Here is a 103,289-nt window from a genome sequence, read left to right as displayed (position 1 = left end):
CGAAGGGAAACCGATCAGATTCGAAAGGAAACCGATCAAAGTCGAATGGAAGTGATGATACCATTTTCCTCTACTTTCTGGTACCAGGATACATATATGACAATTTTAAGGCTCAGAGGTTTGTTATAAACGATGATCAGGATACCAAGACAATACCTGGATGCTTGAAACATGTAAGACAGCGTGTCATAAAAATCGACATCAATGTTGTATATTCAGGCGGTACGAACCTGAAGAATTAAATCGAATACCAATTAAGTGGATGAAATTTGTCATGTAAAAGAAAAGCATTATACCTGTTCCTTGAGGGTTTTTTACAATAGTACATCCTTTATGAATGAAGCCATCATTATCCACTTACCTTTTAGACGAATAGATAGTGTGGTTTAATCAGTCCTCCCTTCTACTGGGGCATTTAGGACTTTATAAAGCTTCCTGTGATCATCATGCGATCTTGTGTGCAAGAAAGGGCGGAATTTTGTGATACTATTACCAAAGAGTTTTGTAAGAACGGATAGAAATGAAGGATCCTGTGGAGAACCCAGTGAGAGTCTGATGATGAGACCCAAAATCATATTATTATCACCAGGACAGCTGGCATAGGAAATTATCCTTTCTCATATGCTTTGTCATCTGGATGCTTGCCATCCCGTGCACGCACCATGGGGCTAAAACGACATTTATGTCTTTAGAGCGGAGCTGTCATCCTAGCTCCCGGTAAACGTTCTGGAGCCCTAGATGATGATAATTGATGGGTCTTCCGCAAGTGGCAACCTGTGACCAATGGGATCATATTAATTGTATGTTCGGCCAATTTAGTATCAATATGTGAAGGCGGTGCGTCTTGAATCTCTAGGCGCCCAGGAACATGGAATAAAAAAACACCAAGAATTTGGCCAAGGCTGCCACGCGCTTGACCAGTAAAATGTGATACAATATTGGATTGTGTCGTCAATATATTAATAGTTCTCGGTATATTAATGCTACATGCTGTTGAGGGTATCAATCTCGCCAGAATCATTCCCTCTCACATCAATTACCTTGGGAGCTATGCTAGACGGATGGGAGATTAGGAGGAAAAGGTTCTTGATGTCTGGGATATCCACGCTTGTTTATAATCTCACCAAATGTTCTGTGCCTTGTGATCATAGGCGGTTAATTGTAGTTTGGTTTTCGTGAACCCCTTGAAGAACATAAACAAAAATGCAATTTACCCTTTTTACTGACTTGTGTATCTCAAATACTCATAGTCAATAAACGGTTTAACAGCAATGAGAAAGAATTTTATTCTAAGGATTGGTCTGAGTTTACCAAGGCATATATTTATGGCAACGTTAAATTACCAGTAACAGACGGCACAATGTCAGGCTTCCCAGATGCTTGGCGTCGATTTCACTCAGGAAAAGAGAGGCGACACATAGATCGCCACTCCTATTCTTTGACCTTCCTGGTTTGGATGGCTCTTATATGAACTGCGATCCTAATAACAAGGCAAAAGAGATTCTTGCACATATTTCGTCGTATAGTCTCAGCTTTTGCCTACTTTTTGGAGCATCTGGCTGTGGAAAGACTCGAACAGTCATGGACACACTCTCCCAAAACTGAGGATTTTGTTTCAATGCTGGTCAAGATGATCGCGGATCAGATGATGTCTGGTCTTTGATTACTTCTGTCAATCTTGGGGCTGGTGTTAACTTATCGGTAAACACTAATATTGCTATGTCGACCACTACCTGCCTGCTCCTTGTTCGTGTGTCTATCTTGTTATATTGTTTGAGTTTGTCCGAAGGTAGAATGACGCCTAGCCAATGGATGCTACTGTAAGTGTGTCCACAGGTCCTTGGAGAAGTTCATTGAGGAAACTCGGTTCCATCCAGGACACTTCAAGACACTTGTACGATATTTGGAGAAACAAAGTTCCTCAAGCTCTGCATCAAAGCTGAAAGACCATTTTAATGATCAAGCAATCGAGATGCTATATGCTTGGTCCTGTGGTCGTTTCCGTCCAATGATCACTATAATAGAAAACGTCATTGGGTGTGCCGATGCAGGCCTTTGGAAGCAAGAAATCAAGGACCTGGTGTCGTCGCTCACTGATCCAGGATATAAAGAATCTGGTAACCTATGCCATGAGTAATCTAGAATTCTGGAGTGTATTAACAAAGGGGATGCAGGAATTAAAAGCAGTGTCGACATCAGGGAAACCTTCGGTCGAGCCGTAAAGAATGGATTACTATATGGTAAAGACTTGATATTGGAGTACAAAGAGCTTGTTCCGGTCGAGGCTTCGTTTGCTCGAATTGTCGTTAATCAAAGGAAGAAGGAGTTTACAATTATCGTTGAGCCAATTGCATTTATAGCAGCAATTAACTTGTTTGAAGTGGATGACCCTGGATTGTGTAAATTGGTTAATAGTGTGTTGTTAGACGCCCCTACGTCTGGCACAAAGGGCACACATTTTGAGTATTTCAGTCCCGCTTTGTTAATTCCAATCTTCCAGAACTATAACAATGAACGAATTCTTGGATACTCACTGTAACAAAGACTCAATACATGAATCCAAGTTAATCTCGCTTTTTTTTTTTTGTTTCTAAGAGAGAACCCGTCTGGACCAGATATCGTCTTTGTACTGGAATCGGAGGGTAAATATTACCCCGTTTCCATACAGTCAAAAATCGGCGATAAGGTCAAGAATTAAGGACATAATACAACTTGCCATAACTGCATCAAGGAACACCTCTCATCACCGTCCTCTCTACCCGGCTTTTGCTCGAATGACATATCCCTGTTGCTGTTGTTTAGGCCTTATCACGTTGCCTTATCACGTTGCATTATCATGTTGTCTTATCATGTTGTCTTATCACGAATAGGGTGATTATTCAGTAGCTAAAGTCAAAGAAGTTCCTGCCATCAAAGACAAACGAATAGAAACGACGTGCTTAAAATTAGCTGGTTGAACTTCCTTGAAAGCGCAAGGGAGTCCCTCGAGAAGTCAGAGTTGACTCGAGTTATGGAGGATGAGGGAGAAGGAAGCAAGCGCAAAGAACCACAGGCAAGGAGGACATCAAAGAGAATTGTCGATAAAGCTCAAGCTATGGAGAATAAGGAAGAGTTGAGCAAACCCAGCGGATGAAATAAAAGAAAAAATGAGTTGACTCAAGCGGAGGACGACAAGCGCAATAGGTCAAGCAGGGATAAAAGACCAAGGAAAAAGGAGCGATCGTTTCTTTTACTTCTTTTTACGCCATTGTTTATGACAATGGCATAGACGCAATTTTTGTAATATAAGACTAATAAATTAAAATATCGCTATTCAGAAAACCTGAGCAAGGAGAAGTGAGCACGCCAAGCGGATTGCCGCAGCTGCATTATCGGAATTTTTTCAAGCAGTGGCAAGTTGTTTCTACTGTCTATCCCTATCTTTCCACCTATTAGTTTTGTGTTGGGGCCCAACAAGCCATTCCAGGTCACATCAGAGGAGCATCCGATCAAGCAAGCATTCAAGGAGATGATTGGTAATATTACTGGATCCTGCTTGAAGAGAAACCGATCAAATCTCGGAGAAAAGTGACAATATCACATTCCCCTGTTTCATGGTTCCAGGCGACATACACGTCAAGCTTAAGGCTCAGAAGCTCGTTATCAACAATGGTCAGAATGCCAAGGCAGTACCTTGATATTTAAAACATGTGGGACAGCGTATCATAAAAACTGATATCAATACCGCATATGCAGGAGGATCGTCGAGGTTCGAGCATGAAGAAAAGAGTCGAATGTCAATCAAGTGAAAGGAATTTTGCCTTGTAATGAAAATATCATATCTATTGAGTATTTTTACAATAATTCATCCTTTATGAACGAAGCCTTCATTATCCACTTACCCTTTAGACAAACGGGATGGCGCTGGTGACGAGCCTAGTAGACTGGCAAGGCAATTGACAATTGACAAACCATGTGCACTATACACAAAACCTTAGATAACTCCTTAAATAAAAGACATCTATTGAGCATGAGAATCTCAGAGCCAAAGCCAAAGCGTAGAACTGAGGGCAGAAAGCTTTACATCCAGGTCAGCTTTACTGATTGATTTGTCACGTGCCTTTTTTTTTTTTTTTTTTTGTTCAACAATCTGTAAATCATGCCACGCATTTGGTCATAAATGATTTAGACAGACTCTTTTACACATGCATCATTGGCGAACTGCGACACAAAAGATATTGCAATTTGCCTACTGCTCACCATTAAAACCCAGAAGCACGCTAGACAACATCCAGAAATTAGTTCATTGTGGAGCGAGAACCGCTGCAGTGAATAAGGTGCAAAGGACAATAAGATATAATAGTGGTAGCGCGACTGGGCAATACACAGGAAAACAGGATATGGAACCGGGAGTGATAGCGGTCATTGGGACCACAGGTGTTGGGAAATCAAATCTGTCTATTCAACTCGCCAAAGAACTTGATGGAGAAGTTATCAATGCTGATGCCTTACAGGTACTATATCACAGTAGTATGAATAAAGAAGAATAAGAAAAAAATAAAGATCACTTTTATTATTCTCAGCAATTCCTTAGTGCTTTAAATTTTAACAAAATATATAAAAAAAAACTAACATGTTTGTCCTGCATTATGTACAAACAGGTCTATAAGGGACTGGATATCATCACTAATAAGATGCCCATAGAGGAACGCGAGAATATTGTTCATCATTTGATAGATTTCCTCCCAATGGATCGCGAGTACTCAGTTTTGGATTTTAAAGCCGATGCTCTTGACTTGGTATAGAAATAATTGATTTGAATGACTTTCCCTTGGCCGCATACATTTAACTATCCAAGAAATGAAGAAAAAGAAGAAAAATGAAAGGTTTTGAACTCAATTAACTCTCTCTCTCTCTCTCTTTTTTTATCCACACCCAATAACTAAGATCAAACAAATTCATGGCCGGAAGCACATACCTGTAATCGTCGGAGGCACACATTATTACATTCAGTCCCTTCTTTGGCGTGACACGCTTTTGGATACTAAAAAGAATCCTGGCATGTTATCAGAAGCAGAGCAACAAGAGCAGATCAGTATTCATGAGAAATTCCTAAAAGAGTCTGATACCCTAACATTATATAAGAAGCTACAGGAAGTAGATCCTATTATGGCAAATAAGTGGCATGAAAATGACAGGAGAAAGATCACCCGATCATTGCAGGTAAGAGGTTTTTTTATTTGTTTATTTACTCTTCTGTTTCTCATCATAGCGTTTATCGCGTTTGGGAGCTAACTAAAGGGGTTTCATTGTACTCTCTTGACGCGAAAAAAAAAAAAAAAAAAAAAAAAAAAAAGGTGTATTTCGAAACTGGGCAGAGCCAGAGCGATCTGATAAAGAAGCAACATACAGTGCCAGATAATGAAAGACTGAGGTATAAAAAAAAATGCAACTAAATGCTATAGCTGAATAGGTGCCTGTTTAAAAACTAAAAAAAAAAAAAAAAAAAAAAAAAAAAAAATGCTATTTTAGGATGCCGTCATGTATATTTTGGGTTTATTCCACACAGGATGTCCTTAACGCGCGTTTGGATGCAAGAGTTGACGCTATGGTCAAGGTGCTTTAAACAATTCGACAATTAATAATGTGTTCTTATCAAACTGTATATGGTGCGTTGGCTATATCTAATCTTTTTTTTTTTTTTTTTTTTTTTTTTGCTCGATCGACATTAGGGTGGTCTTTTCGAAGAGATTAAAGGTATGCGAGCGAATGTCGGTCCAGATACTGACTACGAGCGCGGGATATGGCAAGCCATCGGTAAAATTTGGATTTATATTAACGAATACTCAACATTGTAAATGTCGCTTCATTATCACACTGCAGACGCGGACGACTTTATTGACAGCTCTGTACCCTAATATTTAATGTGATACACAGGCTATAAAGAATTTGACTCGTATTTCACAGCTGTGGAAGAAGCAATAAGAGACAATCGACCAACAGGTAAATAAAAAAGGAGAGAAATGAGTTTTTATTATTTTAGTCCTATCCTCATTATCATGTTCACATGTATATGGCTCTAACTCTCGCTCTCTGCACAGATACAAATGAATTAGAGACGCTAAAAGCAGAGTGCACAGAGACTATGAAAACGCGCACAAGGCAGTATGCTAAGCGACAGGTCCTTTGGATCCGGAATAAGCTGCTCCCACTCTGTCGTGAAAAAGATGTCAAGCTATTTCTGCTTGATGCAACCTGTAAGTACAACGATCCATATATTGCTTGAGTGGCATCTGCTGATTGCCCCGCATGATAAACCAATATCAATGATTTTTTTTTATTAGCACTGGATACTTGGAAAGAGAATGTCGAGAACGTTGCTGTTAAAATAGCAAAAGGTAAGTGTGATTGGCTAAGTGTTTTTCAATTTTGGTTCAAAGCTTTTTTTATTGATGCATTCTTATACACTTATACACAATGACACTATGATCTAATTAGATTTCTTCGCTGGAAACAGTCTTCCAGCTCCTGAAAGCCTTAATTCTTATGCCAAAGAGATGCTCACAGTACAGCGTGACCTTGAGTAAGCAGAGCCAAATAAGAAATGATCCAAGTCTTCACCACCATTGATATTTAGCTGGCCTTACAACAACCAACATTTGCATCTTCCTCTCGTCTTTCATTGATAGTGTTGTAGCAGCGTTGGAGTCATGGGAAAAGAGGGAGTGTACTATTTGCACGGAGATGCAGCGGATTATGCATGACAAGTACGCGCCTCAAGGATCTGTAGAGCCGATCCCACCTGTCATTATCCACGGCCCTACTAGCTGGGAGCAACATCTCCGATCTAAGCAGCATCGAAAGATGAGGACTTGTAAGGCAGAAATGGAGCGCGACGGCCCCAATTGGTGGTATTTCAAAGCGCAAGAGTACAAGAAGCGAAAACGGGAAGGGACCCTTAACAGCGAGGCCGAGACAGTTGCGTTTAACCATAGCAATGACAATGCCGATAATAATGAAAGCAATAGCGGCCATAACAGTAGCGATAGTGAGGGCAGTGACAACCCAAGAAAAATGCGGCGGACTGATATAGCCATAGAGGCAGCTGAACCCGTGTAAAAGAAAGAAATAAAAATAAAAATAAAATAAAAAATGTGTTTCCTCCATCGGTGAAAAGAGATATTATCAAGGCGCTTGTTGCCTTGCAAATACATCATTCTGATGCGGTTAATGATGTGAATTAACTGTTTGCACGCAACTTTCGGCAGCAGCCATTGACTGCTTTTTGTACGCTAGATAGGTATTAAAATAAGGATACCATAGTACAACAGTTGGCTTGATCGTTTATCCTGTCCTCGCGCCATTGGGGTAAAATAAAGTGGAATAAGGAAGTAATCCGAATGTCACATGTTTCAATAGAGGGTTTGAGATTGCAGTGTGCGGTGTTGGTTGAAAATAAATAGAACCAATTCAAAGCTTCACGGGGTCCCTGGCTCGGGGCTAGCATGGAGCCCTGCAGTTCCTCCTTTCCCTCATTCTCTTACAGCTTCGCACGCTGATAATTTTTGTAGATGGGGTCCCAGATATGTTTGAAAATGTAAAGTCGAATAGAGCATCCATTTATAGTTTGCGAAAGAACAATTTATCATACTCTATCCCTCCCTTCCCCCCCCCCCCTTTACCACCCACAGCTCAAACATACTCCTTCACCCCACGGCACATACAAAGAGAGGATGCGATCCAGGTACTTAATGGCAGAGGGGCACAGTAAGAGTGAGGCCGACATCCTGACAAGCAACGACAACGAATATTCAATTCAGATGATTTTGGTACAGTCCACGAATGTAATACAGAAGGGAATCAAAGTATGCTGGACTAGAATTGTGTCCAGATGGATAGATTCAAATCAATCAAGCAGCTTTATTTCCTACCGTCAGGTACAACCGGTACAAGATAGAATAAGACTACAAAATCAACATGTACAGCAACTAAAGCCATGAAATCACGTTCTTTTATACAAAAAAAAAAAAAAAAAAAAAAAAAATTGATTTTCAAGAGTTCAGTTCAAAAGCGCCTCACGTTGAAATCGATCCATGACCATAAGACGCTAAAGCAGCTGGCGAATAAGTCTAGTTGGCTGGCTCAAAACTCCACTCTGATTCAGGCCTTCGCTGCATCACAACAACGCGAGGTGGGTAAATAAGCAGCATGGACAAATCGAGATTCGTCTTATCAGAGCCACTAGGGTGAGGTGAGTAGGGAAATGTTTGGTTTAAAAGGAGGTGGCGAAGACTTTGATGAGTTTTGAGAGAAGTAGTAGGGCGATTATGGGCTTTTTATACAATTTCTTGCCCAACGAAGAACTCTAAATAGATGATCCTTTGTTGCGCTGAGATCCCAAAAAAAAAAAAAAAAAAAAAATGAAAAAAAGGCTCTTTGACTCCCTGCTAGAAATAAGGTTTCACGTAAGGAAAACGGAATATTTTATTTCAGAGATGCAAGAGTATCTTTTTCTGCTAATTGCTAGTAGAAGTCTCCTTCATAACGCCAAAAGTGCCTGCTAAAAAAAAAGAATTTAAGTGACATCGAGACTGGGTTTAGGATATTCAAACTTTGAAGGAAAACCTCATTGAGATCCATGAAAAGCCTACTATATGGAAAACAGAACCCTATCCTGTCCTACTGACTGACAATTGCGGCCACTGAAATTGGCTGGCTGGCACCTGTTCCTCTAGCACTTCCTTTATTAGAGTATACATCTGTGTTTTCAGCAAAATACACGTGCCCCCTTCAATACAAAACAATGCTATTATTTGCAGGGAATAGAAAAAGTCCCCTATTACCCTGGGTTCCTTGTTACAATCTCAGCACGAAAAATATTACCATTAATAAACTTGCATGGAAAATCAACCAAACTCCCTCACTTTGCGTTTGTACTCCAGGCTATGATGGTTGGGCTTGAACGAATGTCAAGGTACTCTAGCTTCTCATGCACTCACAGTACCTTGGGGATGAATAAATTCTAAAACATATTCATGACCACTTGATTTCATACTTTAAACCTCAGTATTTATCCAGCAAGTTGTCATTCCAATGGATGCTTTTTCAAGCTTTTATGAGTTATCAAGACAGTGGGCATTTTAATTCACATCGTTCAGATGAGTTTCAACCGCCCTTTTACTGTACTATCAAACGTCATGATTAGCAGGCATTTGTGAGACTTAAGATTTTTACTCTTTTTATTTAACGAAGATCGCTGGATTATAGTAAACACATCTTTCTTTCGTTCTTGCTACACACTATGGTCCTGGGGTATTTCACCAAGTTCTGAGATGAAGATCTTATGATGCAGACAGATCAAGTAGTATCTATTGCAGTCAACTGAGAGATTGATTGATTGTCCATTTCTATTGGGTATATAGCTTGTATGATAGGTGTATAGCCCACATGAATGGTAATGAGCCGAGATTCACTACGCTGATGATGAGTGTAGTAGCATGGGCTTCTTATTCTGAGGAGGAGCCGAACGGACTTCTGAAATTGCTCCGCCCAATCTCAGTGAGATTCAGAGGCTGGTTGGACTTTAGAATATATATATATATATATATATATATACGTATATATACTCTGAATTGAACCGCACATTGCATCCTTAATTTTATCCATTGCTGTTTTGTTAAACGACGATATATATAAATGTTGTAGCTTCCAAGGTAAAGGCTAGGGTTAGTCTGAATGAAATGATAAATGCACAGTTTTATCCAGACAAAGATTGAATATCCGATATAGGCAGGAAAAAGAAGGAAAAAAAAAAAAATGGAAGCACGGAAGCTGCTGCGATATCACCTCCTCAACTTGACCGAGCTCTGAGGTTGCTTCAGTGGTATATAGATAGTATGTGGAATATAGTATATATATGATATAGAGCCTCATTTCCACACTGACAGCTCTAATTAGCTTCACTTGAATAAAGCATCCCCCTAATCAATACCTTGGATTCTTACTTTTGGGTCTTTCAATTTTGACATTTCATGTAGTGATAGATGTAGAGAGAGAGACTGTGTGTGTGTGTGTGTGTGAATGAATGGGTGAGAGAGAGGAGCCACTGACATCGATTTCCGTCAAGTGAAGTAAAGGCGACTGCACCGCTTGGTATGATGAGGTATTTGTCTACCAGAGTGGGTATCAGCCTCCAGGACTATTAGCTTGAATAAGAAAAAAGCTGCTGTGTGATCTGCATGCGCAAGAGTCCCGATAGCCACACACTGCGTGGCTTGCTGCATTACGCAACCAATTTCCTTTGATGTTTGATTGATTACATAATCAAATAAAATAAAAAAACAAATGCATCCTATCCGTTTTTACGTGACAATGATCAAGAAAATGGCATGTGATTGATTTTCTCACGGTCTTGAATTAAGGAACTCAACTTCCTTTTTCGTTTATTCCAAGCCTTCGTTCATCACCTTTCCTTTCCTTTCCTTTCCTCTCCTTTCCTTTCCTTTCCTTTCCTTTCCTTTCCTTTCCTTTCCTTTCCTTTCCTTTTGCCTTACTCGTTTTTCATTTTCTCCCAGCATTTCAACCATACTCAGTCTTACTTATCTTTATTAACAATGGTCGCCACAAGGAGTTCAACACAAAAAAACATAGCTGCAAATGATTCCACAAGGAGCCAAGCACAAATAAAAATGACTGCAAATAAGCCTGAGGATGCCTCCACACTCAATAAACGAAAAAGAGAAAACCAACACCCACAACGAAAAAAGCGCGCCATCTCACCGCTGCTGGAGCTGAACTGCGTTATCGATCCAAGCATGAGTAGCACAGGCCGCCCTGATGCTCTTATGGATGCGATAACAGAAGCAGGGCTTGTAACGAAAGGGATAGTGAATGGTTACCCTGCCATCTCGCCTCTCAACTCAAAAGAGAGGATCAAGGTGCTTTCGTACATGGGGGAGGCATCAGTAGATAGTGATTACTACAACATTAGTGACGTGGCTCGTGAGCTCCGAAATTCTGGTGAAGGTATCAAGGATTCCAAAATATTGACTGCCCCTGAGGGTCGTACCTTCCCTATTGTTAATACACGGCATCTTTATATCAGAGAAGAATATAAAGAGCTTTATGACCATATTACAGCCGAACTCAGTACCCCTTATGAAGTATCTCGTTTGAATCGACTCTTTGTCACTGGAACACCTGGAATTGGGAAGTCAGCCTTTTTGGTCTATTTTGCCATCCGCCTCCTTGCCGAACACGATGAGGAAAACCCACCGATTATTATTTTCCAAGAGAAGAAGAGTACTAGATGCTATGCTTATGGAGGAACAACTTGCCAAAGTTATGGAAATATAGAAACGTTCAAAAAATTCCTTGATCAACCTGAAACGTGGTACTTAGTTGATAGTGGTGACAATCCTCAACCAGATCAAGCCAGGACGATATTTACGGCATCACCAAGAGCTCTCAGTGAACAGTACGGTGAATTCGTCAGGGGTACTACACTATCTAGCTACTATCACATGTCACTCTGGAGTTTGGACGAGCTTAAGGAATGTAGAGCCAATGTAGAGGATTATCATTCAGTGGATCAAGAATTTTTGGAGGAGCTTTTTTGCAACTTGGGGGGTGTGCCGAGACAGGTCCTACAGGGTCCATCTGATGTACTATCTGAATATCAAGAAGATATTGACTGTGCTAGGAAAGCTGCGTTTCAGTGTGTCAATGCTGCCATTGGCCTACTCAAGTTCCCAAGAAATCTTTCAAACCTCTTTATTCCAGGAGATAAAGCGGGTAGTCATTTACTCCATAGAGTCCCCACTTCTGACCACCTCCGCTTCCACCTGGTATGGGCATCTCCTTATGTTCGATCACGTATCATCATGGAATTACAAGATCAGACTTGGATCGACGAGTTGAAGCGACTTGCCAAAGCTGGCAGTGAAATAAAAAAAGGACCTTCGTTTGAACTCTATGTTCACTATTTAATTCGATGTGGTGGACTTCGGTTTCCATTTAAGGATCTTCAGTCAGACGAAACAGGATTCTTTGATCTTCCGAGGGACTCGGAAGTATTATTTACCAAGACTGCAGCAGATTTTTCAACATTCTCCAAAACAACAGACAAGTTGTTTCTACCATCTTTACCCAACTTTCCGTGCATCGATTTTGCATTGGGACCCAACAAGCTATTTCAGGTCACAGTATCAGAGAATCATCCGATCAAGCAAGCACCATTTAAGGATATAATTGATTATATTACTGGACCCTGCTCGAAGGGAAACCGATCAAAGTCGAATGGAAGTGATGATACCATTTTCCTCTACTTTGTGGTACCAGGATACATATATGACAATTTTAAGGCTCAAAGGTTTGTTACCAACGATGGTCAGGATGCCAAGGCAATACCTGAATGCTTGAAACATGTAAGACAGCGTGTCATAAAAATCGACATCGATGCTGCATATTCAGTAGGAGCAGCCGGTACGAATCTGAAGAATTAAATCGAATACCAATCAAGTGGATGAAATTTGTGTTGTAAAAGAAAAGCATTATACCTGTTCCTTGAGGGTTTTTTTACAATAGTACATCCTTTATGAATGAAGCCATCATTATCCACTTACCCTTTAGACAAAGGGGATGGCGCCTTTTAATCGGTCCTACACACACACTTATTGAGGGCCTGTCATAACTGTTGTTGCATATTTGGTTTAACTGCATATTTGATCACACGAACAAAAGGATAAATGCAGCCCACATAAATAGGATCTTAATTTTATATATAGAAAATGAATGAATAAATACTCGGATAATGTGGTGCTTGCAATGGTTTAACTTAATTGACATTGTTTACACATGATCTCTGTCACTCCACTCAGGAAATTAAAACAAAACCTGTGAAGAAAAAATAAACCTCAACGCGCAGATTGTTACTTTTGCCAGAGGAAAATGTCCCACGATATAGTAAAAACCTCTGTGATACTCTTATGAGCGTTATGATCCCATTCTCTTGGATCGTGTTATTCGTCTATTTTCCGAGTTGGCTTTATCAGATAGTTGTATCTTTTTTTGACTTATTAACCTCTGATGTTCTTCATGATGCATCGTACTGGAATTTTTTCAATTAAAAAAGAGACCTCCACCAAAGTATCAAGTTTGTTCCCAGCCTGAGAGAGAAGTGTCTGCAAGAGCAAGCCACATTTGCCTTTCAGCACGTGCATGTGCATATGAACTTCGTCCTCAGGCTGGTGACCATATCATTATTCTTGTCTCATCGACCATGGAGAATACATCCTATCCGTAACTCTTCTCGCCACCCGCAACAGTTGCGTGAGAAAGGCAAAGCGTTAGGTGCCGGGGCTATCCTTCGGGAAAGCCACAAGTTGTGAAGGAAGGCTTTCCCGATTCTATCGGGTGCATCAGCGGGAAGAAATACTGAGATGTTTTATGGATTCGAGGTCAAAGAGATCAAAGGATGTTCTTATTATTGTCACCAGCCTAGAGTCTTTTGTTCTGACCTTAGGGATAAAGATGAAAGTGTCTTTGAATGTACTCCCAAGCCTCAGTACGAATACCCATCAAACACTTCTAGATATTTCTAAAACTACCTTTATTGCAGTATATATAGTCGATTCTAGATAAGAAGAACAATAGCTTAATTCAAGTATCCTAAAACCCTTACAGTATGGCTTATCGAAGACCTGTGTCCCCCCATGCAAGACTATTGCAGCAAACAAAATTGAAAGCAAGGAAATCAATTTTTGTGTTGCTAAAGGCCGTATCAGGATCGATAACTGCATCGGGACTTCAAGATCCCGATGCAGGGTCAAAGCACATGTGCTCCAGGCAAACAGCTATGCAAACATTTTGGAATATTGTGCGGTCTCAAGGGCTTTGTGTCAAAACAGAATCAACTCACAGAAAAAGGAAGATGTATTGAAGGTTTGCAAATGACAAATGTTGATCCTTGTCGCAACAAGAATAGGCTTGTCAACGTCATGGGCGAAGACGACGCCGATTATTTCGGTCACCATCGTTCTCCTCGAACTTTGATTGTTACGAAACCGAAAATGAAAAGATTTCTATTCTGAAAGCTGTGATCATAGGCAGAGGATTGTTCACGAGATTTTTTTTCTGGACATTAGTCATTCTAACTGCAATGGTTCCCGTGCTTGAAGAAAAACCTAAAAAAAAAAAAAAAAAAAAAAGTGATTGAAAATGATTTTGCGTTTGGAATGTTTCCGCCAAGAACCCATGGGCCCAGTTCTTGAATTGAAGCTATATGGAAGTTGAATGGGACACGTTATAAGAGTAAGTTTATGAAACTCCATATGAAAAAAGATGTATGTGAGGATAATATGAGAGGAATTTATTCCCTCCTCCTTGCGGTATCTGGCCACATAATCCAGTCATCCTTCATGTCATACAACGCTTGCAAAAACACGACCGGCATAAAGCGCTGTCGCCCCAATACTGATTCCAATGATTGCTTGCATCTTTGAAACACTCACTCCAGTGCCATTTACGCCAAGCCGGGTCAGGGCAACTGCCAATTGCCAAGGCTTGAGGATACATTGAAGAGTTGCACGAAATAGCGTGGTTTTCAATTATCTCCAGAAGAGCTAAGAAATCCGTTCGTGTTGTCTTGAACATCGAACGAAACTCACTCTCTGGAAAATTAGGGAGTCTTTCTAAAGGGACATGATTAAGTCATTTTCTTATCACACATTTACAGGAATGAACCGCGAATCTAATAAAAAGTCATACAATTCCTTCAATCCTTCAAGATCATTACTTGTACTATCACTCTCAGCAAGAGTGAGAAGAAGGGCATGTTCCAATGCCTCAGGGTTTTTTGGAGCTCAGAAACAAGTGGCATTGTTGGAACAAGTTTTGGTTTGCGTTCAAAGGGATGGAGGGAATGTTTGGAGAACTAAAGGTGAAAGGGGCAAAAGGTTGTGACAAAAAAAAAAAAAAAAAAAATACGCCATCAAACATAAAAATATAAATGCTAAATTTGAGTCATTAAGAACATTGATAAGGCCAGGATCGGAAGGGATTCAATGGAAACTATCCTGATCAGATTCGTCTATTAGCAGCATTTATTTTATTAAACAACAAGGTATAACGGTCCTTATTGTTGGAAAGGAGGGGATAACAGCAATATTTGAACGGCTGCCATGGGACATCCATAGGAGATTACTACCTTATGATTAAGAAGTAAGCATTAGATTTTTTTTTTTTTTTTTTTTTTTTTTTTTACAATAGAAAAATAAAAAGCAAAGTAAAGAAAGCACAAATTATTAAGAAGTAAGGTAATTAAAAAAAAGAGTAAAAGTAAAAAAGTAAGGCTTTTTCAATCCTTCCATTAATATTTCCTGGACTGATTTTGAGAGTGCTGTAATGTGGAGTATCCAAACACTTGTTCCATAAACTGCTGGAACGTCCACTTCTCCACCTTATGCCGCTTTACAATCTGCTCAATTGCCGACAACCGTTGCTTGAATGGATGTGCACTATGAGTCATGGCTAACATAGAGGCAGAGAATGTTGATGACATTGTCGTATTAGCATTGGTGTTGGTAGACCCCGACACACCTTGCTGACCTGTTAATGAGGATGGTTGCTGCTGAGGTTGCGCCAATATGCTGGTGAGCGTCGTCATTGATCCTCCTGCTCCTCCTGTTGATGACCCAATAGCACCATACATAGACAAACTATTGATGCCTGACTGCGAGCCATTATTATTGTTAGCCGCTCCACTCGCTTGGCTTCCTTGGTCTTGGTTAGATGATCCGCTGTTGTTCCGACTAACTCCGTCATTAATACTTCCAGAATTACTAACAAGTGATGATACAGACGCTGCTTTGGGTCCACTTCCAACATTTCCCAGAGTACTGGTACTGGCACTGGCTGTCAGATGACCACCTGCTACCAGAGTGTCGCTAATTGTTCCAGAACTAGGACTTGTGCCCGAGACAGGCGTGACAGTTACTGCGGCCAGCAAGTTCGTTGATGACCCAGTCATGGCCCCTGCACCACTACTTGACGAAACTCCAACCGTATTCTGGGCACCCCCAACCGCAGTCCCACTTCCGCTGCCGTGTTGCACAGAAGGGGTTCCCACATGAGTAAAAGGGCTCGAAAGATAATACTGATGTCCATGTATTGCTGCATTAATCTGCGAACTTGAAATGGGTTGTGAATGGTACCCACGCTGACCTGACACACTTACCCCACTGGGGCCAGAACCTATACCTCCAGTATTTCCGAAACTCGTGTTGTTGTTATTGACTCCTGAATTTGATCCGACTGCACTTCCAAAGGTACTTCCAGGCCCTGTATATGGTGCTGACATAGGCGTTGGAGGGAGCGGTGGTGGCGCTGTAGCCAACCTGGCCGCATGAATTGCAGTCTGGCGAACCAATCGTCCTAATTGAGCCATGGGTACAACCATACCATCGACTAGCGGTCCAAATACTGGGAGATTTGTATCACGGATGACCTCAACAGACACAAGGCCAGAGCCCTCATGTTTGGCGGACGGGCGATGGATTGTCAGCACTCCTTGGTCGACCTGAATATCCGGAATAGGTGTCAATACAATGACTACGTTTCCAAAGTCGCCGCCAATGGTACTACGGTCGTAAGGCCTGGAATGCTCCGACCAAACAATATGGACATGATCATTACCAACATGCCGTTTCTTCTTGACTTGTCTAGGATCATTGGGATCTGTTGGCATCCGAACTACCTCGTGGAAGAGTACCTCGAGCGTTGAAGAGCAGTAGTACATTGCTGTACGCCCGTTAGACCCATTACGTTCCAAGCCGCCCATGTAACCATTATGTTCGGCCAAATCCACTTCCCAGCCCAAATCGTGGACGAATCGGTCATAAGCTGTGCTGCCCTTAGAGTTGTGTAGAATCATCTTTTCACCTTCCTGACCTGCTGCCACATACAGAATAGCGATCTTGAAAGTCTCGCGTCTACATAGTAAAAAAAAAAAAAAAAAAAAAAAAAATGTTTAGTCCTAGTAAAACCACTCGGTTCAATTAACTGCTCAATATTCGTTTAGGTTCCTACATACCCAGATTTCTTGTCAAGGCTTATTAGATCCCTGTTAAGCGATGCGGTTTGGTTTAGTAACACGAAATTATGTTCTTGGAACCTGTCAAAACATAGGAGTCCTAAATGGCTCAGTAACAAACGGCTATGCTGATAACTATCGAGTGGTCGCTCCGGTTCCGGCGGAAGAACAAGTTGAAATGCCTTCGCCATGTTGGTAGCATCCTCCTTGAGCAATCCTGCTGCGAGCACATCCTTTTCATTGCTCTTGAGAGCACCATCTAGTTCTAAGGCCGTGGTGGCACCAGCTTGAAGATCCTGTAGGCTATTTTGGCTGATACGCCGTCCTGAATAGCGCTTCGCACGATTGTAAAGCTCATTATGTGACAAAGGGATGCCATTATCTATTTGTCTTAGTGACACATCCGTATTTCCAGAGTCTTCTTGTTTTATCTGGCTATCCCCTCTTTTGGACTCTGAGCTGGAGTTGATGACCAAGGCCATGAGTGTGTTACTGTGCTCCTCTATGTCATCATCTGTTTGAATTAGGCTGGATCGCAGTTCTAATAACTTGTCGTACCATGCACGTGCCTGTGGATCTGAGATCCGGGTATAATAGTTTTCTTCCTGAACATGTCTGTTCAGCTCGAAATCAATGGTTGATCTCTTGCGACCGCCTGGACTGACAGTGCTGCCATTAAACCCATGGCCATTATTGCTACTGCTATTCATATGGCTGCCTATGCCATTACCAAAATAATTATCAGTATTTCCTGACTCTGTCGATAGAGTCATACCGTTATTGAGTCGATTCAGGGGTGTTTTGCCATCAAACAGACAATCTGGGTGCATATCACCAATATAACATAGGAGTCGATCCAACATATCGCCATCACTTCTAGAAGACGCGCCTCCATCCCAGAGCAAAGACTCAAGGCTAGGAGGATGGTACGCTTCTGGAGAGGTAGCGGCAGAAGAAGGTATGATCGATGCAGAATTGCTGACTCGTGATGCACTATGGACTTCATCTTCACGTATCTTGATCCCTTCACGCCAAACCAACTGACTGGCCATTTCCTTCTTGCGTCTCCTTGGACTTGATCCAAATCGTTCACTCAGCCGCGACCCCGTCCGCTGTACAGATCGAGGCCTATTGCTTTCTTCAATCTCAAGCATCTCCTTGTAAAATATTTCAGAGTCCCATGCGTAACGCCCTGTTTCATCTCGAATAATTACGCGAGTTCGATGAAGCCCCATTGGCCCTACTGGAGGGATTTCCTCGAGTGTTATCAAGATCGAGTCATTTAGTGCAAAGATCCTCTGGGTCTCCAGCTCGCTATCCCTCTTGCTGTTAGGGCTGTTATTGTTATTATGTCGGATGCCGTTCAGCTCGCCTTTACCACTTGTCTTATCCAAACCCATGGCTATGGCAGGACGCTCAGATCCAGTATGGGATGAAAAGTTGTTCATGAAATGAATTAAATGTATCAAAGTAGCCTCTGCAGCTTCCTTAACAACCAGCTGTTCTGCCTCGACGTCATATGCAGGTCCAGCGTTGACCATGACGCGATGGTGATGGTGAATTGTCTTCCCAGTGTACTTGAAGCTGGGACCTCGCTTCCGTTGCTGCGATTGCCTTTGGTGATAGTACTGTTGGCTATGCTCGTTTTGCTGATACTGCTGTTTTGCAGCCTGGAGAGCACGTTTTCGATCATTCTCTCCGGTCGAATCAGGTCCACACAAAAGTCCAGTTTCAATTAATTCAAATGCCCACTTGGAGAGTTCTGTCTCTGAGAAGGCTCTGGCTGGAATAACCATAAGCCATTCGATGAGGCAGCGGTAAAAAGTTGCAATCGTTGCTCCACGTCGAGCATCGCTCTGGAATAACTTAAGATGCTCTTGCATTGCACTCAAAAGATGAGAGAGCACCATTTCGAGAATAATCTGAAGGGTAGGTCCAGTGTGTGAAACAATGTAAAATAAATAAATAAAAAATGAATACAATCATTGCAGGAACTTATTAAACAAAAAACATATCTGCATAAAGTAAGTTTTCCTGAATGCTTACCCAGCCGTTGTCTTCATGATCTTGATACATGCCTGCTAGAGTGGTGATTACTTCAACAGCACTCTGTACAATGCTCGCTTCGGTCCAGTACAAATGATCCAAGACCAATGATAAAAGATCGCTCTCTGCACTGATATCACATGTGGCTAAACTGGAGCTCCACTCATTAATGACTAACATGCCGCATAGTTGAATCAGCATGCTATGTGTGTCCCAGAACTTGGTCAAGGGTTTGACATTGGCTTCCGCCAAAGTCAAATCAAGGACCAGGCGTGTAAATGTCAGTTTATGAGCCAAAAGGTCAGTTGTTTTGTTGGATGAAAGCGAAGCGGACGCATTGTTGTGCAGTGGCCCTTGTTTCTGCTGATCGTCACTATTATCTTTACTGTGTTCATTAGCATTCTGATACCCGAAATCGTAAAACAACATGCTGACAGAACAGAGAATGGCGATAGCCTGCTTCCGGATGAAATGATTAACGCCATCCCGTAAGTGTTCGTCCTTAAGGAGCTATTTCAATTGAAACAAAACAAAACAAAACAAAAAAAAAAAAAAAAAAAAAAAAAAAAAAACTTATCAATAATTAAGTGATTGTAAAACACAATTCATTAAGCAATAACAAGCAGTAATGTTTTACCATTTGACGGATGGCTGTCAAGAAGGGAAGGACAAGGATATGGCTTCCAGGAAGGGACAGTGTGAAAAGCCGACTACTGTTTGCAAGAATCGAATGCACGATCATAGAATCATCAAGTTTCAGTCCCTAATTCATGATTTTTTGACGTTCAAATATGTTACAAGATATGGTTAGTTGTTAATTATTAGGACAGATTTCTTCAAACAGGATCTAAGAACCAAAATCTCATAAATGACGCACCTGAATGACACTGTTATAGAACAACTGATAGTACTCAGGGTCAAAGTCCTGATCGTAACGACGACTCATCATTCGACAGAGTCCACCATAGATGGCAGGCAACCCAACACCACCATCACTGGTGCTGTTAGCCGCCTCAAAGAACCAAGGCGCGAAATCATATAATGGTGGAATCACCGTTGCATCCAGCGGCTGTGAGGTCCTTATCTGATTCAACAAGTCCCAAATATCGAAGAGACATAACATAACTTCTGTTTTGACCAATGGGATCTAAAAGACAGCAATATCAAGAAATTAGCGACCTATCCATTATCGAAAACGCATCAGATCACCCTGCATATAATCATGTTTTTTCGATATTTAATGTAACTATGTACCTGAATTTCGTTGGGGTTCCCAATTGAACAAACGATGTTCTTCCAAACCGACAAAATGTTCTCGGGAGAACGACCTTTCATAGAGATATTGACGAAATCTGGTGCTGCAAAGGTTCCATACAAGGGAGACAGCCGTTCCACGATCGGATCCATATGTAGGCTGTCTGGTCCATGAAATAATAATGAGGGCGTACGGTGGAGCTAAGGCAAAATATTTTCCAACAAAAAAAAATAAATAAATAAATATAAGGGTATGTTCTCTATAGAAGCATGTAATATGCAAAACATGTGTAAAAAAAAAGATTAAAGCAACCCACCTTTTCATCGCTTGTATCCAACACATCACCTAACGTAGAGATATGGGACCCAGCATTATCATATAGGTCTTCATCCTCTACCTCTCCAACATCTACTGCTGTTGCTCTGACACTCGAATGAAACTCACGTCCCACTCCTTGATCCCGATTTGACAAGAAACTATGTCCTAAAAGAGTAGGAGTATATGTTGTTCCACTCGTATTTGTGTTCGGTCCACCTTGCTTCGCAGGGTCATATTGAACACTGTTTGCACGACGAGACGATGCTCGTTCTTGTGCATTCAGGGTCAAGAGTGGATATGCCTGATGGGTATAAGGAATACCTTGAGAGGATAGCAATTCGCCCCCAATTGAGTGACGCATTGGATTTTCAGTCTTGGACGTAAAGTAGCGCGAATGTCGGAATTTGTCAGACATTTTGCGAGCGTGTCGAGTGGCGGAGGCTTGAACAGGACGTGTAGCTTGAGCTTCCAGATCAACTTGATAGACCTCGTTTGAGAGGATATTCGTCAATCGGACCGACCATTTCTATAACATTCATAGATCAAAGATCCGTCAGTAAAAGAAGATACTATATTTCAAACTGCAAGCTGAAGAGCTTTAGGACTTGTACGTACAACCCATTGTGAGACAGTCTGTGAAAATCGCAAACTTTCGGTAACGGTTTTTCTTAATGCAATCCACTGCGCATCCGTCACGTTGGGACATCTCGAATAAGCACACAGCACGGTCTATGGAGACAAGGAAAGTAGGCAATACGTTTAGCCATATAATTCTGTTTACGGAACTCCTTATCAATGTCATCGCAATCTTCTCGATACGATTAGCCAGTACCTCGATAATAAAGGATAGCAATTCATCAATAGACGAGGACATAACAGAGGATAGTTTATCATACATGCTGATAATTCTTCTCTGAATCTCCAAGAGTGATCCTAACAAGATCTCCCAGCTTTTCGCGTCCATCTCTATCTGACAGCGAGCCAAGATTGCTCTAAAAAGGCCGACAATGTCTTTGTAGAGATGAAACAAAGCATCGGAATCCAGTTTGACTTGATTACCAGTCGTTCCAAGCGCCTCAGATGAAGAGTTTGAGCTCAGATCATTAAACGTCACTGGATTCTCTGCAAACACATTTGTCAGCATCTGAAAGTACCGTTGAAGGAAAGAGTTGGAGGTGGAAAAGTGCTCTGTAGGCGACGTAGTAGGAGTCTGTTGTTGTGATCCTGACTGTGATCCTCCCGACTCTTGACTTCCCAGAGAGGCTAGCGAGACGCTCGAAGGAACCTGTGATCTATTTGGGGCGGAGCTTCGTAGAAAAGCTGGGCGCTCTTGCTCACCACTTAGACACCAGACACCCATAATATGGATTGCTCCACGCACAATGTCCTTATACTGTGGATGACCTGCTGGAAGACTAAGACCCTGGCGAACTATCTCATGCATGATTTCGCGATTAGCCTCGGACGAATAGACGATTTTTTTCAGAATGGGGATAGCAGGGGATGTAGGACCCTGCCGTGAGTTGAATTCGTTACTGTCAAGACAGTATTGAATAACAAAGCTAATGATGGTCCTGAGGATTGTTGGGGGGCATGTTTTGTATCCAAATTCTATTCACAGCAGAATGCGGAAGAAAAAAAAAAAAAGATAAGAGACAAGAGTGGTTAATCTTCACTTCATTCGTTGCTTTGCAATTTTTCTTCTCCTTGGAAATACCTTTTTCATCTTTGATGAGCTGTAGGTTTCGAGCACACTCTGGAAACAGCTTGACGAGGTAGTATTTTTTGATGATGTCAAACATGAACCTGGCCGCGGCTAATCCTGCATCTAATCCAAAGCCTACAGCGATACCATCTCCGGTCTTGCCATCTACTTCGAGTGGGTGGTGAGAACTAATAGATTCAAGTTCTCCAGGCGGAGGTGTAGATCCTGCACCCACATAGGCCATGCGGACAATATTTCCCAAAAAGATCTGAAAGAGTTGAATGCTGTCCTGAAACGTAGGCGGGAATGGATTAGGACAAATGGGTGGTCCGTCGGCTAGTAAGTAATATGAAAGTATTAAGGAGGAACCCAAATGTTTTTGTTGAGAACCCACCCTTTGAACTGATAATGAAAGAGTAGTAAAATAATAAAGTAGGCCTACTATTCAAATCTTTAAAAAAAAAAAAAAAAAAAAAAAAATACAGCCGAAGGGATTTTGAAGAACATACACTGCAACAACTCTTGGTTCAGATTCACATAAGTCAGTTCCAAATATTGTGAAACCTGCTTTGCTGCTCTACGTCCTGCGCTTCCGGTGTTGATGTGAGGCAACTTTGTTTGAGATGACATTGCATGATCCACTGATATATCCTCACCATCATACATGAATAAATCAAGTGAAATAGCATTGGAGAATAAGTATATTGCCTCGGGGCATTCAACTGTCTGGTCATTGATCCAAAGAAGAAGTAGGCGGAATCCAAAGATACGAATTCGAGGATGATTTTTGTGGCAAAGTACTTGTGCCAATATGTTGGCTAAAGTTCATATATAAACCATTTCATTTCATTTTTTTTTTTTTTTTTTTTTAACAGTTGAAGTGAAGAAAAAAGGTAAGTGAGCCGGAATATTACGACGACAAACAACAGTAACCTAATTCTATAGGGTGGTTTATTACCAATAGGTCTTTTGTGCCATCCATTCTTTATCTTGTCTGGCAGGTACAGAAAGATGAGGCGAAGTAGGAGTAACGTCTTTTGTATTGCGATCACTTCTTTGCTCTGTAATGTGTTGTTACGATCAGGCCTCTGTTTGAATTTGTTGATCTGGTGCCAAAAAGTATCGTGTGTAACTGCAAAGACTTGATCTGCATGCTCTTGAAAAAACTTTGCCTGGTCAAACTCGAAAGTCACATCTTAATGAATGAAAGAGGGTAATTGCATGGAAATACAGTATTAATAAATTAGCTCCATGTACTCCTTTTCTGAGCACCTATTTTTGTTTTACCCTCAATTAAGTATAACAAAAACTACGTCCACAATGCCATTCGTTTTGTGCTCACTATTTTTACCTAAGAAAGACCAGAGGGATGCGGCACGCGCTTTTGGTTTGGCTTTTTCATCGAAAAACACTTTGGTTTTCTTGAGCGTCTTTTCAACAACTGATGATCCAGTGCTAATTATACTCCCTTTGCCTTCCCTATGTCCAGATTCATGGTAACTGTCACGATAGTTTTGGTTGATTGAGGAAGAAGACGAGCCCACTCCAAAATGAGATGACAACCCCGTATGAAACGCTGTAGCTGTGTGGGGTGGTGCCGCAAATGATCCGGATCCAGATGATTCTTCGGATACATGAGTAATCATCCCGCCTGGATGTGTTTTTCGAGATCGATTCGATCGTCCTGAATTAAAATTAATCTTATTCTCATGCGGAAGAAAACTGCTGGTGCTGTTATTGCCGTTACCGCCGCCACTTATGTTGGAAGAGGCCAGATGCTCCTGACTAGCAGAGGAATGGTAGTTGTAGAGCGAACCTGAATTGGCATGAACAGAGCTGGACAGCCCGAACGTGAAGGATTTATGGCTATCAGGGGTGGAGGGTATGTCAATGACTGTAGACTTGCGCCGTGAAGAAAGTAAAGGGGAAAATGCTTGGGCCCATCGGTTGAGACCTGTGCTTGAGGTCTGGAGTGGGGTGACAGGAGGATGATTACTAGTATGGTGATGACGAGTTGAATGAACCATGCTTTGAGCCGATGAAGAAGTGAAAATAGGAGTAGGAACAATAGTTGTGCCCGCGCTTGTATTCGCACTGGTATTAAGACTCATGGTCGAATTGTTCGCAGGTGTGATGGTGCCTGAAGTGTGTGATGTGGCAAATGAGCTAACGGGAAGCTGAGTCGAAGACTCTGTCAGGGGTAGAGCAACTTTGCTACTATTCCGACTCTGATTGTAGTTCAGTGAGGAGTCGGACCGTTCGCGCACATGGTCGTAGTCATCAAATGGATGTGGGGTGGCGTCAGTTGAGGCATTACCCTGGTCCATGGCCACCAGTGGGACAAATCCAGGTTTAAGAAACTAAAAAATAAGAAAAGGAGAGGGTGATTATGATTTTTTAATGAGATTAGGGTCAATAAAATGGGATAAAAAAAGATAAAGGGATGAGAGGATGAAAAGATGAAAAAGGATGAGAAGGAGAGAGAGGGCGAAAGGATGGATGGAAGAATGAAAGAATGAGATGAAAACAACGATGCAGATTGAAGCATGCTTGTTCCCCTTTCCCCTATTTCTTACTATTGGCTGTGAGAAAAGATGCAGGTTTCAGTTGAATATGTCGTAGATGGTTCTCACTCCACAGGTGCCCCAAGACTTTAAATTCCCAAGACAATTGTCCTTTTGATCAAACATGGCATTTCTTTATACTCACAACAACTCGCATTGTCATCGGTTTCAGTTTATTGTTGCTGTTGCAGAGAACTTGTTATTTTGTCCTGACGAACCCATGCATCAATCCTCTACCCTCATTAAATCAACCACTTTTGTTCACAAGAGTCTGAGCGTGTCCATCAATTCGGGAAATATCCATTTTCGAATATAACTTCAATATCACTTCACCCCCATCCATCCTACTGTCAACGCATGAGTGCTTTTTGTTTATTCCCCGTAGTATCAACTGATCGCGTCCGTCCTTACAGATCTTTTGGCTTTCCTCATGTGGTTCCTATTAGACCTTTTCTGATCTATTAGGTAGTCGTGAAGGAACGATTCAAAGTTGCGACCTTGCTCTTGTTCAGGAAAGACATGTTGACTGCAATAATCCCTAAGAGTCCCTGAATGCGATGTCTGAGCGGTATTTTTCTGATTGGTACTGGAAAGGAAGAGAAAAGCATGGCTGTTCGCTACAGCTAGAAAGACAAATGGCAACTACAAATGGTTACATTTGTTGGTTATGAGCATATGCTATTTGTACTGTTAGGGTCGTCTTTCTATAAACTTGGTATGATCGTCCAATTGCTTACTGTTTACCAATCTGTCTTACCCTCGGTTTAGAATCCTCAAATGATGTCGCCATATGTTATTATCGTGTAGACCTGTAAACAATCAACGTTCGATGTCTTCCTTTTGAGTTTGAACATGTCTTTTTAATGATACTGTGTATCGTCAATTGACAATCAAATAAACCTGGAGGGGTACTAAAGCCTAACATCAAATCTTATCTGAATACCGTGCACAAATCTACAATTGATTGCTCACCTGCACTCCTATTAATTGAAGCGCTATCATAAACTAAAGCAGACGGCGGTGCTTCAGGGGAAGTGAACAAGAAAAGTGAGAAAGAGAAGAATGCCCCTACTTCCTCTCAACAAAGTCAGTCACCGCGTCATGACCGAAGGCGAAGCGGTGTGGAAGAGATATCTGTCCATGTTACACAAACTTTGTTTTCTACCATGAACATGTCACACTAACATTCAGCCCAGACTTCATTTCCTCTTCTGAGTAACATTACAAAAAAATAAAAAAAAAAAACTTGGTCAGCCTTGAAGTTGTCTGTTTTATGATGCATCCTTTTTGTAGTATTCATATGGAAGACACCCATACCTGGAGCTCAATTTAATACTTTAATATTTTAACGCACAAACCTCCTTCTATTAATGACAAAGCAAACACTACAAAGTTATTTATTCTAATGAGTTTTACGTCTCTTTTTCTCTGGATATACAAATTAAAAAAGAAAAAAAAAAAGACTAAATTACAAAAACGTATGAAGTGAGCCAAGAAAATAAGTAAGCATATCAAATCCTTATAGAGTACTGATCGTTATTGGGTGCAATCGCTGGTACTGCTGGCGCTGCTGGCGCTGCTGGCAGTGGTGCCGGTGGAGGCACCATTGCGAATTCAGGCTTTCGTGTAGGTGTTGAGGCGATATGAAGTAACGCTTGGAACACTATTCAAAACGTATAATGAATTTTAGAAGTATATTAGCATACTACAAATATTTCAAGCATACCTTTTTCTTTTTCTTTTATAAAAATCTCCTGTTCGACTTTTACCTTGACGACAGATAGGACAGCGTTGAGGGACACGTCGGCGCAGAACCTCGCCACATTCGTTGCAAATGCAAAAGTGTCTGCATGGCAACACTATCGTATCTTTGACATCTGATAAACAAATTACACACTCGGGTGCATCTAGAAGCACCAAATTCTGCTCCTCCTCCTCCTCCTCCTCCTCCTCTTCTTCTTCTTCCTCCTCCTCTTCCTCCTCCTCTTCCTCTTCTTCTTCATTTCCCTCCACCCTCCCTTCCTCCTCGTAGTCACTTATATCATCAACTTCAGTTCCTGATCTTGTCCTCGGCTTGGACGTGCTTCTGGAGTTGAAGGAACCTTCAGATCTCTTACTTATCATCATAGAGCTAGCTGAAGAATGCCTGGCTACAGCAGGTTGTGGCTCCGTAGTTTCTAGATCCGCCTCCATGCTTACCTTGGATGCTCTTTGGCTTTGGGTATCTGAAGCTGGACCTGTCGCTGAAGCTATTGACTGTGTCCTATTTAACGGATCTGTCTTTTCAAGGATCGTCCCCTTACTCTTCATTTTTTTAGGGCGATCCATGGTCAGCTCATCTACTCTATTTGCGATCGACTCTGCGCGGCTCACTCCGGACATGGTTCGTGACAGGCGTTTCTTTTCTGCCTTAATCTTTTCTTCGTGTCTTTGCTTTTGCCGTTGTTTTGCAGATGACTCGGGCTTGGACGAGGCAGAGGTAACAGAGTCTGTGAAGCCATAAATCTCCTGAATCAGATAGTTTGTCGAGTTGATCCAGACTTTCTGTTTCATCACCTTGATCTCAAACCCTCCTTCCGAACTAATGTTAAAACAAGCAAATGTCGAGATGGCTTGGTTCTCAACGAGGTAGAGACCAGGCGAGTCAGCAATCGGTGTTGGAAGGCTACGTGTTGGGCCTATTAGAATGTATACAAAGATTAGTATAGCAAGTATAAGGTTAAATAAACCTATTACGGATATAAAGTCTCCATCCTCATACACATACCAGAGGCTCTGTATTCTTTTGTAGCCTCAATCAAAATGACCAGTGGGAAGTACTGATCTTCCATAATGGGTTTATTCTCGTTATCTAGCCTCGAATGTTTGTAATAGGATCCATAAGACGAATAAGCCCCGCTCTTGACTCTTTCTTTATAAAGTTTACTGTTACTTTTGTTTTTGTTGATCCGTGTGCCATTCGGGATCTCGCCATCATACTCCCCATCTAGCTCTTGTGATTGATACTGTGTTCCATATTTGCTATAACTCTGCCGCTGCCTTTGTTGGTTCCTTTTCTGGAACATACGCATCGACATTGAGGGTAAACCTTGCATTGTCAACTCTGGAAGTGACATGGTATAGAGTGGTAGAATAGGTGAGGTGAAATGCTGGTTCATGCCTGCAGGGAAATGATATGTAGTTGGCTGTGGCAGATGGTGCAATCGTCGCAGTCGGAATCCCAAATCACCATCTTCTTCTAATTCTTTCACAACCCAAAACAATTTAATGTCACATGGTGTCAAACTGTCGAATAGGAAATCAAGGCGATAGTTGGGGCGCATATGGGACGGGGAAGGGACCGAAGGATCGTTGGAGATAGCAAAGTTCTTGACGAGTCGGAGAGTGCTTTTCTTGAGGTTGACGCTGCATGCAAGTGCAGTAGGCGAGCGCATAGTCGGTTGCTAAAAACACAGGTATACACAAGTGAAACATGGGAGCAAGGCAATCAACAACTGAATCTGCAAAAAAAAAAAAAAAAAAAAAAAAAAAAAAAAGAAGAGGCGTAGTGTTGGGCATCAATGCTGTATACCTACCATTTCACGAACAATACCATTCTGCCTGTTATCAATATTTGTATCAGCATTATTCTTATTTTGACTCGTACCATCCTCCTCGTCATCAATATCCATCCATCCACCCTCAACATCATCCAGCTCTTGCTCAAGAGCTGAGAGATCCAGTGTGCCTGCACGCTGAACTTCGGTTAAAAGCGGATTAACATTCAGCCCTGAAATGAGGTTATATAGATTACTGTTTCTGTACAATTGGTCCTGAACACTCTCTGCTATGGACATGTGAGCTCGGGCGTCTGCAGGTGAACTGGAGCCATCAACACCTGTATTCTGATGACCGCTATTCGCAGCAATGCTACCCAATCCTGGAATAGCAGACGGAAGAATAAAACCACTTAAAGAAGACTGTTGGCCATCTAGTGTAGATAATGGCGAGGACTGCTGCTGGTCGTGTTGCTGTTGTTGTTGTTGCTGTTGCTGCTGTCGATATTGATGTTGCCAATACTCCTGTCTCTGTTGGTGTTCAAGTTGCTGCTCAATCTGCCGCTGAAGCTGCAGCTGAGCAGGGCTCTGTTCAGTTACAGGATGAAATGCCGGCCCAAAGTAGAGAGGGTGGTTGTCATAGACTCCCTTTCCTGGAACAGAGTCCACTTCCTCGGCGTCCAAGAAAGTATCATCATTGTCGTCATAATCTCTGTCATGATTCAGCGTGTCACTATCATCGTCCATATCGTCGTCATCATCAAGAGAATCATAGTCACCATCTACAGACTCATCGCTAAAATATTCTTCCCCACGGGCCTCAATATCTTGGCGCCTACGGAAGCGGGCTGCCCGCCGTGCTCGTTGGCGCTGTCTTCTCTGTCTCCTATTCTGACGCTGTTCGCGCTCACGGTCGCTAGCGGCGAATGCAGAGCCTTGGGCCCGTATCCAGTCTGCGCCATAGTGAAGCGATGAACTAACAGCACCCATTAAATTTAGCCAGATGTGAATGAATGTCTTTGTTCACTTGTCCTAGGGTAGTGTTTTGGAAACAAAAACTTGAATGCGAATAAGTATGATGATGCAATTGAGAAATCCCCTGTAACATGTCCAGCCGCATTGTGGCATAGGTCACGTGCACTGGCGCACCTTTAGGAACACCCATGCTCACTTCTGTTTCCAGCTCCTGGAGACCATCATTAATTATGAATATGAATATTCTAGCACACTAAGTCTTGAAAGTATACAGACAGATATTTTTCCCGTATCATTCTCTCTCCATCACTTTCCAAGGTGTTTTTACAATGACTATGCTCGACGAGCCAGCAATCATCAAAGATTCCCACTGCCCCTACAAACAGCACTCAGATGTAATTAGTCTTCTCATAATGCCGAAACATCCCAGTCTTAGCTGTTTATTCAGCTTATGGTCTCCTTGAACCCATTATTAACATTAATGCCTTCATGAGAAATAACTACCAAACTTGAGATTTCATTCCGCACTATGTTCCTGCCCTTCCTTTGTTAGACTTCCTTTACGGAAACCTTGGGTCTTTCTTGTTTGGTTACTGTGGTCGCCTGGAGGATCATCCGCCGAAGCCTGAACGCTTACTTCGAGCTTTTATACCATTTCTAGTCCTTCCGTTTTGAGGAGTCTTCTTTTTCCTTGGTTTGGCGCAGCAAACTTTCTTCCATGGTTTATCTTTTTATTTTCCTTCCTTGAACTATCACGATATCTCAACTCCTTCTCTTTCGTTCCAGGACGACAATCCTATTCTTCTTTCATGATTGCCCTTATTAGTTTCTACTGAAAGTTTTTTTCTTTTTTCCTCCTTGTCATGTATCATTACACGCTAAGTGGAAGCGCACTTGGCTAATATCACTTGGCCAACGGAAGACGATGTCCCCATTCGCTGATTTTCTAACCCGTTTTGAATCGATCCTTTAAAGAATTTTGCGAATCTCGTCATTGTCTCGCTCGCATGATCAACCAAGATTTTAAGGCAGCAGTTGAAAAGCTTCGCCCAGTTTTGACAATCTTTGAAGATTTACATAAATGCATTCAGACTTTGGATAACAAATACCCTCTCAAGCTTTTTTACAGTCATCTACCATCCCATAATCGCCCTCCGTATGTTTTGATAGACGCAAAAATAGGACAGCTCATTCCTTTTTTACACGTCTTCAGTGCTTCCACCTCCTCTGCCACCTCTGACTTCTGAGATCAGAAAAAGAGATCTGCCGGACTATTTCCTACTAATCGTTTCCTCATCAACTTTGAAGCATAGTCGAGACTTATCCATAGCTATATACCTACCAGCATGAGCTAATGATCGGAGTACATGGTAGCTTTAAATTAATGTAAAGTGTTTACATTTGAGCCAGCTCTTCATCCACCCTTTTGGTATCTTTGACTTATATTTTAGGCCATATCATATAATGAACTCCAAGCTTCTCTATTGATAACCACCGCTACGGTATTAATCAACCTGAAGAAGGGCCTGGCTCTCAAAAGCTAACATCCATAAAGCGTGACAACTTCGGACAACGGGGTGAAAAGGATTGCTCGATCGACAAAAAAAAATATATAACCTTTTTTTAAAAGATGCAGCTAATCAATGCACTAGAAACATTGGTTCGTGCTGTTCAGTATTATAAAAATTAGGAGTGACAGGTGTACCGGACATTTACTTATTTTAGGCCAATGGATAGAATGGAGATGCCACGGTGATTATTTCATGCGAGAGGTTGGTTGATAGATGTTAAGGGTTATGCAAAGGGGCAAAGCCGGTGCAATTGTGATTATGTTAATCATATTTATCTGTATAGGACATATGGAACTGTTCTATCTTACGTGCATACATAACATGAATAATAGAATAAATAAATAATTAAGGATGAGAAAGGGTGAAAACAGTAGGCCAAATGGATTCTACAAATCTGACATGCTACATTGAGCAAAAACAGTATCTATTAGTAAATAGCGATTACTTTATTAGAGGAAAAGTGAGGTTCTTGATACTTTAATACCAACTTGGAACGGAAGCGGGGGAATTGTTGTTTTCAAATTCGCAGGGAGGATGCAAACTACTCAACTTGCTGAAATTCCCAATGGATTGTATCGTTTCCGGGCCCGTAAATGGGCTGTAGAGCAAGAATATGTGGCTCGGGTGTGTCTGGCAAGATCCCAATAGCAACGTCCTCTGTGAGACCTTCAGGTAGGAGAATGTTGTAGAAACCTTGTTTTTCACTCTTTTGGAGCCTCCATTTCTGCTGCTTCCGATCAATGACCACAACCCCAGTAGACAAGGAATGTACTATAAGGTAATTGCTAGGCACTGAGCTTGTAATGGTTATGTGGTCCTCATCAATGGACCGAATGTGCCAGACTTGTTCCAAGTCTTTATTTTCGGGATATAGGAAGACAGGGAAATTCACTACTTTTTTACCCGCGCTAATTTGCTGATCTTGCTGAAGGATGCGGTATCGTCCGTCACTAATAACAGCAGAAAGAGCCACCTGTAACAAGGCGAAGAAAGTACTTAAGAGGACGGTCAAGCGAGCCATTACTGGAGAAAATAAATATCGAGTGGCATAAAGTCAATATCCCACTGCCCAAGGCTCATAGTTCATTGAACGGTAGCAAAAGAACAAGGAGACCATGCAACGCCTGAAAGCCAAAAGCACATACCTGAAGTATTGGTACTTTGAAAACAGGAGGCTTTTATTAGTGAATGGATTGTAGACGAGTAGACGAGTAGACGAGAGATGTCTGAAAAAAAAAAAAAAAAAAAAAAAAAGGAATCTATTTAATCCATGAAAATATGCTTCTAAAGAGAAGGGAGGAGGAGTGTGGGGGAAAATAAAGGGTCCTCGTCTTGTCCCTTTTTTTTTTTTTTGTTCATCACGTTCAGAATTGTTCTGGTCGTGGCAAAATTAAAATAGCGCACTATCCGTTATTAGGGCAAGTGAGCATGCATGAAAGGATTTCTCCTTGCCAGAAAGTCGTCCATGGATACCAAGGCTCTTAATTGGATAAGATACTCTCCATCTCTGATAACCAGCAAGTTTATTTTTTATTCATTTATCGACGGCTTTCTGACGAGGATCCTATCTTTCCATTATTATTTTTAAATTTTTACTTATTTATTTATTTTCAATGTGTGTTGAATTAATAATGTGAGAATTGATCTCCCTTCAACGTCCTGAAAGCAATTCCCGTCTAGATTACGCGGCATTATAATGAAGTAACAGCTATAAGGCACCGTAGTGCATGAAAGCTTAATACACGAAACGAACCTGATCAGCGCTCTATATCCTATGCTAATTGCTCTTAAATGTCACTAGAAGATTACCCCTATCTTAAACTAACCTAGCGCATCTGAGCCATAGCAAGGCATAGTTACCACCTCAAGTCCAGATGCCCTCCGTCATTTTGGATGCCAAGTGAGGTGGCTACCAAGCATTTACATTTCTAGGCTGATGCAAGAAGCGCTGGACTAGGCTGCTAATAGAGGCTCATATCGCGCTATTTATCCAGAGGGTTTTCAAACGAGCAACTTCGGGCTGGTGTCTTCTTCCTTAAAGCCCCTCATCTCGTATTGAGCCATGAGCGCTGGAGTTGCTCCTCTCGACGCCTTCTTATGGCAGCTCACACCTGTCCAAAGTCTTTCGCCTCCTTGGCACACTAATAGGAATAAGCGAGAACGAGGTTATCTGCTTTGACTCTAGCTGGAGTAGTAGCCAATTGGTACTGTCACCAAGTTGGATCTTCCTCAGCAGCGCAACAGTACTAAAATTTAAAAAAAAAAAATAAAAAAAAAAAAAAAAAAAAGTTGCCACTGCATTATTGGTGAATGAAATTGTTTCCTACCAATCACTCCCCCGCCGAGTTTGAAGCCTACCAAGGCATATAAGCAACCAAAAAGTACGAGCTACTGGCTGAGACACATGGTTGTTTGCTAAATTATGCGAGTCATCCATTTGAACCAGTTCTTCATTCACCCTCTTGAATTTTTTTTTTTTTTTTTTTTTTTTCCTGCTTAAGATTGCTTTTAACTCTAGCAGCTGCGTGAAGGCTGTAAAATTATGCCCATTCACGTCTACAATACTCTCTCGCTATGATATGTTGCCATAATGACTCGCTATTATACTACTTTCCTAAATGATAGTGTATTTGATCGATATTCCGGTCATATTGCCATAAAACGAACCTAAATTTCTCCATAAAGAACTGATGCACCAGCCTTGGTCAGTTGAAAAACGCTCAGTTTCAGTAAAATGAGTTCCAATCAAAGGAGCAGAAGCGTTTGAATAAATGCAAGACAGGACGTTCTTCAAAGATCCCACCAATCAACGCATAACAAAGATTGGCCCGTGCTCTTGTATGAGGTATTGTTTTAAATTATGCGCACAAATATTGGTGCTTTCAATCGAGGCTTTTACACAGAAAAGCAATGATAGTGAATGACAGATCTCAAGTGGGATGAAGAAAAAAATCTATTCAATTTGGTCAGCTATACAAAGGAGCATGCCATCGCAGTTGTAGGCTATATTTGATCGTACTTGACCTTTTGAAGCACTCGGGTTAAAAGCAATGAACAACACGAATGAGAAAAGCATTGATCCATTGAAATCAAGCACACAGATAAGGAGAATAGGAGCATTGGAGGGAAAAAGGAGCAATGAGATAAGATTTAGAAAGCTGCTAAGAGAGAGACAAAAAAAAACCAGTTACGGACTTTTATTGCTAAAATACTATTTTAACGAAGGGAACTCAAGTCCAGTCATTAGTCCCATGACCATTTCAACTGGGAGCGGAAGCGGGGGATCTTCCTCTCAGAGCCGCAGGATCCAAAGCCATCATCCTTCTCAAGCTTCCAATGAGTTGTGTGACTTGAAGATCCATGAGCTTTTTGCAGAGCAATACGAGGAGGAAAGATTCGGTAGGGCGAGATACCGATAGAGAGATCTTCGCCACCAACCTGCTCGGGGTAGACAATATTGTAGTGACCTTCTTTTTCCCCACTCTTCGTGAGCTTCCATTGCTGCTCTTCCCAGCCAGCGAGAATAAAGGCATTGTAGCGAGCCCTTTCGACTCCGAGGAAACGACCAGTTGTTGCACTCGAAATGGTGACATGGACATCGTCAACGTGTTTGATGTGCCAAACTTGTTCTGAGTAACCCCTATCGGGGAACAAGAGAGCAGGCGATTCCTCGTTTGTTTCATCTGCGCTAATCGCATCATTGTCTTGTTTGATGCGATATAATCCATCTCCAAGGAAAGCAGCAAGAGCCACTTGCAATAAAGCAAGGAGGGTGCCCAAGAGAGCGATTGATCGAACCATAGCTGGAGGAAAGAGACAAAAAATAAAAACGCGGAAAGGTCAACACTCAAATGCTTAAGAAATCTAGTTAATTATTCAGCAATAGAGGGTAAATAAACTATGTAATGACTGAAAGTTGAAAGCACATGCCTGAAAAGTTGATGCTTGTGAAAAGAGTTGTATTCTAAATGGCTTTGAGAAGTGGATGTGTGTAGACGAGATGTCTGAAGAAAAAAAAAAAAAAAAAAAAAAAATGGTAAAAGGAAGCTATTTTAATGTTTTCGTTTGTTCATTTTTTTTTTTTTTTTTTTTTTTCCCATGGTTTTGAGATCCCAGCATGTTTTTTTCTTTAGATCATCTATACGCGTCTGTCAATCACAGCAATTTGCTGAATCACAAATTGCAGCATGAATGTAAAAAAAAAAGGGGATGGCGTGCACGGCCCGCAATAAGGGTCAATGTGCATGCTGGTAAAAGTCCGTAGTAGACCAATGTAACATTTTCAGTGGTATAGTCCTATACACATTTTTTGAGTAACTTCGAATGCATGCATCCCCTATATTTTTCGAGTCCATCCCAAAGGTATAGAAGCCAATCAGCTTGCTTATGGCGAGTCGGCTAATACAGAAAAAAAAAACCACAAAGCTAATTCAATCGTTTTAAAATAAGAAATATATTTGGTCCTGGTTTGCGAGAATGGCGATAATAAGAATGGATGGGATGTCCAGCCAATGCTTTTTTGCATACTTTTGATCTGTCATAGGAAAGGGGCATCAGTCTTCTTCTCTTCACCATACAGCGCTTTCCTTTTTTTTTTCGAAGTGTAAAAAACGGTTCTTGGAGTAACGGAGTTTTGCGAGGGAGTGATATTATCATCATTGTCAACACCACCACCGTTCTGAAAGTCCTCAGGCCCTTCTCCAGCAACACTCGGCAATTGCTGTCAAACTCGGATACTATAGCGGCGGCACATGTGGTCCTAAAGCACAATGTACATATGAGCGTAGTTAAACAACAATATATACATCGCTTACCATGTAGTGAAATTAGGGTGGAGAGAGGGTCGCCTTGCAGAAAGGCCCATATCCGGGGTGCGGCACTTGTTATGAATCACACCTTCAGTGTGGCAGCTCCTACACCAAGGAGACCATGGTATAAATAGCTTTGTTCCCCCCGTCGTCCCAATATCAATGGGTAACTCTGAGAGATACCCACGCCCTTGGACCGCACTTTTGTAAAACAGGCTCGCTGATTCTGGTGGATATTCTTTACGGCAGCTTTGGTTACGCTACTTATCTTAAGTTCATTGGTGGTAGTCTCGATTCACTTGTCCAACTTCGATTCAGTGTATATTTCCACTTTTCGTCCAACTATTTTTTTTAGTTGTTGTACCGAAAATCTTCTTGAAAAGTGTTCGGGAATCATTATGCTTTGCATCCCAAACCTTCTAATAAATAACGCATAGACTGATAAGGTAGCTAACAGGTATATAGCTATATCATATTTATAGAAGAGGAGTTTACTTGGTGAGCATGGCTGAAGATAGATTTAATATATTTAGCCAAAGTGAAGTACAGTGCGAATAAAGTGAAGAAGAATACGCAATAGGGATTATGCGATCAAAAATAGTAGGGCTTCACCGTTTAAAAGTATCAAATGAGGCCAAGTCCTTGCCACTGTCAACATATTTTGACATGGCCGTCATCTTGGGAACAGGTTACATTTACTTGCTTTGAAATAAAATATTGGGCAGCAATTTCTTATTTGCTCTTATTCTGAGTACCAAAACCTGAGGCTGAGTGTCTCTTTAAAGTATGTGCGTTCTAAAGCTGCAAAATAAAGCAAAGGTGAACATGTAGACACTCACATAAGGGCTTTCAACTGGTTTCCTTCGAGAAGATTCCTAGAAACACTGCCTATGGTAGGAGAGAGTTGTTCAGTCAAGCATCTCCAGCGCATTCTTTTTAGGAGCGCCGATTGGACTGTATGATTGTATGTACAGATGGTCAGTGAGAAACGCTCATCTCTTTAATTATCATATCGACTACGTTTTGATAGTGGGTGGATAAATCATGTAACATAAATGCCACAGACTGTCCTGCCTTCGAGATTTTACAATCTCAGCTAGAGGATTTAATACTTCAAATCTCGAGCTTCCAGATTGGGTATATCCTCCTCTTTCCCTGTTGAATATAGTAACAAATGTTGCAGCGCTTGAGCTTCATCAATCGGCTTGAACAGGCGAGGGTGAAGACGCTCTTCCTTCGCAATTTTCACGAGGTTGACTCCAGATAAGGTAACCTGGACTGTATTGACAATGTCGGAAAGCGCCATTCTACATTCGATATTTATTATTAAGTATGATATAGGGAGTTAGCTAGAATAATAGTAGCAAAAAAAAAAAAAAAAAAAAAAAAAAAAAACTGGTTAGAGCTATATAAGAAGTAAGTCATATATTGCTTATATACTGCGTATGAAAGCCTAATATAGGACTTTTCGCCCATTTGGCTTCAGAAACATCACTATACCTGATGAACATCGTGAGTGGTGCCTTGCCACTGTCCACTGTAATAACTAGTAACAACATCATCAACAATAAGGGTGACACCGACAAGAGATTTCTCTTAGCGACTTATGAAGCTGATTTCCGCAAGGCACGCTTCGTCTCACTACCACTACCAGAGATCTTGACTTCGGTGACCTTTACCACGTTTAACCCGTTGGTGTCATCAAAGGCCCTCCAGAGACAAAACAAATCTGGCACTTGTTCGAACTATGGCATCGTATTCTATCTGACTAGAAGGCTTCAGATGCAAATAAAGATCACTTTGACCATTGTGTGAGTAAAGAGATGAGAAAAAGGATGAGGAATCAATGTGTGGGTGAAATATTGCGCGAGTGAGTAAACAGAGAAGAAAGAAAAAGAAAAGGCCCATTTGTTCTGGTCAGTTTTGATCTGTCCGCCACATTAAAATGTTTTTTATACAGTTTAATTTAATTTAATTTATTGTTGTACTTTCTAATAGTCATAGTCTCCAGACCCATTCTGATCGCCGCTTTCCCATGCTTTGACCCGTTCATCAAGCGTTCTCCACGATAAAGTACCAGGTCCTGTGCGGACGGGTTTTTTTCTACTTTTTCCAATCTTTTTCCCGTCATTGTCATTGTCATTGTCATTGTCATTGTCATTGTCATTACCATCCATATCATCAACGAGGTCTTCTTGTTCTTTTTCTTCTTCATCATCATCTTCTGCGTCGAAATACTGATCTTCTTGATCATGGCTCTCTTGTTCAAGATCATCCAAGCCCTCATCAAAATCCACCAAGGAATAGTCAAAGCTTTTATCGAGTCCGTCCAAAAACCGTTGTTTCATCAACAACACAAACTCTTGCCGTAATGCTTCTTGATACTCTTTTTGACTAACGAACTTTGGGTCTAGCTCCTCCATATTATAACTATCCTCCTTATCTTCATTGTCATTGTCTTTGTCAGATTCCTCAAGGAGATCCTCACCATTCTCTACTTGTGCGAACAGAGCTCGTTCCTGAGGTGGGTCAAGTGTCATTGCTGCAGAAGCAAAGGTTGAGGACACAAACCCTGGGATCGGTTCTGGAGGCAAAGGCGGTGTATTACTGATTTTTTCAGCAATCTCATCATCGTCGCTAATGACATTTTTGAGAGGCCCCTTCCTCAAATCTACATCTACATTTGCATCTGCATCCTCCTCATCTTCGCTCTCTGTGTCAAACTCTTCTTCAAATTCACTTTCTGAATTGCTTTGATTCCCTTGCCTTTGTGATTGAATAATCCTTGATTGATGGTCATTTCGATTAGCCTCCCTTTGCTGCTCTTGCTCAAATTTGAGCTCTCCTCCTGTTGGATGATCAACGCTCCAAAGGATCCTATCCACCAGTCTAACATCCTTACCAAACGGCTTTGGCCCGTCTCTCGATCGTTTGAGCCTCGGTTTGGATGATGATCGGTCCTTATACTCTTCGCCATCAGTAATAACTTCCACCTCAATTTGGTCTTCAATATCGTCTTGATCAGCATCATTATCGTCGTCATCCATATCCATAAATCTTCCAATATACTGCCGGTACAACTCTGGTTCCCTCGCTGCCATTTCTGCATCTGAGAAGTATGTGGAGTCGGAGAAGCTGAGATTTGATAAGGATCCAGAGATGGATAGAATACTGGCCAAGGTTGGATGATGTTGATTTATCGTTCCTTTGGATGAACTATCAATGTTATAGTTCCTACTGCTTGTATCGATGCCATAGGCGCTACTATGACTTGTAGCATGCTTTGCAGTCAAGGGTTCGCTTGGATCGGGAGGTGCGAGATGACGGAGAAGATAATTGAGTCGTCTGTTTCGCCGCGTACTTTGAGAGACGGTCGATCGTGTAAACAGATCGTTCTGTGCAGGTTGAGGCTGAGGATGAAATCCAGGCTCTTGTGGTTGCTCAATATCCATGTCATCATTTGAAGTGATTGTAGTACAAGTATTAGGCAGAGAAGTGGAAGCGGTCGTAATTGTGGGTGAGGTTCTTTTTCTAGAAGCTTCAAAAGCTGCGTGCTCTGACAATTGCTGAAGTTGTTGATACAATTTTGTAAGTTGATACTTGACTTCGTAGTTCTCTGGTGATTAGGAAGAAAACGAAGAGAAATGGAACGGAATAAAATATACAGACAAGATTGGTGAGAAGCATCTTTTTTTTTTTTTTTTTTTTTTTTTTTTTTTTTTTTTTTTTAATTTTTTTTTTATCACAATCCATAGCTGATCCTGCATTACCTGTCAGTGGGATAAATAAATCCAAGATATCTTTGGCCGACATGGCTGATTCAGTTTGGGTGGATGACCCGTTGTTCTCAGTGTTGCCATCTGCTGGTCGAGGATAGAGGATGACAGATCCCCATTTTGTGAGAAAAATGCCTGGGTCTTTAGCCAAGGTTGCTTCAATTTTTTGTCGCTTCTGATCTTTAGTAAGAGCTGGCTCGTTTGGACGTGTTGAGCTCGGAAAGCCAGTCTCGAGAGTTTCTAATTGCGGTTCAAGGTAGTGCAGTATAGTAGTAATGGAAGTTGATGTCAATGACATTCTTTTTTTTTTTTTTTTTTTTTTTGAAGGAATGAAAAGGTTTTTTTTGGGTCCGTGTCTTTGTGGAACAGACATATCGTTCCATTGCAAAAAAACCATTAAATCACTCCTTTGATCTGCGTTTTTAATTTGCTTAATTCCAATAAATATCACATGACACTAAATATCGATGAGCAAAAATGTTCGCCAAAAAAGACATGCCCCTAGTGATCATTAAGAGTTATGTAAAGTTTTTATTATTTCAGTATCCACTAATTGGAATATTCTGTGGATCCAAGAATTCATTGTGGAAAGCCTTTTGGTAGTCATAGACACACTTGAGCGCTCGTCAACGCTCGTAGAGCCTATAGAACTTGAGTCTGCCGGGAATAGGACTGATGGTATGCTCACCCAGCGGTCATTACGCTTATGCACGGCTGTTGCTGCTTGGTGCGATTAGCAGCCATTTTTATATAGAACTGATTTTTACCCTTTTTATTTAACGAAGATCCCTGGATCATAATAAAAAGATCTTTCTTTCGTTCTCGTTACTTATTATGATCCTGGCATATTTCAATTACACTATCTATATTCTATATATGTTTGCAAAGAGTACGTCCTTGAGACCTTTGAAGCTTACATATGCCATATCAGCTAACTCTTTAACGAGGCTATCGTGGTCCTTCAGTTCGATATCTCTGCCACAACTTCCGACGATCCGGAATCATGAAATCGGATGGAGGACATCCTGGATAGCCACGGCTGAAATAAAACTAAAATCTGCTCTGCTACCAAGTGGATCTGCATCTTCTTGATAGTGAGCCTGGAGAGTACGTAACAAAAAAAAAAAATAAAAAAAAAAATAAAAAAAAATAAAAAAAAATAAAAAAAAAAATAAAAAAAAATAAAAAAAAAATAAAAAAAAATAAAAAAAAAATAAAAAAAAATAAAAAAAAAATAAAATAATAAGAAGGATGGACAAATATGGTCTTGGCTCGAAGGATAATGCTGAAGGATGGCTTACTCTCTGTATTGCAGATGCAGGAGAGCTGCTTAGGCCCGAGAAAGAAACTGAGTCAGAGTTGATTGAACGTTTCCTAGCATACTCAATGGTGATATTTTGACTTCCAGGGATTCGAAAAGGCTTGCTGATGCCCGTCTTGAGTGTTGGGGTGCAGCTGCTGAAACAATGTTTAAGAGCATTCTCATGCAGGGACCGCAGGGGCGTAGGACCCTTACGCTTGTCGATGAACATGGCAGGCTCTTCGAATGCAATCCCCCATTGACAGAACAATGTAAATGGTTACGCTCTCTTGGAGACCTTGCCAGTTGGTCTGATGGCAAAGTTGGATCTTATTTGGTCCTCATGGGCATAGCGCACGTAAAGTTCGGAATGGACTATATGGAAGCAAGCTATAGGCAAGATAACACAACAGTGGAATTTGTGGGCCCCCTTGTCGGACAATGTTTTCAAGAAGCTGTTGGAGTATGATCCCAACCTCGACTCTGTGCCTTATGAGGATATGCAGAGAACCACAAGTTGTGTGCCACGACTGTTGATAAACTTGTTAGAGTATAATAAAAGGAGTCCAGGCGCGCCCGCTTAGAAGACTATTCAGGTGTTTGAAGCGTCGCAAAGGTCGAAGTTCTATGGGCATGCCAAGGAATTCTACAACGGCATCCAAAGTGATTGGGAGCGTAAGCGTTTTATAGGGACCTTGCCTCAGCGTTTTTGCATAGTTCTGTCGAAGGAGGTTTCGAGTGGGAATTTATGGCTCTTGGTCCTTTTTATCATCTAAGGGGATATAGAAGGGTTTTATACCGCCCTTTATGTAAAGCAGCCTTTAGAGTACTCCTGGATCTGTTCATGGGAATACCAATGCCACTAAGTCTAATGGAGGGACTCAAGGCTGGTAGGGGGGAAGTAAAGGTGGTGAGTGGGTTTGTTGTTGGATACAGGGGTAAAAAAGAAAGAATGAAAAAGAGAGGAAAAAAATGAGGCCTTTAAATACAAAGGGTTCCCAACGCCACCTCACACACTGCAGACGTGGATAATTAATCAAGCTCATGGAAAGCAATACTAAAGACGGAAATCAGTAGCGACTAAATCATGAGTGGCATCACTGATCAAACAGTTTCTGCATCATACCTTTCTTTTCGTAACCATTTTATCTCCTTTAATCAATTTCTTTAACCTTTAGTTCCTATCCTTTCAAATTGCAACCAACAAGTCGAGCCGATCCAGGGAAAATGGGGTTCAGTGTTGCTAATTCAGGGTAAGGTCTCTTTCATTAAGCCCAAACAATGACAAGAGAAGAATCTAGTGTAGTCTTAGCATCGGTGTTGCTTGTTGTCGCAGGTGTTGATTATTGGTCTTTAAGATCTTTAAGATATAGAGATATAGAAGCTCGACTATGGAAATAGAAATTGGCCTTGACTATATAGACGCTAATAGTAATGGGGAGAATGCAGAGGTAGAGACGCAATTAAAGTACATGGCCGCTTTTCGTCAAGTGTTCGTGGTATTGAGTGTGTCTTTAGAGGTGATGCAGAAGGTTCCCTGAGAATGGAAATGGGAGTGGCAATGGGAAGAGAGAAGAAGCCTGTTATGCATGCGGATGATGGTGGATATATATTTTTTTTTTTACACAAGGACAAAAAGATCAAGGCTGTAATTTTTTTTTTTTTTTTTTTTTTTTTTTTTTTCAGGTTCGCGTTGTTTGTGCTGTGCTAGGTTTGTGCTGCTTGGGCGCAGTAGCTCTTGAGAGATATTATGACCGATATTAAAAATTCTAATACGTCATCTGGAATCAGAAATACAGATAGAATTTGAATAAATGTGTAAAGGCCAATTGCCCTTGTATGTTTGACTGACCATCCATTCCATTCACCCACTCACACATCCTTCGCTTCATCTTATCGCCAAAGAAGAAGAAGAAGAAAAAAAAAGGAACAAGTGGATACCTCAACACAAGACTAACGTAGACATGGGAGAGGAACGCAAATTGCCATTTGGCATCACATCGGTCATGCCTAGCACAATGCAGGTCAGAAAAAATAACAATAACAATAATAGTAACAACGATAATAATAATAATGATCAAAATAAAAAAAAAAAAAAAACAATTTTAAAAAATGAATACTTGAGATTGACCTTTTTTTATAAAAAAAAAAAAAAAAAAAAAAAAAAAATACACTGGCTGGGTTATGTAGACCATCGCCGATAGTAAAGTTGCCGGATTTACCATTGGAGCTCAGAAACGTACCAACCCGTTCCAGAAACACAAGGAAGAAGCCGAAATGAAACGAAGGGTATAAAAAAAAAAAAAAAAAAAAGCGAAATACTGCAGAAAAAACATTATATATTACATCCTCTTCCACTTCCCTATTACCAATCCTATCCCTTCTATATTTCTTGTGCATTTTTTTTTTTTTTTTTTTTTTTTTTGCTAAAAAAAAAAAAAAAAAGATAAAAAAAAAAAAAAAAAAATGAATGGATACAGAAAAGACTCATGCATCCAAATCGAACGAAAAAAACAAAAAACAAAAAAAAAAAAAATCTTCCACCCTTTCCTTTCCCACCATTCTTCCTCTTTTCTTCCAAAAAAAAAAAAAAAAAAAAAAAAAATGTCCCATTTTTTTTTCTTTAGAAAGAATCAGAGGAGGCAGCCAAGGCATATGAAGAATTTGTAGCTTCTTTTGAGGTGGATGAGTCTGCCAAGAAAGAAAAGAAGTTTATCAAGGGCAAATCTACTTTTGTGCCCACAACCTGTAAGTTTAAAGGTTATAAAAAAAAAATAGTAAATTTGTGAATATACATGTGGATTAAATCAACTATCTGACCTTTTTTATTTTCTGTGTATATGTATATATAGCAATTTTCGGCGATGATGACGATGAAGAAGAGATGGCAAACAAAGATGCGGAGGCAAAGGCGAAGGCGGCTTATAAGCCTCAAACGTTTGTCCAAGCATCTTCTTCTTCCTCCTCATCAACGACCACCTCACCAGCAGCGAAGACTCTCTTCAACACAACCGAGCCCACGCCCTATGTTCGGGATGCTAAAGCAAAGAGGAAAAAGGAAATGGACGCATTCTTGGAAGAGCTTAAAAGGTATTCTACTCTTTTATTTATGTATTTCTCTGCGGGTCAAATTAATGACTATTGTTGATGATCGCCAAAATAAAATAAAAATAAAAATAAAAATATATAAAAAAAAAAGAGGACTTACTTGAAATCCTTCGTCGATCATCTAATAGGAATCAAGCCGAGAGGGATGAACGACTGAATAAGAGTCTTGCTCGACCAATCCAGGGTACAGTCCAGTGTGTTTTTGGATATTGTCATTGCTGTGGCAATAACAACAAAAACTCTTCTTAATGAGTTTTTTTTTTTTTTTTTTTTTTTAATTTATATGACTTGTTATGGATCTTAGATGACTACAAAATGGGTTCTAGGGATACAGGTGACCCCAACACAACGAATCTTTACATTGGAAATATCAATCCAACCGTCAATGAGGAACAGCTTTGTATGGAGTTTGCCAAGTATGGGCCAATTGCTAGTATCAAGATCATGTGGCCAAGGACCACAGAGGAGATTGAGAGGAATCGCAATTGTGGGTTTGTAAGCTTTATGGAGCGTTCGGACGCAGCTGTTGCATTGAAAGAAATGGATGGCATGGAGCTGATGGGATATGCTATGAAACTCGGCTGGGGCAAGGCTGTTGCGCTTCCAGCAGTGCCATTTTTCGGTAAGAGCAAGCTGGTGTTGGATAGGGAATGATTGATTGTACTTTTATATGTATTGTTCAATTGACAATTGACTGGAATTCAATTCAATATTTGGGATATTTGTATAAATGTGTGTGTGTGTGTGTGACATCAAAAATAGTTCACAAGGATTACAAGGCGCCTCCTAAACCGGCCAAGATTCCAGTACGGAAGTCAATACCTCCCTCCAGCACTGATATTATTGTGAAAAAGCCCGATGATGTACACACCCTTATATGCATCCACCAAGTCATTGAAATGGTCTTGATACATGGTCATCAATTTGAACAAGCTCTTATCCAAGAGAAAGCACAGGATCCTCTTTTCTCGTTCTTGGTTAACCACAAAGTATGTTTATAGGATCTCTTCTATGACAGGCTGGCTTTTTTTTTTTTTTTTTTTTTTTTTCAATTATTGAAAAAGGATTTCTTTTATTCTAATATCATTACTACTTTGATTAGTCACCCGAGCATGTCTATTACCGATGGAAATTGTTTTCAATGATGCAAGGAGATACAGCAACACGCTGGCGGACAGAGCCTTTCAAAATGGTGGATGGTGGGCCAGTCTGGGTACCGCCTTTGATGACATTTACAGACGAGGTTTTTGAAGAAGATGAGCAGTTGATTGATGCACATCAGGATGAGTTTGAGAAGTCACATGTGAAAGGAAGACTTGGACGGGGTGCACGAAGCTTTTTCGAGGCACAATTGAGGCTGATCACTAACCAAAGACGGTCTATCGGCAAAGCCATGATGTTTTGCATGCAACATGCAGATGCTGCAGATGAGGTGGGCTGTTGCTGTTGATGGAAGGAACTATTTTAAAAAAAAAAAAAAAAAAAAAAATTCTTTGGTTGAGGCTTTTGTGAAAGTATATATGATTTATGGGACTAATCATAACCTGTTTTTTTTTTTTTTCCTTCTTTTTCGGCAATAGATTGTAGATATTATTGTGCAGTCAATGACTATACCAAGCACACCACAACAGACTCGATTGGCTCGTCTTTACCTGATCTCTGATATTTTACACAACTGCAGCGTATCTTTGCCCAATGTCTGGAAATTCCGCTCAGCGTAAGCTTGCCAAATGCATAAGAAAAAAAATATATATATTGCAATGGATGTCATACACACACACACACTATTTAACCATGCTTATTCATCTTTTTTCTTCTTAATGTATACATATATATATATAGATTTGAGATCAAGTTACCTATGGTTTTTGAAGCATTGAATGGGATATATCGCAACATTGATGCACGACTTAAAGCAGAACAGTTCCGTAGACAGATTTCTAATGTCCTTGCGGTGTGGGAGAACTGGATTGTTTTCCCTCAGACCTATATTGATAACCTTGCGAATGTGCTGACGCGCAGAGAGAGCAACGATCAGGAGCAGATGAACAAATTGTCTTTTGCTCCCGGTTCTGCTGCAGAGGGTACGATATCAACAGGAACAGGAGTAGGAACAGGAACAGGAGCAGGAGCAGGAGCAGGAACCAGTTCGGTGGCACAAGGAACATCTAAACCTCCGTTGTCCAATACACTTTCTGTTGTCGAACAAGAGAACAACAAGCACAAGGCGGATGTGGATGAAGACATTGATGGTGTACCGATGGAGGAGGATGGGAATGAGGATATTGATGGGGTACCTTTGAAGACGACTGAGGATCTGGACGGGATACCCATGGAGGATGAGGACCTTGATGGTGTACCAATGGAAGATGAGGATCTGGACGGTGTACCACTTTGATCTACCTAGTCGTTATTAGCTCTTTTTTCTCTTTATTTCCTTAGAACAGCGATAATTTTATTTTATTTCATCTTTATTGTTATTTTCTTATGCTTTATGCATTAAATCGAAGAAGCATAACATGGCTCTTTGTTTATCCACAGTGTGTCCTGTACGTATATATGTGATATACATGAATGGATTTGAGAAGGAACAAGACGGTGCGAGAATGATTCGTTCGGATTAAGAAGAAGAAGAAAGAGTTTGATTAACGCGTCTTTTTTGGGCTGCTTTGTTTGATTAGTTTTAACCGAAATATGGGTAATGTGGGTGAAAAGGAGCTCACTGAACCTTAACCAATTCTCTCGATCACACACATGCAAACCTCTTTCAACCGAACCCACCTTTTCTCCAGATCAGGACTCTAGGCATTTTTGTTGGTGTTGTTTGTTGCTGTTATTGTTATTGTTATTGTTATGTTTTGTAAAGAAATAAAGAAAAAGAAAAAGAAAAAGAAAGAGAGTCTCAGGGATGCATAGAATAGAATATTGGAATCATGCACGCATTGGGCTGTTTTAATGAGAGGAGAAAAAGAAAAAGAAGATACATTATCAAGAGTATATATTTACACCAAAGACATATATAAGCCTACTGTATAAGAAGGTCTATTGCATTCCACATTATTATCAATACATGTATATGTATGTATTAGAAAGATAGGATTGTTGTTGAGGTCGACTGAGGATTTTAGTGGCAATAATTAAGCCGGATTTGTTGATATATATATGATATATACAGTATAAATGACATGTATAATAATATATTTGTATAGATATATATAAATATATATATTTTACATTTATTTCCAAAAAGGATAAAAGATTGTTCTGACAGAATAGTGGGAATAAAAAAAGTTTAATTCCCACATGGCATTTTTTATGTTTTGTATTTTTGATTGTCCGACTTAATTGCCACGTTGTCGCCTGTTTAATTGCCCATCTATTTTATATATCTGTATACTTCACGTAAAAATATATGTGTTTTATATTATATACATTGGGGGCTCACTTTTCTGTTATTCATAAATAAATAGTTATATATTTACTTGGGTTCATCATTAACAGCAAAAAAAAAAAAAAAAAAAAGAAAAAGAAAAGTAAACAAATAATGGTCATAATGCATGTATATATATATATATATATATAAATGTAGTATCGAGACATTGAAGAGGTGTCGGAATATATGTTTATACGTATAAAAAATAAAAGATTCGGGCGACGAACTTGTTGTGCGACAATGATCATGGAAAGTGATAAAAAAAAAAAAAGAAAGAAAGAAAAAAGAATGCATCATTGACGAACTCAAATAAGAATGAACGTTATTTTAAAAAAAAAAAATAAAAAAAAATAAAAAAAAAAAAAAGAAACTTGGGAAGAAGGGAGAGAAAGAAAGGATGAGAGAAAATGAAGAGAAGAAAGAGATTGGTACATCACTCTTCACCACATTTGTCGTATAATGTTCTTTCGGATCGCAGACTGTTTGCGGAAGGGAAGGGGTTTATTTACATCATCAACGGATTGTGTATGTAATTGTATATGTGTATATATATCTTGTGTCTGTATAACATGGAGAAATACTTGTAAACAAGCAGAATAAAACAGGTAAAACTAAGGAGAAGAGAGCATAGAAAAGAGTCAATGGTGCGATAACCAATAGGGAGATAACCAATTGCGCGATAATCTCACGACAGATAGACAGGACGAGCCAAAACGACGACCCGTCTAAAAAAGAGAAAAAGAGAGAGATAGACAAGCATGCAATGCACTGCACGTTAAGAACGAAAAAATCAAGACAGCAATGTACTTTTTGGAGAGCCAGAACATGATTGGATGGATTGGAAATGAGAAGCAGGAAATTAGTCCAGGCCAGGAACCAAAGGAGGAATCTTCAGGAGGTCCCATTTTCTTACTTTCCATGCCATGCCCATGCCATGCCATGCCATGCCCACATGTGTCCAAATGCATGTACATGTACACATGGGACAGGGCACTCTCAAAACAAATATGCAGACTTGCAAAAACTGTACTATATATTTACCACCATACTCCTACAAAACAAACGCAATAAAGAATGCAAGACCATTCTCGACTCCGACGAGCTGTGCCTTAGAATCTGTGTCTGAATAGCCATGCCATGCCATGCCATGCGGTAACCAACAAAAAAAAAAAAAAAAAAAAAAAAGTATATAAACAACATGGCATTGCATGGCCATCGCAAACGTTTTTTTTTTTTTTTTTTTCTTTTTTCTTTTTTCCATCTTTCTGGGTATATGCTTGAAGTCTTTATTTCTTATTTTTTTATTCTTTTTTTCCTTTCTTTCTTTCAGTTCGTTAATACTTCATCTCTTCATCGCATTAGCATTATTCAGTTCATTTGACATTCATTTCATTCCATTCATTTCACACTTTATTGCATTGCATTGCATTATTTTTCTATTTTCTAGTTCTTGTCTATTCTACTTGATCTTCTGTTCAGTCACTGCAACCAATCTGTTTTATTTAATTTTTTAATTTAAATTATTTCATATCTCCATATCTCCATATCTCTATCCTCCTGTACTCCAAACTAATTGTATAACATTCACATCATCCATCCAACAACAACAGCAACAATAACAAATACAAAATACAGAACCAAATCAAAAGCAACAACCATGACGGAAAGACGCCTGACCAATCCTTCATCCTTCACAAGAACCACATCCTCTATATCAACTGTCCACAGCGCATCCTCATCTACTATCTTCCAATACCCAGGTTTTCATGAGGAAACACCGACGTTCAAGGTGTTGATCGTCGGTGCAGGGATTGGAGGGTTGATGTTGGGTCTCTGCCTTGAGCGTGCCGGGATCGATTATGTGATCCTGGAGAGGATGCATGATCTTTTGGACGCACCCAGGTCAACAGTCAAGTTAGCAGCCAATACATTGGGGGTGGTTGAACAGCTTGGGTTACTGGACGAGGTCATGAAGATTGCAATGCCCATTTCGGGCCTTACGTTGCGCAAGCACAATATGTCTGCCGTTGGCAAGATTGACTTTTCGTTCCATAAAGAGAGGTAAGCATCCTTATAACAATGACAATTAGCAACAGATGCAACAGATGCAATAGATGCAATAGAAACAATAGAAGCAATAGCAAACAGCAAACAGCAAACAGCAAACAGCAAACAGCAACAGCAAACAGCCCAATTGCTTTTTTATTATGCGATGCAGTGCTTCTATTGAGCACAATCATTACAAACACATAAACAAAGACACAAAAAAGGCTTTAGGGACGTTAGGGCGCAAAGTTATAAGAACATTCATCAGAGCCTGTTAAAAAAAAAAAAAGAAACAAAAAGAAACAAAAAAAAAAAAAAAAAGTTGTGATACAGTGATATGGTGATACATAATATGTGCAAGATGACAATATGATGGTAAATTTGTACTACAGGACCATGGAAGTGGATTTCAAATCGGAAGCTCGAGTAACGTGTTTTATGTAGGCGGGGAGGAGGAGAAAAGAGAGAGAAGAAAAGAAAATGGCGCATAGTCAGTTGAAAGGATGGGATTTGGCCCAATCCTTTGCTCTCGTGCTACGACCGATGGTCAATTGTCCCAATCATTTTATTTTATTTTATTATTTTATTTTATTTTATTTTATTTTATTTTATTTTCAATCATAATCGCCCCCCATATCCTCACAAATGGAATATGGAAAATGGAAAATGGGAAAGAAAGTTTAAAAGTTGAACTTTCCAAGTCAAAAAAAAAAAAAAAAAAAGAAAGAAAGAGCAGAGCCAACGACCGTTAAATTATTTAATCTGATTTGTATTTTATTCTTATTTTAATTCTGATTTATTTTGATTTCAGACATGGCCATTACTCCTTTATCGTACAGAGAACAGAGCTTTGTCAGCTCCTCATCTCGAGGATGCGTAATGATCGGATCCAATGGGGTCGAAAGGTCCTCGAGATTGTCAGCGGCAATGCCGGTGTCCAATGTCGTTGTGCCAATGGACATGTCGTCCAGGGCGATGTCCTCGTCGGAGCAGATGGTGCTCATTCTGCTGTCCGTCAAAATCTCTTCAAAACTCTAAAGTCCAAATCGCTTTTGCCTAAACAGGACATGGAAAGTCTAAAGTTTTCGCAGAATGCTCTTAACGGTTTGACCAATCCTTTGGATCCGGCTCGCTTCCCCGATGTCGCCAAGACCTTTTGTGAAGTCCATATCATCATCGGAAAGGACTCTCCCTCTCCACACACTGTAAGTACCTTACACTGTTTTAACTCCAATCTCTCTCGCGCTCTCTGGCTCTCTCTGGCTCTCTCTCGCTCTCTCTCGCTCTCTCTCTCTCTCTCTCTTTGCATTGTATATTGATTCTTATTCTTTCACCTCTATCTAACAACCCGCTTCAATGTCTCTCTTCCTTTATATATAAATGTATATAGATGTGGCTATCCGCAGTGTCTGGAAACAGAATCACTTGGTGTGTCACCGGACCTTTGTTGACATGTAACAAGTCTGAACAAAACTTCATGGTCTCACAGTATGGACCTGAAGAGGTTGACAAGGCATGTCAACTGATTGAGGATCTCGAGACTCCCTTTGGAGGGAAACTTGGTGATCTGATTGCAGAGACGCCAAGAGAGAATATCACAAAGATCTTGGTTGAAGAAAAGCATTACAAGACATGGTATCATGGACGAACGGTCTTGATTGGTGAAGGTGGGTCCTTTATTTCCTCAAGTTTAAAAAAAAAATCAATCTATCTCTCCCACGTGAATAAGTTACATCTAGACCTGTCTTTTGCTAACCTGTTCTGCTTTTTGTTTGCTTTGCTCTTTTGATTTCTTCATTTGGCTCTTATTCTTTGATCAATCATCAGCCTGCCATAAGGTAAACATCTGTTTAAAAGAAAAAAGAAAAAAGAAAAAAGAAAAAAGAAAAAAAAAAAAAAAAAAAAAAAAAAGTAAAAAGGCATCAGCCCTGTCATTTACAGACCTTTGTTTTTTCGATCTTTAGCTAACTTTAATATAAATATATTTTTATTCATATCCTATTCTATCCAGTTTGTATCTTTTGCAGGCCAGGGTGCAGAACAAGCGATATTGGATGCAGTTTGTTTAGCAAATCTGTTCAGCAAGATCCAAAGTCCCTATCCTCTAGAAGCTATCGTAGAAGCCTTTGAGGCTTATCAGGAGACGCGTTTGCCATTGATCAAGATTTGTATGCAATCAGCAGGTCAGACTGCCAAAGCACTCAATGACCAAGGCCTGGCATCTGACATGAAACGGAGGATCCTCTTTAATTTACCACTGTGGATGCGAGTCATGTCAGTCGATAAAACACAAGTGAGACCACAGCTTGAGTTTCTACCTTTTGTCCCAGATCGGGGGTCAAGGTCTATAAGGACAGCAAGCCTTAAGAGCGTATAATAATAATATACACCACATATCTACATATTTATACAGTATTTAATATTTAATATTTAATATTTAATATTCCTCTCTCCCCCTACCTTTACTCCTTGACATATTCCATCATTCACGACATTTTTATTTTATCATACCATTCCACTCTTAACGTTGCTTTCATAGATTTTGTGTCCCCCCTCTTGTATATACTATCGCCCTTAAGACAAGCCACCCTTTGTTTTCTTTTTTTTAAAAAAAAAAATAAAAAAATAAATAAAAGTAAAAAAATAAAAAATAAGAAATAAAGGTACTTACTCTCTAATACCTTCTTCACTTCCTTTATCATTCGTCTTCTTTATCCCTTCCTTCCTTCCTTTATTCCTTCCCATTTTTCATTATACATTACATACTTTATTATTCTATTTATTTATCTCCGTAAAGCTTAGTCATGACTCGATACACAAAGTTGGAACGGAAGCGCCACGTGGACGCCTCAGAGTCCTTCACTGTCACACCATTAATGCCTTCGAAGGTAGTAAAGTCAACCGACAACCCAACACAGCAACCACAACAGCAACAGCAACAGCAACAGCAACAAAAACCACAGGTATCTAACGAAAAACCGTCAGGGTCATCATCATCATCATCATCATCATCATCAGAGAAGGCCAAGGAAACCAAAGCAGAAGGAAACAAAACGAACAGTAAAAAGAGAAAGGCCGAGACAGAGCCAGAGACTAAGGCAGAAACAAAGACAGAGACAAAGGCAGAGACAGCAGCATTAGAAGTTGAACCATCTAATGAAAATGAGAAAAAGAAGAAGCAAAAGAAGAACAGCAAGAATAAGAAAGGCAAAGATAACACTGGAAAAGATGCAAAATCGGAATCAAACATGGGTAATTTTTTTTTTTTTTTTTTTTTTTTGTAAACTATTTCAAGGAAGGAGGAGGAGGAGGAGGAGGAGGAGGAGGAGGAGGAGGAGGAGAATCAATCAATCAATTGTTTTGCAAACTCTTATTTTTTTCCCCCTTTTCTTCATCTCTAATCATCTCTTTTATAGATAATTCAACCAGATCAGAGAGACGTCGCTTGAGGAGACAGAAGGAAAAGGCAAATGCCTCGGTAGGTTATTTTATCCCTTCCTGTGAAACAAGACACACATCCCTACCCAATATATATATATATTTTTATTAACCCATCATGAACTATTTTTTAATATTATTGTTATTATTATTATTTTTATCATCATCATCATGATATGCTTATAATGATTAAAAGATATGTTTTGCTTGCCGCAAGACAGGACATAGTGCCAAGAACTGTAAGGAGACCACAGGAGAGGTTGGGATGTGTTATAGCTGTGGATCATTAGAACACACGACCAAGGATTGTAGAAAACTCTCAAAGGATGGCAACAAGTTCAAGTTTGCGACCTGTTTTGTTTGTAAGGAACAGGGACATCTTGCAGGGAAATGTCCCAAGAACGAGAAGGGGTTATACCCCAATGGTGGATCCTGTCGATTCTGTGGGAAAGTGGATCATTTAGCAAAGGATTGTAAATTGACCAAGGAAGAGGTCGGGACTCTGACGGTGGGGAAGATTGATTTGGTTCAAGGAGCGGATGATGATGATTTCCATATCTTTGTGGATGAGAAACGAAAGTTGACCGAGGAACAAAAGGCGATCAAGAAGATTATCAAGACGAATAGTCAGAGTAATGCAAAAGCAGTTAAAAAAGTCGTTTCTTTCTGATAAAAAAAAAAAGTAATAATATATCAGAAAAACTAGTTCTATGAATGAATGGATGAACGATAGCTTATGTTCTCGGGTTTCTTACTGTAAGCTGAGCTTTGACTTTTTGTCTGGCGCCTTTCCTATCCTAATATCCTAGGCGAAGGGAAAATCCTGATCCAATTTTCTTTTATGTACCCCACCCCCACGAGTGTGTGCACGTGCTTTGTGACCTTTTATCACAATTTAAACAACAACTTTTTTTTTTTTTTTTTTTTTTTTTTCGGTGGCTATCCATCACAAACTTATTTTGTTTTTTTTTTTTTTTGTTTTTCATTCATTCATTAAAAGACAAAAAAAGTGCAACCAACACACACATTCCATGTCTGACGAGAAAGCCGAGTCTACTGTTCAGGAGGATCAACAGGAGCAGGTTGAAGCTCCACAGAAGAAGGGCAAACAAGGAAAATATCGCAGAGAGAAACGTGAGTGAATCCGTCGAGGACCTCTTCTTCCTTTCTTCCTCCCTCCTTTCTCTTTCGCCATTCTTTTTTTTTTTCTTCTTCCATTCAATTTTATCATATTTATCATGAATTGGCTTTATTTGATTGCATAACTGGATCAAACAGGATTCTTCAAAGAAGGATACCAACAATATAACAGCAGTTAGTTAATGCTGTTAGGAAGGCTGGTGATGTGGCTGATGCCTTACATATATATTCAGGAGAAATAACAAACGCAGCAGCTTATATAATAATTGCTTCTTATCGCGAGACCTTTATATCTAATCCAATCCCTATATATATAGATATATATATATTTGCGTATATCACTAACGAATAATTGATTTTATTAATTTTTTTTTTTTTTTTTTTCCCCCATTTCAGCATGGGACACAGATGATATTGATCACTGGAAGATTGAGGAATTCAAACCGGAATTTAACCCTGCACCGTTCACAGAGGAATCATCCTTTGCGACCTTGTTCCCCAAATACAGAGAAAACTATCTGAGGGAGGTATGGAGTCATGTCACCCGAGCATTGGAGAAGGTCGGCATTGCCTGTGTCCTCGATTTGGTCGAGGGTAGTATGACCGTCAAGACCACCCGTAAGACTTGGGATCCTTATATGATCCTCAAGGCTAGAGATTTAATCAAACTCTTGGCTCGTAGTGTGCCTCTGCCACAGGTATTAAAAAAAAAAAAAAAAAAAAAAAAACTCTTCTTTGTCATCGTCTTCAACTTGTGCATATTATATATGTAACAGATTATCGCTTGATTTATTTACTTTTATTTATATATATATATATATATATATCCATATCTAGGCCCTCAAGATTCTTGAAGACGGGATTGCATGTGACATTGTCAAGATTGGCAACATTGTTCGAAACAAGGAACGGTTTGTGAAACGTCGACAACGTCTGTTGGGACCGAATGGATCGACATTGAAGGCAATGGAGTTGTTGACACAATGCTATATTATGGTTCAGGGAAACACGGTCTCTTGTATGGGACCCTACAAGGGACTAAAAGAAGTTCGTCGGATCATCATTGATTGTATGAATAATATCCATCCGATCTACCATATCAAAGAATTGATGATCAAACGAGAGTTGGCAAAGGATCCAAAGCTGGCAGAGGAATCCTGGGATCGGTTCTTGCCCCATTTCAAGAAGAAGAATGTCAAGCCGAACAAACAAAAGAAGGCCTCGAAAAAGGACAAGAAGGATTACACTCCCTTCCCACCAGCTCAAACCCCAAGCAAGATCGATCTACAATTGGAAAGTGGAGAGTATTTCCTCAAACCCAAGGAGAAAGAAGCACGTGCTATGGAACGGAAGAAGGTAAGAGAGAGAGAAAGAAAGAAAGAAAGAGAGAAAGAAAGAAAAGATGTTTGATATTTTTATTACTGTTATCATTATTGTTCTATAAGTTTCTTTATTCTGATTGTTGTTTGCTTTTTTATTTTTTTATTTTTATTTTTTTGCCCCCCAGGAGGAGCAAAAAGAAAACAGCCTCAAACGTCAAGCAGAACGCGAATTGGCTTATATCCCACCTGTGGAGGATACACCCAAGAAGAAGAAGAAAAAGTCTGCGGAAGCATCATCATCATAATAATAATAAAGGAGACATGCATAATTTTTTCTTTTTTTTTTTCCAAGCAAATCTTCCAACTTGATTTTTTAATTATTCAGTAAAAAGATCATCCAAGTCAAGAAAGGAAGATAATAATAATAATAATAAAAAAAAAAAAAAAAAAAAAAAAAAAGCATCAACATTTTTTTGAATTATTATTAGATTTTTTTTAGAGACTCTCAAGCTTGTTTGTTTTTTTTTTGTTTTTTTTTTTACCCATTATTATTATATAAAAGTGTGTAATGTAGGATGATCATGGCTATCATTATCGTTATTAAAGAAAAAGGAATGTTATGTCAACTCCCAGAGTTGAATCATAAAAGGATGCAGGAAAAAAAGAAAAGAGGAAAAAAAAAAAAAAAAAAAAAAAGACTCTAGCCATCAAGGCAGAGTTGGAGTGATATTGAGTAAAAAAAAAATAAATAAATAAATAAAAAAAAATGCAATACCAAAAACTGTTGAGGTTGAATTGTAATAGGAATGATGGCCAACAATTAATAATAATAATAATAATAATAATAATAATAATAATAGTAATAAAAAGGTTGAGGATGAGGATGGTGATGGTGTTGGTGATAGCGATGACGATGACGATGACGACGACGATGACGACGACGATGATGACGGTAGTAGAGTGAGCAGCGATAAAGTCATGAGGATTTGATTAAAACAAGAATTATAAACATTCTCTAATTTTTTTTTTTTCTTTTTTCTTTTTATGACCAGTCCTCACGACGATTTGATCGCAAACTCTTGTTTGGATTGAAGTTTGAGGACCCAGATCCGGTTTGGTCCATTGAGGGGCGATCTGCAGAGAGAGAACCTCGACTGGCTGCATAATCATCCGCATAACTCTGCACACCCCCTAGGGCCTCACCCGATGATCTAGGAAGAGCCTGTCTAGTCATCTCAAAGCTCCTCATGTCACCCCTGCTCGCCCCCTGTCTTGGACTGGATGTCGTGACGGGTGAGGAAGTGGTGCCATCGTCTTGACTTGGTCTTCCTGCCAATGCGGACACAGCTGCCTGTTGAGCATTCTCAGCATCTTGTCCAAACAGGTCACCGCCTCTTAATTGATGTTGACGGGGCGACTCTTCTAGTAGGGCCTGAGGATTATGACCGCGGAATTTGCTACGAGGACTACCCACGGATCCTACAGCAGTATCGGATGAATTCTCAAAATGGTTGAGTGAGTTCCTTTCATAACTCAGCGTGCCAGAGTACAATTCATTATTATCTCCATAACCATGTGCAGTACCAGCTGAAGCGGGTCCTGGTCCTTGCTGCTGATCATAACCGGGATAGTCATAGCCCTGCTGATAATTTAATCCTGTTGTTGCTCCTGTTGCTGCTCCTGCTCCTGCTACTGCTCCTGCTGTTGCTCCTCCTACGGCTGAAGGGTCAGGAGCCCACATATCTTGGGGTCCAACATATCCATTTGGATTATACATCATACTCTCATCATAATAACCTGTTGCAACCTCACCTGAAGGTCGACTCAGGTCATCGCCATTCCTATACATGATCTCGGGCAAGTTATTCTGATCATATCCCATCCCACGACCCCTGCCCGTGGCGCCTGAATATGCCAAAGAATCTTCCTGGAAAATGGAAGGGTTGGTTTGATAACCCTGCTGGGTTGCTCCATAGGGATCATATCCCATATCACCACCATATCCTCCTCCTCCCATAGGATGAGCGCCATATCCTGGATGAATACCCCCACCGATGTTTGATTGGTTTTCATAGTCATAACCGTAATCGTCATATCCAGCATTTCCGTATCCGTTCGCTCCTCCTGCCACGGCTCCGGCCATGGCTCCAGCCCCAGCCCCAGCCGCAGTTGCTGTTTCGGATCCAATGGTGTGTCGTTGATTAGCACGTGCATCGGTTGCACTCATGCCCTGTAAATTATCAAATGTCAGCTCATGGCTCTGACGTTTCTTGCGTCGGTAACAGATAATGGTGGTTGCAGCAATAATAATTAGAGCTAGAGCACCAACGACAGAGCCAACGATCACGGGAACATTATTGCGGGGTGATGGATCGCGACTTCCTGGAGGGACAATCGGTGTAGGGTTTGGAGTAGAAGTAGGACTAAAGGAAGAAGGAGAGGAGATGGATTGGGAGAATGTAGGAGGGATGACAGGACCGTCAGTGGAAGGGGAGGGAAGAGAGGTAAAAGTGGAGGAGGCAGAAGAGGGGAGGGTAAAGGAAGTAACAGGATCGGTTGTGGTGGTGTAGACTGGATCGGTCGTTGTTGTCGTTGTTGTTGTTGTGGTTGTGGTTGTGGTTGTTGTGGGCGCTGCTGTCGTTGTAGGTTCTTGTGTTGGAGATGGTTGTGTTGGCTAATACGATAAGACGGAACAACAAAACAAAAACAAAAAGTTAAGATTAAGAGAATAAAAAGAATAATAAGAAAAATAATAAGCAAAAAGCATATGGATGATGCAATGATTATGATAATAATGAAAAATAAAAAATAAAAAAACTCTGGGTGAGCAAATAAATAACTAAAAAAACTAAAACTAAAAGAGACATACTTCCTGTGCCTGAACAAGTCCTGCTGCAGAAAGTAAGGATACCATGCTCCACCAAGCAAGAACAGACGAAGGTGATAATTGTTTCCGCAACATGATCATCTGAATCATGATCAAGATGAATGTCGAATTCGATCCCAACGTTCAATTAGAGGAAGGAAGAATAAATAAAATTAAAAATAAAAACAATTAAAAACAATTAAAAAAAAAAAAAAATGAAATAAAGTCAGTTCCAGATATACGCCAAATGTTTTATAAAAAATAAAAAATATAAACGGTTTTTTTTTTTTTTTTCCCCAGAATTTGACGTACTCAAAAGATTTAATAAAAAATAAAAAAATAAAAAAAATAAAAAAAGGGGGGGGGGGGGGGGAGGAAGGAGAAGGAAAGAATTAAAAGAATGAATAAGGAAGAAAGTGAGAAAGTAAGAGAGAGAGAAAAGGTGATTAACGTGTAAGGGAAGCGAAGAATGAGACAAAGAGGAAAGAGGAAAGAGGAAAGAGGAAAGAGGAAGAGAAGGGAGAGAAGGAGAAGAGAGTAAGAACGTAAGAGTGTAAGAGAGTGAATAGGAAGGAGGCAGGGGATGGTGCAAGAGAACAAACAAAAAGAGGAAAAAAAAAAAAGAAAAGAAAAGAAAAGAAAAGAGACACTCAATGGGGATAACAAAACAGAAGAGAAAAGGGAGAGAGAGTTTTTTTTTTTTTTTTTTTTTTTTTGCTCTGTTACTGAGTATAGATGTACCACTTCCATCGCCATGGCCCTTCCTCTCTCTATTTCTTCTCTCTTGCATGCATTCAAAAAAAGAAAAGAGTAAATGTTTCTCTCAGTTCCTGGGGCGTCAAGGCACTGATTGCACCCAATTGCATCTGCGTCAGCATTTTCCTTTCTATTTCCATCAACACAACAAAAACAACAAAAACAACAAAAAGGGCAACAAATTGTCGGACGAACAATGTAATGTACACCAAAAAAAAAAAAGTCTTGGGAACCTGTCGATTTTTGGAACCTGACAACATTTTACAATCCTTACACATGTTCCTTTTGGCTCAACAACAAAGGAGCATCCAAGGGTTATGGGTAACACAATCAATGTCCAGCCCAGCATTTTACTCCGCAAAAAAAAAAAAAAAAAAAGAATAAAGGGCGCAGAGGAAGGACCCCAGCCCATAAAATCATCCATTGAAGGATCTTTGAGCCCTATGTGCGCCCAATTCGAGTTTCGTTTATTATATATTCATTCATATATAACATGCAATAACTAATGATATCTTTGGCGGCGTACTGCGAACATTTCGATTTCCTCCGCTGTGTTATTTCATTGCTGACCGATAAATCGAAAAAAAAACCGGTTCTTGACCCCATTCCTCATCTTCCTTCAACTTCTTTCTTTTCTCTTTTCTTTTCCTTTCTTTAGTGAACACAGGAATGCCTGTGCGTGTGATCAAAAAGTAAAAATAAGGGGGGGAAAGACAGAAGAGGGTTAAAGTAGCCCTTTTTTAAAATTGAATGTGGTTCGGATCCCATCCACCCATCCACCCATCCACCTATCCATCCACTTTTTTTGTTTTTTTAAACTTCTTGTTGCTCTTCGCTCACTTGCTTTTACATGCCTTTTTGTTAATGCTCTGGCTCTCTCTCTCTCTCCGATTTAAAAAACATGTTATACCTACTTCTGTCTCTTTATATTTATATAAATCTTCAACAGGCAACAAGCATTCAACATTCAACATTCATCCTTTAGTCTGCATCTTTTTTAGTCCTCTGGTTACTCGGACTCCTTAATTGCCCACCATGCATACACCACTAAGCTCATTAACGCATGCATATACTTGAATATTTATTTCTGGCTCCCCCCCCCTACTCTTCCCCCCCTCCCTTTCCTATCACCCTACTCCCCTCTCTTTCTAGCCTTTACATCCATATTCTCTCTCTCTCTCTCTCTCTCTCTCTCTCTCTCTCTCTCTCTCTCTCTCTTTCTCGCTTCCAATATCCTTATTTATCTTTTTTCTTTTTTTTTTTTTTTTTTTTTTCTTGACCTTTATATCAAAGTGTATACTCATATTTTTATACGATATAAATATACATTCTGCAATGAACAGAATCAGAATCAGAAACAGTAGCAGTATATAAAATACCACAGCTACACACACACACATACCTTTGCCCCATTTTTCCTTCTTGTGTAATCTGAATGAGAGCAAAAACACTTGACCTCCCAATCCATCAACGAAACACTCTTATTGGACCATGTGTATGAATATCTATATTTCTATCTGTCTACCTACTGTATATATATGTATGTATATAATATCTATATTCAGGTATATATATATATAAATATATACATTCATATCACCAGATTGGAATGTTACCCTGAACTGTAACTGCACGCTCGTAAATTTATAATTTATTGATGCATATCAGGAATCTCCCCTCTTCTTCTTTTTTCTTCTGGCCCCACTGACTGATGTTCTATCGGCCTTTTCTGTTCTCTTCCCTTCGGTTGCAATTAAATCTATATATCGCCCATTTCATGCCATCCCATGCACCTTCTATCTCTTCAAAACCATCAAAAGCATGTGCACACATCTGAGCAAAAACCTATAATTATCTTGAATCAATCATCATCGTCAGACCACATCAAATCTAATAAAGTAATATTAGTAATAAAACATTCCTTCAAAATAAATTATAAAACGCGCCACGTGTACATTGTCCGTTGACTGCTGCGGCCATCTCATGTTTTCTTATTTTTTTTTTTATACTTTGCTTAACCTTTATTATAGTAATTTTTTTTTCTTTTTTTTTTCTTCCCCTTTATTTTTATCATGTCAATAGTTTGAATATGCAAATGGATGTTTGTTTAGTCATGCAATAGAGGTGCAAAGCAAAATAAAAAAAAAAAAAAAAAAAATCAGGACCAAATGGAGATATTTACAATCAATGCTTCAGATCATGCACCAATTTTTTCAAGAACTGTACTATTCTCCCCAATCCACTAGCATCCGGCCTCGTGCCGTTCTGACCATCATACTCTTCATATCCGCCTCCATCTCCTTTGTGCCCCCCCTCTGGCGGAGATCGAATCTCTAGATCCTGTGTTGTTGTTGTCTCCATTGCTTCCTCTGTTTCTCTAGGCCCTGCCTCCTTCGTAGTCGTCACCGTCACAACTGTTTCCATATACAAATCATCCTTCTTCTGCTCTCCCTGTTCTCCCCATTCTTCCCACATGCTCGTGAACGGGTTTGTCTGTCGATCGTTTGGAGACATCGATGAATCTCGCCAGAGACGTCCAATAGCCACAAATGGCCTCTGCCATGCTGGTATTCCCACCAGATCTAGCGACGTTGATTTAGTCTCCCTGAACGCCGCAGCATTCGCAATCATAATCATCAACATCACTGCCGCAATCGATGCCATCACTGGCTTCCACCATTTCCTCATCATCCCCGGCACCTGCTCAAACGACAACGGCTTCGACCACCAGAGTCCCATCTGTGAGCTGCCAGAGCCCGAGCGAATGAGTGCTGGCGATCCCACCTGCGGTGCAAGATTCGAGGTAGTAGCCCCGCCTTCTACCCCACTGCCTAGTCCATTAGTCCTTGTACTCAACACAGGAAGGATCTCACCATCCAACCTTTGTTCTGTCTGTGGGTTTTGAAGCTCAAGTGGTTGCTGTGGATGTCTTTGGCTAGTCTGCTGAATTACAACTACTCCTGCATTGAATGGCGGTTGCTGAGGGTCATGCGCTACAACAGCCGATGCCGCCCTTCCAATCTGCTCCAGCGATCCAGATACCTCTCCATACCCACCTGCTACATCCTGCGCTCTCTCCAAACCTTCATGCTCTATCTGATTCACATTCCATGTCTCAGCTGTGGCTCTCACAGTTCGAATAGAGAGTCTAGGCCGGCCTCGAATCATGTATGCCCCATAAGTAATCGTCCGCCGCTGGCCAACCTTACCGAGATTCGATATGACCTCAAAGTCTCCTGACGGCTCATCATAGTCTATACCTGTTAATAAAGAAAAAAAAAAAAAAAAAAAAAAAAAAAAATTGTTATTCCATGCATCATGACATGTGTAACTATAAATATAAAAAATGTCATATTTACCTCTAGCCAACTTTGGAAGGCTGGCAACAACCACATATTCCCCGACAGGCAGGGAAAACCCTGGCACAACCAACTTGATCCCCAAAGTCTCATCCTCCATATCTTCTTGATCACAGTCAAATGTATTAAATCCATAGCTTATCTCGATTTGATGAAGGTCATTGCCATTCAAGGATTCCTCAGGGATAGGGATCATCACTGTTCGCTGGCCAGCAGACTTCCTGTCCATATACATAATCGATTTCCCGCAGGGCTTTCCGTCAACTAACACGTTCCAAATCTCTGCTCCATCAAGCTGATATACACGTAGATATGGGTCATCATACTGAGGCAAGACAACGTTGGAGAGCGTAATCCTTGCAAAACCCGGCTGTCGTTGTCCACCAATGCCAATTTCCGCGCGAACCCTTTCAATCCTGGCAATCCGTGCTACAGCTTGATATCGTTGTGCAACAACAGCAAGTCGGTAATCAGTTGATTGGTATTGAAAATGCAATATGGACGGGTGCCTTCCCGAAAGACCCTCCTCTAGCTGAGAATGGCCATCAACATGAGATGTCTCCAGAAGACGCGCATTGAACCGTTGGATCATGAGGTCGCTACTCGCGTGAACATGGATGCGTCCTTTGTCCCAAGTCGCTCCATGCACATGAATCTTGGGGATGTTGCACAAGATATCTTTGCCATACCCCACACAGACAGCTTGGCCCACGCGGATGCTTATTTGAACTGTTGTCGTCCCTTCAGTGCCGGTGAAAAACCAAACACGGTATATTGGTGATGGATGATGATCATGATCTGTGCTCGAATCTTTGTCTAGATTATCAAGATATAAAGGCACGGTCTGTCCCGTTAAATCGGGCACTAGGCTTTCCCAGTCCTGTACAGCATCACCGGCTATGTCTAGAAGCGAGACGTCACTGGCATACCCATGCTTGATATCCTCTAGCTCAATTGAAAAATCCATGAATGGCTGTCTCCACCCTAGTTTCTGAATGCTCAAAGTCAGCGTACTCTCAGCTGAAATGGCAAGATCACAATCATCCAAGTCCAAATGTTGATATTCGATCAGCTCCTCTATTTGATCTGCTTGATCAGTTGCATGGCTTTCTTCTGGATCTTTACGCTTCCGATCCTGCAGTAGTGTTGATGACTTTGTCTGGTCAGGCATGCCCGAGATATGCACTATCATATCTTGTTCAACTTCCTGAACGAAATCAACAGCATCACGAGGTATCCAAGACACATGTAAGGATGAGCTGGGCGCAAAGCATCCAGCAATTTCGAATTCTGGCTTCGTCACATTTTCTGTCCCATTCCGTGTCTCTTCCGCCTGATTCTTGACAGCAGAGCCTTTGTCGTTGTCGCTTGCAATGAGTTTCTCCACAAACTGCCCACTGCCTTCTAGTAGCTCCTGAACCTCGAGCCAGAATTGAGCATCATCGTCTGATTCAGGATTCAAATGAGCTTCATCCAATGTAGATAAGATTGGATAAACATTAAACTCAAAACCGTTGCTGAAATTTTCATCGTCGTCACAGTGTGTTACATCCGTGTCTGTATTCGCCCGAGCTTCTACATTGATGCCATTTTCCTGGTTAAGAGACTGAGGGCTCTGAACTTGAAACTTGAGGAAGTTGCTTCTACACTTGGGAATGTGAGGTAGATGGATACTCCGGGAACCAGTACCCAAGACAAATGGAACATGAATGGACAACTGCACAAGGTAGTCGCCAGATCTGTTGGCGACAAAGCACAAAGCATTGGATAGAACTCCAATATGTGTCTGAGGCGTAGCGTTTCGAGCCGGCAATGATGAGACGGACGACATCGAAAGTGGTCTCTTTTTTGATGGTTGATCACTTATAGGTGAAGGTGCGGGTGAGATTGTCTCTGTTCGTTCTACTGTCGCCTGAACCCAGGATGTGTCTTTATCCGCTTTGGAATTTGCTAAGTCGATTTGAATCGGGCACAAAACATTGTTGTCAGTATGGCTGTAGTCATTGAAGTTTGTTTACATTATTCTTTTTTTTTTTTTTTTTTTTTTTAAGCGGCAGTTTCGTTTGCCTCTAATTATCTCCATACTGAGTTGAGGTCCAAAGTCATCGCTGTCTTTTTGATCAGCTGTGCCTAAATAGGTAACTTTCCAACGGTGAAGGATAGTGGACGTCGGAAGCAATGGACAGGTTGTCCAGATATCTTCGATGACGTGAATCTGCAGCACAGAAATAGAGCGTAGGTTAAGAGAATAGATGAGATGGCGTTAATAAATTTCATCCCTTGTTTCCCCAAAAAAAAAATATTTCAGCTGCTTTTAGCTTTTTTTTTATTTCCTCCTCTCCGTTACCTTTACTGCAATATCTAATTCCGCTCCAGTTGCAGAGACAGATGAGCTAGTTGATCCAATGATCTTGAGCTGCTTTCCGTAAAATCCTTGCTTGGGATGAGGAGTTGACGTGAAGGATTCTATCAGGTTCGACATCGCCAAGATCCTTGTATTTGCCATGAATTCTTTTTCTTTAGTTAAAACAGTTGTCTCAGGTGAAGTCGTAGATGTTGTCAACAGCCGTGCTGTGCTTGCTGTGCCCCCAGAGGTCCCTGAAGCAATGGACATGGACCGGTGTCGTGGATGAGCACTGCCTGTCCGCGTTAAAAATGAAAACGGGTGGACTGCTGAAGAACTTGTGGTTGCTGCTGCTGGGATAGTAGTAAATGATTGCTGAGTCAAGCGCTTGCGAGCATTTGTCCTGCTGTGTTGGCTTGAAAGGCTGTTAGAGCTTGATTCTCCATGGAAGCTGTTCCTGTTGCTAGCTTTTGGAATAGGAGCGTGATCCTCGGCAAGCATGATTTGAATGAACTGATTATCCTTCATAGTCTGATAGGACTTGGGTTTGATTTAAAAGGCAGCTCAACGGAAATAGACTCAAGACACAGTGGCGTCAAGAATCAGGTGCTTATGACCAGGCTTGATTGCAAAACGACTGTTCTCTGGTACAAGCTGAAAGAATAGGGAAGTCTAATCCTGTCTAGGGAACAAGGACAAGAGGAAGAGAAAAAAGGAAGCGTATGAAAGATAAAGGAAAAGGGAGGTGATTGTTGAAACTGATGATGTCAAGAATGGGAGAGCGAGAGTGCGTATGTGAGCGAACTGATGTCCGTAGTCAGTGAATGTCAAGCAATGAATGGAAGGAAAAAAAAAAAAAAAAAAAAAAAAAAAAAGAGAGAAAAGGAGAAAGAGAGGAGAAAAAAGGAGTCAACAAAAAAATTACACACAATGCTCTCCACCGCCCATTTTGCTCTGTCCAAGGGAAGGGTCGTTGCATAATTTGCCATGCTTGCTTACTATTCAATTTTGTTTACATTTACATTAACATTGCATCGACTGTTTTGTATTGTGGAGGAAGTTGAGGGTGGCTCTCCCATTCTTGTATTCAATACATCATTCTGGTCAGACAAAGCACCCTTTTTTTTTTTTTTTATTCTTTTGGTACCATTTAAACATGAGGAAAAATACTCCTGCATCCAAACTAAACCACAGTTCTCTCATCATTACTTGGCTTGCGGCGATATTCCAAATTTGGATTCATGCGGCACCGAAACATTTGTCTGTTTGGAAACGCCATAAAGGGAGCTCATTCTATGAACACATGTGGAGTATATTATAGATGGTTGCAGGATAGGAGTTCAGGAGAGTGAAAATAAGGATTTACATTAATATGCAATCAAGGTGTCGTAAACATGGCACAAATCGTAGATACGGGATCTTCATTGTGCATCCAAAGAAGTTTTTTCATTAGGTTGTAAAACGGAAAGATTTTTTTTTTTTTTGTTCATGCATTAGATGAGCAAAATAGGACTATTCCATTGCCGGTGCATTCGAGATCAAGATGTCCATATCAAATGTCGTTGACAACTGCAAGGAACTCACCAAACTCGAGAAGGGCGTTATGTATAGGGTTGTCAACGCTTATTAGCTCATGTTCTGGAGGATACTGACCCTCGATAGCATTGTCATAAAACACGAAATGGCCCTCTAGACCTCAAAGAAGGGCTCTCCTCAATAGCCAAATGCTCAAATGTTTGTTTCTGTACGCAGTATAAGGGATGAACCTCGATGGTTGGTTTGGTCTATGATATCTAACGCGTACACTAAGATCCTTCGCTTTCGATATGAGATTGTTATTTTAGCACTTGTAGTCCACTGTTATAGAGATTGGCGTCTATATTATAAATGTAATTGTTGTTCTGTCGAGCCTATTACAAAATACACCCGATAAATAACTACTTCTTTGCATCCGACACTGTTGCGCAGAAGACCATCCGTACAAGATCGCCTGTATTTTGGATATGCTTTGTCGTGTGGCCCGTCAAGGCCGCGTCCAGACTGCTTCATATTTTGTGGAACCAACTTCTTGACGTTTCAATCCTGGACTTCTGTTTGAGAGACAACCTAATCTTACCTTCAATAGGCATAATTCAGGACTTTTTACCCCCTTGCCTTCTGGGAATGGCCAATTCAAGCGTCAATTGATCCACACTAAAGTAGGGAAGTTCCTTGCATTCAATCTGCCGTGCTGAGAGTATATCATAAATGAAAATCCGGCTTGGATGGCTCCGCATCATTAGGGAAGCTACTCACTTGTCTTTAAGTGTTTTAGTGGACGTTCTTTGGCTGCCTTAGTAGCAGCAGTCTGTCATGATTAAGATCGAATAAGTCCTTTGGTGGCCTTTATTTGGTATGGTTAGAGCCATATTAGCTTTATTTATAATGATTTGAAAGACAACATCGTCAGTTAGGCCTAGCGCTTTGTGTTAGAGGTCACGTAGATTTTAGTTGCTATTTCCGACATCATTCTTGCTGGCAACCTGAAATGTGGAAGAGAGCGAGTGAAGGATTGAGAGACTATGTATGAGAGAGTGAGAAAGTGAAGGGTTTTGCCACCAAACACGTTGGCTAAGTTTACGGAAAATGTGCCATGTGATTGTATCTTGGTGTGGCTAGATTTGCCAAGGCTCACTCATAACGAAATGAAAATAGAAGTACATGTACATGTATTAAGTCATCAATACATCTTCAATGCTTATTTGTCATGTTTTTCATTATTTATTACCGTATATTTTTTATAATGAACTTGTGTTACAAATAACACGAAAAGAAGTCATTAGGGCATGTCAATTCATGGTGTATATCGAACTATTTATCGTAGAATAGTGAGTTGAATGTTGATCCTCCTCCATCAGTTATCTGAACGTCTAGTCTATGTCTCCACAATGCTTTGAACCCACTCCAATGCCTACCTGATCCTTCTTGATTCTGATCCTCTGTGAGCCCGTGGTGAAATTGCCTTTTAACTTACTAGGATGTTCCCACTCTAACTCCCTTAATGCATATTCTCTTTGAACGCTGACCCCAAACTGAGCGCAAGACCTTGTAATTCATTCGGACACTTGTCTATGCCGGATGTTTGTTTTAAGTAGTGTATCGTACTGATGCACACCCTCCTCCCATTGACTTTCTGACTATTTTTTAGAATACGATTGAATTGAGGCGCGAAGGCGATTTAAAAAAAAAAAAAAAAAAAAAAAAAACATATATTTCTCGTTTCATTTCTTAAATCAAGTGGAAATATTAAGTTTGTGGCCGCGATTGAATCAAAACTGAATAGAAAATCCTACTCAGAAAGTCATTGGGAGGAGATAAATTTTAGGAAACTGACAATCCAGATTCTCCCCCATTTTGAGTGACATTAACAATCATTTATTGCTTTTGATGGAGCAAGTTTTAGGTCCTCGATCCTTAGTCCCATTACCATCTCAACTGGGAGCGGAAGCGGGGGATTTCCCTCTCAGAGCCGCGGGATTCAGGGGGACCAAACCTATCAAGCTCCCAATGAATTGTGCGCCTTGGAGATCCATGAAGAGCAACAAGAGGAGGATAGACTCGGGCGGACGAGACACCGATAGAAAGATCCTCGCCATCAACCTGCTCGGGGTAGACAATATTGTAGTGATCTTCTTTTTCTCCACTCTTTGTGAGCTTCCATTGCTGTTCATACCAGGCAGCGAAAATAAAGGCACCGGAGCGAGCCTCTTGCACTCCGAGGGAACGCTTAGTCGCTGGATTCATGATGACGACATGGTCATCGTCAACGTATTTGATGTGCCAAACTTGCTCCAGGGATCTTCCATCAGGGAGCAAGAAAACAGGTGATTCATAATCTTTGTCATCCACAGTAATAAAATAAGAACCATCTCTGATACGGTAAACCCATCTTCGAAGAAAGCAGCAAGAGCCACTTGTAATAAAGCAAGGAGGGTGACCAAGGTGACTAATCGAACCATAAGCTGGAGAAAAAAAAAAAAAAAAAAAAAAAAAAAAAAAGACCAAACAGCGCAAAAGGTCAGCACTCAAATGTTCAAGAATATCTTGTTCATATTCAGCAATAGGGGATAAGATGAGCTTGCAATGGCTAGAAGTTGAAAACCCATACCTTAAATGTTGGTGCTTGTGAAAAGAGTTATTCTGTACTTTAAGAGGTGGATGTGTGTAGGCAAGACATCTGAGGAAGAATAAAAAATAGAAACGAAGAAGAAATGTTCTTTCGGTTCAGTTATTTTTTTTTTTCCCCATTGCTTTGAGCTCTCTCTTTTAGACCCTTTATAGGCGTCGGCTAACCACAATATGTGCTCTTAATTTCTGAACTACAAATTTGGTAGAGAGCGCGTATACGTCCAGAAAAAAAAAAGGTAATTGGCGCAGAGATGACGCGAATGGCCTGTAACAGGGTCAATGGGCATGCATGAAAAGGTAGCATGACTGCCTCTTCCCACTATGCATTGCAGCATCTTTTTTTTTTTTTTTTTTTTTTTCTTTGGCGCTTAGTTAGCCTTCCAAGCCTTAGTAAATCTGCGAATTACATAGCCTTTTAAGTGGTTAAATGGCGACAGATCATTGTGATTGATACGAGGGATCATTCATCTCCCACCTAAAATACGATCCTTTAAGGTAAAAGTTTTTTCCCTTCCAATTATTCACTTCCTAGATTCCATCCAATATCCACTTACCCATCTTCAAATGCCCGAATTGACAGAAGGAAAAAATGTAATTCTGTGAAAAAGACATATAAATAAATAAAGGTCTTTGGCATGCTACCACGCTGTTTCCACTGACATGGAAAACATTAAATGCATACAGCGCCACAAGGGTATTGAATCATCAATTATCTACTGGATACTGTACGTGAACCTTTAATATATGAAACGGTAGCCTGATCAGAATCCTGCATCTGAGACTGATGCTATTTGGTTATTATTCTGACCAGATAATATAGCGGGCCCAGTCTTCCCTATTGAGAGCCATTGGCGCGGAGAAGAAAGATCAAGCTCAAAGCATGTATAAGGACCATTTCCGATCAATAATCTTTGTATAAAGCAGAGAATAGTTTGATAGATAGAATGTTTAATCCTTTTTTTAAAGGAGCATGCATTGTAGGTATTGGCCTTCGCTTTATTTTAATATAAGTCACGATATTAGGGCATAAAGACAGATAAAGTGAGAAAAAAGTTGTTTGCTCTAGGTCATTGGAGATGGAAATGATTATTTCATACGATATCTAATGCACACTATGAGGTCCAAACCAGAGAGCTATGCTTGCCCGACTGAATAGATTGATTTTTGTAACAATATAAGAGAGATAAGGACAAAGATTAAGAGCAGGCACTGTCAGAAGGATCTGCACGCTCTGTTGGGCGCAAATGCTGATGTGATAGTGGATGATAGACTCGTCACCAGCTTGTGTGACTTTTGTGCATTGCACTAACGCTCACTGACAGGCTGGGACCAAACTTAAGATTTTAGGGGGGTCAACATTTTTTTTTTGAAATTTTTTCTAAGTCGTACAAACCGCAGAGAAAATTTTTTTTTTTTTGTGCGTCAGGTCGTAGGAACAACTCTTATTTTTTTGTCAAAGTCGTTTTTGTGCAGGGAAAGATTCTCTCTTTTTGCCAAAGTCATTTTTAGGCGGGGAAGGACCTGACTCATAGAACATGTTTCCTCATTTTCCTTCATTCCCCCCATCAAAGTTTCCTTCTCTCTTTTTCTTCTTTTCTTCATCTCTTTTCTCCTTCTCTCTCCTCTTTTCTCTTCATCTCTCTCCCTCTTTCTTCGCTGCACATTAAATAAATTTTATTTCTCAAATTAAAAATTAAAAAAAATAAAATAAAAAATAAAAATAAAAATAAAGATAAAAAAAAGCGCAACAAAAATGTCTACTGCCCAGCTACAAGACGTCTTTAAAACCATGAAAAAATATAGACTGTCACTCAGGGTCTTTTTGAACGCTTGTTTCCAATCACAAAGCCAAGGTATCCAGGATGTTGTTCAATGCTTTTATAGAGACAATGGGCCTGCTGAAGCTATCGATCTCTGGCAAAAAGAAATGAATCATTCATATCAGCGAGAGAGTACTGCCCGTGCCGCTGTTGATTTTGCCCTCGAATATATCAAGGGCAAGCTGAAACGAGCCTCTCCAGGATAAAGCCCTGCACTTTCCAGCGAATAGCATCACACAGGAAAAGATCGAAGGATTCGAGCTCGAGTTTGTTAGCGAAGTTTTCAAGAAGAAAGCCCCTGTTTTTCACCAGTTCTTGACAGACATTGCGTATACAAACAGTCATTGTTCGAAGGACCCGTCGAAAGCTGTACCTGTGGTTGCTAGTGTATTTGCATTCCTATACAACCGTAGATGCAACTATATTCAATCGATGCTAGGGCTGTATTTGTTCAGTAAGGGAGTTCCGCGTAAGGTCATCACACTTTTAGCATGCGCAGGATTGTCAGTATCTCATCAGTCCCTCATCAGAGGCATGGAGTCAACATCCAATGGCGCTCTTAAAAGTGTTCAGGCCAAAGTAAAGGCTAGCCCCTTTCTAATTGTTTATGACAACATAAACATGGCCCGCCGCAAGCATAATCAAAGACTTGACAACCAGGACTCGTTTGGGAGCGGGACTGCAGCGACACTCGTTACCACAAGCGTAACTGCAGAAGAAGAGCGACACACCGAACCCGCTCGATGTCTCCAGCTTAAAGATTTGATGCCTACGACGGCGAACGAAACGCATCTTCGAGAGACCATGCGATTCCACCTGGTCGATGTTCTGCGGAGAAACCTCAAGGGCTACGAAGAAGTGTCGATGCCTGTTCCATCGAAGCTGCTACTTCCGATTAAAAAAACGGAGGCTTTCCCACTACCATCAATGCACATTAACCAGGCCACGATTGACGGAAACAAGGATGTCCTGGAAACTATTATGGGACAGACTCTTAAGATACCCAGTGAGTGGTTCGATGGAAAAAGGGCGGTGGTTACTGGTGACCAGCTTACAGTGAGCAGAGTTCGTTCATTAAAAAGGCAACGTTGCGATGATGTTTCGACCTACCACAGGTTTGAGTGGGCGGTTCCTGTCATACAGCTTTTTCATCTGCAAATGGTCCTTTCTTCAACGATCTTGCGTACCCACTATGGTGACATAGGAGTTCCAGGATCGTTAGCATATTATGCAGCGAAATTAAGGCGAAAACGTGTCACCCCCGATCGGTTTGATTTCCATGCAGTAAATGAGCTTCTCTTTCACGCATTTGATGCAATGGTAATCCGTGCATGGCAGCTTGTCCAGGAATGTGAGGATCTAGCTGAAGACTCTATGTTTTTTCCCACAAGTGTGCTACAAGAGCTGAGCGAGAAGAATGTGAACAGGATTCTGGACAGGTTCCTAGATAAAGCCAACCGACCCCAGCTCAATGGAACTGTTTCTGATAATGCTGCTCTATTTATAAGAGATGCTAATCTACATAGAGTTCTCATCTGCTATCAAGGCTGGGGATGTTGGGCGCATTAGGGAGGCTCTGGTATGGATTACTCCCATTTGCCAAGCTGGAGGGACAAAGAACTACGCATACGAGCTCCTGGATCTTCATTGTGGCTTCAAATACGCCTGGACTGAATAGACAAGCCATGCTGTCATGTCTTCTTGGTTAGTGAATACTACAGGCCAGGAAAATCGTTGGATACCTACAGATCTTTTCCAAGAGCACAACAACTTGCTTATCAAAAAGATACGAAAGGCAAACGGTTCAACCTGGGATGAGAAACATGGATCAAGGTCTACCAATATTCACTCGCTCGGACAAATGGAAGACCAGATGAAGACTTCGTTTGGCGTCCCTTACTCAGGCACCAAACACGCTACAAAGAAAGCGGTCCATGATATCAATGAGATACTCGTATCCCTCAGGCAGTATGATATTCTTGAGTCCTATAGCAAAGATCAGCCTCCGAAATATCATTCACAGATTGCCAGCGCACATCCTGTAGCAGATCTCATCAAGGGAGGTTATGAGAAGATGCAGGGGACAAAACACCTCCAATCGTTCATTGAAGCGAGAACCCGTTCGCATGGGGGACCGCACAAAAATATAAACGATGAGGCGATGGAGGTTGACGGAGACGATGCTGTGGGTATTGTTTAATTATGTTTTATAGTCCTCACGAAATTATCATCCTGTTCCTGCCGTCCTCATGTCTCTGATCCCCTGTTGCCTCCATTGCGTCTATATCTTGCTGTCCCTATTGTGTTTGTACCTTCCTATCCCTGTGATCTCTATGTCCCTAGCTCCTACTGCTCTTGCTATCTTCAGTCGTTGCAATCTCCAGTGACTTGGCTAAAGTGTCATTTATATTACAGAACTGTAAGACCAGTGTAAATTAGTGTAAATTAGTGTATATTTTGTATGACCAGTGTAAATTAATGTATCTTTGTATTTTAATTGATTGAATATCTTCGAATGTTTGCTTAAACCAGATAAAGGCGGTCATCCGAATCCAAGTAGTCACCCAAGATCCAAAGAATTGAGCAATATCCAGAAGTTGGCGAAAGGCGCATTGATATCGATGGAAAGATCTTTGAAATATATTTAAAAAAAGTATGCAGTTTGAGGTAGTGAGGGGGTTGATCTTGTAGTTTTAAACACGTTGATCCAATATAGTTGGACAGATAGCTCGAGAATGGCGGTACATGGCTCACTCCACTTCCACATCCAAGCCAAGATACCAAAGCTCAATTGCCATAACTATGATTCAGGATCTCATCGTCAGCATTGGAAGAGGTGAGTGAATTGTTTAAGAAGGCATCCTGCAGTTTGAAGATACTTCGTGCATGATCCATCTTGACTTTATAACTTGGAGTCAAAACCTGTACAAGAGTGGCGTTATTACCATCTGGATATTCAAAGCTGTCCTGTGTCCAATAGCTATGATGCGCCTCGGCGGTGATATTGCGCAATGCTACCATGCGTTTGATGTTGAGGAGCAAGCAGCACAGCTTGAATTGCAATGAAAAAGTGCTCTTCTCTGAGCTCTTCTCTGAGACTCTATTCACCACAGTGTTGCTGAATTTGTTGAAGGTGGTCTGCATTTCCCCAAAATAGCTTTCAATCCTTGAGCGAAAGCTGCCAAACATGTCGTTATATCTACTCTCGCTGTCTGTCAATGCAATTCCTTTGCATTTGCGGATTGGGCAGCTGAAATTTGACGATTTCAATATTCCACTGCCTGTTATAATGCCCTCAATATACTGTGTATAGCCACCATCTAGAGCAATGCAATCAAGGGGATGGATCTTCTTCTCAATAGCCATTCTAGAAAGCATGGTTCCATCATTAAAATCGCGGCATTTACCGGGCTGAGATACAAAAACAACCATACCATTAATATCGCAGCATACCTGCGTGCGGAATCCTGACTTTTTGAGTTTGTATGAATACATGCTAACTTTATCTGCATTGATGTAAGCGACTCGGCTGTCATGACCATCGAGGTGCATCGTGATGTGTTGAATGACTCTGGATTCACATCCCGTGAAGAGAGCAAACGCAGCCTTATGCTTGAACACATACTTGCCAAATAGGCGGTCAGTTTCCCTTCTAAAACATGTGCCTCCCTGCCAAAAAAAGTCCTTATAGACATCATGAAACGAACTTTTGGGCAAGAATGCACCCATCTCACCAGTTGGAATACCTTTCAACAGCATATAAAGTATAAGCACGCCTTTCTCAGCATTCCTGTATGGGCCAGGATAAGGCCTCGTGCCAAAAATCACAGCCAGGAAAAAGTACACAGGAATGATGCCCAACTTGTTCTGTACAAAGTCTTGATCTTTCGAATATCTTGTATATCTTTGATCTCAGTACGGTGGAATTTGTTCCGCTCCACAGTCGGCCATTCCTCGTACAGGAATCCCCACTGCATTGATAACAATTTGTCAAATTCTGCATCCATTATCAAATATCACCAGTACTTTTATTTGCCTCAATTCATTTTATTATGTTGCTATCTCTAATCATCGCATTTCAAATATTCGTACTGTATATTTTTATGTTAGAATTCTACAGTATAAAATTAGGTCGTTCTCACTTTTGGCTACCCGTGCACGGACCAGGCTTAGCGGTGGGTAGACTTCCAATATTTTTTTTTTCTTTTATAGAATGCATTTGCAAGTCTACCCACCGGATAAACATTTTGCTGTGATTTAAACACACAATTTTTTTAAATATCAAAGGACATCTGCCGTAGTGAAGCAACCTTTGAGTAGTGCACCAGATGATATTTCGCACAGCGTTTGTTGACTCCCACAATCTTAACACCAAGCACATCATGTAAAATATTGTTTAGATACCCTAGTTGGTGTTTGAATATCCAATTATTGTGCGTTGGTTTCTTTCTATCCAGTGCTGTGCGAGTGTTATCCATTTCCTTCAAAACGCCTTCCCATATCCTTCTGATTCCTTCTTTGAGAGTCTGTGCTTGCACAGTATTACTGGCGAATACATCTGTGAATTCACATGATGTCATGATATCCGCTGCATATTGCAATTTGACATATCGCGAGCCTTCAAGATTGTGATGCACTTTGGTTTTTGGGCATAATCCTAGTCTAGCCTCCTCCCTTTGTCGGACAGCCTCTAGTCTATCTTCCAAAGTGGTGCTATTAGTGGTGTATAGAGAGCACAGGTTCTTGTAAACGCTTTTCTCTTTCTCATTATCATAATCCTTGACCCACTCAGGCGTCACAATGTCAGGTGTGGTTATATTGTAGGCTTTCATCAAGCGATATTTAGACACTGCATACTTATCTGCATGTGTGAGCTCAGGCAACTCGCACAACTCAATGAAATCCTCATAGGACAGGCTTCTTGCATTAGCTATCTGCTGATGGCGCTCATCTTTGATCCTAGCCAGTATTATTTTCTGGGACTTGATAATTGGATGGCCGATAATATTACTGAGTCCTGCTTGAAGAGAAACCGATCAAACCTCGGAGAAAAGTGACAATATCACATTCCTCTGTTTCATGGTCCCAGGCGACATACACGTCAAGCTTAAGATTCAGAAGCTCGTTATCAACAATGGTCAGAATGTTAAAGCAACACCTAGATATTTAAAACATGCGGGACAGTGTGTCATAAAAACTCACATCAATACCGCATATGCAGGAGGACCGCCGAGGTTCAAGCATGAAGAAAAGAGTCGAATGTCAATCAAGTGAAAGGAATTTTGTCTTGTAATGAAAATACCATATCTATTGAGTATTCTTTACAATCGTTCATCCTTTATGAACGAAGCCATCACTATCCACTTGCCCTTTAGACAAACGGGATGGCGCTTTTTAATCGGTCCTACACACACACCCAAATCACTAGCCTCATTTTTACCAATCATCTCTTGTTTCCATCATCTGCATTGCCATCTATTATTCTAACATTTTATTATTCTAACATTTGAATCTACTCCACAATTCTCGTTTCCATCTCTCTGACCTTATTAAGCACACTATCTTAATTAAAGGTAATTAATTGATTAATTAGAGCATGATGACTCTTTTTACGCGAAATATACCATTCTTTTTTCTCATTCCTCGTTCGTTCTCAATCAAATCAATATCCTAGTCTGGACTTTGAAAAAAAAAGCCATTTTCTGCGGCGAGAATGGCAGAAAAAAAAGAGCCTTTCCTGCGGCGTGTTTTCGACTTGGAAACTTTTTCAAATTTAAAAAAAGAGACCTCTAGCCAAAATGTCAAGTTTGGTCCCAGCCTGTGCATGTGCACATGAACTTCGTCCTCAGGCTGGTGACGAGACTGAGAAATGAGTTCTTTGCGCCAGAGGGTCAAGCTTGTCGCTCTTTTTGGCTAGACTCTTTCAAATATAAATGGTTTACTTAACAAAATTCTTATAACTGAAAAGGACTAACCAAAAAGAGTGACAAACTTGACCTTCTGCAGCGCACTAAAGATTGTCACGTCACAATGACCCAGAAAATGGCACGTGGCTGATTTGAAAAAAATATTTTCTCACACGTCGCCTAACCTTGCTCCTTTCTTTCCTTTGCTCCACTTCATTTTCGCCACCTTTTTCATATTTCACCACTTACCTCTTTTATTCATTCCAAGCCTTCATCTATTGCCTTTCCTTTCCTTTCCTTTCCTTTTTTTTTTTTTGCCTTACACATTTTTCATTTTTGTTTTCATACAGCGACCACGGGTGATAGAGTAAGAATATACCTTTGCCTATTTAACCATCATTCTCCCTGCATTTCAACCACACTCAGTCCCACTCATCTTAATTTTCAATGGCCACCACAAGGAGCCAAGCACAAAAAAACATGGCTGCAAATGATTCCACAGAGAGCCAAGCACAAAAAAAAATGACAGCAAATAAGCCTGAGGATGCCTCCACACTCAATAAGCGAAAAAGAGTAAACCAGCACCCACAACGAAAAAAGCGCGCCATCCCACTGCTGCTGGTTCTGAACTGCGTTGTTGAGGGAGAAGCAACGTCGTTCCCAGTAGAGATTTTCTGCGATAAATCGGTCGGGATGCTCAAGCAAGCAATCTACCCCAATATTACTGTGGATCCAAGCATTAAGCCCAAAGATCTCACCCTCTACAAGGTCTCCATCCCTGACAAAGGCGAGGCTATCTTTGAGTCAGAAATCGAGTCAAAAGAGGCTCTCACAATCGCGTCAATGGAGCTTTGGGAGATATTTAATTCTGAACTTCCAAGGAAAACTATCCATGTTTTTGTCAAGCCACCGCAGCGAGGTATGTATTAGCTCTTGACGGACTGATAGTTATATTTTCAATTGATGAAGCTTGTTTGCTTATTTTCATGCCCAACACCATGTGATATCACGCCTTTTTTATGTTTGTTTCGTTGTAATACAGCTGTTTTATTTGTTATTGAGATGGATCTCACGTCAGGTTTTTACTTGGGGTATTGATGTGTTTGAGAAAACATAGAGATGCAACACTAACATAGTCTTGATACTTTTCGATTTAATAAAACAGGTCAAAAGAGGGGTCGCGACAATTTTGAAGTCGACGAGGGCGACGAAACTTCCTCCAAAAGACCCAAAGTTGAAGAGGACAACTTAATCAAGGCAATTCGAGCAGCAGGACTTTCCGAAAAAGCCATAGTAGATGGGCGTGCCAACCTTCCTCGTCTTACAAGTAAAGAGTTGGTTTCGGTGCTTGAGAACATTGGAAGCAGAACATCAGAGGCCAACATCTTCCAAGCAATATCCCGAACAGCTTCCAGGCTAAAACGTTCATCTTTTGGAAAAGCAGATTATGTGATATCCAGTCCACCAGGGACAAGGCTTCCGGTGATCGATGCGCAAGATCTATATGTAAGAAAGGAATTCAAGGATCTCTACGATTTAATCACCAAACAGTTTTGCAACGCTGAGGACGATGCACGAAACCGTATTGTTGTTACAGGGACGGCTGGTATAGGGAAGTCATCCTTTCTCATATATTTTGCCATCCGACTACTTGCAACCAGTACTGAGGATGATCCACCTATTGTCATCATCCAGCGAAAAGAAGATTCAATGTGCTACGCTTTTGGTGGGTCATCTACTGTTCAAAATGGAGATATAAAGGATTTCGCCGCCTTCCTAGAGCTACCTAACACTTGGTTCCTAGTCGACAGCTCACCAAAGCCGGAGCTTATGGAGGCTCGAACTATCTTCTCAGTATCACCAAAGACGTTATTTTCCGAGTCCAACATGTATCAAGAAATTGTAAAGAGGGTGGTATGGATTTATTACATGGCACCATGGGAGCTGGATGAGTTAAGACAGTGTAGAAAAATGGTTCGGACCTTTAACATCGTCAGCGAAGAATTTATGATGGAACTCTATGAGAAGATAGGTGGTGTGCCAAGGTATGTTCTCGAGAAACCAGCGAGCCGACTGCACTTTAATAAAAAAGATCTTGATGGAGCTAGGAGGGTAGCATACAGTCGCGTAGAAGAAGCCCTCGACAACCTCAAGGATCCATTGAAGCTGTTACAATATTTTGAACAGGCCAAAGATTCACTACAATATAGCAGCCGACTTCTTCATCGTCGTCCAATAGGAGATCACCAGCAATTTGTGTTAGAGTGGGCCTCTAATCACATTCTCGAAAAGGTGTACGAAGCAGCGGACGACAATACTTTTGATATGATATTGGATCGATTAGTCAATGGCAAAGTTGGAGTAGATCTAGGAGCTATGCTCGAGATATGTATACGTCGCATACTACGGAGAGGCGACTGTACCTTCGTGGCCAAGAGTCTAGATGTAGAGAAAAAGCAAGATATCACCATCACCATCGATGCCAAGCCGACGGTTAAATTCTTCGAAGCTTTTGATGTTTACAAGGAATCGATGAAAGGAGAACTATGGATCCCAAAAAGCAAGACTTTTGCCTGCGTTGATATGCTAATAGCGCCGAATTATCTACTCCAGATTACGGTAAATGTAAAGCATGGTATCAAGAGTGAATCTTGCAAAGAACTTCTTAAAAAGCTTCAAGAAAAAAAGTGGATTCGCTCAGAGAAGGACGTTGTATTTATTTTTGTTGTTCCAAAAGCTAAGGCTGAGGAATATAAGAAACAAAAATTCAAGATTGGGGCTGGTCGGGTGGATCCTAAACCGACAAAAGAACTATCAAGTATCAAGCAATATGTCATGGGGGTAGACTTAAACGCAGAATTACAGCGAGGTAGACTTGAGGGCAGAACTAAAGCGGTATAAAATAATAATTTGAGAATAGTACATCAAACTGCTTCCATAATAATTATAATGTAGAATGACAATATATTCAATAAATAGAAGAATAGAGGCTGGAAGTAACACTGTAGTATTGGGTACCAGAATAGCCTAAGATGTCTTTGTGACTTGGTAAAAGGAATATTTCCAAGCAACTCTCGAGGCTGAACAGCTTATATTTCATCAGGTTACCAAAATCTCTGTCTGGATATTTCCTTACCATCCTGTGCTTTTACAGAGACTCTGCACACCAATTTCACCACTCTGCTGATTTTACTGCTACCACTAGATTTACCCGAGAGAAATATTTATCTGGTGGGTTGACTCGCAAATGCATTCTATAAAAGAAAATAAAATATTGGGAAGTCTACCCACCGCTATGCGCATAATACAGGGACTATATCTATCTCTAATTGACAGACCTTCTCTATCTGACTCAACTTTTTTTGCAACCTCGACTCCGACCCATGTGAACCAATGAATTCATGCCATCTCATCTTTATCCATCTCATCTCTTTTGTCATCCATCTCGAAATTTATCATGCAACGTTTTGTCACACCGCAGTACTCCCATCTCCATGTGATCAGCTACAGTCATCTTGTATTGTATTTTTGCTGAAAGAATTGCTTTTCACCATTTCTCCTCATTACTATTCCAAACAATGACTACCAAGAAGTGCACCAGTATGTACAGTCACCTGAAACAAAGATTGGACAAAAAAATAAAATATTGAAATAGTTACGTAGGGAAGCGTTTCCTTCAATCTCTTTCCTTCCTGTTTTTCACATACAAACAGCTTGAGTAAACCACCATGGCGAGACACTTAGACATTGAGAATAAAGGTATCATCGTTGGAATGCACCTCGCGGGCATGAAGGCTGCGGAAATCGCATTGCAACGCGGTGTACCCCGAACCTCTGTTATTAATATTATCAGGGTGTACCAAGAAAGAGGCACCACTGCTTGCACTCCGATCCCAGGACGGCCCAAAGTACTAAGTGAACGGGACCTCAGGAGCATCGTTCGCCATACTAAGCAGAATAGAAGGTGTACTCTTAATGATATCACTAACCAATTGCCGAACAAAGTTTGCGAGAGGACAGTTGCGAAGGCATTGCATTCACTGGGTATTTTCAGCCGGATTGCAGTAAAAAAACCATTCTTAAAAGAAGGACATATAAAAAGGAGGCTGCAGTTTGTCAAAAAATATATGAGTTGGTCCATGGAAGACTGGAATCGGGTAGTTTGGACTGACGAATCATCATTTGAAGTTGGTAAGCATTTTCGTCAAATAAGAGTTTGGCGTAAAGTAGAGGAAAAGTACGATCATGATTGCCTCGCACCCACTTTCAAAAGTGGTAGAACAACTCTGATGGTCTGGGGGGCGTTCACAGCAACCAGAAAGTCTCGGTTGGTTGTATTTGAAAGAGGTCGTAAAGATGGACGGTGTTTCGTGGAAGATGTATATCAAGGCGAGCTAGCCAGATTTATGGCTGAGGTAGGGGATGGCATACTTATGGAGGATAATGCTCCAGTTCATACTTGTAAGATTGCAAAAGAATGGCGCGAAAAAAACAGCATCCCGAGGATTCCAGACTGGCCTTCATGCTCCCCAGATTTGAACCCTATTGAACATGTATGGTCACTTCTTGCGGATGCACTCGATAGGCGCGCTAAAGGGCCAAGAGATCTTCCCACTCTCACACGGGCTCTTATCGAAGAGTGGAATAATTTACCGCAAGAGAGGCTGGCCAGCCTTGTCGCTACCATGCCCGAAAGGCTGGAAGAAGTGAATGGGGTCGATGGTAGGAACACTCACTATTGAACCTACATGGCACTTTTGCTACTCTAACAATGCCGTCTTCAAAACCCCAATAAATAACAGTATTGACCTCTTTAGTGAGCATGTAAAATTTCATGTGTATTGATGAAGTCTTTATGTATGTTGCATATGAGCTGTTTGTCCAGGTTGTTCAAAAAAAAATCAAGAAAATCCATTTTGTCCAAACTTTATTTCAGGTGACTGTACATCGCTCCTCCATTTTGCTTTGTTGATTGACAAACTACATTCTGATACTAAAGAAAAATATGACTTTTCATTACCCAGAAACAGCGCAGGAAGACCCTTCTATTGAAGCGCTGCGCAGAGAGTTGGCAGCTGTTTCGCTAGTGCTCAGAAACACACAACAGGATCTCAAGGATGTTGAAGATAACCTCGCATACATTCAAGCAGAGCGCAATACAGCACTATTCAGTCTCGCTGAGACCAAACTCGACCTGCAAAACGCCAGAGACGCTCTTGCCAATAGTGAGCGTGCACGCCGAGAGGCCAATCAGGATCGGGTCATTTCTCGCCCTTGTAAAGAGCAGGAAGTCTTTGTTATTTTAAAGTTTCAAAAGCCTCAACCATCACCTGTCGGAGGATTTCGCATCTTTGCACAGCAACGAAAGGTCGTTGACCGCAGACTGAAGCAATTCATTGCTGATAACCCTGAGCTGGATGCCGTTGATGTTGAGGAGTTGCGATTTGATCGTTCGCCGAGGGGAGAAAACGTCATTCAACATATGAGGCGCGATAAAGATGCCCCAATCAAGCTCAGTCGTCGCAACTTCATCCTCAAGGACGGCAAGACGGAGGATGAGATGGTTGAATATATCACACGAGTTTTCAACACCCATACCCAGGAGAACTAAACTGTCCAATAAAGTAATCTTGACATTTCACACAATTTCTTTTTAAAAAGATATTGTGCTGCTGAGGTAAATTGTATTTGTAATGGGTGTTCCCCAGCAATGTGTGTGTTCAGTAGGTGTGCTACGGAGCAGTTTAAGACATCGGTCAATGAGTGTTGTATTCACAACAGGAGGGTCGTCCCAATAATAATCCACCTCAACTCCGGTGAAACATTTATCCGGTGGGTAGACTTGCAAATGCATTCTGTAAAAGAAAAAAAAAAATATTGGAAGTCTACCCACCGCCAAGCCTGGTTCGTGTGCATGCTTTTAATACATAATATTCTCATTGGAAGGTTTGGTGTCACTGGAGCCAGAGATTTGGAACTAACACCGCTTCTGGTCTGCATTTTTCCTCTATAATTCCTATGGAGATGAAGATGAAGGCAGCCTAGAAGGCGGTCATCCGAATCCAAGTAGTCACCCAAGATCCAAAGAATTGAGCAATATCCAGAAGTTGGCGAAAGGCGCATTGATATCGATGGAAAGATCTTTGAAATATATTTAAAAAAAGTATGCAGTTTGAGGTAGTGAGGGGGTTGATCTTGTAGTTTTAAACACGTTGATCCAATATAGTTGGACAGATAGCTCGAGAATGGCGGTACATGGCTCACTCCACTTCCACATCCAAGCCAAGATACCAAAGCTCAATTGCCATAACTATGATTCAGGATCTCTTATTTTAGATATCTATGATTGCCGCAGCATGCTTTATCGAAACTCTATTTGTTTTTAAAAATAATGATTGATAGATATAAAATATACTTTGGCACTTAAATCCATACAGGATTCAGACAACCGCCAAAGTTTATTTCCCACCGGAACAGTTCAAATTGAATATGATATTCTGTTTAAAACACTGCATCATGCAATCACTTAGTATGAAAAATACAATGAATAGAAGCAGGTAAGCTAGGGTGTGAAGTCGTTCATTGTAGCCGACTTCCTAAAAAGTTGTGCTTTCAACGTCCGCTGACTGCTACCTACAAAGTCGAGTCGTCGTCAACATAGATGGTGGATTCACCACAGTTCGTGCTTAACTTGCTGCCGCGCCGCTGAGACTTTGGGGAAAACACAACGAACGGTATGCCGCGCTTTCGGGACGGGGGAGTCGTTGGTCTTTGGGGTAATGACACTGCTGTGAGCGTTGGAGAGACAGGCGCAACAGCATCCAACATGATTCCTGGAGACGAAGTGGTCTCAGCTGTTGACGCCGGCAGGGGCCATGCCAAAGGTGTGAACGGCGAGGAAAGGTCTTCACTGACGGGGAATGTTGAGTGTGGTGTGACTGGGGAGGACGCAAGCGTAGCAGTGGCCTTTTTAGCATACAAAGCCATGTGTGCCTATGCAGATCAACTCAGTATTAGTCGTCGCTCTTGAACATATAAATACCATGCAGCTATCTCGAAGAAAGGTACTCACCCGAAAGCCAAGTAACACCTCAAACGAACGTGAGTTCAGAAAAGCATCCAACATGCTGTATCCAGATGGAAGCCACACCTTCTCTTGCGTCGCTCGACCAGCACCGATAATGTCGCCGTAACGTCGGAGTGCGTAAAAATCAACAGCTAGAGCACGAGTTTCCGCAATAATAGGGTGCCATTGTGCGATCTCAAGACCCTTCTCCTCCAGGGCCAAGAGGATGGCGGTGTTCAGGCAGACACTTTTTTCTTGTTGCACTTGGCAGATGAGATCACTGACCTCGGGTTTGCACTCAAATATGCAAATCTCATCCGCCCAGGCATTGTTGATACAGACTCTGATTGTCATGTCTACTTTTTTAGGGTTTATACTGGTCGCCGTCTTATGGCTGAATGCGTTCTCGGTCAAAATGCGAGAACTCCGCGAGGCCTTACTGCCTAGTTCACCACTATTCAAGTAAAAACATAAGGTATTGGACAATAAGCGGTGCGATATCCCGGAAAGCGACAAAACTTGTAATATAATCCACTTACGGAATACTTCGTAGGCCAGATTCATCAAAGAGTATGTCGAATATATTACTCCATGCGCTGACAAACACTTGCTCAGATAAGGGTGCTACAAATCTATTATATTTCAGCAAATGCAGGACGTGATCGACTGTAAATAGTAACAATCAAAGGTGATCTTAGGTGGAATCGAAGGTCAAAGGATACTTTATTTGGCTATAACGTAGTGGACTATTTATACTGATAATTGATAGGGTTGGGGCTTGGTGTCTTGGCACTTGGGCTTGGCGTCTTGGCGCCTGGGGTGCGCGTGATAGTTGAGCCCTCCTCAAAGGTTTGAGTTCAGTATTGTATAACACGTTTGCATCGACAATCTTGAGAACCAAGAACCTTTCTCTAGTTGTCCATGTAGGATGTGGACAAATGCACTCATTGAGCGACGCATAAACAAATTTCTGAAGAGATTGGACAGATATAGCTGTGGGGTCATTAGGGTATTAGGGTCTGGATATAGTGCTGCTTGCAGTTCGGCACGCCAGCCTGTCAGTGAGCGTTAGTGCAATGCACATTAGTCACACAGGCTGGTGACGAGCCTAGAAAGGAAAGCATCATATCATTAAAAACAAAGCCACGATTTAGCTTGATCATTATTAATTCAGAATTTATAAATCTTTAGTGCTAAGTAACATTTAGATGGAAAGCTAATTCTTTTATATTTAATGGCACCTCAACTCGGAACGTACGTGGGGGATCCTCCCTCAGAGCCACAAGGCCCAAGCTACTCAACCTTCTGGAGCTCCCAGTGGACCGAATCGCCTCCAAACCCCCGCCTGAATTGCAGGGCAACACGAGGTGGCCTTAGATGAAGGGCTGAGACGCCGATAGCAATATCCTCTCCGTTAAACTGCCTGGGGAAGATAATGTTGTAGAATCCTTTTTTTTCATCACTATGTTTGAGCCTCCATACCTGTCGGTTCTGACCAGCAACTACAAAAGCATTGGGATGAGCCTCGCCATGCAATCCAAGGTAACGGCCAGTCCCTGGACTCGAGATGGTGATATGATCTTTGTCAAGGGGTTGGATGTGCCAGATTTGCTCCAGATATTCATTGCTGCCCAATAAGACGGTAGGCATTTCCAACACTGTCTTTTGCACGCTAATTAGTAGACTGTTTTGCTTAATACGGTAGAATCCTTCACAAAGGGCCACTGCAAGAGTCGCTTGTAACAAGACAAGGAAGGTGATCAAGGGAATGACTAAGTAAATCATTTCTAAAAAAAAAAAAAGAAAAAAAGAAAAAGAAGCATGAGAGGGTCAAAACTATAGTACTTAAGAATATCTGGTTCATTGTCAAGTAATAAAAAGCATGAAGATCGCGCAATATCTGAGAGTTGAAAAACATATACTTGAAATATTGGTGTTTCTAGAAAGAGTAAGTAGTAAGAGCCCTTATGAATAGAGGAAGCGTTGGTGAGGCGATATCTGAAAATTATAAAGAAAAAAGGAAAAAATCACTATAAGGAAGTTATTTAAATGTTCTTGCCAAGTTAATATGCTTTTTTTTTTTTTTTTTTTTTTTTTACATGGAATTGAGGAGGCTATACTTTTTCCTTGCTAGATTCATGTATACGCGCCTACCTGCCACAATCCCGCGCTTCCTTATCCTGCATATAATATGGCATCAACTAGCTTTGAGTATTATAATTGATAGTATTACATTGTAGATATATGACACGCGTTTCGCCCTCGCCCAAAAAATAAAAATAATAATAAAAAAAAGCACTTGGTACAGAAAGGTAGAGAGGCGAAGCATATGTGGAGATAGGAAACGATTCATGTTATTTGCCTCCGCCGTCCATGCGTTGAAAGTCCAACAGCCGAATTTTTCCCTCCTACTCTAATTTAGAACGCCCGGTCTTAGTTAACCTTAGAATTACCTGAGGAGTCTTTTCCTTCATGAGCGTTTCACGGCAGCAGACGTTGTTATGGTTGACACAAGGAGTAGATTTATGTCGCCGGTTGACCATCACGATTACAATCCTCCTACAGGCCTTTTTGAGCGTCCCTCCTTCCGTTCTTCCGCTTTAGGCTAAGAAGTAATAAAATATATTCTTCTTTTTTGTGATGATCTGGTTAATTCTTTAACTGATAAATTTGGTTGCAAATGTTGATTTTATTTTTTTTTAAAAAAAAAAAAAAAAAAAAAAAAAAAAAAAAGCTTCTTTCATTCAAAAGGGTTGTCTTGAATCCAATAGAGTAATGTGTAGATCCTTTTTTGTCATTTTTAAGGAATCGTCAGAAATAAATAGGACACTCAGCTGTGCAGAGATATACTTGTAATAAATAAAGAGCGCTTATTTGTTGGATGCAAGGGGAAAGGGATGTGGAGAAATTAGAATCAGATCGTCGCAGCTTCAGATAATTATAGCCGGAAAAAATTAACCCTAGTTGAATTAAGCCCGTGAGACAGATACTGTGATCTTGAGACCTGGAAATTCACTTAGGCAACGTTGTCGAGCTTTACTAGAAAGGGCTTTATTATCAAGCATCACTTTGCTGAGAAGTGATTCATATCATGCCAATCACGAGAAGCAATAACATAGTCTCCAAAAAATGTTGATACAGGTCCCTGCATTTAATCTCCCCTTGGAGCTAGCATCCCTCGTTCACTCTATAAAATAGGACATAACTTCGCTTCATAGTTTCACCAGCTCCACATTATAAGATTTACTGGGGTTCACAGGCTACGTGTGCTTGTACTCAGAGCTTTACAACATGACTTTCTTCCGAAAGATCTCATCTTAATGATGACAGGCTCATAAGGAAAGATTAGCCTCGTTCAGTCATCAACTATCCAGCACAAATAGTTCTTGGCTAATATGTACCTATTGTTGGTTTAATCCTCGGGCAAGTTGGCTTTGTTCACCGTATGTGTCGCCCCGGCCTCTGGCTTTTGGTGCTACTTGATAGTGTTCATGTTAATTTGTACTCGTTCGGTCGACTAAATTATAGCCCCTTGACAATATTTCTGGCAAAAATGCCCATACTCAATTTGCAATCAACGAGCTTCATGGTGCTTTTCGGCGCTTTTGGATGTGGCCCTACATTTTGCTGCAGAATATAACCTTTTAATCTACCCGTACTTAAAGAACAGAGCTGATTGATATGACGAGTTCTTTTGTTGCTTTCCCTGATGACCTTTCGTGATGAGGGAGCGCCACGACGCCACATTGAATTAACTGTGTGATACACATCACTTTGATTTGGCAGTGATTTGAGGAAGGATACAGAGTATGTCGATGCATTGCAGAGTGAAAAAAAAAAAAAAAAAAAAAAAAAAAAAAAAAAGCCTTCAGTACATCGAAAAGACTGGCTTTTATATTCTTTTGAAAGGACCGCGAAAACCGATTTAAATTAACGGCAAAGAAAGTTAATACATTACAATGAGGAAAGTGTACATTTCGAATCCATTTTACTATCCACTAAAGGTTAAACATGAGCCAGATCAATGAGTAATCCAAAACTAATGGCAGTCTTTTATTGCTTTAAAGATATTTAGATAGATCCCTAATATTTAATGTCACCTCAACTGGAAGTCCAAGTGAGAGGCCCTTCCCTTAAAACCGCTGGGCCCAAACTACTCAACCTTTCGAAGCTCCCAGTCGACCGTGGTGGCCCCGAATCCTCGCACGTATTGCAGAGCAATTTGAGGTGGATAGATTCGGGAGGGTGAAATACCGATAGCAAGATCCTCTCCGCCAAACTTCTCGGGATAGATAATATTATAGAAACCTGGCCTTGCACTCCTCTGGATCCTCCAGATCCGCTGCTTCGGAGCGACAATCACAAAGGCATTAGGGCGAGCCTGGTCATGTAGTGCAAGCTGACGACTAGTACCTGGGCTCGAGATGGTGATGTGGGTATGGTCCACAGATTGGATATGCCAGACTTGCTCCAAATGCCCATCTCTGGGATATAAGATAGCAGGCGTTTCCCCACCGTCTTTTTTCGTACTAATCTGCAGACCGCGCTGCATGATGCGATAGAATCCACTGCCAATAATTTCAGCAAGGGCCACCTGCAACAAGGCAAGGAGAGCGACCAAGAGAGCGACCGAGCGAGCCATGACTGAAAAAAAAAAAAAAAAAAAAAAAAAAAAAAAAAAACCAAACAGCACGAAGTCAACATTCAATGTATAAGGTCAAGTCCATTGTACTATAACAAAGAACAAGGATAGCATGCATAGCAGAAGGTTGAAAGTTTATACCTGATATATTGGTACTTTTGAAGAGAATTTATATAGGAACTTTTAGATGTGGATGGGTTATAGATGATAAGCTGTCTATATAAAAAAAAAAAAAAAAAAAAAAAATCGAACAGAGGGGCTATTTAAATGTTTTCGTCGAGTCAAAATGCTTTTTTTTTTATCCATGCCTTTGAGCCTATATCTTTATCTTGTTGAGGTCATGTATACGCGTCCACCTGCCGCAATGCCGCGCTCCCTTATCCTGAGTTGAATGACAGAAACCACCTCCGAGTGCTAGTATTGCATTTTTGCGCGTTTCCCCGCAAAACAAAGAAAGCATTTGGCACAGACAAGTAAAAAGGGTCAACATGCATGCGAAAATACAATGATTGATCTTTTTTTACCTCTGTTGTCCATGTACTGTGCGTCCAACGCCCTTTAATTCTGTTTGTTTTATTTTTGCTCCTGCACTAAGTTACAGCACCCTGCCTGCGTTTGAATTTTTCTACATGGATATATCGTGGCGACAGGCGCTGGTATGGTTGACAAAAGGAGTAAACTGCTTGGTTTTGGATTCATTAGACAAGTAATTCGTCTCCTCGTTTGACCATCACGGATATACACATTTCTCTTTCAGGCGATCCTCCTCCCCTTTTTTTTTCATAAAAAAAGTTTACCAAGGTCAACAAGACAATGGGTGCCAGGTACATAGATCCATTCATGCCTTTTACTTGGGAAGGCTATCAAAAATGGACAGATCACTCCACCGTGTCTTTCTCTCGCTGCCTCTAGAAAGGGATAAATAAAATAGCGTTTACTGTTGGGTGCAGAGGAGGAAGGAAAGATTGAAAATGAGTTTCAAGGCCGAAGCTTCAGATAAAAATAATCGCTAATATAATGGAATCTATTCTGTTCCTTTTAGGGCCATTTGAATACAGGAAACGTTCGTGCAAGACACAATATGCCCCAAAAATATCCGGCGTTGTTGAGGTCCGAAGAATCACCGAACAAACTACTTTAGAGCATTAGTATTGGGATTTGATATTTAGTCGTTCTAGAATTGGAATAGAAAGCACTTGGGCATTGTCTTGCAGATAAATGAATACTATGGGATCTATATCATATCAATCGTAAAAAGCTGGAGCATAATCATTGAGTGGATTGTTGCAAGTGTCGGGGTTGATCCCCTCCTAGAGCCAGTATGCACCTCTCACTCTGTAAAGCCAGATACATTCCTTAGACCATGGTTTTGCCACCTCCACTTTGTGCAGTTTTCTGCACTCGATGAACCTACTACAACAGGGGCTGAAGGATCTCTTCCTGGTGAAAAGGAGTATCTAAGATATAGATGCTTATTAGCAAATCAATATATGGTTATTGCTGGCTTGGTCCTTGATCAGGCTGGCTTCTTTCGCTGTATGTATCGCTTCAGTCTCCCGTCTTTGGTCCCTTCTGGCAGTGTCTGTGCTGGTTTGTATACCTTTGATCGATTGAATCATTACTCCCTGGTAATCACTTGCATTTGGGAGGTTCATTTTGCAAGAAGAGGATTCATCCTACTTTTAGCTGTGGGTTGCCATCCCTATCGTCTTTATAGACCTTAAGGAGAGAGTTAACTGAGTTGACAAGCTCTTTTGAGGCTTTTCTTGATAGTTGTCCTTTAGTAAAGGACACCATGGTATCATACCGAACCAATTGTGCTATACGTATCGCTTTGATACGATAATAGCGCAGGGCTATAGAGCACATTGGTACTTTTAAAGCAGCTGAGCTGTTGTAGGGATCGTATTTCATTTCATATGGCAAAAATATCAATCATTTTGGCTGATCATGTCTTGGGTTTATCCAATATTTAAACAAATGAAGAATAGCTGAAGAGCACAACTATTACTTTACATTCCCAACGAGAAGAACCGAATGTCGAAAGTACTGCTTATGCTATTATAGAATATGGAACCAAAAACGTCTTTCTTGGCTGTTTCTCTTTTCTCTACCTTCAAAACAAGTATATAAAACTATATTTTATTTTGGAAATAGCTTCTTCTATTAACGTCTTGTTGGTGACAGCACACTTGGAATCATGGCGATTACAAAAGCTGCTTATGGTAACTGTGTCTCTTAGATCAGGCTAAAATATGCGACTTACAAATAAAAATAGTTTTCCTTTGGGAGTCGAGTCTTGATTTTGCAGTGCGCAGGACTGCCTGGAGAAGCCGTTCTCGAAAGAGAAAGACAAGCTCTTTACGGTACAGATAGGATAGGTCACCATGACTTGTTTTATAAAAATAGGGCTGGGAAATAGTGATCCCTACCAGTCATGCTTATTAAAACTATATTATTAAAGAGGATCTGTTTCTCAGTCTTTTTTTTTTCTCTTCAACCCATTTTATTACTATTTCAAACTATGAAAGATTTTGGCCGCAAGACTTGCAATAATGGCAGCTTTGTGTGCATGCTCTAAACGCATGAAAACTTCCATGACACTGACTCCTTTTTGATCTCTGATACGGCCGAATGTCTTGCCAGCATAGGCTCCCTATGGTGATGATAAAAAAAAAAAAAAGAAGAGTCAATACATGAGCCAAATCCTTATACTAGTTTTTATATACCGATAAACTTGGATCGACTTACTAAAAGAGCTCCCGGTGGTCCGCCACAGATGAATCCAAGAGCTGCGCCAGAGGCCATGCCGACTGACGAATAAAAAGTGCTAGGATTCTCGACTTCTGGTCGAAGCATTTCCTCAAAGACGCCTCCGAAGACTTGTTCTGGTTCCGTATGGTTTGCTTCGGCTGACCATGTACTTCTGGAACCCCTACTCTGAGCTCTCCTTGCAATGTCGTACTCTCGTCGTCTCTCTTTGCTCGACAAAACGTAATATGCATCTAAAAAAAAAAAAAAAAAAAAAAAAAAGTGAATATTAATCCTAGCTTTTTATTATTATTATGGTCGGACCACATCAAAGACGTCATATTTGTGTATGCTTAAATAAGGATCGGGTCTTTTTTTTTTTTTTTTAATAAGAGATCCTCCTTTACTTTACCTGCGACTTGCTGGAAGCGAACCGTGGCTTCTTGCTTGGACAAGGGAGGTTCTCCATCAGGCCCACCAATGTTGGTAGACCTATCGGGGTGTGTTCTTAATGCTTCTCGCTTGTAGGCTTCTCGAATCTGATCTGTGGTGGCTGTTTCCTCAACTCTAAGGATGGCTATGTTGTCGTTAGGAAACCCATGCACAAAGAATACAAAAAAAAAAGTGTTTGATGAGCTTAAAAGCGACGTGCAGAATGTAGAACATGGAGAAACAATGGAGTTCATGTTCAGTTTTTTTTTATTATTTAATGATGCTCTGCCATGTTGCAGATACCATAGTAGTCTGGAAATGTGCTCATGGTTGGTTAATTGGTGTAATGAACGAAGAATGTGTAAGAAGAAAATAAAAAGCGTTTTGGGTGACAATTCATAAATGCCAAGAAGTCTTGATTCTTGGGTCACACAAAAAAATTCAAACCTGCAGTCCCAATACTCATAAGTTTGTGTTTTCTCAGATTTGGCTTTACAAAATCGGGATCGAGTTTTCATATACCAAAAAGACCTATCAATATGTGGGACATTTGGTGGCCTTAATTTGCTCATGGCATGCATCCACCAATTATTAGCGATCCGTAACCGCAACTGACAGCTGTAGCTATTCGACCAGAAACTAGACAGCAGCCTTGGTGATCTCTGTCTTGGCTGGACATCCTCTCAATGGATTTTTACCTAAATCAAAAAATCAAAACCAAGAGATTATATTGATGCATTTAACGCTTTTTGATTGCAGTACTGGACGACCGTTTTATTTCGCAAGAAAGAGTAAAGGAGTAGGATCTTTCTCAGTGGTGAGGACATTTTTCAGCAAAAGAAAACTTTAACTCTCCTGCGAGCTCTATGGCTCTAAAGCCGCGTTTAGGGCATACACGGAAATAGACGCGTTAAAAAAAAAAAAAAAAAAAAAAAAAAAAAAAAGCGCGTTAAAGTATAAAAAAAACTATACTCCTTCTCTGTCAAACTTGCACAACTCGGCTTACGATTAAAAGATAATTCTTCACGCCGAGTCGCAGACGCTTCATGCATAATTGAAGTTCTTCGTACAACGGCATGTCATATGATTGCACCCTTTTAAACGATAAGGGAAATAATATACAATTAGTCGAGCATTCGAGGATTAGGCTTGGACTTGCTTGGTGTGAATTTTTCCTAAACTCACCTCCATTTTTCTCCACCATCTGCCCACAACCTGGACATCTCTTCCAATGTCTTTCGACTGCAAGTGTTTCGAATAACCTGTCCGATTGATCGCCTTTGGCTTGTTCACAAGTCAATCCTGTTTTTTTTTTTTTATAAATAAAAAAAAAAAAAAAGAATCGGTAAAAGCTGTCTCCTCATCCTAACAAAACCCTTTTTTTTTTTTAAGTTTATTTCATATAAGCATCTTCGCATTTTAAAACATGTGCATCCAAACTTGCCTGCATGACCATCCTTCAGACAGAGTGCACAGAACGCGTAGCTGCAATAAGGGCATCTCACATTGACTCGCCAAGATTTGCTGCTATTATTCTCGCTCCCTGCATCACCCGCATCAATCAAAATATTGCATTTACTATTCGGACAATAAATCTGTTCCATGTTTAAAAAAAAAAAAAAAAAAAAAAAAAAAAAAATCATGCGTCAGACATTCACGTATAATACTGGATGCTTTTTTTTTTTTTTTTTTTTTTTTTTTCAATAAATAGTAACAAACCAACAAATAATAATAAAGCATAGTAATGATAGTAGTAAAGAAAAAAAAAAAAAAAAAAAAAAAAAAAAAAAGGAGAAAAATACACACACACTGACCCTTTTCGTGATAGCGTTTTCAATCCCAAGATTATGCCAGCGGTTTATTCTTTGGCCCAGGATACTTCCCACAATATCCAATGAAATCATCATTTGGCAGTCATCCATAGGGCATTGCACAGGCCAAACATGATTGTTGATTTGTGTTTCGATGTATTTTTCAAGACAACTGCCGCAGAACGCATGGTCGGGATTGCATTCAAGGGAAAGTCCTAACTTGCTAATTTCATGATAACTCGCCGCAGAGGGCGGGGAAACGGATGAAGTAGATTTCGGTTTCGCTTTGGAATTGAGTGCAGCTGTAGATGTAGCTGTAGTTGTAGATGTAGATGTAGACGTAGATGTAGATGTAGCTGTGGTTGTAGTTGTAGGCTTCGGCGTTGAAGTAGATGAAGTTAAAGGCGAAGATGTTGGCTTTAACAAAGACATAAACTTGGACTTGGGCATCGATGTGGACCTAGATGTAGTAGATGTAGATGTAGTTTGGGACATCGCTTTAGATGTAGACGTTGATAATGAAGGTGTTGATGGTATCGTTGATGAAGACGTTGATGAAGACGCTGAGGAAGACGCTGAGGAAGACGACGACAAAGAGGCTAATGGAGACATGGATGCAGACTTTGGTGTAGACGACGAGGATGAAGGCGGGGATACAGACATGCTTGATGTTTCACGAATTAACTCTTTCATGTCTTCAAAAGAATCCTCATTGTTGAACAAGGACACTGAAAGTTCCTTATTATTCTTGGCCGACTCGTATAGAGAAACCAAAAGCGTATAATAGTAATCTCGGTCGCCATATAACCTCGCTTCAGTCAATGCAAAGGAGGAATATTGGTCAAGCACATCGTACACCTCCTCGTATCTACTCCGGTCAAACCCTTCTTGGGCTTGCGAAGGCAGCTGGGATATTTGGGTTAACTGGATCTTTTCAAAGTCATCATAGCAAATCTCACATCGCGTAGTGCGACAGTTTGAAGAAAACTCCATTTTTTGAGTGTGGGAAGACAAGTGAGATGAAAGAAAAAAAAAAAAAAAAAAAAAAAAGTGGGGCATTGCAATTTACCCAGGCCACTTCTCTTCTTGCTTTCGCTGATCCAGTGATCCTCTACTTGGGTGTGCATAAAAAGAAGCATACAAATAACGTGTTCCAACACCCCCTTGTGATCATCATTATTTCATTTAGACATCAAGATCAAAAACATGGTTTTTTATTATTTCAATAAGGGAACAAGGAGAGGAGAACCAATAAAAAGAGTAACAGAATAACAGTCGGTATCGCATTGAAGGGACAAAACGCATTGCATTATATCAACAGAGGAAAACACGTGTAAATAAAAAAACAAAAAAAAAACAAGTGGGAGAATGCTGAAAAGGTGTCACTATCTAGTGGTAACTTATGCATCAGGGTTCAATAGAGGGCGGTTTTCGTCAGGATGGACTGCCTTTGGAGGCGCGAATACATGAGGTCTGACGACGCCATTGAAAACAAAGGTTCCATACACCAACAGGGCAAAGCCTATTTTTATTAATTAAAAAAAGGTAAAAATAGGTTAGTATTACCGGAAACTGGTCCATGCATGATTCAAATAGAGTGATCCCATGACAATCATTAAAATAGGCTTCAGGCTTACCAAGAACTTGCAGAGGGAGGAACTTCTCCCATCCAAGATACAGCGAGATGGCCCAGATGAAGAGCGTCCGGCACGAATCAATGGTCGAGCGAGATGTCGCACAAATGGTTTTGGTGACCGAGATGCCAAAGAAGTTGAATGAGGAGATGCTGAACAACATGATGATAGCAGGGATCCAGATCTGAGGATATGATGTAATCTGCTCCCATCCCGCGCTCAAGTCAAAGTACGAGCCAGGGTTAGCAACACCAATGGTAAAGTGGAGGATCGGCATGGCAACCAAGACAGTGAGAGTACCAAAAAGGCCCTCATAACCAACCGCACGCAGAGGGGCAATATGGAAGCCAGAGAGGAACTTTTCTTCAATCACAAACTGGGTTGCAGTAAAGACTTGTGCAAATAGGACTAGGAAGATTCCAACAATGGCTTTAGCAGCTTTGATAGCCTCATCGGAATCAGGATCATTGTCGCCATCAATAAGGGGTTTGTCTTTCTGGGCAATGACGGAAGCTAATCCCACGGTGGCAATACCGACAACAATGGTGAAGAGCGCAAACCATTCAAACGCTAGAAGACGCCTACCCAAAAAGATAACGGAAAGGATTCCAGTAAAGATGACCAAGGCTCCACGCAGCATCTGATAGACGGATGCAGCACAGTAAATCAAGCCAACATTCATCAGCTAAGAGATTTGAAACAATAATGGTAATAACAGTAGCATTAAAAGATAAGGATGTGGGTGTTGAGTTAGCGCAGCCAGCAAGCAAAACAATGTTGATACGTTTGGTGCCATTCGCACCAGGCTAGGTATCATCTTTGAATTAATGTAGGAGGTTGGCTTCAGCTATGATAGTTTGTATCATCCATCCATGGGATCCATCTTTCGCCCTACTGTACCAAAGCATATATCTCTTTCCGTTTCCCATATTCCTGTCCATGCCCTTAATTTATATCCCTGTGTTATTGCTATTGCTATGCCTTATTCTATCCCTGAAATCCTGCAGCTCGTCTAAACCACCCATGCAACAGCAATGTAGGAAGGGGGCAGGCAGAAATAAACATGGAAAGCTTGGTAAGGAGGGACCATCCAAAGAAATCATGGTGAACTTACAGTGCTTGCTGTCATATCGCAGAGGGTTGGCAGCCAAAGCAAAAAAACATAAATGCCTTCGAGTTTTTTCTTCTTGATGGCAGCACCTGGGTGAGCATGGCCATGAGGTGCAGGAGGCACGATCAAACCATCCGACTCAATCACAGCAGGAACTTCCTCCTCTTCATCATCAAGGACCAATTCAGCCCATTTGGCACGACCATATCTCTCTGCGAGCCAAGCACAGACAGAGGCAAACACTAGACAGAGGGTCTCACCAATAAACATATTGAGGGTCTGCCAGATTGGTTGTTCAAAGTGCTCATGCGTATTAGGATCAGGATTGTCGCAGTTCTCGACACAGGCCATATCTTGGTCTATTTTGGTTGATACGAGAAAGCAAAGAAAGTTTTAATTATTAAGGAATGTCGTTACTTAGCGTACTTGTGGCACCATATTGCTGACACTGCAACAATGAAGATGAAGTGAGTCAAGGGCGCTGCGGATGTTAAAATAATCAGCCATGCAGGACCCAAAAGGACCCTTTCTGACCAAAATACATGTATTCATATTCATGTTCACACACGTTTTTTGGTTTCTGAAAGAAGCTGAACGCTTCAAAAAGAACCCATGTTAACGAAAGCAAAAAAGAAAGTACACAAACGGTGGCCTTTGCTTTTTTTTTTTTTTTTTTTTAGGTGCATACATACACTTGGTAATGATAGTATTTGCTGTTCCAGCGACCAGCATGCCGATCACAAGACCGACATTGCCTTTGTTAATGGACATTGTTTCTGAATGAACTTTTGAGTAATGTTGAAATAAATAAGAGAATGAAAATAAGTAAAGGAATAAAAAAAATTAGAGCGCAGGTGTGAAAGGAGACAAGAGTAAAAGAAAGAGGAAAGGAGTTGAACTTTTGTGGGAGAGAGAACCCTTCCTTTTCTCAGTATTAGATGTAGGTCCATGCATATTGCATTGTTTTTATCACTTGGGCCCCAAAAAAGAGGGGCTGAGGGCCTCAATGGTTTATTTCGCAAGCTGGCAAGAGTGACCTTTGACCAATTAGAGCCTCCACCAACTTGGTTTCCCAAAAGCAAATCAAAAGGACCCATTGATGTTTCTGCTGAATTATAAATATATACACATGTATGCTGCCATATTTGGGCGACATCGTTCAACAACCCAGTTCGGCGCTCTTATTGTACGACAAGAAGCATGAGCATGATATGGACTCAATAGACCCTACAAAGATCACTACTCCAGTCCCTATTTGTGAACAAACCTAGTCATGTGCCCATGGAACATTTTTCCTGGTTTGAAATGCACGGGATCGAGAAGGACTGTTTCCTCGTTTCATTAACACACGCGCTTTTCTTGTAGAAAGAAAATATTGTCTTAAAGAAGAATGCAAATTGACATTCCCTTCATCACTCATTTGCTTATTTCTGTCTGTCCGTCTTTCTCTTTGTCTGTTTGTCTTTTTTCCCTTTTTTTTATCGTTTGCTCCAATACACACGACTAAGCTACATTTCCACATTCACATTTTGCATCCTACCATTCTGTGATCTGTTTTCTCACACGGGTTGAAATGTAAGCCCTGCGAGCCGAAAGGGAGTGACAGAAAGTTCAAGCGCAGGTTTCCCTATTCGATCAACTAACCCTTTATTTTATTCTCTTTCTGTCCCCTACTTATTCACACGCGCATGCCGCTCTTTCCACCTTTCTCTGTCCCTTTTCCTTTCCCTCTTTCTCTCCCACTCTTTCTCGCTTCTATCTTTTTCTCTTTGAATGGCTCATTCCTTAACGCTTCTGGAATTTTAGCAATCAAGATTGATACAATCCGAATCAGATATTTTAATCCATCCTTTCCTGCCAATCTTAGCTATTGCTACTTCCGCACGACATAGCACTGCATTCCAAATCAAAGCACAAAGCAAACGAGGGATTGGAAATACAGGATGGACTTTTTAAAAAAATATGAGACATTCATCTACAAGAATGCCTCACAGATCTCCAGTATTGAAAGCACCTTACGATCCTTGACGTATATCCTGCCAGGTAATTGTCTTTCAAGGAGAGGAAAAATTAACAATGATAACAAATCTTTGGAATGCTGTCTCTAGAAAAAGCATACAGCTTATTGTTTACTGACTTCTCTTTATTCAATTCCATACTATATTACTGTCATTACTACTCTACTTATTCGATTGTAGGACGCTTTGATGATGCCGAACTTGCCTCCGAAGCACGTAAGTAACATTTCTTTGCTCCTACTGCCTTATTGTTTGTGAGCTCTGTCCTCATAGCCTCCCTAATGTCCCTAATATCCCTAATATCCCTAATGTCTTGATGGATTGAAAAAAAAGACTAACACAAAGGGACTTCCCTTGTTTAGTGTTCTCCACGCTTAATTTGCTTGGCATTTACCACGATACAATCTTGACTAAGCATGTGGCCAGCTTGCCTCCAACCCATCGGCCTACATCCTCACCCTTGAACCGATATACGCGCGACTGGCAGAACAGCTCAATGGCTTATAAGCGGATCGTTATGCTCCTGACAGTCATTCAGTACACAGAGGTGTTGGTTGAGATGGTTGTCCAGAAGAAATGGGGCCAACAATACAAGTGGCGAGTCATCACTGCACTAGAAGCCATCAAGTAAGTTCTCAATATTCTGACTAGAATCAACATTCGTCCCAAAATGAAAATTTCATGTGCTCATATGAACCCGAAATGACACATACACCACTTGTGTTACACACCGATGGACCAACCGTCATGTCTATCCTCCTTCCGAAATCGCCTGTGCACGCATCACAACACGTACATGCTGTTCAGTTATGAGAATCACCTAAAGTTCCATTAACACCTTCTTATTATCTCTCCTAAACATTCTTTTTTTTTTCTTTTTTTTTTTTTTTTTTTGTGCAGAGCTGCTGGACGATTGGGTTTGATGAAGTTGACCAACAACAGGATGTTGATGCATCCGGTCCACACGGAGCGTGATGTTGATCCTTCAACTCTTGCAGATCTTGCAGAGACACAAGCGTCAGTCAATGAAAGTCACTGGATAGGAGCCAGGACAGGAAGCACACGTCTACAATTAAGTGCAGTTCAAAAGAATGGCAAATCTGGAAAGGGTTCAGATGTGACAGAATTTTTGTTGAGCAAAGTTTTGACGCCGGATGTGGTCCGTCGGCCACGCGATTTAGTGGGAATGATGAACGGAGTAGGAGCTGTGGGGGAGTATTTATTTATCTTGAGACCGTTGATCTACGTGTTGGCAATGCGCAAGTATGGACAAAAATCGTGGTACCCATGGTTCCTTTCATTGACGATCGAATTAGTATCGAGAACAAGTATTAGGCATTTCTTGAAAACAAGTCGTGCCAACGGTCGAGCGACACCATTGGAGAAGGATGAGATGAAGAGGCGATTGTGGCTCTTGTTGTATTATGTACTTCGAAGTCCATTCTATGATCAATTCACGAAGGAGCGTCTCCATAACTTTTGCGAGTCTACAAGCAAGAAGCCGTTGATCTCACTTGTTGGAGGTATCGTTCGTGACTACCAACCTCTCTGGGAGTCTGTATACTTTTACACTGCTGGATCATAAAAATGGTAAAACGCCCGTTCCTCTCGCTTCATTCCCTTCATTTCATTTTTTGTAGCCAGATCGTAAAAAAAAAGAAAAAGGAAAAAAGACGTGAATACGATGTTTGATAAATGGCAAGACAATAAATTCCCCAAAAGTAAAAAAAAAAAAAAGTCTTTCTTGTTTTTAATGTAATATAAAAAATATCGCGGTTATAAATTGGTGGCAAAGAAACTGTGGTATGTCGAAGGATTTGCCATCAGTCCATGAATTATGTAAAACTGCATTGGACGGCCAATATTCCTTACAATCTCCTTGTATGGTGTGCAATGCATAAATCTGAAAGGCGTCTTTCATTTATTAATGCGACAACCAAATCAAGACAAATAAGATAGTACAACGTATTGCATTTGGACAAGTGCAGGGACCAAGGATGTAAAACGTGCTCTGAACGTCTTTCATAGACCCAGGCACACACATGTGTATATTTTGCTTGCAATCCATCGGAGGCATTTTTTTCCACGTCATGTGTAGTACACTCCAGTTTGTTCAGATTTTTCATTACACAGATGACATGCTTAAACTCATTGCTGTGACGCCATTGGACATGAAATTCCTTTCCATTCTATCTGGAGTTGTCTTCCTCTACAAGGTCATTGACTATCATCTTTTCTTTATGAGGGGCTGAAAGCCAGTGAGACAAATAGATCCTGTTACAGGCAAAAGGTATATGGATACTCTTTGTAAAAATAATAAAAGGGCTTGTGATCAGACTTATGCAGATGAAGCTGCAGGGCAAAACTTCGTGACAATACCCGACCGAGACATCTAGACATCTTGTTGGAAAATACTAGCTTAGCTCTCCGTCCAAGTTCCTAGAATGAAGCCAGCGTAGGTAACAAATTGCGCGTACGTGGTAGAAAACAGAGTGTATCCATAGACTGTAGCCAATGAGAGTTCATCACGAAACGACATTTCAGATTTTCATAAATCTGTCAAGATAAAGGACAGAAAGAGAGCAAAAAAAAAAAAGGAAAAAATAACTATAACCTTAATAACCATTCATGATGTCTGTCAAGGTAATATGTGTTTTACTGCATCTTTATTGCTCACTATGACCATGGGGTCATGGTGTCGTCACCTGTGTTGACCCATGTCAAGGTCGAATGCTCCCCCCCTTTTTTTTTTATTCTAACTCTTTCGACATTAACTTTTTAAACCATGCGCACGCGTATAGAGGATCGAAGGTCAAGGTAGATCTCTTTCTCTACTGTGCTGTTATAGAGAAAAAAATTACAAAAACAAAAACAAAGAAAAATAAAGGACGCGACATTGATTCATTATGCGTGCAATGGACAAAGTTGTTCAAAAAAGAAAAAAAAAAAAAAAAAAAGGAGCCGCAAAAACGCAAGAGTGATCAAGAAGGTACATGTCATATAAAAGGGATTTCTACAAAAAAAGGGTCAAAACGTGCAATGGTTGATGACCTACCATCAGGTACGTACACACGTTTTGACGCGTGAACCAAGTGGACTAACTCCTTTCAAGACACTTTCAGGGACCACTAAAAAAACAAACATTAGACGCTAAACTCGGAAAATAAAATAAAAAAAAATAAGCATTCCCTTCCAGTCGATATTGAGCTGCGACAACGTTTGTCTCTGATTGCGGTGTGTGTTGGGCTGTAGGATTCACATCCCTGCAGCAAATCTGGAGAGGCTATTGTATATATTTTCATAATTTCATTGAAGGTTAAAAAGAGAACGCAAGAAAAAAAAAAAAAAAAAAAAAAAAAGCGAATGAAAATCGGGCGAACTGATCCTTGACAATTAGTGTGCTAATGAACCAATTGGTTGCCTTGGTCATTGACCAATCCTATCGACACTTCATGTAGAAGAGGAATAGGAATTGGAGTAGGAGTAGGAATAGGAACCAATCTCTTTCATTATTGTACTTTATCTTTATTGATCTGCTGTGTTTTTTTTAGTGTCTTTGCTCTTCATCTGCAATCCTTTTTGGTATTGAGGACTTCTCGACAGAGTTTAAACATTGTCATTGTATCATTAAATACAGTGTAAACAGCGATAAACAACTCAATTCATTACAGCAGACATTCGCCCCCAAAAACTGTCATTCTTTCTCCTCTCCTCTCCTCTCCTCTCCTCTCCTCTTACGCTCATTCTTATAACAGTTGACAGTCATCTCTCATCCTATACTCATCTCTCTCTCTCTCTCTCTCTCTCTCTCTCTCTCTCTCTTTCTTTTTTTTTTTTATTGTTTTCTTCAATTCATTCTCATCTGCTTCTGCATTCACTCATTCACTTTTGTTCTTCTCGGACACTTGTTCATTCCACTGTTAGAATAAGAAAAAAAAAGGAAAAGCAAAAAAAAGGAATAGGGCCAACAAGGCGAATTTGTGCAAGCAACAGACATTTAAAAAAACCACTCCTTAAATCCACATCCCTCGCTACTTGGCCTTGACCTATTTACTTCTTGGTCCTCCCTTTTTGTTTTCATTATTGCTATTACTATTTCTCTGCTGATCCCTCCCTTTCCTACTCATCCTCTCCTTACAACTTTCTTCTTTCTTTTCTACCGGTGTGCACTTGCTCAACAGCGTATGGAAGGGTAAGTTTCAGCTTTTCTTTTTATCCAGGAACATCGTTTATTCCGTCCTTTGCCTTGGTTTTTCTTTTTCCTTTCTTTTCTGAACAATTGACTTACCTTTGCCCCCTCTCTTCTTCTCACCACTCTTTCCGATCATCCCTTTGTCTTCATACCCTGCATTGCCTTATCTTCCCTTGTCTTATTCAATTGCATGATTGGACAAACTATTCTGCTCCACAGCAAAAAATAACTTTGTATAAAAACTCAAGTGCATTAGCACCCTGGTATTTTCTATCCATTCTACCAAACATCTTTCCACAATGACCTCATCTCCACCTTCCGGCGCTTCACCACCACTCTCTTCCACGTCTTCGACCTCTTCCCTTTCTCTTCCAGAGCAACAACAGCAGCAGCCTGTGTCTGAACAGCCATCTCCATCAACATCCAGTACACCCGCACTGTTGTCTCCATCGTCCACGTCTCTGAGCAGCTCCAAATCCCAGACTCCAACACCATCGCGTCCTCGTAGCGGATCACTGCCCATGGCATATCACCCTACACGAGCCCCTGCACCATCATCTTCATTACGAGTCGAAGTCTTAGCAGACGATCAACCTACTACTATACCATCGTCCACCCCTACTTCTGCGACTTCCTCTCACTCACTGCTGCCGTCAGCATCACCACCTTCAACGCCAACATCACCATCATTCTATAACACACAACGAAGCGGCCCTTCTTCAGTCTCGAATCCTTCAAAACTACGCCATGTCACCTCACTCTCCGCATTCGATTCCACCACTGCTACGAGCAGACGATCCAGAAGTGGATCCATCACCTCGCCTAGGCCCCCTAATCTATCACTCCTAAATCCACCTTCACCAGGACTCACTCCTAGTAATACCACTGGTAATAATAGCTCTACTGGAGCAAGTGCTGGTACTGCTGTCACACCTTCACATTCGCCCACAATCTCTACGCCTCGTCGACCACGAAGTGGAAGTGCAGCAGCGGCTGTTGCTGCAT

At 40.8% G+C, this 103,289-nt stretch overlaps 26 protein-coding genes across 26 annotated transcripts; 11 read left to right on the top strand and 15 right to left on the bottom strand.

Annotated features, from left to right (window-relative positions):
* Positions 1-4,158: 4,158 nt before the first annotated feature.
* Positions 4,159-7,098, top strand: BCR41DRAFT_423772 (IPP transferase-domain-containing protein; the record flags this gene model as incomplete). Its single annotated transcript, XM_022030329.1, has 11 exons — positions 4,159-4,493; positions 4,641-4,778; positions 4,927-5,202; positions 5,337-5,413; positions 5,512-5,596; positions 5,712-5,796; positions 5,917-5,982; positions 6,081-6,236; positions 6,324-6,377; positions 6,478-6,562; positions 6,669-7,098. Exons 1-11 carry the CDS (start codon positions 4,185-4,187, stop codon positions 7,096-7,098), a joined length of 1,761 nt encoding a protein of 586 aa, XP_021879363.1. The 5' UTR covers positions 4,159-4,184.
* Positions 7,099-15,257: 8,159 nt separating this feature from the next.
* BCR41DRAFT_324938 (hypothetical protein) lies at positions 15,258-24,913 on the bottom strand. Its single transcript, XM_022021564.1, has 13 exons — positions 23,744-24,913; positions 23,351-23,587; positions 22,902-23,210; positions 22,405-22,728; positions 21,520-22,298; positions 21,303-21,416; positions 20,686-21,213; positions 20,369-20,569; positions 19,992-20,261; positions 19,752-19,877; positions 19,115-19,624; positions 17,069-18,990; positions 15,258-16,967 (listed from the first exon to the last, which is right to left on the bottom strand). Exons 1-13 carry the CDS (start codon positions 24,717-24,719, stop codon positions 15,347-15,349), a joined length of 7,917 nt encoding a protein of 2,638 aa, XP_021879362.1. The 5' UTR covers positions 24,720-24,913; the 3' UTR covers positions 15,258-15,346.
* A 1,445-nt stretch (positions 24,914-26,358) lies between these two features.
* On the bottom strand, positions 26,359-27,787 carry BCR41DRAFT_372378 (hypothetical protein; the record flags this gene model as incomplete). The annotated part of the gene is made up of 4 exons (XM_022026675.1): positions 26,359-26,384; positions 26,726-27,106; positions 27,260-27,634; positions 27,724-27,787. 4 exons carry the CDS (start codon positions 27,785-27,787, stop codon positions 26,359-26,361), a joined length of 846 nt encoding a protein of 281 aa, XP_021879361.1.
* A 469-nt stretch (positions 27,788-28,256) lies between these two features.
* BCR41DRAFT_372377 (hypothetical protein) lies at positions 28,257-29,482 on the bottom strand (the record flags this gene model as incomplete). Its single annotated transcript, XM_022026674.1, has 3 exons — positions 28,257-28,456; positions 28,603-28,915; positions 29,093-29,482. 3 exons carry the CDS (start codon positions 29,480-29,482, stop codon positions 28,257-28,259), a joined length of 903 nt encoding a protein of 300 aa, XP_021879360.1.
* Positions 29,483-31,579: 2,097 nt separating this feature from the next.
* On the bottom strand, positions 31,580-32,059 carry BCR41DRAFT_372376 (hypothetical protein; the record flags this gene model as incomplete). Its single annotated transcript, XM_022026673.1, has 1 exon — positions 31,580-32,059. The coding sequence occupies one exon, from the start codon at positions 32,057-32,059 to the stop codon at positions 31,580-31,582; it is 480 nt and encodes a 159-aa protein (XP_021879359.1).
* A 2,165-nt stretch (positions 32,060-34,224) lies between these two features.
* On the bottom strand, positions 34,225-35,025 carry BCR41DRAFT_357516 (hypothetical protein). Its single transcript, XM_022024919.1, has one exon. The coding sequence runs from the start codon at positions 34,837-34,839 to the stop codon at positions 34,282-34,284; it is 558 nt and encodes a 185-aa protein (XP_021879358.1). The 5' UTR covers positions 34,840-35,025; the 3' UTR covers positions 34,225-34,281.
* Positions 35,026-36,754: 1,729 nt separating this feature from the next.
* On the bottom strand, positions 36,755-37,152 carry BCR41DRAFT_398284 (hypothetical protein; the record flags this gene model as incomplete). Its single annotated transcript, XM_022028954.1, has 2 exons — positions 36,755-36,800; positions 36,959-37,152. The coding sequence occupies 2 exons, from the start codon at positions 37,150-37,152 to the stop codon at positions 36,755-36,757; spliced, it is 240 nt and encodes a 79-aa protein (XP_021879357.1).
* A 678-nt stretch (positions 37,153-37,830) lies between these two features.
* BCR41DRAFT_423768 (hypothetical protein) lies at positions 37,831-39,935 on the bottom strand. Its single transcript, XM_022030328.1, has 2 exons — positions 39,617-39,935; positions 37,831-39,462 (listed from the first exon to the last, which is right to left on the bottom strand). Exons 1-2 carry the CDS (start codon positions 39,918-39,920, stop codon positions 37,838-37,840), a joined length of 1,929 nt encoding a protein of 642 aa, XP_021879356.1. The 5' UTR covers positions 39,921-39,935; the 3' UTR covers positions 37,831-37,837.
* Positions 39,936-41,292: 1,357 nt separating this feature from the next.
* BCR41DRAFT_398280 (hypothetical protein) lies at positions 41,293-42,463 on the top strand (the record flags this gene model as incomplete). Its single annotated transcript, XM_022028953.1, has 5 exons — positions 41,293-41,385; positions 41,507-41,597; positions 41,738-41,812; positions 42,101-42,175; positions 42,345-42,463. The coding sequence occupies 5 exons, from the start codon at positions 41,293-41,295 to the stop codon at positions 42,461-42,463; spliced, it is 453 nt and encodes a 150-aa protein (XP_021879355.1).
* A 300-nt stretch (positions 42,464-42,763) lies between these two features.
* BCR41DRAFT_423767 (hypothetical protein) lies at positions 42,764-46,571 on the top strand. The gene is made up of 10 exons (XM_022030327.1): positions 42,764-42,946; positions 43,113-43,211; positions 43,550-43,670; positions 43,775-44,012; positions 44,159-44,214; positions 44,335-44,652; positions 44,793-45,019; positions 45,133-45,462; positions 45,611-45,747; positions 45,873-46,571. The coding sequence occupies exons 1-10, from the start codon at positions 42,887-42,889 to the stop codon at positions 46,426-46,428; spliced, it is 2,142 nt and encodes a 713-aa protein (XP_021879354.1). The 5' UTR covers positions 42,764-42,886; the 3' UTR covers positions 46,429-46,571.
* Positions 46,572-49,120: 2,549 nt separating this feature from the next.
* Positions 49,121-50,828, top strand: BCR41DRAFT_308542 (hypothetical protein; the record flags this gene model as incomplete). Its single annotated transcript, XM_022020916.1, has 2 exons — positions 49,121-49,524; positions 50,321-50,828. 2 exons carry the CDS (start codon positions 49,121-49,123, stop codon positions 50,826-50,828), a joined length of 912 nt encoding a protein of 303 aa, XP_021879353.1.
* BCR41DRAFT_128238 (hypothetical protein) lies at positions 50,719-52,145 on the top strand. The gene is made up of 3 exons (XM_022019474.1): positions 50,719-51,176; positions 51,337-51,347; positions 51,521-52,145. The coding sequence occupies exons 1-3, from the start codon at positions 50,900-50,902 to the stop codon at positions 51,884-51,886; spliced, it is 654 nt and encodes a 217-aa protein (XP_021879352.1). The 5' UTR covers positions 50,719-50,899; the 3' UTR covers positions 51,887-52,145.
* Positions 52,146-52,172: 27 nt separating this feature from the next.
* BCR41DRAFT_387962 (hypothetical protein) lies at positions 52,173-53,618 on the top strand (the record flags this gene model as incomplete). The annotated part of the gene is made up of 3 exons (XM_022027950.1): positions 52,173-52,761; positions 52,926-52,987; positions 53,144-53,618. The coding sequence occupies exons 1-3, from the start codon at positions 52,314-52,316 to the stop codon at positions 53,615-53,617; spliced, it is 984 nt and encodes a 327-aa protein (XP_021879351.1). The 5' UTR covers positions 52,173-52,313.
* Positions 53,619-53,920: 302 nt separating this feature from the next.
* Positions 53,921-55,822, top strand: BCR41DRAFT_357510 (hypothetical protein). Its single transcript, XM_022024918.1, has 4 exons — positions 53,921-54,081; positions 54,484-54,785; positions 54,925-55,443; positions 55,595-55,822. The coding sequence occupies exons 1-4, from the start codon at positions 53,979-53,981 to the stop codon at positions 55,712-55,714; spliced, it is 1,044 nt and encodes a 347-aa protein (XP_021879350.1). The 5' UTR covers positions 53,921-53,978; the 3' UTR covers positions 55,715-55,822.
* A 299-nt stretch (positions 55,823-56,121) lies between these two features.
* Positions 56,122-58,633, bottom strand: BCR41DRAFT_423763 (hypothetical protein). Its single transcript, XM_022030326.1, has 3 exons — positions 58,588-58,633; positions 58,279-58,377; positions 56,122-58,083 (listed from the first exon to the last, which is right to left on the bottom strand). Exons 2-3 carry the CDS (start codon positions 58,375-58,377, stop codon positions 56,452-56,454), a joined length of 1,731 nt encoding a protein of 576 aa, XP_021879349.1. The 5' UTR covers positions 58,588-58,633; the 3' UTR covers positions 56,122-56,451.
* A 2,555-nt stretch (positions 58,634-61,188) lies between these two features.
* BCR41DRAFT_423762 (hypothetical protein) lies at positions 61,189-65,567 on the bottom strand. The gene is made up of 4 exons (XM_022030325.1): positions 64,738-65,567; positions 64,476-64,605; positions 62,391-64,340; positions 61,189-62,291 (listed from the first exon to the last, which is right to left on the bottom strand). Exons 1-4 carry the CDS (start codon positions 65,260-65,262, stop codon positions 61,216-61,218), a joined length of 3,681 nt encoding a protein of 1,226 aa, XP_021879348.1. The 5' UTR covers positions 65,263-65,567; the 3' UTR covers positions 61,189-61,215.
* A 2,554-nt stretch (positions 65,568-68,121) lies between these two features.
* On the bottom strand, positions 68,122-69,513 carry BCR41DRAFT_410002 (hypothetical protein; the record flags this gene model as incomplete). Its single annotated transcript, XM_022029426.1, has 2 exons — positions 68,122-68,735; positions 69,456-69,513. The coding sequence occupies 2 exons, from the start codon at positions 69,511-69,513 to the stop codon at positions 68,197-68,199; spliced, it is 597 nt and encodes a 198-aa protein (XP_021879347.1). The 3' UTR covers positions 68,122-68,196.
* A 1,141-nt stretch (positions 69,514-70,654) lies between these two features.
* Positions 70,655-72,921, top strand: BCR41DRAFT_398272 (hypothetical protein; the record flags this gene model as incomplete). The annotated part of the gene is made up of 3 exons (XM_022028952.1): positions 70,655-70,853; positions 70,945-72,248; positions 72,400-72,921. 3 exons carry the CDS (start codon positions 70,655-70,657, stop codon positions 72,919-72,921), a joined length of 2,025 nt encoding a protein of 674 aa, XP_021879346.1.
* Positions 72,922-81,632: 8,711 nt separating this feature from the next.
* Positions 81,633-82,238, top strand: BCR41DRAFT_387958 (hypothetical protein; the record flags this gene model as incomplete). The annotated part of the gene is made up of 1 exon (XM_022027949.1): positions 81,633-82,238. The coding sequence occupies one exon, from the start codon at positions 81,633-81,635 to the stop codon at positions 82,236-82,238; it is 606 nt and encodes a 201-aa protein (XP_021879345.1).
* An 855-nt stretch (positions 82,239-83,093) lies between these two features.
* Positions 83,094-83,794, bottom strand: BCR41DRAFT_357487 (hypothetical protein). The gene is made up of 2 exons (XM_022024917.1): positions 83,700-83,794; positions 83,094-83,620 (listed from the first exon to the last, which is right to left on the bottom strand). The coding sequence occupies exons 1-2, from the start codon at positions 83,751-83,753 to the stop codon at positions 83,261-83,263; spliced, it is 414 nt and encodes a 137-aa protein (XP_021879344.1). The 5' UTR covers positions 83,754-83,794; the 3' UTR covers positions 83,094-83,260.
* A 4,052-nt stretch (positions 83,795-87,846) lies between these two features.
* Positions 87,847-88,335, bottom strand: BCR41DRAFT_372363 (hypothetical protein; the record flags this gene model as incomplete). The annotated part of the gene is made up of 1 exon (XM_022026672.1): positions 87,847-88,335. One exon carries the CDS (start codon positions 88,333-88,335, stop codon positions 87,847-87,849), a length of 489 nt encoding a protein of 162 aa, XP_021879343.1.
* An 813-nt stretch (positions 88,336-89,148) lies between these two features.
* BCR41DRAFT_372362 (hypothetical protein) lies at positions 89,149-90,587 on the top strand (the record flags this gene model as incomplete). The annotated part of the gene is made up of 4 exons (XM_022026671.1): positions 89,149-89,159; positions 89,594-89,963; positions 90,403-90,460; positions 90,493-90,587. The coding sequence occupies 4 exons, from the start codon at positions 89,149-89,151 to the stop codon at positions 90,585-90,587; spliced, it is 534 nt and encodes a 177-aa protein (XP_021879342.1).
* Positions 90,588-90,829: 242 nt separating this feature from the next.
* BCR41DRAFT_357485 (DnaJ domain-containing protein) lies at positions 90,830-92,170 on the bottom strand. The gene is made up of 4 exons (XM_022024916.1): positions 91,822-92,170; positions 91,499-91,663; positions 91,087-91,340; positions 90,830-90,991 (listed from the first exon to the last, which is right to left on the bottom strand). Exons 1-4 carry the CDS (start codon positions 91,844-91,846, stop codon positions 90,848-90,850), a joined length of 588 nt encoding a protein of 195 aa, XP_021879341.1. The 5' UTR covers positions 91,847-92,170; the 3' UTR covers positions 90,830-90,847.
* Positions 92,171-92,461: 291 nt separating this feature from the next.
* BCR41DRAFT_357484 (hypothetical protein) lies at positions 92,462-94,350 on the bottom strand. The gene is made up of 4 exons (XM_022024915.1): positions 93,333-94,350; positions 92,963-93,113; positions 92,704-92,820; positions 92,462-92,612 (listed from the first exon to the last, which is right to left on the bottom strand). The coding sequence occupies exons 1-4, from the start codon at positions 94,320-94,322 to the stop codon at positions 92,563-92,565; spliced, it is 1,308 nt and encodes a 435-aa protein (XP_021879340.1). The 5' UTR covers positions 94,323-94,350; the 3' UTR covers positions 92,462-92,562.
* A 170-nt stretch (positions 94,351-94,520) lies between these two features.
* On the bottom strand, positions 94,521-97,100 carry BCR41DRAFT_357482 (hypothetical protein). Its single transcript, XM_022024914.1, has 4 exons — positions 96,767-97,100; positions 96,078-96,433; positions 94,967-95,648; positions 94,521-94,851 (listed from the first exon to the last, which is right to left on the bottom strand). The coding sequence occupies exons 1-4, from the start codon at positions 96,843-96,845 to the stop codon at positions 94,730-94,732; spliced, it is 1,239 nt and encodes a 412-aa protein (XP_021879339.1). The 5' UTR covers positions 96,846-97,100; the 3' UTR covers positions 94,521-94,729.
* A 917-nt stretch (positions 97,101-98,017) lies between these two features.
* BCR41DRAFT_398263 (peroxisomal membrane protein pex16) lies at positions 98,018-99,677 on the top strand (the record flags this gene model as incomplete). Its single annotated transcript, XM_022028951.1, has 4 exons — positions 98,018-98,117; positions 98,273-98,308; positions 98,455-98,719; positions 98,993-99,677. The coding sequence occupies 4 exons, from the start codon at positions 98,018-98,020 to the stop codon at positions 99,675-99,677; spliced, it is 1,086 nt and encodes a 361-aa protein (XP_021879338.1).
* Positions 99,678-103,289: the final 3,612 nt, after the last annotated feature.

The sequence above is a fragment of the Lobosporangium transversale genome (genome assembly GCF_002105155.1).
Source record: "Lobosporangium transversale strain NRRL 3116 chromosome Unknown BCR41scaffold_30, whole genome shotgun sequence".
NCBI lineage: Eukaryota > Fungi > Mortierellomycota > Mortierellomycetes > Mortierellales > Mortierellaceae > Lobosporangium > Lobosporangium transversale.
This window is presented reverse-complemented; position numbering and strand designations above follow the sequence as displayed.

Excerpts from the sequence above, each read along its gene's own strand:
- BCR41DRAFT_324938 (XM_022021564.1), bottom strand. The coding sequence starts at position 24,719 with ATGGACCAGGGTAATGCCTCAACTGACGCCACCCCACATCCATTTGAT. Across the intron at positions 22,729-22,901 it reads GAACCAAGAGTTGTTGCAGT|CCGACGGACCACCCATTTGT; the intron begins GTATGTTCTTCA and ends ATTACTTACTAG. Across the intron at positions 20,570-20,685 it reads TGGATACAAGCGATGAAAAG|CTCCACCGTACGCCCTCATT; the intron begins GTGGGTTGCTTT and ends ATTTTGCCTTAG.
- BCR41DRAFT_357516 (XM_022024919.1), bottom strand. The coding sequence starts at position 34,839 with ATGGTTCGATCAATCGCTCTCTTGGGCACCCTCCTTGCTTTATTGCAA.
- BCR41DRAFT_423768 (XM_022030328.1), bottom strand. The coding sequence starts at position 39,920 with ATGTCATTGACATCAACTTCCATTACTACTATACTGCACTACCTTGAA. Across the intron at positions 39,463-39,616 it reads TTTATTTATCCCACTGACAG|AGAACTACGAAGTCAAGTAT; the intron begins GTAATGCAGGAT and ends CCTAATCACCAG.
- BCR41DRAFT_423767 (XM_022030327.1), top strand. The coding sequence starts at position 42,887 with ATGGGAGAGGAACGCAAATTGCCATTTGGCATCACATCGGTCATGCCT. Across the intron at positions 45,020-45,132 it reads CGTTCTTGGTTAACCACAAA|TCACCCGAGCATGTCTATTA; the intron begins GTATGTTTATAG and ends TACTTTGATTAG. Across the intron at positions 45,748-45,872 it reads GTCTGGAAATTCCGCTCAGC|ATTTGAGATCAAGTTACCTA; the intron begins GTAAGCTTGCCA and ends ATATATATATAG.
- BCR41DRAFT_128238 (XM_022019474.1), top strand. The coding sequence starts at position 50,900 with ATGTGGCTATCCGCAGTGTCTGGAAACAGAATCACTTGGTGTGTCACC.
- BCR41DRAFT_357510 (XM_022024918.1), top strand. The coding sequence starts at position 53,979 with ATGTCTGACGAGAAAGCCGAGTCTACTGTTCAGGAGGATCAACAGGAG. Across the intron at positions 54,082-54,483 it reads AAAATATCGCAGAGAGAAAC|CATGGGACACAGATGATATT; the intron begins GTGAGTGAATCC and ends CCCCCATTTCAG. Across the intron at positions 54,786-54,924 it reads GTAGTGTGCCTCTGCCACAG|GCCCTCAAGATTCTTGAAGA; the intron begins GTATTAAAAAAA and ends ATCCATATCTAG.
- BCR41DRAFT_423763 (XM_022030326.1), bottom strand. The coding sequence starts at position 58,377 with ATGATCATGTTGCGGAAACAATTATCACCTTCGTCTGTTCTTGCTTGG. Across the intron at positions 58,084-58,278 it reads GACTTGTTCAGGCACAGGAA|CCAACACAACCATCTCCAAC; the intron begins GTATGTCTCTTT and ends TTATCGTATTAG.
- BCR41DRAFT_423762 (XM_022030325.1), bottom strand. The coding sequence starts at position 65,262 with ATGAAGGATAATCAGTTCATTCAAATCATGCTTGCCGAGGATCACGCT. Across the intron at positions 64,606-64,737 it reads AATTAGATATTGCAGTAAAG|ATTCACGTCATCGAAGATAT; the intron begins GTAACGGAGAGG and ends TCTGTGCTGCAG. Across the intron at positions 62,292-62,390 it reads CCTTCCAAAGTTGGCTAGAG|GTATAGACTATGATGAGCCG; the intron begins GTAAATATGACA and ends CTTTATTAACAG.
- BCR41DRAFT_357487 (XM_022024917.1), bottom strand. The coding sequence starts at position 83,753 with ATGTTGGATGCTTTTCTGAACTCACGTTCGTTTGAGGTGTTACTTGGC. Across the intron at positions 83,621-83,699 it reads AGGTGTTACTTGGCTTTCGG|GCACACATGGCTTTGTATGC; the intron begins GTGAGTACCTTT and ends TGATCTGCATAG.
- BCR41DRAFT_357485 (XM_022024916.1), bottom strand. The coding sequence starts at position 91,846 with ATGAGCACATTTCCAGACTACTATG. Across the intron at positions 91,664-91,821 it reads CACATTTCCAGACTACTATG|CCATCCTTAGAGTTGAGGAA; the intron begins GTATCTGCAACA and ends ACGACAACATAG. Across the intron at positions 91,341-91,498 it reads TCGCTTCCAGCAAGTCGCAG|ATGCATATTACGTTTTGTCG; the intron begins GTAAAGTAAAGG and ends TTTTTTTTTTAG.
- BCR41DRAFT_357484 (XM_022024915.1), bottom strand. The coding sequence starts at position 94,322 with ATGGAGTTTTCTTCAAACTGTCGCACTACGCGATGTGAGATTTGCTAT. Across the intron at positions 92,821-92,962 it reads TCTGAAGGATGGTCATGCAG|GATTGACTTGTGAACAAGCC; the intron begins GCAAGTTTGGAT and ends AAAAAAAAACAG. Across the intron at positions 92,613-92,703 it reads GATGGTGGAGAAAAATGGAG|GGTGCAATCATATGACATGC; the intron begins GTGAGTTTAGGA and ends ATCGTTTAAAAG.
- BCR41DRAFT_357482 (XM_022024914.1), bottom strand. The coding sequence starts at position 96,845 with ATGTCCATTAACAAAGGCAATGTCGGTCTTGTGATCGGCATGCTGGTC. Across the intron at positions 95,649-96,077 it reads GCGATATGACAGCAAGCACT|CTGATGAATGTTGGCTTGAT; the intron begins GTAAGTTCACCA and ends CAAATCTCTTAG. Across the intron at positions 94,852-94,966 it reads CCTCCCTCTGCAAGTTCTTG|GCTTTGCCCTGTTGGTGTAT; the intron begins GTAAGCCTGAAG and ends TAATAAAAATAG.